The sequence below is a fragment of the Pelecanus crispus genome, chromosome 3 (assembly GCF_030463565.1).
Source record: "Pelecanus crispus isolate bPelCri1 chromosome 3, bPelCri1.pri, whole genome shotgun sequence".
Classification (NCBI taxonomy): Eukaryota; Metazoa; Chordata; class Aves; order Pelecaniformes; family Pelecanidae; genus Pelecanus; species Pelecanus crispus.
The window spans coordinates 33208272-33352450 of NC_134645.1; the positions used below are offsets into that span (position 1 = coordinate 33208272).

General features: G+C 41.3%; 4 protein-coding genes across 5 annotated transcripts; 1 reads left to right on the forward strand and 3 right to left on the reverse strand.

Moving 5' to 3' along the window:
• Positions 1 to 20771: 20771 nt before the first annotated feature.
• Positions 20772 to 28926, reverse strand: LOC104030560 (mitochondrial amidoxime reducing component 2). Its single transcript, XM_075708313.1, has 7 exons — positions 28652 to 28926; positions 28226 to 28399; positions 24509 to 24671; positions 22690 to 22830; positions 21601 to 21662; positions 21440 to 21511; positions 20772 to 20901 (listed from the first exon to the last, which is right to left on the reverse strand). Exons 1-7 carry the CDS (start codon positions 28924 to 28926, stop codon positions 20772 to 20774), a joined length of 1017 nt encoding a protein of 338 aa, XP_075564428.1.
• An 895-nt stretch (positions 28927 to 29821) lies between these two features.
• Positions 29822 to 30213, forward strand: PFN3 (profilin 3). Its single transcript, XM_009489008.2, is given in 2 exon segments — positions 29822 to 29954; positions 29957 to 30213. Coding segments are annotated over 2 exon segments (390 nt in total).
• Positions 30214 to 40464: 10251 nt separating this feature from the next.
• C3H1orf115 (chromosome 3 C1orf115 homolog) lies at positions 40465 to 43360 on the reverse strand. Its single transcript, XM_075708554.1, has 2 exons — positions 43055 to 43360; positions 40465 to 40584 (listed from the first exon to the last, which is right to left on the reverse strand). Exons 1-2 carry the CDS (start codon positions 43358 to 43360, stop codon positions 40465 to 40467), a joined length of 426 nt encoding a protein of 141 aa, XP_075564669.1.
• A 5417-nt stretch (positions 43361 to 48777) lies between these two features.
• On the reverse strand, positions 48778 to 107753 carry MARK1 (microtubule affinity regulating kinase 1). Of its 2 annotated transcripts, XM_075706619.1 has the most exons (18): positions 107703 to 107753; positions 84625 to 84828; positions 83895 to 83948; positions 75901 to 75949; positions 74690 to 74755; positions 73613 to 73683; positions 72565 to 72621; positions 68602 to 68838; positions 68393 to 68512; positions 64112 to 64211; positions 63409 to 63521; positions 61979 to 62153; positions 60655 to 60848; positions 57931 to 58031; positions 55160 to 55321; positions 54097 to 54351; positions 51264 to 51308; positions 48778 to 49132 (listed from the first exon to the last, which is right to left on the reverse strand). In XM_075706619.1, the coding sequence occupies exons 1-18, from the start codon at positions 107751 to 107753 to the stop codon at positions 48778 to 48780; spliced, it is 2409 nt and encodes an 802-aa protein (XP_075562734.1). The 2 variants fall into 2 exon arrangements, with proteins under 2 accessions (XP_075562734.1, XP_075562735.1); XM_075706620.1 differs by lacking the exons at positions 55160 to 55321; positions 84625 to 84828 and adding an exon at positions 57833 to 57838 and having other exon boundaries at positions 51264 to 51335; positions 54097 to 54348; positions 62000 to 62153.
• Between the last annotated feature and the right edge of the window lie 36426 nt (positions 107754 to 144179).

The window sequence follows — 144179 nt, forward strand, 5'->3', positions numbered from 1 at the left end:
GTGTAGCTTGCTGAGCAACCCAGCCCAATCCCACCCCTCGCAAAGCAATGCTGTCAACTATAAAAAATAAGAAAAAATGCATCCAGCCCTTAGGACATACCCTCTTTAGTTTCTCAAGACTCATGCCACAATGCCCCGAGTAAGGAAAATATGCCATTGCAAATGTTTATAACATCTGATTTAATGTTACGCAGCTTCTCCCAGCCAGATGAATTTGTTCATCCCAGAACAAATACTCACAAGATTTATTACATCCTTCCCTCCAGGGCCTTAAGCAATTGTACTTGATTAATTCAGCAGTTAAACAGCACCAAGCAGAAGCATGATAATTTTGCATCCAGAATTCCTAAGACACATACTGTTTTCCACAAGGATTTACGTCTAAAACCAGGAAGATGAGGCTCTAAATGCGCTCTTATCCATTTGCACGGGATAACAACATGCACTGGACGTTTTCTCCTTGCAGACAGATGCTGAGCTAAGTTTCTTCTTGCTCCCTGACATTAAGAATCACTCCTCACTTTTTGTAGCAGTAAATACCTGTTCTTCAGCTTACATTCTGGACAGGACAAGTATTCTCACTGCCTTACTGCAGTGTAGTTTTAAGTGATAGAAACATTTCTTCAGTACCATTGTTAATAAGAGTGAGACCTTCTGGTGCATTTCTCCTGTAAACGCCTCTTTGGCGAGCTCAACATCTCCTGCAAGCAGTGTGAAGAAACTTCCCTTTGCCCCAACACCATGCACCAATACCTAGATTTGCCACAATTCTGCTTCTTTGCACATCTATGAAAGACTTTTGAAAGTTCATTATTTCCTTTCACTGCATGAATTCCTTACAGCAAAGTCTCCACAAGGAGAGACTCAGTTGTGTAGGTAGAACACTGGTGTCAGAGATAGGTACAGTGACAGGCAGTTTCCCTCCAGAAAGGCACTGGAAAAAACAGAGACAGAGACCAAGAGTTTTTTACACATTTCCTCAGGACCTCTCAGAGCAGGTCTATCCACATGACAAGAGCTCTTCAAATGCTAGCTAGAAAACATGAACGGGAGCTGGAAGAAAGCAGGTAGCCTTTCTGTTTCGTGGCTTCTTCTTGCCCCCTGGGAGACCTGTGTGCCCAAGGAAGGCTGTAAGCCAAGGAAGAAAGCAAACTTGCTTTTTGCATATAGTTAATGAATTTTTGGAAGCAGAGCCAGAAAGGAGCACTTGTGGACAGCGTATCAGCTTTGAAGTGCCAGTGCAATTGAAAATAGGGAGCCTACTTTATGTCATCACTGCAGTGAGCAGGGGGTACTGAATAGGGTGTGCTTCAGTTAACTATAATGCACAGAATTTATTGCAAATTAAACTGTTTACTGTACAAGGCAATTTGCAAGTACTGTCATGCTCACAAGGTTTTTTACTGTTGATTTTTCAAGTATTAAAAAATCATCAAAACAATATTAATTGAATGCTCCCTATGCCCTTCCATATGCTCAAAGACATTTACACATCTTCAAGTAAAAAATGACCTAGATTGCATCTGATGGGTCATTACTGTTCTACAATACCCACTGGAAAACGGATATTAAGAGCGGTTTGACAATAACGTATTTGAAGCTACACAAAAAATCATGGCATGTACAGACTAGTGCTTCAATTGATTTGAAATATGGTCTAGCATTTGTCTTGGCTGCATTAACAAGGTCTGTTTTACCAATACATTTGTATTTATGACGACTGAGGGCAGATTATAGTTGTTAAAATTTGTCCTCCTGACATGAAAACACTACTTTGTCATTAATACATTTTGTAGTATAAACTATGATGTCAGGTCAATGTAAAGGGTAAAAACTTTCCTAAAGTATGCACACATCATTTTTTTTAAAGCTATTGAGCCTAATGGAATAACAAAGGTCATAATAACAAACCATTACAGCTTTGGTCTTGGCAACTATGTCCACAGAAGAATCCTCCAAGAAACAATCATCATTTCTCCAATGTTATGGCATTAGGACGACAGGAATGGTTCACAAATGAGTCATGTGAGCCCAGAAACGCAGTAGCTATGTGAAAGCTGAGCAATCAATTATTCATTTGTTTACCGAGAGCTTTCTCAGCTGACATTAACCAGAACTTCTTAAAAAGAAGAACTTTACAGCTGTCCTTGGCTGTCCCATGAGGCTGTGCTGAGAAGCTGAAAAGATTGCTTAATTTTTCTGTAAGTAATCTGGTATTTTTATTGAAATAAACAACAACATATGTACTAATTAACTGGGTTCAACCTGAGACCCAGCAGGTGTCAAAATATCAAAGACCCAGGGCTGGGGTGATGATAAGATGGGAGACCAGGGCAGGGAAAAGGATGTTCAAGCAACCAAGATCTAGCTCTTGCTCAAAATTCAGTACATGAAATCCCAAGTAAGCTTTCCTGTACATGGCGTATTGAGGATACATATACACATTTTGGTCGCACTAATACACATAATTAATCTGCTCTAACTGATTAAATTACATTGTTCTCATTTTGTAGTGATTGTTTACCCTAGACCCTAACAAAGTTGTTACACTGAAATCTTTTTCAACAACAAATGAGTAAGATTTAAAGAGATTTAAGTATCACACCTTCAACTCTCTTTAATCTATGCTCTTTTTGCCTTTTTTGGTTCGAAAGACCCATCCAAACCAGGGAAAACTGCCATATAAAAGGAACTGAGAAAATCTGGACATAAACACAGTGTAATCGAGTGCAAAGAAAGCACATAAAAAGAGCTGATCTGAGTGGAGCTAAAAATTTTTTCTTTTAAACAGTTCCTCTACATGATAAAGCTGATGAGGAACACTAAAGCTTAGGATAAATGCAGACAGGAGAAAAATGTTTATACACGGGACTCCACAGAATTATGTCTGAACACCATTAATATTTCCAGATGAAACAAAACTGAGAAAAACCTGAAATAGTAAAATCTTTCATGCTGACGTTCCCATTGTGTTGAGGCTAGATTCTCAAGATGCCATCTGTGATACCAAAAATAAGCGATTAGGGAGTTGGAGATTTTGGTTTTTCAAAATTGCTAGCAAATGAAAAGTCCTACCTTAACCTTTTGATATTTACCCTGATCAATCAGCCTCAGTTTAATTTTGTTTTATTTTCCAGACTGAATGCAAAAAATGTGTGCATACTTTAGGAAACATTTCACCCTTTACAGTGACCTGCATCTACTTCTAGAAATAAGGGCAGTAAAAACTACCGTTTCAGCAGCGTACCTTTAAAAACTCATTATATTTCGAGCGTTTGTAGTAAGAATTCAGGTTCTGGCAAGGATTTGAGAGGTGGCGTGGCACCGCTGTGAAATCCACTCACTGAAAAAAGAAAAATCTCACTTTTTGTATGCTTTTTCAGCACTTTCTTTCAGCATGGTTCTTGAACCCACTGTCCCTCCTCCATCATTTATAAAAAGAGCCGAATAAAACCAGCAAACCCTAGCACTTACTGGAAGAACAGATGGGATTGCTGGAGTGCCTCGCTAGCTAGGGAAAGGCTTGGAGGGGACCCAGGAGTCCTACTTTTACTTCTTCCCCTGATTACACCTAACGATACTGACACTTCAGACAGTTTATTACTAAGCATAGCTCCACCTTTCTACTTTATGAGGAAAGCGAGTATCAATCTACCCATGTCAGACATGAAATACAGGAGGCTCCGAAAGGCTGCGCAGAGTCACTTTAGGCAGAGCTAGAACAGAATCCCTGTCTAAACAAAAGTCTCATCCATTTCACTCCACTACTTTCCTCTAAATGATTATGCCAGTCCTGTAAGCTATAGGCTGCCTATAGGTAAAATCCCACCTGTCTACTTTCACTAACAGACAAATGAAGAGACAACCATTAACAACACAAAAAGTGAACGAGAGTATTGGCTCTTCTGCATCAGCCACTGCAAAGAGGAAATTCAAGAGACAGGGAAATCCTGATTCCCATCATGCAGCTACAGCCAGAAAATAGATGGATAAGATGTGCATCACCACCCTTCCAATACATTTATCTCTATTACCATGAGATACTTCTCGAGATACTTAACCATCTAATACAAAAGTCTATGTAGAAGGAATCTAATCAATGTTGCTTTTGAGAGGCATACCTCTAAAAGCAACTACCTCTTCTTTCAAGGATGTGACTGTCACCTGAGAATTATTGTTTGTTTTGTTTGGGTTTTTTTTTTTTGTGGCTGCATACATGAGTTTAGGGATGGATGTGTACGAAACACATACAACATGAAGACTGGGAGCTGATCAAAATGAAAAACCATAACATGAAGTCATGTATATCTAGACTCCTTTTAAAAAAAAAAACAAAACCAAAACCAATTTAAACAAACTTAGCATTTCAGTCGATTCGAGCTCTTATACATGAAATGCACTGTAAATATAGACATTTATTGGAAACACTGTTCATTTACACAAGGTCTGAGCTGCTTATTCAGATCAAAGAATGAAGCAGTGATGAGTAAAAAGTGAGAGCTATCGCTCACAAAATGTTGAACCTTCCCAAGATCACACATCCTCAAAAGAATCTTCGCCATTTGAATATCTGAGTTACAGTCCCACCTGCAACAGACAGTATACCATTTTATGCAGTTAGGTGGAAAATTGATCCCATATATTAATTAATTTTCAGTGGTAATAATGACTGGACAATATTATTTCTAATATAATTCCAATACGTTAATGGAACCCAGTAATGCTACACTAATGTATAGTTACACTAGCATGAAGGTAAAATTGCTGCCTTCACTTTCTTTTCCTAAAAAGGCTGACTGGGTGTAGTGTACATTAAATCATCTTTTGATTTATTTCACCTTCCCATACCCACTTTTGTCCCAGATGATTAAACCTCTCTAGTACTCTGACCACTCTCTTTTCGAATGTCCAGTTCAAGAAAGGGCTGACTATACACAGCAGATCAGCAATACAGCAGTAGACAATTGCTGCCCCAACATATTCTTAATTTCTGGAAGCTGGCACTGACACCCACACCTGCTAGCTGGTTCTGACTTTGGGAGGTCCTAAGTCTGTGGCCTCAGCATGAAGCCTAATTTTTAATTTCTTTCTCAGAACAGTTTCCAGCCCCTTTTTTGATAAAAGCTGATCCTGTAACAGAATCACTAGACTTCAAATGCTGACATAGCATTTTGTGTCTAAACAGCCTGTTGCTAAAACACACTGCCTCTCCCCTCCTTTCTCCTGCACATGGTTGTGCTCAGAGATAGAGCCACGCTTGTTGCTTTCGGGTCTTACAAACAGGCAGCGATGGGCAGGCTGTGGGAGGGCGCATCTCCTTTCAGAGCTTGCACAGAGGTGCAGCAAGCTCCAGCTCGCCAGGTCCTGCCCAAGGATCTGCTTGACACCACTAAGAGGGCAGCAGAGCCCAGCGCTGTGGCACTTACTCTCCGTCACCTTAGCACTTACCAGAGTATCTGCTCCTATAGGAAAAGCATATGGAAACAAGGTCTTGTTGAAGTCAATGGGAGCCTGAGCAAGAATTATGCATTACCAGCTACGGTAACTCCTGGGTGTTATTAGGAAAGAGAGCAAGGGCAAGGAACAACCTCGTGAGCACCAGTGAGCAAAGACAAAGTAAAACCACAAGGACAGATTAGCACAGGCAAAGCTGACAGGTGGCGAGGAAAGCAAATGAATAAATACTACTGCAATACATATAGCGATGCTCATGACAAAATGACTAGCCACAGCCATTTTACAGCATTTCTTCTGCTTGACAGTATTTTTTCAGGACATCGTCCAAGCTATAATGGCAGAGAAAAGAAAGCAAAGCCATCCCATCCCACTCATCTAACCCAACCGTGTTCTAATTACATTGGTCTGCTAGAAAAAGTACAGTAAACCAGAACTGCCTTCTTTGTCATATTCCTTCTGCCTCATTACTCTGCTGATCAGATAAAACATATCATCTAAAATATACTTCATTTCAGGACTATTGTTCTACTAGAAGGAGTAAGCTCATGCTGTAAAGAAAACTTGAAGACTGAACATCAATATGTTCATGACAGGAAAGAATAAATAAAGTTCAGCAAATCATGAGATCTGTACAGGGATAATATTTTTCCAGAGGTCTATGTGATGCAAAACCCAGATCAGAAGCGAATATGGTAGTTATTTCAGAAACGCAGATTCAGAAAAAAATATTGTCAGATAGCTGAAAGAGAAAGTGTATTCCCTTGCTCAGTTTGTAAGTGGGAGCCTGGATTCCTCCCACCCAACTCCAGGCACCAGATTGTCTTTGCTTTCTTCGTAGTTAGAAGAAAGACAGAGGCATCTCGTGAGAGTGGTTTGGCCCCGCTAACACCAGACTCCTCTGCTGGACCCTGCAGCTAGGTGGGAAGTTTTCAGGAAGGCCTCTCCACACCGAAATGCATCTCCAAGCAGCTGATGCTTTTAAGACAGACCCTCACTAGAAGCAAAACCAGTTTGTTGAGATGATTCAGAGAAGGATTATTTAAGTTGTGCCTCAAGTAACAGTAAAAATTGAACTCACCGTCAGAAAAGCAGAAACCCTGTTTCTAAAGTACACTTCTAAGACTTTTCTTCCCCCAGCAACAAAAGAGGCAAAAATATATTGCAGTATAATGTGCTTCCAGTGCCTGTTTGTGGATTAATAAAGGTTCTGCTTTCTCTCATCATAAGAAACCCTCCAATTGGTACCAAAAAAGCTGGGTGCTTTCTGGATTTGCAGGGAGCAGAGAAGTGTATTTGGGAGAATTTGTAAGGCTACAGTTGCCTAATATGGGTGGCCTCTTTCACCAGTTTTATTATACCTTTTTTCTTAGGGTTCAACAAGTTAATTAAAATGCTGTCAAATAAGGAAAGCATGTAAAATCTTAAACCGGTAAAGGCCTGATCCTCTTTCTGTTGAAAACGATGGCAAAACTTCCACTGATACACAGGGCCGGCAATTCCACAGTAAAACAATCAGCGGTGTGCTTGTGGACACACCACAAGCAGCACATGGGAGAGGGAGATCTCTCCCAAGATCCCAGCCGAAAGAGTTGCATTTCCAGTAATACCAGAACACCTGAATAGTAAGGGGAGCAAAGCAAAGCTCCCTGAAACATTCAGCCAAGGGCGATCCAAGCTCCAGTAATAGCAACAGAACCCTGACAGGTGAGCAACAGCGACTCTATTTAAATGTGGTTTTAAAGCATATTTATACTTTATCAGTGATTTAAGATCTTAACTTTTGTATTTATTTGAAAAGCAGCAGCACTGTCAAACAGCTGACAATAAAGTAAAATGCAGCTTTATTTCTTGAACATCTGGAAAAGGATAGGGGTGGGAGAATAGTTTGCTGACAACTGTAGAGCTAGCACAGATTTAGGACCCAGCGTTGCCAAATGCAAAGCCTCTCCAAGGCAAGAGTGAAGGATCCTCAGCTGGATCTGTCCTCCGGGATGCAGCAAAGGACATCAGTCCCTCAAATTAATGATTCCCTTTCCTGGAAACCTACACTTTGTTATATTTATGGGAGCTTAAAGTTCATCTACAGTCCTAAGACAGGCTAGAGAGTTCATGCTGAATTCTTTTATCTGGGAGAAGTTCATGAGTTTTGTAAGATGGTCGAAAATGGACAGAGTTCAGTTTATTTGCATTGAAGTCCCTTATAGATGCAGTTCTCATCTATCCACACAGACATCCTAGCGAGCAGGTACACGGCAGCACACCACATCAGGACATCTTGGATGTGGACTTCAGCTGGAACAGGTCTCACAGCAAAAGTGCTACGTTTCTAGTGCTGCATTTTTGTATACAAATAACATGGTAATAAAACCGGGGATGCTCCTGTGTGGAAAGTTTATCAGGCTAAACAGCTCACACAAAAAACCAGAGCTCTGAAGAAGCAGCAGCACATATCCCTGCAGTATTGTTCAACAAAAACATCTTGAAGAAAGGAGAAAGGCAAAGATCACCTGTAGCACACTGAGATCTCAAGTCAAATCCTACTCACTTTCTTCAGGTGAAATGATTCCTCAGTTTCAGGTCTCCCTCTTAGAGATGCTGTATGTATGGCTTCTTACAGCTTACAAACCCTTAACTTTAACAGTTCAAAGAAGATAACTAAAAATGCCAATTAGTGATTAAATGATTAAGGCTGTGTGTATTCAAATGAAGAGCTACTGAAATGTGGAACATGTCAGAAGCCACAAAAAGAACACAAATAAGGAATGAGTCACTCTAAAAGCAATTTCCAGTGGAAATTGAGGGCAAAAATGTACCATATTGTGCTGTGAGTTTTGACAAGTATAAATGAAAACTGAAACGAAACCATGCAGGTTTGTTGTGATCTCTGGATACGTGAGGCTAATTCAGCTTTTCATTGTGTCCACAGATTACATGTGCCCTAGGTTGGGTTTTTTTGGTTTGTTTTGTTTGTCTCAGAAGGTGCAAGGAGAGTTCAATAACAATCTAAATCACTTTTAGTCTGTCTATTCTTTGTACAGAGTTTTCTATCCAAAGTTATTTATTCCAGCACAGGCAGGAATTAGCATTTGTTTTTCATGACTTAAAATGCCAGATCTATAATGTAAGTGGCTGAACCCATAGGCTACAATGTTTTGAACACCTTTCCAGGCCCTGCCCGTTGTGCTATACCTATGCATACATTTTACTTATATTGCCCAAAGACCACTTCTATTTGGGAGAGTGCATCAGCACAGGCTAACATGTTTTTATATGCAGGGAGGTGGGAGGTCATAACATTATGCTGCCAGCAGCCTTGGGAGAGGACATCACTACCGTAGGTGCTGCACTTGCACATATAGAAAGAATTTACAGACTAAAGTAGCAATGCAAAAAAACAGAACGAGAGGGTGGAAAAGACTGATAAATCATCCGATTTAATCCCTGCCCCTAAGGCAGGATCAGCTACTATGTTATTTCTAGGCAAGGTTTGTCCAACTTGTCCTTAAAGATCTCCAATAGCAAAGCCTCTCCCAACGCCTGCACAATCCAGTCCAGCTTCTTCCCCTCTTTGCCACTCAGAAAGGTTTTCCCAATACCTAACCTGGATGAGCTCTGCCACTCAGCTACCCACAAACTGAGGGCTAAAATCCTCTCTGTTTATGAGGGCAGGCTGCTTGGGCTGCGGTGAAATTGGGAAGATAGGATGCCTCGCAAAGAAGCCATTCCTGCTCCTGTTCCAGCAGGCAGCATTAAATCCTGGATGAGCCTTTTGACCTCCTCCTTGAAGGAACGAAATGCAATTTTGCCTCCATTGCAGAGAAGCTGTGGATCAGCCCCAACTACCCGTGATGATAACACACCATTAGCACCAGCCTTCCCTTCAGAAGAGGAGACAACTACAACCCATACCTCCAGGGAAGAGAGGCTAAAGGGTGTCTCTAGCCCACAAAACCAAGCCCAAGACAAAAATACTCCCTCCAGCACCAACCCAAGCTCCTCACAGCACAGCCAAGCACCAAGCATATAGTCCTCAGCAGGATTCATGTGTTACCTCCATTCTGGATTCAACCTAGCAAAGCCCTGGGTGCCAGCCTTCACCCACTGCTGCCTTGGAGTCCCTTAGCCCGCACCACCAGGGGGGTTCCAGACCCAGGTCAGGTGCAGTCTGCCTGCCGGAGGCTCCTGGATGCTGCAGGCTCACTGCATGTACCCTGCACGGCACACACAGGCTCCTGCCTGTCTCTGAGAAGCGCCTGGCAGCCCTCCAGAAGCCACCGCTTTCTGACTGCAAAATTCTGGCAGGAGCCGACTGTCATTATCAGAGCATTTCACCCCTCGTGTTCCGCTCTGCTCCTCTCCCAGAAAGAGAGGACCATTATCCATTCCCCTTGGGGTTTGTAAGAAGCCCGAAGCCTGCCAGGTGCTGAGTTAACACACCCAAGGTGCTGCAAGCCCTCTGTGGGGTGGCCACCAGAGTATTTTACAAGTGACTCCTGGCTCTCATTCAGAAGTGGTTTCCTGCTCTGCCAGCTGGCTGCAGAAACAGCTCTCAACAGCATTTTCACGAGCTTGTTACCACCGAGATAAAAACCAAGAGAGACTGGAGACTTTCAGTGCCCTCCACCAAGCCGCCACTGCCACCTCCATTGCATACTGCTGGGCAGCAATGCAAAGCAGGCTGGTGCCTGGGGCTGAGCTGCAGCACCCTGGTGCTTGGAGGAGGAATTTCCCTCGTGCTCTTCCAAAATGTAGTGGAAGTGCACCTGTTTTTTTGTAACACATGAAGAGTGCTTTCTTCCATTTGTTCTGATCCATCAAAAGGACATTAAAAGAATGATGTTAAAAATACTGAACTTCTGGCCAAAAGGAAGGCATATGAGAAGGAAAAACATTTCCAAGAAGCCGTGTTCTGGAAAACAGGAGCTCCCTCTCCCCACGTTGCCAGTACTACACACCCCAGGAACACCATTATCGCAGCACCTTCACTCAGGGTGTGCTGTCCAGTCATTACAGGCCCACGTGTTCACAGATAGCTTCTTGGTATTTCAGCTATTCACGTGTCAATTCATCAACGGTAGGTGATTACAGATAAATCCTGCCCTGACTTTAGAAAAGACTCCCTGAAAGAACTGCTTTATTGAATGAAGCAGCATTCCTGTGGTGTCACTTACGCCTGCCTTGAAAGTGGCTGCCAGAGACTTCCTTTCTAGGTGATTGTTTTCCCCACTTGTTTAGTCCCCGTTACAGAATTTGCGAGGGCATCTTAAAGCAGAGAAGCACCTTGCAAGATTCTGCCGAACGTAGTTACTCCTCCTCAGAGACTGATAGCGTGCACAGCATTTTCAAGAAGCTGATCTGTGTGAAACCTTTGTGAGTTTATTGTCACCCTCGTGTTCCTGCCTGGCTTGGGTTTGTCCCATGCGATTGATGGAAAGCTCCCTAAAGCACAGGCTGCTGTTCAGCCATGCCACTGGCAGGGACTGGTTCCAGTCACAGATGCAACTGCAACAAAAATAATCATGCACAAAACTTCACTTGGGACAGGTCTGAAAAGAGAATCTCGGTCAGTTATTTATTTCTTGGCACTGCTGATTGCCAAGACTTGTCATTTCAATATGGGGTGAAGATTCAAAGCAGAGAAGCAAAACTCCTGACACCAATGGGATTAGACATAAATACATTCAGTCTAACCCAGTAAGCCTGGGACATCCTATATCCCAAATTGATTTTGCATCTTTCTTTCTCAGTATATCATCTTTAAGAGGTTAGATATTTGGCATGCATCTACAGAAAAGCCAGGTGATACACTAATCAACAGCTTCTGTGACAGTACACGCACAATCAACATGTAGGAAAGCGTATTGCACTGGAAAACCCCACGTCCCAGCACAGTGCACCTAAGAGATCACTTGGAAAAGACAGCAAAAGATTTACTGAAGTTGCAAAACCAAGATAAGCAACGTTATTCTCCAGAGAAGGCCAGACGACAGCCTTCAGCAGAGAGTACCTCCCAGTCACAGCAAGAGCTAAAGCAGACTACGTGCTGCAGTCGGTCACTAGTACACACACAAGGCTGGTTTCCAATTCCACTGGATACCTACCTCAGGGGATGCCACTGATGCCATCTAGCATGCAGAGGCTTATTTTGTAAGGCTGCATAGATGCGCACACGTCAGAGCTGCCGTCCAGGTCTGCAGCACAGGGGGAGGCTGCAGGGTCAGTTCTCCACCTCCCTGCAGATTTCCCTCGCAGACGCTGCTGGTACAGCTGGGGGAAACCCTGGCTCACCCCAGCCTTACAGACACCCTATAAAGTGCATAGACCTGTGATGCAGCCAGGTGCACCCCATCACGTGCTGGAGGTTAGTGTTTTCAGAAAAGGGCTGCATTTATGACCATGCACTTGTCTCTCTAGGAACCTGCTGAGCATGCTGGGGTAAAATGTGGAAGCCCAGGAGCAACGGTGAGGGTCCTACGTTCTCACAGAACTTGCCCTTATGCAGCACAAACACATTATCCCCTGCGCCTTGGCAAACAAAAATCCCAAACTATTTACCATTCTAATGAATTACGATAGTTGTTTTTCTCCCTTTACTTTCCCTGACCTCACTACACACTAAGGTGAGCAGAGAGTCCCAATGCCATCCCATCGCCCACGTCCCATCCGGCTGTGCTACACCCCAAAAGGCTATGTGAGCAACTGGACTAAGAGCCACTGTAGGTCTAGGAAAGACGTTCATCCTGCAGAAGAGGTGACCAAGTACTCAAATGCACTAAGGGATGCACCATTTCTATGACAGAGAGGGACTTAAAGTGTAGCAGGGAGCACTGAGGCTGGACATTTAGAAAAAGCTCCCTTTAAGGTCCCTTACATCAGGTCATTTTCCAGTCACTAAAGATGGGGAAAGAAAGGAGAAAGAAAACTAAGCCTAAACAAACAAACAAACAAACAAATAAATAAATAAAAGACAAGTTTTAAAGATTCAAAACCTAATTATCACAACTTCATCCAGGCCTGGGACACTATGTACCATCTTGCTTTATTTCACTGATGCCAGGAGACTTTCAGTCCAGAGGATGCACCAAAAGTGATGCCTCCATTTTTCCATGGAAACCTGTCAGGGAAGAAAACAAAAACTCCATGCATGCATCTGTAATAGGTTATGGTGAGCATGAAACAAGAATAGCAAGCCAGGGAACCTTCACATTTTGCAGGAATGGAGCTTCCATTCCCTCACACAAGTTAAATATGTCATTCAAAAGGATTTTCTCATGGGAAAAAGCAAAGCAATCAGGAATGGAAATATAGTGGTCAGAGCTGATTATCTTGCCAACTTGAGATGCCTTCAGACATTTGTTTGGGGCAGGGGAGCCTGACAAAACAAAGTGAGTATAAATGCAAACCACGCCATTTTGAAACAAAGGTTGATTTCTTATACATTCAAGGATAAATATGCATACATACATACATATATACACACACAGACACACGCACTGTATAAACTGCTGACTACAGTAAAGGTTTAAGAGTGAAGGAAATGCAACGTCCCTATCGCACTACCCCATAACGGAAGTGAGAAAGGACAGGAGGAATGGCATTGATTTTTTGAAAACGCATTTGTATTGTGTGATTTTTGTGGAGAATTTCAGGACTTTGTAATTTTTGGGAGAATATGCAGACTAAACATTGACACTCCACAAATAAACAAAACCAAAACCAAAAGCATTATCTGAAGTCTATTATAAATAGTGCACAATCAATTTTTCTTTTTTTTTAAAGAATAAGCTTCGTATAAGTGTGGTTGTATTCAGATTCACCTGCGGGCACGCTTCTCCCTCTTTTAAATTTACATATCTTCATGTCTTCTAATCCAGCTCCAAATCCACTTTGACAGCTCCCTCTAGATGGAAAGATAAAATACACTGATCTCTCCTACTCAGACTAACAGAGGATATATTAAATAGCATCTGTGGGAGGCCCCTTCAGAACAGGCATGCCAGAGACACATACTTTATCCAAACCTACTCCATTTTAAAAGGGCAAACAATCCCAGGGGGACTGGGGAGGGCAGGAACTATCTGTGATGCTAACTAATAGCTTTAAATATAGTCTATTTTCTTCAAATGTAGCTGGCATCAAGTGTATTTATGTACATAGAAAGTTCAGTGGGGTAGGAACAGCTATTTTTGGGTTGCAGAAAGGTCAAGGAATGCAAGACAAGCATTGGTGTTCCAAGGTTCTTGTAAGGATGCTAAACTTGACAGGGCTTTTTAGGAAAACACATTTTTAGTAAAGAGATGCTGGTAGATGGCTCCATAATGGTTGCACATATTAAGTAAAGGACTGCACTTGTTGATTGGCAATACAGCTTTTCTGCTGCTTGGAGCTGAAGTGTTGGGAATCTTTTTCATAACAAATAAAAAAAAAATCCCAGGGTTTTTTGGTTTTAGGGGTTTTTTGTTTGGGTTCTTTTTTTGGGTGGGGGGGTGTTTTCTTTAAAGCTAAATGAAATAATATTTTAACATACCTGTGCAAATAAAGAAGTGATAATTTTCTATTGCCCTCTTGAAAAGCAAATGGAAAAAAAAAAAAAAAAGCTTTAATGGTAGTTACGTAGTCAAGCTAAGTAACTAAGGCTTTGCGCGGAAATGAGATACCATGGGGAGAGGGGTGTACCAGGCTGCCCCTTTTTAGTTTGGAGTATAGTTGGAGTTCAGCCTCCTGCCACTCTGGAGGAAACCTGCCATACTGAAAGCGATCAGAGAAGCCCCAGCCGGGACCTGCCTTGCATGCACCCTGCCCACAGCTCTCATGGCGTTTGGGTCTTAGCAGCTGTCAGCCAGGGCCACGGACACCAAAGCTCCAGAGTATTTCCAGCAGCACCACAGTTACAGGCACGCTTTGGAAGCACAGTGTTTCAGACACACTGCTACCTCTAACCTCTCTGGGTGCAGGAGCTAACCTCTTCTGCTCACCATGCAAGGAGAATATTTAGCCATGCCGTCCATGTTTGTGGTTTCTCTACAGTTGGTAAGTGCAACAGGATGAAGAGGGGAAAAGCACACTAACATTTTTATTTACTCTAGCAGCTTTCCCTTGCCTGCTGCACTGCCTGCCTTCCCTCAGACCCAGCTACATGTAAAGAAATCAGAAGGACTTTGCTCTTGCTGGCAATCTTAAAATAAGTATATGTTGCGTACCTCTTCATGGATGCACAACATTGACTCCAGCCCTGCCGCCACCACTTCTGAAGATAGACTCCACAAGGCTGAGCTGAGTCCAGGTTCTCAGCAGCACCACAGAAGTCCTAGCAAGCTGTTCAAATTGCATCTGCTCCCAGCATCTTCCAAGGGGCTGATAAATCCCAGCAGCTTCCTGGAGCACAGCGGCTCCCAGAACAGGTCCTCCCAGAAGGCACAGCCAACACTGCCGCCCTGCTTAGCAGATGACGAGTCTTGCAATGAGGGAGATCCCAGATGATCACTTATGTAGGTGTTCTGGTCACACAACACGGTACAGCTTGCCCAGTTAGAGAGCAATTACACATAGGGTTGCATACAAGTGAGGTTCAGCATAGACCTTCTGCTCCATCAGATACAGTGCCCAAGAGCCTTCTCTTTTTTGGATTGGTTGTTGAAGGACTTAAGCTGTGTGCCCTTGCATTTCAAGTAAACTCAGCCTTTTCCTACAACCACTTCCAGGGCTGAGCAGATACTTTTCATGGAAGTCTGAAAGGATCAGGTATTTTTCCACACTTTTTACAACTAAGTTTAGATTGATGGATCTATTTGGCTTCTTGGTGCCCTTCCAGGATTAATTGCATAGCAACCCTCACACTCCCAATTAGGATGTTTGTGACTCACATTTCTGAACACACAAACATGAGCTGGAAGAGAGCGAGTTCTGCTGAAGGCCTGGGATGCAATAAACCATTACTGGACAGCTTTAGGTCTATTAAACAGAAATAAAGGAATAAAGGAGAGCTGATGGGAACGAAACTTCATGTCACTTGTCTCTTGAGCTAATTGGAAACCGGTTCATATTCTGCCCTACCTTACATAAACCCAAGGAATGGAGAGTTAATATTGACCACCAAACCACACAACTGTAAACACAGTGGAAGATTTATATTTTGAGGAGCTCAGTCTTTACCTTTGAAAGTATCTAGGACATTGTTGGTACTCTTGATCTCCCCCATGATCTTCTTGTAGTCCAACTATCATTGTGGCTTTTGATCTTTTACTAAAAACTTAAAGTTTTCGAAGCGTAACAGGAAGTGTCCTGTGGCCCATGGTATGTGAAGACAGATGAAGCCGGTATTCTCCAAGTCTGAATTTAAAGTCTATTGCTTTGTTTTCTGCAGTTAGAGAAGACTGCACTCTGTGACCCAGCTGGTTTCTTTCAGTCCTACACCTCTATGAGTGAAATCTTGATAAAATTAAGAGATTTAGCCATCACCTTTTGCCAATGTGATATAGGTAGGTCTGTCAAAAATAAATGTCCACGAGTCAGTGCATATAATTGTGCCTGCTATGACTGAAGAATCATCATCCTTCATAATCTCTGGAAGACAAACCTCAATTAACAGTGAATGCACAGCTGGTTTTCAGAGTTCAACAGCAAAGAGGGTATGAGGGTTAGTGCATCAATGAAGCATGATAATTGTTTCACTGTGCTTATTATCTAGCCCCTAAAGAAAGTGAGAACAGTCAGCTGGTAAACAAGCAGTGATAAGCTGTCAGAGCAACTAGAGGAGATACCACTCTGCTCTACAATACTGATCCTGAAGGAAAGTGAAGTTTCAGTCAGCTAGGTGCCTAGTGCATAATGGTCCAAGAGCAAAAAAGAGATGCTTTAGCCTTACATAGGGTCAGAAAAATGAGAGAGGTTCCCACCCAAACTCTTCATGATGACATACCACAGCCTTGCCTGTGTCTATGGTCTGCACAGGTAGAAGATAGCCTCTACTCTACCTGCTGTTTAGCTCAGGCTACAATTACTTGTGTTTTGATTTCCTGAAGCCAATGTGATGCTCCCATTGGGGAGTATGGCATTCCCCAGGCCAGGCTACAAGTGGCTGTGACAAATATCGGAAGTTGACACTACCCAACAACTAAGGCTCCTTCTCAATCCGTCTGCACAGAAATGCCTTAAGAACGTGCAACCACCCAGTTCCCTGCCTTGATTCAAAGCCCCATCTCTTGTGGCTCCAGCCCTGACACACACCCTTTACACACCCGAGTCTTGCCTCACCTCCTTTCCCCTTCCAACCATTCCTGTTCCCTGGTCTGCCCAACCAAATAAATGCCACTTGCCATGCTGTCACCATCCTTCCCTTCGCTGTAGATGGGCACCTCCTCAGCTCTCTTTGCTTCACAGCTTCATGCCAGTCTCAGCTGTGGCAGATGACATCTACCTTCACCACAAGTTCAGTCCAAGCTTCATTGCTAGGCTTGACCGCCCACATCCTGGTTGTAACAATCCCAAACACACATTTACCAGCTGAGGAGCCAAGAGGTATTAACCCCTGCTTCACCACCACTGACCAGTACCGCATGCTCCCATGCAATACAATGCAGTCACACAGCAGCATCCTGCACTCCCCTCTCAGCTGTAGGCATCTTCTTCATACACTGCCCAGGAAGCAGCCTGGCTAGCAGGCAGGCATGGCACTGTTTCAAGATACTTGAAAAGGAACACCAATAAATAAAAGTGAAGAAAATTAGAAGTACATCTATAGGTGAAAACCCTTGTCCCACACCAGGAAGGTCAATACATGTGAAAAATCCAGCTCCAGAATCCAAATATTGGCACACTGAGTAAGCAGATTTGTTTCAGAAGAGACACAGTGTCTGAAACCCTTACTGACTTCACCAGTGTCTCTGGGTAAAACACAAAAATAATTACTAGTAACAGTGACATGCTTAGTAAAGATTGTTAACATTAGCACAATGACTATGTAGAATATGTAAAAATAGAAACCTTTATGAGGTATGAACGCTGCTTCTCTTCCAGCTGAAGAAAAGACCGATACACACGCGGTTTTGATGCCTGCATTATTTTTTAAGAACCTTCTGTCCAAAAGAAACAAACACTTTGCAGGTGTAGTCCTCAGCCCTGCAGCTGCCCAGTACAGGGAATTTCTTACGGATCTCAAGATGAGAATAAGGCAAATTAAGGTGCTGGAATAGACCAGAAATTAATACCTTTTTGAAACTTTAGCCATTTGGAATGGCAAGGGCCAGGAATCTCTTTTCTTCTTATGGAGAAGCGGAGCAATACCTTTGGAAGGGTTTTTTTCTCCTTAAGACGCAGAAGCACAGATCTTTCTTTTTTTTGGGGGGGGCGGGGGGGTGGGGGGCAGCCTTCTCTGAAGATGTACCCACCTCAAATCTTAAGCAACCAGGAAATTTCTGCCTGCAAGGACTGTCCTCTCACACAATCTTCTTCAAGAATTATGTTGGTGCAGTAAGTGCTGTAAAACAAGTTTTGGCTTTACACTTAGAGACCTGAGATAGGAAACATGACTTTGCATTGACTTGAGTGTACTAAACCTTCCTACTTTCAAATCCATTTTTCCATATTTTCATAAGTCTGTGGAAAAAAGAAGATAGTCTGTAAACATCTTTTTCACCATCTAGATCATAAGGATTGTAAAATTCAGTCTGAAGACCACTTACATCTGATGGTTCTGCTCTCTTACACATATAGCTTCCTCTGGTTAACTGCATATTTTCCTGAACTTAGAGATAAGATTAAAAAAAAAAAATTCATCATTGTTAATTATATATGAGGTCCTGGAAACAGCAGCAGAAGTTAAATGCTGAAACAAAGCAAAAAGAAGATTCACAACTTTTACACCTTACAAGAGTTTGGATTTAATAAAGTTTATACTTTTGTTTTCTTCCTCTAGAGTTAAAAAAGCAATTAATGTTTTTAAGTACACAATTTAAAAAATAGTTTTCAGTAGTAGTGTTAGTAGTTTTCAGTCAGTTTCCTAAATGGCTTTAGCAAAATCAAATACAATTCCTACAGTTACAGCAGTTCAACATTTATATGAAGATATTTATATTGTAATGTTTAGAAGTTATGCTCTCCACTTCCCGGAATGGCCCTTTTTCATCACATAATTGATTTAAGTGTACTTTGTGAAATGTGTTATACTCAGACACATACCTGGTTTAGGATTCTAGCCAAATTCTTCTAAAGGGCTTTTACAGGGATAAGTCAGGGTTTTAGACTATGACATTTTCTTAACAGGAATACAGATGCAGTTTCTCATTGGAAAGACAGCCCCATTTCCAAATTAGCCCAATCGACAATAGCCTAACGAGAAGCAACATGATCTATACTACACAATTTGTGTTATGTAAATCCTAATGTGGTGCTAAAAGAACAGTGAAAAATATGTTTGGCTAGAGGCAAAAATTCAGCTCTCTTTCCTTCCGCTTCTTTGACTTAATGAAGAAACGCACGCTTAACTAATTGCTTTGGCAGGCCAGCAGGCTCTCTTTGCTTAATAGCACCATTAGGAATTCCACAAGGTTTCAGCTTCTAATATTAAGGATCTTCAACACATGCTTTTTAAAAGTGAACCTCACGATTACTTTCCTTTTTAAAAGATGCTTTTTCTCTCACTTCCTCCCACTAGTTGCTGCATCAGGCATAACAATGCACAAATACACAACATGCAGTCCAAACTGGGCACCTGTCTGTCACAGGAAAACTTAATACTTACAGAGCACTCTACTAGCGAAAGAATATTCGGAGGAACTGAGTTCACAAATAACAGAAAACTACCTTCCTCACATGCTTGCTTCAGGCTTGCCACATACACCCATCTGAACCTGCTCAAAAGCACTACGGCTCTTCATTTTACAGGTCTGAGTTGTGAACATGCAGCAAAATTCCAGTTTCACATTCACAACAGAAACAAAGAATCTAAACACCAAACCGGGTCATGATTTGTCCTTCTTCACATTTAATTAGATTCCTCTTTTTGGCTAGTTCAGCAATCGTTCTAGATCTAGTAATCCATAACAAAGCAACAGGCAGCCAAGCATTTGAAAGATTGCTGGATTTTGTCTTGGAGGCCACCTGTTTTTATTTTTTTAAAAAACGATATAATATTTAAAGAAAAGATACTACTGCCATCATGCAACTAGTTTCCTCCCCTATTTTATGCAGTATAAAATATAGCAGAAAATGTAATTATCAGCTTCATACAAATGGCTGACATTTTGGTTAGAAGAGGGGCAACAGTGGGGGGCAACCAGAGATCTAAATGCATAACCAGTAAGGATGTTAACATGCTCAGTCTAAAACCGCAGCTTCCCCAACATCCGCTTAGCAGCCTAACTTTCTAAAGAGATGCACTGAGTCAGAGAACTATGCATTAACACAGAGCCCTATAATATTGGCCTGGACATCAGCTGGAATGGGGTAGGCTCAGAATCAGATCACTCCCAACAGCTTTTCTTCCCCTCCAATGTGCATAAATTCTCTGACTCAGTGAACACGTAATTCTTTTAGTCAAACTGGAAGTTCTACTGATACGTTAGCAAATACATCACTACTCTACAGCCTAGCTGCTATGGTAAGCTTCACAGGGGAAAAAACAGATAGTTCAAACTCTATCAAGCAGAGGTCATAAACTAAATGAACTCCCCAGTCTTACACATTGTTAGCCAGTAGTCAGCTCATAACCCTATTCCTTCTGATACTGCTCCAATCTCAAAAGACAGTGGTAATCTTCAGGAAATGACTGCAGGATAAGAAACATTGCAAGAAAGTACCTGCACACATAGATAGGGTAAGATGCTTAGGACCAAAGAAGGGTGGAATCTAAGACACAGCCTTACCATTTGCACTCCCTGTTCACCTGTAAAGGCAGCTCCGTGACCAACATACATACTTTATGCTTGGCATGACTATTTTTGTGGTTCTTTATAGGCACTGAATGTATCTAATACACAATGCAAAGCCCTTGTACATTACTTTGGATTCTGATACTGAGCTTGACATCAAATTTTAGGAGGTGTGATACAGCAGTGCTGCGAAGTCTGTCTTGGATTAGAATTTCTTTTACCACAGTCTCCACAAAAACTACAGACACGGCTGCTACAGGCATGCTAGTAGATGACACAATCTGAAATGATTGGCACTTCATAACCTTAAAGACTCCCTGCACCTTACAAAGGAACATAGCATAAAAAATTTTGCAAGGAATAAGAAAAAGTTATGCTGGTGACTGTGTTCATGGGAAAACAATTTGCATATCAAAGTGAAAAGGCATCTTCTGATCAAAGTCTCTCTCATTCCTGGACCATCTTGTACACAGGGTCTCCAACTTGAATCGTTCCAGTTTTGTCAACAGCAAAGTATCTTCCAAAGAGAGGGCTGGATTTATATATGTGTTGATCAGACGGATCACATAAGCGGTAACTGCAGAGAGAGGCATTTCTTTAGAATGAGTGGTAGCAAATTCTAAACATCAAAATATCAGTGACAAGAGAGAGGACATAAGAATAGTAATGCCCTGTTTTGGTCACCATACTAGACTAAAAACTAAATATATATTACAATTAAGAGAACCAAGCAGTTGAAATAGAGAAAAAAAGCCCGACTGTATTCACACATCTGTGTATAATACACATACAAAAGACTTTATAAAAAGAAATGCCAAAGTTGCAAAGTTAGATATTTAAATACTTTAAATACCTGTCACCCCAGGCATTCACCCTAGCAGAGATGAAAGAGACAGGGAATGTAAAGTTTGCAAGAAAGAAGAGAGAACTTCCTGAATTTTCTTACCATATAGAATTGCAGAAAGTAGAACGGAAGCCAATATACACAGACCTTTACACTGCATTATTATGTCCCACACATACTTCAAACCACTTTTTAAACACTAGTCTAACATCTGTTGGGATCTAGCCTAAATCCACTCTCACAGTCTAAGAAGCGCTGGTATTTTTACAACCTTTTCAATGTTTCCAGGGGCTCCTTCCTGTCCAGGACCCCAGTGTCTGGGTTAACAGTTGTCAAAATACACCTGCAATGATAAGACAGTGCCAAATCAATAATAGCTTCTTATTATAAATCTCTGTACATCTATATAAAATAACGGTCTCTAATGTTTACCTGGCACAACACACTGTCCCTTTCATCTCCACATCGCCAATAAGAATCTCCTCCCAGGTGTCCTGAGGGAAGGTAAATATTATGCACAGATTAGACATATCCACATGCAACTATTTTTCAAGGAGCAGCATAGTCATTCCTAGAAGAAGCAGTACCATTCCAGATGATCACCCTTACCTGCGTCTTCAAAATAATTACAATTACATTATGGTACTATTTTAATGAAAACTCTACAGTCACTGCACTCATCCAATTCAGGACCCGCTAGTAATTATATCCAGAAAGAAAGATACAGAAGTAATAAATCCTGCTCTGCAGTGTGAACTTGTCTGAACCTAAAGAAAGCTTATTCTTACTGTATGTGTGATAATCTGATCTGTGACCTCTGGTAAGTCACCATTTTTGCAGAAAGGAAATTTTTAGTGGAAGTAAGTTTTCACTTCTTGTCTAAGCAAGCTTCCTATTGCAATTCTTCTTGGAAGAAAAAAAAACAAAACAAAACATTACCATTTTAGGAACTTCTTAGATTTGGGAAACTATCAGATCTATCCAGAGCAAATTCTTTGGAAAAATGGCAACATGACATAAAAACGCTTAAAAGCCACCATCACCAGTTCACTTCATCACCAGATACCTTCCTAGATAGCGTTTTTCAAACTACCAGAATATTGTCAGCAGTGCAGTGATAGACTGCAGTATTGCAAGGGTCACTTTTACTCTTGTGCCAAAGGCTATAAAACATCACATTGTCAATTTACAAATTGTTCATTTGTATCACTAATTGATCACTTACAGCATGCACAGCTTTCCCTACTTTATACTTAAAAGATGAGCTTTCAGTAGCAGCCTGTCATTTAAATTCACTTATGTTATCCTTTGCCAAACTAAATAAGCATTCACAGACCTGTCTCCTCCCTCGGTGTTTCACCCGCACTGACGTGAGCAGAAACTGTATCTCTCTGGAATCCAGTTGTAAAAATCACAGAATAGCAGCTTTCCTAATCCTTGTAGGCACCATCACACAAGGAAATTGAGTCACAAAGAAACATAACAAAACCTTCAAAAAGACATTTAAGACAGTTATTTTACCTCCTCAAAAGCACTGCAGTCTGTCACAAGAATATTTGGCCTGAAGTTCTGTATCTTAACTTTCTTCTCCAACCTGTTGTTTAGATCTTCCAGTGAAGCTTCTGAGAGGATCAAAACTGGGCTACAGTCAGGATAGGCAACCTACATAAACAAACATAAACAAATCCTAAGGCTGCTGTAAAAGCATGGGAGCAAAGTTACTGAATGGCAAAAGGACAGATATGTTGGAACCAGTGGTTACATATTAGCCTGACTGTTAGGCTGCTGCGTTCAGGTTTTAATTTTCCTGGAAGTACGCTAACAAGTAAAATAACATGCCCTTTCCTTTTTCAGTAACAATGACAAGTTTTATTTGCTCAAATTGTAAAACTGAACTTATATTTATAGAATTAAACCACAATTATATAAGCTACCACAACTTCATACAAAATAATACTGTATGCATGTCCCAGACATTTATTCTAGGTGTTACAGATGGAAGTAAACTTAACATGTTTTACTGATATACTAAGTTATGAAAGGTACTTAAGATGTTTATGGACCTGCTGAACTTATCTGGTTGACTATAATAAACTAACTGGATTTTTCTATATAATGAACCTATCTTATCACAACACCAGAGGGAGTTTCACATACAGAATAGCAATACTAAATTGCAACTGTGCATTAATCAGTCTAAGTTTGCTTAGAAGTGGGAGGGCTGCCATTTTAGCAAACAAGGCCAATGAACAGAAAACTCATACATATTCTAGTTCCACAGGAAAAAAAAAAAAAGAAATTTTGGCAAGAATTTTAGTGTATAGCCCTTCTTCTGTCTTTCTCTTGTATTATCCTTCCCCACTCCCCCTTGTACATGCCTTTACAACCACAAGAAGGTGAGTGTTGAAGTAACTATACAAACAATTCTGCCCTCTTTTCATGCTAGGATTTCTGAATGTCACCCCTCCTAATCTGACAACCCTTTTGCTGAAACCTAGTCTTCTGTATTTGTCTCAGTGCCTTACATAATAAATGCATATGTATAAAAGTCCATAATTGAATATACTTTCTTGTCTTTGTGCAACAACAAGCAAAACACTGACGCCGTATAGATAATAACATCACACCAGTAAGGCAAGGTACTCATAATTTGCATTTGCTTAAAAAGCTTACACTCATCAGGTACAGTTCAAACCATCTTCATGTGAGAGAGTTGTTCAGACAAAAAGGCAATCAGTGGCCCCAATGATATGAGGATGTCTGAGCACAGCATCTCCTTTCCCTACCTGCCTTAACTTTCTCTAATATCACACCTTCAAGCCTCTTCCCACAGAAAGAGAGAGAGACGAAACCTCTGTAACATTCTTTGGATTTTAATTCCCAGGCCCACAACTATAGAGCCCTGTGTTAAGCATCGTTCCTTTAAACAAAATACGAGGTAACACAACTCATATCAGTACACCCCTAGACCTAACAAGGGACAGGGAACGGAGGTTGTCTGTGCAACACAGGTTACACCATCAAAACATATTTAAAGACGTAACTTTTTTCTATTCACTGAGGCACAAAAGGAATGCTATTCTGCAATGTAATAGTTCCTCTTCAAGTATCAGTACCAGACTCTTTAGCTGTGAACGGTCAATAGCTTAGAACAGATTTAAAGTAAAATTTAAGCAAGTTATCTCATCATAGAAAAGGACAATATTCATGTGGTTTAAGTACATGACTACACACCTTGCTAAACTGGGCTGAATCACCAATGATGGAATGGGCAGGTTTCAGTGGGTGGGTGGGAAACGGTTAAAAGAAAGTACTTCTGAGAAAAAGAACACTCATTTACCTCATCTGTGGTTCGGAAAAGGTTTATTATGTCCTTTGACTTTCGTGGCACCATGGAGGGCTCAAAGTGCACCAGTCGATACGGCTCTGAATTCAGGAAAGTGGTGATCCACTGAGCCACTTCATCTCCACAGTCCTTGCCTTGGATATCCAATCCAAACACCCTGAAGGATCACGAGACACCAGCAGGTTAGTTGGAAAACCAAAGGCTCAAGCATGCTTATCATTCAAAGGCAAACAACTTGTTTTAGAGTAGTAGCATGATACAATAAACAAACCGCCTGAATTTCAACAAGGCAGAAGCTCGTTTCCGAATTTAGCACCACACTCTAACCAACTGAGCTAACCCGGCTGGTCATTTGGCACAAGGATCATTCCCCATGCGCAATCTCCTTATGGTCACCCTGTTTTGGAAGCTAACTAACATGGACACGGCCGGACGACATCAGCTGGTGAAAGAATGAGCCATGAAATAGCCTTTAGGTGCCCAGAGCTAACTGTCACATCAATGAGCAGTAACAAACCTACCCATTTGCCATACTTTGAAGCAAAAAAGGGTGTAGTCTTGCATTTGTATGTGACTGCAACACCAAAAGACTTGCCCAGAAATCAGCTGAAAGGTAATTAATTTCAGAAAATGAATGACAGTTTGAAAGGATGTGGTTAGTTACTGTAATTGACGTCTACACATGTTATTAATTGTAAATGTCCCTGATTGTTAAGGAAGCTTTCCTTCAGATTTTAGTGCTGGAAAAGTTTAGCCAGAGCTGAGTGAAACTCAAGCTCAAACTTAAGATACTGAGCTACTCTATACGCTGAGAGAGGTTAAAGATTTACAATGGAAGCAAAGTCCACGGGGCATAAAAAGCCACTGGCAGCCGAACACAAACAAGTTTACACAAGGAACACTTTCCCGGCAAGAAAAAGTAAACCTCAACTCAATCTTCCAGTAAACTTCAACACCAGTTGTGAACAGCTTTACTGCTGTCTCCAAAGTAGCGATTTTGACCCAAATGCACTGCAGTTTATCTCTGCAATCATACCCAGGACAGCTGAAAGGACAGAGATGCCCAGGCAGTTCATCTAGCCTGAGCCCAGCTCCTGGGGGCCCTCCTTTACTCATCTGGGGGAGAGATGAATCACCAGGGTGCTGTCAGCAATATTCCTGCTCTGTTTGCTGGGATCCCTGTATCAACTCTGTGGCACAGGTAGGTTGGGATTAAACGCCATTGCCCCATATTTCCTCCATTCTCTCAGTCCCTGTGTGCCTTCTGGCTGGCATAACAGAGGTGAGGGGCTTACAGCTTCCAACACTACTGTTTTTCACCCACTAAGCAGATCTACCCTAAGCACTCAGTGGTATAGGGATCCATGGGAATACATCATGCAATTTAAGTATGACAACACATACAGACAAAGCGCACAAATGAAGAACACAGCGGCTTCTTAACCAGAGGGCTGTAAAAACCCTCTACCATATTATTTGCACAAATAGAAACTGTGTCTATGCAACAGCTTCAGTCCTACATTTGGCTCCCCAAAACAGAGGATTTTTAAATATCCAAGTAAAATCTACAACTGGACTTACCAGTTTTAAAGATTAACACCTGCACAGCCTTTTGCAGCCAGATGCACTATTGCATTGCCTTAGCTCCAAACTACCGAGCATGAGCCAGCACCAATCTGAAGGCATCATGCTCACCCAGTGGCAGAATAAATACAAGTCTGTGCAGAGGGCCTTGCTGGCAGAGTGTATCACGCAGTAAGACAGCTTCTCCCACACACAATCTGGAAGGGAAGAATCCTGGAGCAAAAGCCAAATCTTAATTTGCCCAAATATAGTACTATTCCCAAACCTCATTGTTACGAACGGCTGAATGGATCCGAAAGAATCAGCCTTGAGCTGACAAATGGCAAATTGTTTAAGCACAGCGGAGTCATACGAAACCTCAGGATTCTTCCTAAGAAGTGCAAGGCAACGTTTAACTATGGGTATCGCTAATTTCACATCCTATGATCCCACCTACAATACCAGACAACTTGGTAATTTTTAAAGTCCATTCACATGCATCTAACTTTTGCTTATTTGCATTCCCAAGTTCTAGCAATTTTAAAGCCAGAGAGTATGACAGCTTATTAAGACAAAGAAAGAAAAAAATAAAGAACAAATCACTGAGATCTAAAATTGGAAAACCCAAGATAATTTTTCATTACTGAACTGTAGTCTACAAATATTTAAATTTTAGAAAAATAACATGTTGAAAATTGCATATTTTTGTACAGTATGTGTCATTGGCTAACATATACACATTACAGACAGATTTTTAAGAGACTGTCCTATTTCTCCATGAGAAATGCTATCATTTGTAACTTGCACCTGCCTTCTATAAACAGAGATACTGAGCTGTGCTGATCAAGGGTTTCCACACCAACAGATTTATGCTAAAAGCTAGCAAATGCAGTTCCTTTCCAGCACTCTTTTTAGTTTTAATTATAGCAGCTGGTACATTAACCTTCTTTGCTATCCAAAGGAAAAACACTTATCAGTATCTCTGTAGGGGCTAACACCATTTACAGTTACTAAATAGTCTTACATACTAATTGATGTTTTAGCAGAGAAAAGGTTTTCTGCTTCCCCCTGGCAATTTTCCAGCATGGATTTCAATACATGGATAAAATAACCAGGCCTGCATTCATACAACAAAACTCTAGGCACGCAGCTAAATGACTATGGTTGTAACCTGTTCACCTGAAACCCCTTTGAGGTAGCACCTACAGGGAACGACTTGCTCTCTGGGGATGCCCATCCTCCCCCTGTAACCACAGAGTGAGCCTCAGGCAACCAAGTTTTTAATTCAGGCACCTCAGTTAAATGCCTACAGACAGGGGTGAGGGAATCTAAACCCTCACATCTCACCAATTCCAAATGGCCAGTGCGTATCCAAAAGTGTTGATGCATATACTAGTGGAGACGAACAAATACCAGTATGCACGACTGAAGCTCTGAGATGCAATTGCTCATCCAAGCAAAAAAGAAAACACTAGACGTAAACACAAATGAGTAAACATGACGGTCTCCGAAGACTGAAGACCATAGCTCATTTAGCAGAGGTATAATGTATGTTTTTTCAATATTGTGTTATCTTTTCCTGAGATTTGTCTTCACCAGTGTTTAGCAGATTAAAACTAGACCTTTTGTTATGACAATCAATCCTGGCCTCCTGTACCACACATGGCAGAGAATTTCACAGAATCACAGAATGGTCTGGGTTGGAAGCGACCTTTAAAGATCATCTAGTCCAACACCCCTGCTATGGGCAGGGACATCTTTCACTGGATAAGCATGTTCAAAGCCCTGTCCAACCCGGCCTTGAACACTTCCAATGATGGGGCATCCACACTTGCTCTGGGCAACCCATTCCGGTGTCTCACCACCCTCATCGTAAAAAATTTCTTCCTTATGTCTAATCTAAACCTACCCTCTTTTAGTTCAAAATCATTGCCCCTTGTCCTGTCACTACAGGCCCTGGTCTGAAGTCTCTCTCCATAATGCAGATGGGCAGACAGACCCCCACAGAAAAGAGGCACAGACACGCAACTTTCACCCTCCAATTTCTGCGTAAGAAAACGCAAACCAACACACAGTCTTGAAAAGCGAAGCACGTAAGTGAGAGACAGTATTTAGAGAGGAGGAGGGAAAAACCCCCTTCTCCAGTACCTGCAGTTCTGCAGGGGATTTTTCTTGGGGAGCTTTACAGGCACGCACAGCTTCTCCATTTCTGGGGCATCCAAGGTCAAGTACCCGTTTTCACAGCTGACAGAAATGAGGACCAGCCGTGGCTCCTGGCGAGCTGTAACCATGTGCCCATCTTCCTTGGTCACAAGCCAAAACCTGCAAGCGTGGCGGGGGACAGAAACGCGCCGAACGACATTAAAGGCCGACGCCGGGTACGGGGCACCCCCGCCGCCCCGCAGCGTGCCGGGCACGGCAATACCAGCACAACCGCTGCCCCCTCGAAGGCGGTGAAGAAAACATCTAAGAAACCCGGAGCCAGAACGGAGGCCTGGCAGCAGGGCCTGCCCCCGCCCCGGGCCGGGCAGCAGCACCGCGCTCGCCCCGCTCCCCAGCCCGTCCCCGCCGTACCTGTCCCGCAGCTCCCCGCTCCGCAGCCCCATCGGCGTCACCTGCGCCCGCCCCACCGCCACCCCCCGGCACGACTTCACCGGGTACACGAAGAGGCTCAGCACCGTCCCCACCCGCTGCAGGCGGCGGCGGCGGCCCGCCGCCCGCCTGCGCCCGCCGGCCCACCGCCAGGCCCCCAGCAGGGCGCCCAGCGCCACCAGCGCCGCCGCCCCCCACAGCCAGCCCGGCCGCGCCGCCCGCAGCGACAGGCCCAGCGCGCCCCGCGCCCCGCTCATGGCGACCAGGCCCCGCCGGCAGCGGCAGCGGCGGCGCGGCGCCTGACAGGGCCGGGGCCGGCACCGGGGGTGGGCCGAGGGCCGGGGCCGGGGCCGGGGCCGGGGGTGGGCCGAGGGCCGGCGGCCGCCCCCCTCCGGCCCCGCCGCGCCTGGCGCCTAAGGGGCCGCGCTGCGGGCGGCCTGCGAGGGTTCCCCCGGCACCTGCCCGCTGCCCCGGGGCCGAGGCCTCGGCGGGGCCGAGAGCTTTGGTGGAAGAAGGAGAGAGAAGATGGAGTGCACGCTGTCAGTGTCCAGCTTGACAAAATACAGGCAGCAAATGCGTTTCTTGTAACATCTGGGCTTTTATTAAAAGCAGTGTTGCAGGAAAAGTATGAGCTCTGTAGAAATACGCGAGTACGTGAAATTCAGCCATTTGCGTTGACTCGGAGAAGAAGGGGGAAATGGGCGGCTGGAGGTGAAGAGCCGGGGGGGGGGCAAATGGCAGCGCCCGCGGTTGGGGTGAGGGGTCCTGTGCCATTTGTCTGCCTTGGGACGTCAGCCCGTGCCGGCTACCTGGTACCAAACTCGTGAATCCCCCTCCGAGAGCTTCCCCCTTGTTGTCAGGGTCAGCGGGAAGTCACTCTGTGGGACACGCGGCTGCAAGGCAAATAGGACATCATAGAGCAGGCTGGAGTGGCAAACGCCGCTGTCGTCGCAGGTCTCTCCTCCCAGGCAAAGCAAGAGCCTTGGCTGTTGATTTCCCCCAGCTCCCCTGTTCAGGCTTGCATGGATCTGAAGGCTGGACTTGCAAATTGCCATTTTTAGGATCGGTGTGCCGAGACCAGAGTCCCAGCAGGTGGAAGACATGGAAGCTCGGTGTTGGGCATTTCTGAGAGATTCAGACAGCCCAGCCACGATGGGTTCCTGGAAGTACTACATCAACGGCATCCTGGTGGACAGGAACGTTGAAGGTGTGGCTATCGTGGGCCTCTCTGACAACAAGTGCATGTGTGCAGCCAAGCCAGGAGGGCTCCTTGCAGCCATCTTGCCTTGATTACGGGCCAGGATCGGAAAACGTTCCTGCTAACGGGAATCACCATAGCTGGCAAAACGTGCAGCGTGATTTGTGACAACCTGCTGGTGGATGAAGACAGCGTGATGGATGTCAGAAGCAAAGGCAGTAACAGCAAAGCCATCTGTATTGGCAAGACCCCCAAAGACCTGATCTTCCTCATGGGCAAGAAGGGAGTCCATGGAGGAGCCCTCAACCAAAAGGTCCACGATATGATTGTGGGCGTGAACGCATGAAGCAAATAGTGCCAAAGAGATAGACATCTTCTGCCTAAGCACAGGGGCACGGTTGTTGCTGTAGCAGGGAAGGAAAATAAACCTGGTTTTGTTGCACATGCTTTTGCCTGCTTCTTTCAGGTGGGGGGCTGCTGGGCAGGCAGCACTGCTGGGACAGTGACAGTCTTACCTAACCAGCTGTGGTGCAGAAGGGAGTAACATCTACATTCTTCATCAGGATGCTTGGTATTACTTGAGTGGTCTTCTGGCCATCTTGGGTAGTTGCTCCCTGTTATTCTGATTTTATGGACTGATTTTGGGGTGAAGGTCTCTGCTAACATTAGCTTTGGGAAAAGGCAGGAGGGCAATCCCTTTGCCCTCTTGTTCACCACTTTGCTGTTTACATCATGCCCTAATGCCATTCATGGGTTTTGAGATCTTCCTCCTTCTCCAAGTAGGCCACGACACTAAGGATAAGCAAGACTTACTGTTTATTTTGTATTTGCCCCTGAAACAAGCCCAGTTCATTCTGGAGATTAACTACTCATCAGCAGAGCATGGTGCTGCTGTTGGACTGTGTGGGAGGCACGTGCAGAGATAGTCTGCCACCTGCTCACCATCCACATCATTTGAAATGCCTTCTTATGCTACTTTACTGAGCAAATGGGGTTTTTTTACGAGGTAAGTTGCCTGTCTTGCATCTGTGGCATGGGGATCTTCTGAAGGTTGTTGCCTTTCCATCCTGCTCAGTCACGGTCTGGCCTCAAGATCACAGGAGTCCCTGTAAACCTCCCGGAACACCCAGGAGGACATGGAGTTGTGCCGAATGCTGCAGATTTTCTCCTCCATTCACCAGTACAGCCCTCCCGCCATGCTCCCCCTTGTAACCCCAAATGGCCAGTCTGAAATGGGGCAGAACTGGTGTGCTTGAGATGGGACCGATGCAGGGAAGACTCAAGGGGTATCTCCGGTGGGGTCGATCTCCTCACAAGCGGGCTTTCCTTGCTCCATTGCTCCTGGCAGCTGTGGCAGCTGCCTGGCAGCAAGCTTGAATCCACCACATGCCGTCCGGCTGCAGCACGGGTGCGCTGTGACCGCTCACCCATGGTGAGACACCCCGTCCTCCATACCCCTGGGATCCTCCCCCATTGCGCCAGGTAAATCATAGATGCTAAACTGCTTGGTCTGGTTTGACCAGACCTCCACCACCACCTTCAAATCGTTGACCCTGAGTCAAAAATAATTACTCGTGATGACTTTTATGACACTGCCACTGATACCAAAAATTACAGCTTACGAAAACTCTCTTAAGACTCATTTTGGAGCTTTAGAAAGCAGGCATTATTTATGGCGCTGGATGCATGGGGGATACTTCCACCTAATGTGCATGCCGCACAACCAAAAACATACAATTTATGTAGGACAGAAATATACATATTCATCATATTTCTTGGAAAAGGTGGTCTTAGGATAATGAATCCCTGGAACCTATTTACATATTCTCTCCCCAGGTGCGATGCTCAGTGACTTGTGTCAGTGGTTCTTGGGGGTCCCTAGTGGTCTTCATAGAGGGGTCTTTCAGTGTCCTTTCCATGAACTCCGGATCCTTTTCCCATATATAGTCATGAGTTGGCTCACTGAGCAGCTTATCACAGCTTTGCTACCATATGTGCTAGTCTTAACTAGTTTCTCTGCACTTATCTTGGGTGATGATGCTCCTAGTTCTTCTGACCTTGGTGTCTGCCAGTTTCAGGCTGTGATTTAAAGAGCTTGTTCAAGGTTTGTTAATCTTACAATACAAAGATACTGTTTCAAAGAATTTCTAAGTAAGTCCGCAGTTTCTTCCCACTGAGAGTTAAAGTCACAGGCTGAACTATTGATGCAAAAGTATAGATCTCACATTCTGTATCACCACAGACATGAGAGGAGAGCCAGCCCTACTGGGCAGAGTGAGAGCACTTGCACGCTCTCTGTTAATCCTCTCATTTAACATGGAGTCAATATTTTGTAATTTAATTGAATTCACACAGAGATCTTTCATCTGCAACCACACCCACAGGAGCAGAAAAACGCTGTAAGGGGAGCCAGACATCTAATGTATTAGCAAATATTGAACAAAACTGCAATGACCGTCTAATTAGTAAGCACTGTTTGATAAGCAGTGCTTACAAGCATGAATCAAAACCAATTAACATAAGTACTAAAGGGAAAAAAACCCACAAAAACGCAAACTGGTTTTCAAATCTAACACTAAAAGTAATGTGTCAAATGAAATAAATAAATAAATAAAAGGTGAGTAGTTACGCTGGCCGCAAGTTTTTCAAAAAGCAAAGGCATTCCTAAGGAACATTGCTGCTTATTTTCACAAGCTTAAGGCAAAAATGAGTAACTATCTTCTGTGATTTTTTGACCACTGGTAGTTTTCTCCACTGTGCAAATCACAAAATGCAGAAAGCTTTCACCCTCCAGACTTCAGTCTAAGAGGCATCAAAATGACAGGATTTGGAATAAGAGAAAATAATTTTGGATGATTTACTGCTTGCTCCCTTCTTCAGGGTGCCAGAAAAAAACAGGTCTGGAGTGTCTATACATATATACTCTACCACCATGAGAATTTGGAGAAGTATGGCCCTATATTGCATGATGGTGTTGTGAATATCTGCTCCCTAGTTACCCATTATTATGGGCAGCACAATGGTGTACAAAACCAGTACCTTTCAGTTTGAAGGATTTGTTAACTGAATTCAGAAATAACTAGCCTTTGCTAGTGATTGCATATTAATTTAGAGACAAAATTATTTCTAAATCCAGGAAGGACCTTAAACTTTCATTCCCTAAATCTATCAGCCTGGAGCCTAAGGAGATTTTGTTCAGACCAGCCCTGAAAAGCAGCTGTTATGTTCTGCCGTGACTCTTCTTGAAGACTACAGCATGGAGGAGCTTAAAGAGGAATAACAGAAGGCGGCAGCATCTGCATAATCTCTCCTCTCCTGCTGTGATACAAAGAACATAAAATCAGAAATAGCTGCAGAGAGCATGGTTGTGGCTTAATGTTTCAGGTCTAAGACTGCACCCTTTGAGAAAAGCCTTCTTCACGCATACACCAGGCACCTCTCAAAAAGGCCTCCGGTAAATAGCTTGACCAGCAGGTTTGTTTAATCCTCCATCCCAGGCATACCGGTGCTTACTTAGGAGCCACCAACTCCTTCTGCTATAAAACAATGTGAATAGAGCCATTCAGACAAACATAGGCACTGCTCTTGTTACAATCCACAGCCTCTTGTGCAACAGGATTGTATCTGCCGTAGTCAGAGCGGGCATGGTAAACCTGCACGTAAAAGGAAATGACTGTGTTTTCAATTGCTTATAACTTCATCAAACTTCAGGACGGTTGTGCTGAAATTCTTCGTACCAGGTTCTTGCCTCAGGCTCCTTAAAATGTGTCTGCTCAGATGAAGGATTTGCAGTGTCAATCCCACAGCAAACTGGGGCTGGGCTCTCTTGCTCATGAAAGTGGGCAATGCTGGCGTATCTTGAAAAAGCATGGTGTCAGCTCAGAAGCAGCCACGTGACAAATTTTCAGGTGGAACAAATTTTATGGAAAAAGTAATAACGTATCTGCCTTCAGATGCAGTGGGCAATTAGAGATAATTCTGCAAGAGGCAAACCTAGACTCTTGTGTAGCAGCTGCTCAATTGGAGGTCTAAGATGAATGACGAGGAAAAAGTTGAAGAATTTTACTTGTTTCCACTAAAAAAAAAGACAAGTGACTGGGGGATCTTGTAGGTCTTCAATATGTGCACAGTGCTGTACTTTGGAAAGGCATAAAATACCACACTGAGGGGGTGATTTGGATGAACATTAAAAAAAAAAAAAATCCCAGTGACAAAGACAGCAAAATGCTAGCCTTGATTAGGTGACAGGATGGAGCTAAATGTAGACTGGGCTTGTCTCAGTGGAGGAATAGGGTTAAATGCCCACACCCAGGGATATGCCAGTTATTTTTCCAGTGACTCTGATAATTCAGCAAAAGGCAGGGATGAGGGGATGACATGGCCGAGTATGCAGTCATCCTAAGCTGATTTCAACAACATATGATAAAAATTATATTACACCCACACACACACACAAATTATATCCTTCTTCCAAACTTAGAACAAACAATAAATTCAAAAGATTCCTTCATAGAGAGGAGGGGAGGATGAAAGCATTGCTGTTTCCTCTTACAATCTTCAAGGAAATCAGAGTTCAGTGAGTCATGCACCAGAAATGAGCTCAGTGAAATTCATAGGGAAAAATCTCAGGCGAATAATTGGCGATGGCAGAATTAAAAATAGAGACAGTAATGATAGATGCCTTTTAATGGAGCCAGAGCAATGAGATCAAGGGATCTTTTTTGTGAGGCTTTTCCTACATGGGGAATCGTAAATACATAAAAGCTGGGCAGGTTGGTAGGCTACTTCATTCACTGTCCAGTCATATAGGAAGAGGAATTGAAAACTGTCTTTTTCAGCAGGACAATACAGAAATGGTTGTTCCAGGCAAATTTTCAGCCCAGAATTAACTAATGCAGGCTAGTGATGTTACAAGTTCTCCCCATGTTCCATAATTGCAATTCTCCAGGTGAGTATAATATCAGTCAGGCACCTTTAGGAATTTGAATAGTCAGGGTAGGGCTGCATGTCATCTGGGAGAGCAGGTAAGGACAAAAGGAGAGGCTTTACTGGGGAGCAGTGCTTTTATTCTGCAGCACAAGGACTAATACACTCTGCAGCCATCATGGGGGAGGATGGGAGGAAGGTCCCCACCCTAATCCAGGCACAGCTGAAAAAGCAATCTGATGCTAGCTTAGTGTCCCAGGAAATGTAGGAACAAGGATTGCTTTATGGGCAGCAGAAGCAGGGGAATACAGAAAGCATCAGGAGGCAAGTACAAATGGCGTGCTGGAGCTGGGGTCCAAGGCAGCTCCTGGCGGGGTCATTCCAGTCTGCCCACCTCTGTTCCTGCTGCGTTTGAAATTACACGTCCTGTCTTAAGCAGTTGTGATCTCTCCAGTGGAGGATGGGATTCAGAAACAAGAAGTGGCTGTGAGTTGTCCCTTTTCCTCCAGTGAAGCATCCTTAATGAATGTTTTTAAGGCATGGCAAGAACCTCAGGGCAAAGTGTAATGTATTTTTAGGTGTTGAAGGGGAAAAAAAAAACCCAAACCAATGTTCCTATGGCTTTACATTTGAGACACTTGCGAGCAGGAGGCTCAGGATTCACCTGGGTAGAAAACACTGGTGCGCGGAGACACACGTTACGCTGCTGGGACCCAACACGCTGAAGATGGGTCTGGACAAACCCGGAGGCCAGGCTAGGGGAGGGCAGGAAATCCCTGCAGGAGATGAGACAGAACAACGGGGCAGCTGACAAGGCTGGAAATCTGATTTTTTCCCAGGAGGTGGCACTAAAGGACAATTGCCTTTTAGCCGACATCATGCAATGCAGTGGAAACTTCGCTGGGGACCAAACTGTTCCTCAGGCCATTTGCACTGCCATCTTCCCAAGTCGCTCCTTGTTATCAGAAGCAAAGCTTTATTCTTAGCATCTGTGCTTCTAGCAAGGGTGAGGATACCTGTCTTTTACATCTCCATACAACTGGTAAAGATAAGCTTTCTGCTTATCATGGCAGGATCCCACTCATAGCCTCAGAGAGTCACCCAGGCTGGAAGGATCCCAGGAGGTCTCTCCTCCAGCCTCCTGCTCACAGCAGGGTCAATGCTGAATTCACACCGGGTTGCTCTACACTTTGTACCGTCATGCCTTGAAAGCCTCCAGGAACAGAGACTCCCTAGCCTCCTGAGGCAGCCTCTTCTCATGATTTATTATCATATTAGTGATTTTTTTCCCCCCTTATATCTGTCTGGAACTCCCCAGTTTCAATTTATGACCATTGCCCCTTGCTGCAGCTGTGGATCTCAGTAGCCTGACTCCATCTTGTTGGCAACGCCTTCTTAGCTGCTGTTAGGTCTGAAAAGCTGCTGTCTGAAAAGCTGCTGTCAGGTCCCTCCTAAGTCTTCCCTCCTCCAGCTGAATAAGCCCAGAGCCCTGAGCCTCTCCTCGTAGGTGACGCAGGATTCAGGCAGGAGCACCACCCTGTCTGAGCCCAGGCTAGACTTCACCCCAAAACAGGCCTGGCAGCCTGATACTACTTCCTACAAGGAGAAGGAAGAGGAGAATTTTATTCCTTTATTTTCTTTTAATTTAATTATTTCTGTTAATCTCCAAGCTCTTTAGGCTCTCTACTGCTCCTTGAAGAAAAATTATTTCCAAAGCACACTCTGTATAGGTAACTGCAGCAACTTGATACACATTTTAGGACTGTTTTTTTCTCAGAACAGCCCAGTGCCTAGCTAACAAGGGACTCAGGATACAGAAAAAGAGACAACTGGTTTTACAGCAACCCAACACAAAACCTGTCCCCTCGCCAGTCTCACAGACAGGCAGAGGACAGAAAGGTCGTTCATCCCTGAAGTAAACTTTGGCCTGGGACTGGCAAAGTCCCGGAAGCGCCGAAGTGACGTGGTGTGGTGTGGTGTGGTACAGCTCTCCTCAGTTACAGCACTTCAAAAGCAAGCTGTGCAAGAGTGCTTCCTTGCTGCTAATGTTGCAGGACAAAGGACAATAGCTGTGAGTCCTCTGCCATTTCCTCAGAGCCTACTGTAAGCCAGAGTAGTAATTAAAGCTTATTTCTGCTGTTTTTGCCAGAGCATTTATTCTGCTCCATGACTCATTGAGCAGGCACTAGGAATGGCCAGGGATTTAATTTAAAAGTGACTTGCCAGGCTCTCGGGTTAGTGTTCATTCCTGAGAGAAGCTTGGACGAGTTGACTATTTCTTGCTACTCTTGCATGTATTCAGCTTCCTGAACTTATTTATCCTGGTGTTTGTTATAAAACATGGTGAAAGACAGGTAGAAACCTGAAGGGAACCAGATAGCACAGTAGCACACCACTGAAAACAAAAACCTGTGAGGTGAAACGATGGGTAGAGGTGCCAAGCCAAGTGCCTGAAGGGAGGAATGCATTTCGTCCCGCTCAAATGTCAAATGAAATCTTCCCTGTGTACCCGCTGTACCGTAACATCCACCACATCCCACCTTTCTCTATGAGGGGGTCAAAAGTCTGGTTTGTTCCTCAAAGGAACCAGGAGATAAGCTGCAGACCAGTCCATTTTAATAAAGGAGCCTGCCTGCGCCCGTGGGTTGAAAGCTCTCCCTGCTGGGGTGGCTCCTCCAAGCCCAGCCTCGCCAAGAGCACATAAAGCCTGCGCAGAAGCCGAGAGTTAATCCTGGACTGCCCTCCTGGCTTGCCACGCTGTCAGGGCTGCCCTGGAGAGCCCAGCCTCCCTCACCGCCACCGACCGCTCGCTCTCCTCTGAGCCACTTCCAGACTTCCAACGCAACAGCTCTCCCTCAGATGGAGGTTGGCATTCCTTGTTGCCTGAGCAGACAACCTGCCACCCAATGCTGAGTTGGGGAATATTTCCTCTTGTCTCTCATGTCACTGAGACAAAATTTAGCAACAGCGCTGCAGAATCTGCCCTGTCCCACCTGTTTGCATTGTAGACCTGGCACAGCAGGGATGCTGCCATGACTGACAAGAACTACAGCGCTCTGCCACCCACCCCACTGAAGAATGAACCTCACCCCCCCAGATTCAGATTTCCTAGATGCTGCTGTGTCAGCTGGGCTGGTGAAGAAAGTAGCAAACCCTCAGGCCAAGGCTTGGCCTCACAAATTCGCCCCACCAGCCGAGGAGTGAATTACTGCTCCAGAACTGATAAGCAGCACTAATTGGTAGCCTTGGTGAGAACAATCAGTTCATGCTGAGGAAGGAAAATAGGCTGGCATGAATCACCAGCTGTTTTATAGCATCAGCATAGGTTACTTGCTTACTTTCTCTTTCTCCTTCTTTATTTCTTTGTTTTTGGTCTGATTTAGAAACACTGTTCAGCAGAAGCTGACTCGCCAATACGCATCAAGCTTTTCTTTTCTCAGGCTCACACAGAAACAGCATTATCTTTGCAGTTCTGTATTGATGACAATCAGGTTACTCCCTTAAAGTTGCACCAGGTGAGCAGAGATCATAGATCAGCAGGCAAGTCAGTGGTAACCATTGTGCTGCATGGTTCCACAAGCTAAAGTTCATGTTTACCTTTGTGGAAAGTCCCTGCACTGAATAGCTTGGACCCTGGGTGTTACAATGAGGGAGCAGCCTTGCTGTTCAGAGGACACATGGACAAATAAGCAGACATTCATTTCATGCAGAAAAATGGAGACAGAAATCCCCCCTGCATTGCTTTAGTCATTTTTAAAAAAGCTCTAATGATTCACACTGTAAAAGCACTGTAAAACATAGAGTGGTGTAACAAAATTTGAAGTTAATCCCAAAATATGCAAGCTGGTGTGGCATGTGGGTGTTAGGACAGCCCTGTTCTTACTTGCAGAAGACACAGCAGTTATCAATACCCTCTGGCATGCTGGTGGGGCAGATCAGAGGGACAGGTCTGTCCCCGCAAGGAAGCTCAGAAGAAACAACTAAAGGCATGAAATCAATGAGCGAAATCCCTTTGCAGCTATTCCTACCCCAACTTGTGCAGCCTTAGATCCTCGACAGCCTCATCTCCACACCCTGCCTTTCCTGAACATTTCCATGCAGTCTGGGCTACAACTGTGTCCTTCTAGAAGAGCACTGAGGCCACAGGCAGAACAACATGGGGAAATTTACACTGCAGCTTCCCCTCGCTGCCCGGACCACCGCTGAGAAATGCCTTCTTTGTGCACTTACTCGTGTGTGTAGGTAAACACATGACATGAATCACATTACTTTTATTTACAGTCCAATTAGAAAAGAGCATTAAAAAAAAAATCCACCTTTCTTTCACTTCCTACATTTAAAAGAAAATACAGTCTGGTTTGCTAAGACGTGCAAACCCCTTCATTCAAAAAGAGGCACAGAAAGCAAATGAACAGCATATTTTTCCAGAACGCAAGTCAACTCCCTGATTACAAAAACACTATCAAAACCAGAAAGATCTGTAATACAGAGAAAGTGCTAGCAGGGAAATCCTTTACTGCTACCACAAAAGACTGATAGAAAAAAAACCCAAACAAACCCAAAACCCACAGAATTTTGAAGGCCCATAAACCCCCTTGTTCCTGTGTCATCAACAATAGATTTATATCCCTGGAGGTGTGACATGGACGCCGCTTCATCTGCACTGCTGAGCTGAGCCATCCGATGTTGACATTCTCTAGCTACAGCTTCCACATATGGAAATGAAGATGGAGCTGGCAGGTTATTTGGCCCCATTCTTATACAAAACCATTGTACGTTCTTATACCAAACGCTGTACGTAGTTTTTTTTCAGATGCAGCTGGTAATCCATTTTCTTTTCCGGTGAACACCACAGAACTGGTTGTTCTTACAGCCCCAGCTTCCAGAATCAGGTATATCAGATATAAACTCCATTCTCAGTAAGAGACGTATATACAGGTTTCACAGCAGCAGAGGAAAAGTTTAAAATATGAATCAGAGCGAACCTTTAATGCCCCAAAAATCAGAAGACAAACACACCTCATTTTCTTTCTGGATTTTTACATCAGTCTTAAGATTTAAAGGCCCATGATCTCCAGTGTTTGAGATGAACAACAGTGATGCAGCAAATCTCACCATGTCCCAGACCACAGTCCATTTATGTCTGAGTATATTTTTAAGTATACTCATTATCTTAACCCTCTCGGTGGGGGAGAAGGGCATCAGAAAACCAAAGACTACCTTTTCCTGATCCCTCGTTATCTGTTTCCTCCACTGCTTTGACAATTCCTCTCAGTAGCCAGACTCAGATCTCCACCTCCCCAGCTTCCCCCCCTGTCCTCTACTTCCTTTCATTCCTCTCTCCCTCATCTACTTGCTTTTCCATCCGTCCTTGGCTTCCTTCCACACATAGCCCAAAGCTTCAGAAAACCAATTCGTGTCTGACAACAAACTTTAGCTCAATTAGTCGAAGATTATTTCCTCATCCTTGCATTTCTTCAACCCGATCTGATTTTATAAAGCACTGGAAGTTTTTGTAGAGAAGAGCACTCAGTCCGGGGGAAGAGGCTGGCGCAGGTGCTCGGGGCTGGGACTGCTTGTCCAAGAGGTTTCTCCGATGCGAGTCTCAGATTTAATCCTAAGAAAGCAGCAATGGCCTCGCATCCTCCCCGGTGGGGCACGCGGAGCTGTGCTAGCGGGTGAAGGATGCCACCTGAGCTGCCACCCCAAAGGGAGCGGAATAGGCCATCGCTAATCCTTGCAGGCCGACCACCAAGTAGCGGCATCCCTTCTGCAAAGCTTTGCCGACGTTCTGCGGACAGAGATGGGAGAAAGGGATTAAAAAAAAAAAAAAAAAAAAAAAAAAAAAAAAGAGAGAGGTGAAAGAAAATACCTTCACATAAAATCGCTCCGACAGCCAATGTCGCCGACCCAGAAAATGAACTTCTCCCACGGCTAATGAGGGCTTGGGCACAGAACAACATTTTACCATCTATTTTTTATACAGAAATGCACACCCACAGAGCATAGTTAAACAGAATGGATGCAGCCTCCACAGGAAGCCAGGCTTTTATGTGGGCTTCTATTCAAGAATAAAATTAGTTTAAATTCACACCTAGTTTGCAGAGGCACGTGTTCACACACGTGTTCTAAGTATGTTAGTAACTCTTAAAAGCACGTAAGCTGTTAAAAATGGCGCTGAACAAGAAGGCAGTAAATCACTGAGAATACTTTTATGGAAATTTCATTGCTTTTTGTCAAAACAAGATTTTTTTGGTCAAAATAAGATGTTTCGACCCACTTTCACGTCTGTACATGTTCAAGAACTCATCTGCATACTGCATTAGAGATAACTTGCTACAGCTTATTTAAACTAAAAACCTTAATCTAATTTTAATTTCACTCTTGACAGTTTTTGCTCATATGGCTGGTCATGACTGCGGAATTAAAACAATGTGGTCAGTTTGGGAGGAATATCAGAATTAACTGTTAGTAACACTTTATGGTTGTGTAGGACTAGATCAAAATCATCTCTTGTAATATGGAAAACACTGGAACAGAGGATATATTTTTAAATATAATGAAATGGGTGAAATCCAGTCAATATCTATTATATTCCTAGGATTTCTTAAAGCTGGATTACAGCGGTACTGGCACATGAAAACCTTCAGCTGTCACGATGCTGCTGCACAGGTGAATTTTGCTGTATTTACTCCTACAGAAACTTACTTGAAGGGAGTTAAGATGCCAAAATAAAAAGGCAGCTCGAACCCAGGGGTAGAGCCTGGGGACAGAGGAGGAGATGCAGGGCCTCCCCTTCCCGCATCTGCCCGGCCCACTATGTCGCACTGGCGACTTCTTTCCTCCTTCCTGCACCGGATACAACTTACCTACCCGGACCACACCAAGGCTTTCACGAGTGGTCTTGACTGCCAAAGCTAAATTGGCAAACCTTCCCCGTGGGGACGTAGTCTGACCAATACAAAAGGGAATATGCAGTGTTCAAGAACCACCCCCTGCTCTAAAGGCTATTTATTATAAGCACCCTTCTACCGACAGCACATATAGCAATGGCACATCAGCAAATTTATGAACTGCTGCCGACATAACCATGCTCACAAAACTGCTCTGTAAAAGTCAAGCCTACGCTGGAAGCTCTTCGGACCTGAGACTCCTTCATACTACATGTGTTTACCGTGGCTTGGAAATCGCAGTGTTGGAAACTCAAAAGTATCGAAGCCATCAGGAAGGAATGAAATATTCTGTTCACCTCTTTATGAAACAGTAGCATTTGTGAGACAGCTTATGACTGTGCTGTCATCTGTAAATTCTGTGAATTTCAAAATTAAGTAACTTTGCCAAGCTAACCCGCATTTTCTGGATGCCAGACGCAGCAAGCGTATCTTTAACAAAATCATCCTTTTTTTAAAGAATGCAGCAGGAAGTCAGGTCTCGTACTGACATCTGCAATCTCTCTGGTAGGAAAAGATTCCAGACGGGTTTTTCCTGCTAACAGAGAAACTATTTTTTGCTACAAATATACAAGATGTACCTAAGCTGTATTTAAGTGACATGAACAACAGAAAAATAATCGAATGCTTCCAAATAGCGCTTCTGTAATTAAAGGCACCCGCCCTCCGGGGGGAAGGGGAAAAAAAAAAAAATCACCAGACTGCAGGACTTGTGACTTTCCACACAGGAAAGCAAAGGAACAATTTTGAGCCAAAACAGTAGTTAGACAATGAAGAACGTGTTGCATTTTTTCTTTAACTCATACCAGTGATTTTCAGGGGACAGCTAGAAGGCAAACTGGCAAGTGAGTGTACTGGGGGTATTTTATTACCCTGTCTTCGGGTCACTTAAGTAGAAGGGGGGAAAAGAAAGCAGCGCAATTAACTGGAAGTTTTAAGAAATGGTGTCAACAGAATGACGCCGAAGGAAACGCAGAACAAAGAATGGCCAAGTACCCGTCACATGGATCAGCTTAGTGTCATTTTCACTCCCAAAGGGCAGATTTTCTACTCTTTGATCCAGGCGAGGGTCGGCGTCGCGCCTTCCCCGGCAGGACCGGCCCCTCGCCGGCAGCAGAAGCCAGCGGGCTGCCCCCCGCCCCGGCGCTGGGCACTGGCGCCTCAAGCGCCTGAAGGACACGGGGGGGACTTCCCAGAGCCCCTCGGAAAAGTCGGTGCCGAGACCCCGCTGCCCGCCGGGCCCCGGCCCCGCCACCCCCGCCCGCCCCGGGGGTCCCCGCTCCGCCGGCCCCGGGAGCGCTCTGCCCTCACCTTGCCGTACTTCTTCAGCCGCTTCCCGTAGGACCGCTTGCCGGCGGCCCGCGGCGGGCGCAGCGGCTCGTAGGGGTCGGGCAGGAGGGCGAAGCGCACCTTCCTGGAGGCAGCGCCCTCCTCCTCCTCCTCCTCCAGCGCCGCCGGCCGCGGGGCCCCCGCGCTGCCCCCGGCCGCCGCCGCCGCCGTCGCCTCCTCCTCCTCCTCCTCCTCCTCGCTGGGCAGGATGGAGACCTGGTCGTCGCCGGGCCCGCGGCGGGCGTACCTGCCCCTCGCCTTGGCACCCAGCCGCGCCCCCACCGTCATGGTGCCGCCGGGCGCCGACCCGTCTGCGGGCCGCGGGCCGCCGCCGCTGCGCCACAGGTGTGGCCGGAGGCGGCCGCTGCCCCCTCCCCGGGGCGGGACGGCTGCGGGAAGAGGCGCCCCGGCCGCCGCCGCCGCCGTGCGGGCCCTCCCCGCCGAAACCCGCCCGGGGCAGCCGGACGGGGCTGGAGGGGTCGCGGTATCGGGCCCCGGCCACCCCCGGCGGCCCCGGTACGGAAACGCGTGTCTCGCCTTGCTGGGGAAGCGGGGAGCTGCTGGGGGAAGCCCGGGACTCGCCCCCCCCCGTCAGCTCCGGAGAGGGGAACCCCCCCCGTGGCTAGCGCTGGGGCAGGGGGTCGCAGCCCCCGCACTGCTTCGGCCGCCGCGCCGTGACCCACAGCAAAACACTGCCGTGGTTCCTTCCCCAGCATCGCACGCACCGCTCCACGCCAGCAGCGGGTTTGGGAGATCCCGTTCTTTTACCATCCAAAACCAAAACCCCAAAAGCCAAACTCCCTGGTAATCCCTCTACTAAAAGCGTTCCTACCTACAACCTCGGGTGAACGGCGTCTCGGGCGCACAGGGCTCTATTCTACCCCCGGCCAAGGGGAAAGTGCCAAAGCCTTCATTTAAAGGCAAAGTTTCTCAGCGGTTTTTGCCCAAATGCGGGGGGAGGCCGCCAGCCGCGCGCCTCTGCAACTGGGGGGGCTGCAGTTTAATGGGTGTCACTTCCTGAGCAGCCTTCGTGTAGCTGGGGTAGATCACAAAAAGCAAAATTGTGTAGGGAGGATTGATGTCATTTAGTAAACCAGTCGGTGTATTTATCGACATTTGATACATATACAAATACTTTGGACAAGCAGATGTAATTAGGGGACACTGCAGGGGGGTTGGGCTCGATGATCTCTCAAGGTCCCTTCCAACCCAAGGCATTCTATGATTCTATGAGACTAATCCTTTACCGTGGATACCGAGGAACAAAGCCTTGAACCTGTGTCTCCCCAAGATGGGCCCTTAACGTTGAGGAAGTAAACCCTGCAGCTAGCGTGCCCCAGGGACGTTGTTTCACCATCGCCACAGCTCCAGCCAGAAAGCTGCGCGACAGGCAGCTTGGCCGGTCCTCCGAAGCGTGGAAGATGTGAGCCAAGTCTCAGACCTGTCGCTGCAGGAAAAGTGCTCTGTTCTTTCCCCCGTTTTACATTAAATGCGTCACCGCTCCTGCTACCATCGTCAGGTTTTCAATTTAAATCTCCAGAAGGTTGAGGTGGAGACCTAAACCCAGGACAGGATTTCATGCTCCGCGTACTGGTCCAAAACAGACACCCACCGCAGACCCCGCATGGCCCTGGGAGCTCCTCGTCCTTCCTCCGGGCTCTGGCTGCAGCAGGGCCCCTTGCTGAGCCACCCCGTTCTCTCCCCCAGCTCCTGGAGCAGGGTGCTGAGCTTGCCTGTGTCCTGGAGGTGCAGGTATGTCCTAAACACGGCGGAGAGAGTGAAAGTTTCACCAGAGGTCCTGTCCCACCTATTTTGATAATAATCACACAGCAGGGAACCTGAAGCAGCAAGGTATAGGGGTTAAATTTTGCACGCTCCGATACATTGCTGTAGAGTTTAATGTGCTACTTTCTTAGACAGTTTGAGGGATGAAGCTATTGCTTGATGCTAATTAAGTAGCAGCATCAAGAAATATCAATAATCTGTAAGCAGCTGTTGAATGGGATCTTTCATCTTGATAACCTCAAGCTACCTTGAAAAATTTTAAAGAAAAAAAAAGTATTAAATATTTTTCTGGGGCTTTGAAAAGTGTCTAGGTTTTCTATTTATAGATCCATTACTGACTGTATACTTTGCCCCTAAACGAGAAGTGCGAAGCTAGTGAAAGATAATCTGTCTTCTCAAGAAGAGCAGGCCCTTCCCCACAGACTGGATTTGTACCTCATGAGTTTGTTTCATTTTTGAGTCCACCTATCAAAACCTCAGAGAATACATCTCTCAGTTGAGATTTACTGTCTCCATTCGCGTGGCAGCAGGGGAACCACAACACACTGTGAGATAAAGAGGTCCAAGGTACCTCTTTAGGTGTATGACGCCGGGTATCAAAAGTCTCATGTCTGAACAGGTCATGGAATTTCAGCATCATTGTAACTATATGGCATTAATGATGCATTTGGTTCTCAAGCATTATTTTTCATCCACAGAAGCAGGAGTGAACTTTTATAGTCTTTTCATTGACCTATAAACATTTTGATTTTTTAAATTGGACTGCATGAAAAGGGGTCTACTTAGTTTGGAAGTGTCTGTATACCTTAAATAAAGAAATAAAGCAACAAAACAACCCCAACCCAAACCAGCAGAACCATGCCGTAATCTAACCATTCACCCCCCACCCACCCAAAACACCCCCTAGAAATGCTGCCAAGAAATTACAATTGAATACATAAGCCTTCCAAAGATCCAAGACATCCCTATCCCTTCCTGGAGCTACGGAACATGATATGGCATTTAACCATCTTTTGGATTTCTTAAGTTAAAACCGTACTGATAAGATGCTACGCTGATCCCCTCACACGTGAAAATCAAGCTGCATTTCAGATCCAAATGTTCTTATCCCACTCTTACCCGAGGAGTAACTTATACGTAACAGGTAGATAACAAGGCAGCCGCTGAAGGACTCAAAAACAGGCACCGAGGACTCAGTATGCAATGTCTTACTGATTTCTATACTAAGTACGCTCCACTTGCCCATGAAACCAGCAGTTCTGAAAAAGTCGCTGTCTCGGATCTTCCCATCTTATTCCTGCCAGGAACAGGAGATTTGGAAAGCCAAATGACGCGCTTGGGTGCAGCTACACCTTTTGCACTCAGGTCGTGCCCTCACTGAAGCACTTGGTTACGGAGAGCGTAAGGTGGTTCACAGCTCATCTTCCAACAAGGCAAAAGAAGGAAGGAGATCAGCAGGGTTTGGGAATGGGGGCAATTTCACACTGCTGGCAGTTACTGGAAATAATACCATTTGCAGAGGGTCCATATATGGAAGCATTAAATTGTCACTTTGGGGTGCCGTGTTTCATAGCAGAGTTGGACTAAAATTTGTAACTCTGTCCTCTGGAAATGCTGCCTGTGTTTTGTGGAACATTAATACATCTCTGGTTACACGAAGCGCTGAAAACCAGCCACAATCTAGGGCAAAGTTAGCCATCTAAAAACACGGCCTGTAAAGCGGGAAGCTAGCTTAAATACTTAATCTACTGTCTCACAGCATGACCTGTATTTTTTCCACTGAACCTGCTGAAAAGGCAAAGGGTTTTGTTTCATGACTAAGTTCATACACGATCTCGGATTAACATCACGGTTGCGTTTCAGTGGTGTATTTAAGGACAACTGAACATTCATGGACATTTATGGGTAAATTGAGCAGAAACACAAACCCCTCCCGAGGCCAATTTTTGGTGAATTTCTGGGAAAGCTCCTGGACATCCATTTCTAAGAAGTGCTACACCAGTGATACTTTCTGGACAGTGCAGGACCACAGAACCAATGCAGTGCTAATCCTGAATTCACACAGTGTTGCAGATGAAGTCTGTACACCTTTAGACTATTTTGCTACCTGCAGTAATTATTGCGCTTTTATAAAGGGCAAACAACAAGTATTTTAGTATGAGAACTGTTCAAGTAAGTTTTAATAGAGTGCACCAGTGAATCAAGATGACTTGCATCAGATTTTGTTTCAATCAACATCAGATAAAAAAAAAAAAAAAAAAAGAAAAGGGGCTACAGTTCTTTCTTTCCAAACACCACCCTTTTTCTAAGGCAACAATACACGTCCATTTCCGAACATAACTGTTACAGAGGAAAGCTACATCACAGTACAGTATGTAAAGTCCATCTTTGTCAAGAAGCCATTGGAGAATGGCACATTTACTACACTTACAGCCTTCTAACTTAGGGTTACAGAGTTTACCACAGCTTTTTTTTTAATTTTTATTTTTTAAAGTGACAATTTCTTAATGAACTTTCTATTCTTCACAAGAGTGTGCAGATGGGGGCCATATGCTGATATTACAGTAATTACGACATTAAATAACATTGCACAACCAACCTCTATGGTTAATTCAGTACAAAATAACAAGTATTAAAATGTACCAGTACTAGTGGTTTTACATAGTTTATAATCATTAATTATGAAGGGAAAAAAAGGTGGGTTTTTTTTTTCTTTTCTTTTCTGTAGGCAAGTGCCTAATTACAAAGCTGCACATTACAGGCATAATGATGTGGAATAAATACAAGAAATTTGGTAAAATATTAAACACAAACAGGTTACATGGGAACAAACTGTACAACCACGAAAGCATAAATCAACAATTTATCATTATAAACAATGTATGTTTAGCTGTAAAATATTATGTGGAATTGCATGTACTCTTTGGAGGCACATGTTCCAAAAGCCAAGCTAATTCCTGAGGTGGCATTATTAACTTATACAACTGGTCAACACTTCAGATTACCTTGTGCTCTTAAACAGTCCCAATATTAATATATTTCCATAAAATGGAATTGATAGTATTCTGAAGGCAGCAAACAAGTGATATTTTACACCGTGATATTCAAATGAAATAATTACGGTGCTCCATTTTGGTGCTACATTTGTTAAGGGGCCATGGGAGTAAGCACTGTAATTTGCAGACAGAACATCACTTACGCCTGGTTTCTGTTCCCCCACAGCTCTGAGCTGGCCCAAGGCAGAACAAAGTTTTTAAACTGTAAGTGCCAACACTGTAAACATGTTGTTGTTTTTTTGTTTTTTTTTTTTTTTTTTAAACTAAACACTGTCCAATAACAAGGATAAGAGCCAATGATAAGCAGGAACAGTCTCGCGTAGAACAAAAGCTGATTATTCATCGACTTTTGGTTCAAATCATGAACAATCTTTAAATAATTAAAAATGGTCATGCTACAGTTGTGAAAATTATTTTTGTGCATTTGACTCAGGACACAAGTTTTTTAAAAAACTCACAATAGAGGTAAGACTTATAAAAACCACCAAAAATGTAAATGATAGGGAAGAACTTTTCCAACTGAAAGCATCAAACATACATTTCTGTGCAGAAATCTAGACAACTATACAAGATCTGAATTTAAGCAGTCATCTTTTTATTATACAACTCTATGAACATAAAATGAACAGAATGCTCTATATACTTACCTGTACATGTGAACATAACTTCTTTAGCTACAGTTATTTAATATAGGTCATACTGGATTTAACTTTACAATTCTGAATAACTATGTATAACCTTATTGCAATAAGGGCAATTTCTACATGGGGAGTTTCACAGGCCAATCACATTAGGCGTAACCAGTACATTCAAAGTGTAGATCATGTATGAATCTTCCCTGATCCCAAAAAACGTGGGTTCTCTTTACAGCTTAAGCTCATTTGCTATCTTGGATGCAATGTTCTTAAATGCGATAGAAGTTCCAGATATTCTCTTGAAACGAACTCCATTGAGCGACAATCGTGGCAGTTTGCAGACTTCCATCTCCCACTGAACAAGGCTATCTTGTCGTGCATCACCGTGAACACAGAAGAGCAAAAACCTCTCTTTTTGTTCGTAATCACAGTTATTAGCATCTAACACTTTCCGAATCTCTCTCATCATATCGTTCGGGTCCATAGAACTAGTGGTCTTCATACTCCACGTGAACCGCAAGGAGCGTGGCTTCGAATCTTTGCTATCCTCCTTCTCTCTGTCTTTTGGCTCCCCAGAAGCACTCCTGGAAGAAGTGACGTACAGAACAGTCAGAAATAAAAGCAGTATAGCCAAGAGACAGAAGAGAAACAGAGTTCTAGAACAGGGGTTTCTAAACTGCGACTGACACACCACTAGTCACACGCAAGCTAATTCAAAGAGTTAGACGGACACTGTTGGAACAGTTGTGCACCACCTCCTACACTCACGCGCGCTTCGGCACAACACTGGGAGCTGCTACCAGCGCTGGTGCAGTTCCCAGTGGTGGCATGCAAGCAAAGCACGTTTGGAAACCCCTGCTCTAAAACTTTCTCAAGACAACATGTGCAATGGAAACTGCAGCGGACACATGTTACTCCATACTGCTCCAAAGAAAGTGGAATCTATGTAAAAGCATGACTGAAGTTCTGCTGATTTCATGATCTGGAGCATGCCATACACCAACAAAATTGAAGTTGAGGGACACAATCCTGAAGCATAAATCACACTGTAAAAGCAGCAGAGGAAGAAACCCCACCCTGCGATTCACACGTGTTCAGTTAATTCCCTCCCCTCTTTTCCGCCTTTCCCCCCCCTTTGCACTTACTATGTATTTTTTTGACCTCTCTCTGTGTAAAAAGGACCTTATAGTAACGTGCTTTATTTTAACCGATGAAGCAGAATTTTGTGCTGGAATTCAGTTGTAAACAGCTTGTTTGTCAAACAGCTGAGTACACAGCCAGCACCTTTTTCACAGAAGAAACAGTGACATGTAGATACAAAACATTTTAGTTGATAAAATGACTTGGACAAAATTTCAAGGGAGTAGTTTCCAATGAATGTTCTTCCTCTGATGCTTCCTTACTGAATAGATTACTTGTTCCATTGTAGAAAGCATTTTGAGAAACAGCACTAATTATTTTAAAAGTAATTCCACAGCCAACTATTTCTGTTCTTGTCCCAGGTACTTAAGATGCCTGATGCCTCCCCATCCATCACTGGGGAAAGGTGCTGTTCTCATTTTGATAGTCTATAAACTGTCACTATTCAGAGAGGAGTCAAAACAAGCATTTTTAATTTAACTTTCAGTGCGATCCCCAGAGAACCACATCGGTATTAAGGGATAGAGCATGGCAGGGATAAGATCTCAAATGACTTTTAGGCCAAAACAGACACTGTAGGATGACAAAAAGTAGAGGAAGCTAGGGAATGAAAGCAAGAGCTGAAAGCAACTTCACACTTCATTTCATTTGAACATTTGTTTAATGTCTTTTCCCTTTCCATGTCAAGAATTCGACAGCTAATGGACTTTGAATTGAAAAGGGCTAATGTAAATAAAATGCATTGTGTATTAAACAACGTATCCTGTTAAGAATGTGCTTTTTTTTTTTTAAATAAAGGCTTTCTGTTTTGAAAACTAAGTCGATACTTTCTGTACGCGACCAGTTTAAAATGCAAACTACAATGCCTGTTCATTAGAGAGCATAAAAATAAAAAGTTATGCACTGTGCTAAGCACACCAAAAATGCAGAACCAAATGCTGAAACATGGCAAAAGAGCAGATATACTGGAAAATGAGCGTATGAAGGAATGCTTTATTACTAACGAAGCATCTACAGATTTGTGTACTGTGGTTGCCATACAAATTCGATATTTAGCAGTCACAACCCTTTTGTCTGAATGTCACTTATTTTATTTCTCAATGCAAAGTGACATTCATTTCACAGGGACTATAAGGTGTTTACTTCTGGCAAACAGCAGAATTAGTAATGAACTCAGTATGTAACTATAGTAAAAATTTAATATATACCTATATACACACAGACACACACAAAGTATACTACATTTTCCACTGAAACCTAAAGTAAACACCATTAAATATTTATAAGCCAAAACATGATTTTAAGTGCCTAAATGACTGGTTAACTCCTACAGGGGGCTTTATTATTCAAAGGAATATGCTTAAATAAAGTTTTATATTAAATACTTTGCAAGAAAGCAAAAATAAGGGATAAAGGACCTCACCAAAACCCCCTCCCCCCCCAATAAAAAACATTTTTGAAATGCAGATTACTTAAGCACTATTCTATTTTACATCCTGATTAAAAATCTTTAAGAAATCACTTAAACCTTGATGCAAAAGACCTAGGAGCAAAGTATTAATAGTGGCTCCTCACCTTGAGGTGTCAGTTCTGCCACTGGCTTCACCTTCACTTGGATCCCTCAAAACAAAGTTAAGGTTGAGATTCAATGATAAAGGTGAAAAATAAAAAGTTAAGAAAACCTACATCTAGAACAATGTTAAATAGCTACTGAACAAAAAAAAATAAAAATAAATCAGTATAGTAATGTCAAGCCTAATACTGTTTAATAGTATTTTTTTTCACAGCTGTAGTTTTAATTTCCCTTTATTGATACCTTAACTTCTTTCAGCTCTGACATGTAATTGTTTAATGTTTTTTTTAAACTGATGGTAAAATTAACATGTGGTTCTCAACCTACTGCAGACAGAGCAATGGCCACATGTAATTCCAGCAAGCAGAGGAGTAGTTGATCAGGGTGGTCCAGGGGGGCTCCACTCTGCACCCTTCCGGGCCAGGCCTTCAGACCTCAGTCCTGAAAGCACTTAGGTACATGCCCATGCTTAAGCACACTCAAGTAATTAAAGATAAGACGTGCCTAAGAGTTTGTGGGACCAAATGTTTGGAGCCCAGTTCAGAAAGGTTACTTCAGCATCTGCTTAACTTTAAGCAAATCAGCTGTTACACTGACTTCGGTAAGATTAGTGGTGAGCTTGAGGTTAACCATATCTTTATCTTGTTGAATTAGAGCTGTACTTTACCAAGGAACTGTTTTGTATTATGCCTTTTTAGTCCAAAGCAACTTGAAAAATATCCATAGACTGTATAAGCCACCTAGGTACGTTCCTAGTGCTGCTATACAAACATTTTGGCACCCAATTTCAATTAGCTAATTTAATACCTTCAAAACACAAATACTTTAGTAACTAACATCAGAGAAGCATCATTTGACATAAACCATTGATAAAAAATACTTCAAAACCCTACTCATTAGGAATTCTCATTATGCGTTTATTTTATATACTTACCAGAAAAAGCATTCATCTTTGCCAAAAGATAGTAAAAAAAGTCTTTCATGACACCTTCTAATCAACGTATGCTTTAAACCATTATTTTCTGAACAGTACAGAATTTAAAAGGCATGCAGTTATGCAATCCAACTAAAAGAACAACAAATAACCCCCCTGAACCTCCACCCATGTAATCCCAGCCACTAAGTCTCCAACAACCCAAAGTTTGAAAAAATAAAAACCCAACAAAACACCAAGAAAAAACACCACCAGCAACAAAACAAAACCCCCACAAGGCCTTCACTATAAGAAAATGTATTTTTAGCAGTATAAAACACAATAGGAAATTATATAAAAATGTTCTATAGCAAAGATAATTTAAAAAGACATAAATTTACAATATGTTAATTCTAAATACATAGTTTACAATATTAATATTGTAGTTTAACATAATGAAAATATTAATTCTTTGATCTGACTCTTCAAAAAAATTCAAGATACCACTCCTTGCAAATAACAACGAGCTATAATGCAAAAAACCAGCCTGTGCTCTTGAAATTGGTTGGTTAGTTAACAGAAAATACCTTTCTTCCCATTTGGAAATCTACACTGACACCACACTCGACTAACTGTCATTTTTTTTTTTTTTTTTTCTTTTTAACAGAGAACAAACTTTCTCCCCCCAACTGTATAAGTGCTGGAGATACCAATAACGGAGGATCATAGTCCTGCATCTTCAGGTTTCTGAAAAAAGAAAATCATTCACATACTTTTTTTTTTTTTAGGTCATCATAGGAGGTATTACTTAGACACACACTGACACACTATCAGCTCACCATGTTAAATCAATTTTAGGAGGAACATCACTGCATTTCTAGCTTTCTCTCTTCTTTTCCCTTGTAACATCACCTTACGCAATTCATGGTATTTCACTTACAAATTTCCAACTACTAGCTTAACCTAGGTTTGAATTTATCTCCTCCCCTTCCCCCAATGACAGAATTCAGTACATAACAGCATGAATCTGCAAAGAGAATACAGGTTTCCAAGATATAATTCTATTGTAAAACTGACAATAATGCAGTACAGACACATCCATAAGTAGGCTTAAGAATTATAGGTAAATCACTTAGAAAAAGGCAAACTGAAAATTAAGTCCCCTTTTGGGAAAGCTATTGTGACCACTAAGTCAACGGTCACTTGATATTAAACAGTGTATTTGAAAATCTTTCCCAGCACCTCTCCTCGCAGTATTATTACTGTTAGCATCATCACAGGAATGAACGCAGGTCCAGGATGTGTGGGTCGTCTTCTTTCAGAATCCTGAACTTACATTTGAAGAAGCTGGTAACATGATATGAGAGGCTGCATGATACTGAAATATTAGTATTTCCAGACATCCAGACTTCTGCCCACTTCTAAGCTTCTCATTTATTCACAGATTTTAGAATTCCCTAAAATAATTTGTTAATACCTATTCCCTCTAAGCACAGGAATAAAACTGTTGTAAATACAGCCTTTGCAACAAACTGCACCCAGTTAAAAAAGTAAAATATTGTTAACATTAAATAATGACTTGTTTTTAAGTCACTGCTTTCAGTATTCAAGTTCATTTTAACTTAATTGTAGCATCTTTGTATTTTAGCTGTAAAGCAAGAGCAAAAAAAAATTTGAGTAGCATTCTCTTGCTCCTTTAAGATAAAGGAGCAGAATAGCTGGTCAAACATAATGGTTACAATATACACAGAGAAGTAAAACAAGGCAGGTTCTGGAAGGAACACACAAAACAAGCAGCATTCTAACTAAATTTACATTTACTGCAGACTTAAACTGGAAATTCTCAATGACTTTGCAATTATGGCCCTAGTTATAGGCTGGGCTAATTTTTTTTTTTTTCTCTTAAAAATCGAGGTACTAACCTGCGAACAAACTTGGAAGTTATCTTGCTTATTATACCAGTTGATGTCCCTCTTCTAGCATGTGCAAAAGCACCGGTTTCATGTGATGGTGAGGCGGGCGGTCCATTGTAAGTGGCATTACGCCGCTCCCTTAGCTGCTCACCATGGAAAGTGCTTCGACTTGAACTCCCCCGAGGAAAGCGGGTTCGGTCTGGAGTGGTAGTGCTAATACTATGAGCAGACGGGGAAGCAGCAGGCACTCTTTGAGTTGCACTGCTGGGAAAACAGAAGCATAAATAAAGACTATGCTAGCAACCCTCCTACATGCCAACCATTTCTCAAAGATAGGAAAAAAACCCCGCTCCTGATTCTTTTTTTTAAAACCTGAATCTGCTACTGATTTGCTTTTATGATTCATACTTAGAAATAATCAAAGAGATATTTTCATTGTAAAATCAAATTATCTCAAGTATTAAGAGCAGTTAAAAAAAGTACACACAGATAATAGGACAAAGGAAAAAAGTAGAAATGTCTGTAGTAAGATCTGAAAGTGTTCCCAGCCCTCTTCTGGCAAAATACGTTCATCAAAACCTTTAACACACAAAGAGTCCAAAAACTTAACAGATATTTCTTAAGTAGTAATCATCTGACACAAATAATAAATGTATAAAGCTATTTGGGTAGTTGATGGTAACAGCAATTATACTATCATGCTTTTAGACAGAAATGAGCCTAGCAATCTGCAAAACCAAGAGGTTAACATTTCAGTATTTCATTTGAATTTATGGTGGTCTGTGCGGTACAGTCCTGTCTAAATTAGTTAAATTTTTAACTACTTAAGTTTTCCAGAAGCTTCCAGAGGGAGGCAGTCAAGGAACTTCTTTAACTGTATGCAAACATGTGTGATGAACAAAATCAGGCTTAAATCATCTGTAATACCCACACCACTCGAGTAAGCTATTGTTTCAGAACAGAATGCAACGTGACAGTTTTGAATAGATTACAAACATATTGAAGCATATAATGAATGGAACAACATTTTTTGAAGTGCACAACATTAAAGAAACAATAATCAATTTATTACCTTGGTCGGTAAGCTTCAGTGCCATCTTTGATGGTTGGCAGTGTAACTTTTATAGGATGTCCAGAGGCAGACATGGACTTTTGATGTCGAGGCCGTGTTGATACAGCAGAAGCTACTGTAGAGCCTGCAGAAGATGTGCTACTTGCAGACATTTCTGTTAGGCTTTTACCACGGCAGCAAGGCAGGAGGGATAGACAAATGAAAAGGGAAAAGAAAAGTTAGTGTAAAATCCCATAGAAAACAGGGAAAATAACTAATTTTTTCTTTCATAACGTAGGAAGTGCTGTTTAAATAACCAGAAGACTGAGTGACCAGGCTGTCTTTGTCAGCTAAAGTAAAGAATACAGAACTCTGAGAAAATGATGTTCATCCATAAATCCAATCACCATATATGTTAAATTAGGCCTTTTTGTTCCTCCCAAGATTAAAGCTTACACACACATTATTCAAAGTAATGAAGAAAGACTACAAAGAGTACATGGAAATAGTAAAAAATACTGAAAAAGAAATTTGCAAAAGACTTAAATAGGTTGATTAAGCAGACTCTCTTTTTGTGAATACCCTTATTTTCAGTTAAAATTCAAACACCTAAGACCTGAAACCTTTGGAACTGCTGTCACATTATCACTTGGAAGTGACAGTGTTTTTAAAGTACCAAGGTGTACTTCTCCTCTGGACTTTTCCATAATGTTTTAAGGGAAAGGTAGCTCCACCAGAAAGCCCTGACCCATAGAAGAGAAGGCCAACAGGCAGCAAACACTCAACAGCCACAAAGCAATTATCAATAATTTTCTCCCCTTATTTACCAAAAAGTTGCCAATTTTGAACTTTTGGTAAGTGGTCAAAATATTCTCAGGAGAGGGAAAAGATTCCCTTCCATTCTGATTAAGTTCTTCCAAATGTCTTCAGCCATTGAATAGTTAGAGGTGTTGTATCACTAAGGAACAATGAAAGACAAACAAAACATAGGTAGCCTCATGTCTATATTTCTAATCACTTTGTTTTCTGTCATGGTAACACCTTGGAATGTTATGTATGTGGAATTACTTGCACCTTATTACATGGCTACTACACTTCTTCAGCAACACAAAATTGTATTCCCTTCAGAATCTTTCTTCAATACCTTTGAGAATGCCAATATGCCGTAACATGCCTCTGACAGTGACAGCACTGCAATTTGAAAAATCCTCTGGTTATCAGTACCTGAGGCTGCCACACTGGATGTCTTCCAAAAGATAAAATCCCTATAGGCACATGATAACCAAAACCCCTCAACCTGCCTTCAAATAATCACTGAAAGTAAAATAAAATTTTGAAAAGCTGTAGAAGCTCCCTCAGGAGCTTACTTCTCCAACAAGAGACATGATGTAAAAGTCTGCCCATGACCCCATGAAGAAGGCAGTGCTCCCCCCAGGTGAGGGAAGGCTCTTTCCTGAGCCTTGCAGAGCAGCCTTGCAGAGCAGCACCTGCGGCTGCTTGCCAAGGGGAACAAAATGGTCCGCTCTGCTTTAAGCAAAAATATTCTCCTTCCCTACCAGTTCTCTATCCCAGTCACTGCTAGGCTGAGCCAACCCTTTCAAGATACAGTTCCTTTCACCGGTACTTTTATTTCTGCTTTGCCTAAGTGGCAAGGAAGGGATGAAAGTAGTGTCAAAACTACTGTGTTATTAATTTTTAAAACAAAAGTCAAATGACTCAAGCCAAACGCCAGCTTTGCCTCTACAAGCACAAACAAAATTGCATTAATAATGTATTAGCAACAACAGTCCCAAAGCTAAATAATATCTGTAGCAGAGGTAAAGATTTCAGATGAATAATCCAATGACACAAGGTGTTCAGCTAGACCAAATCCAAATTGAACTGCAACACAACGTATGGCAAAAATACAATTCAAAAGAAAATTCTCATCCTTCATTTTTCAGAACATGCTCAAAGAACTGAGCATATTCATTGCACTGATGAAAGGAATAGGCATTAAGAGTTGTCTGTCTTTTCAATACTACAGAAAAAATAAAAAATAAATTGTAAAATGAAAAGCTTCAAAATAAAATCCCTTCTCATTATAGTGGTTTGGTATTAAATCTAGTGAAAGAAAAACTTTATCAATCTTTGCGAGATCAGAAAAATCTGTTTGCGTACATATTTTAAATCTAAGCAATGTGTGTTATCTTCTTTTTAAAAAAGGATTGTTACAAGTTGTTCAAAATATTTTAAGCAGTATGAAAAAATTTGGAAAGACACTTTTGAAAACACCCATCTAATAATTTGAAATTAATATTGAAAATTAGTTGTGTGCTTTTTAATATACCTCCTTAGAGCAATTTAAATAGCTGTACTTTACATGTTCCATAGCTCATCATTTTAATATAGATCAACGGCCCTATACTTTTCCTATTTCCAAAATTAAATGCATAATTACTACATTATGTTATTTCATGCTAGGGTTTTTTGGTTCATTTTACGTTAACTGTTTTATTCAAATAACTTTAAAAAAAAAATCAGAGTAGGATCTATTGCTTTAAACTAAAAAGAAAAATCTCCCTAGGTAATAAATGTGATTCCATAAAAAGAGGCAAAGGCGTATCTACACATTTAGTTATAAATTTCATCACAAACATAGAAACTGCAGTGGAAGACAAGATGAAAAAAAGCTGTCGGACTTCAGGTATTCACACCGTGCTTCATGATGGTACTGATTAATTGCATAACCTACTACTTCTGTGCCTCAGTTCTGGTACCCAAATTAATAAGCAAGAAAAGTTGAAGCATACCTGTTGTCCTTCCCATTCTGTATTGCAGAATAGCGATCTGAAGAACGTTCACAAACATAAGTGTTCCTTCTTGTCATTCCACTACCAGAAAATACATTATTCTAGAAGAAAATTAAGACTAAAATTAAATTAAATACTTTATTCTACTATATATTATGTTGTACAAAAATGTAAGCATTGGAAGCAAATCAAAATAGTTTCTGCTGTTTATGTATATTCTTAATGTCTTCGAATGAACTAGGTTAATCTGTTGACACAATCATTTATATCATCAGCCATTTTTTTCCAATAGCTCATTCACCACCTCATTACCGTACCATTGAGAGTATGCTAAAAGAAAAAACGTAGAGAAATTTAATTTTGCTGACATTTGCTTTACTAAGCATTATTATCCAATTCCCACATACTGTGTTACAGAATTATTTGTCTCTGGGATGAAAGGAACAAACTGGAATCCCAGAGAACACATCTATGTGGCTGGTTGAAAGGCTTCCCCGTGTGGATTAAGTTGCCAGCTAGAGCTCCAGCCTTACAGTTTGTTACCCCGTGTCAAAAAAGTTTTCAAGAGAAAAATGAAAAGATTATCAATCTGCGCCAGTCAACCCAGGATTTACGATGCAGATAACATGGCAAATAGGTCTTGTAGCAACAAATACTGACAGGACTTCTTTCTGTTACTAATTTCAGTTTGTACACACTTCATAAAATACCTACAAACATTCTCCTCCTCCCTCTGCCATGCACAGATTAGCTGCTGAAGACTTACTTTCAGTACATGACGTACAATTCTCAGTTTTTAATACAGCACATATTGAATTTGGGGTGGAAGAGGTTTGCAGAGTGCTAACATTACATACTGATGCATGCTGGCAAAAGATTTCAAACACACTGAACTTGTGTACTATAGGACATCATGAACTCTACAAGATTTACTGTGTGTTTAGGTCTCCCTCATCTAGAGCTTTTCAGCATTAGTATCACCCTGCAGAGACTACTGAATAAACTGTTTCAAAGCCAATTTGTAAGGAAGATTAACAACTGCAGTAACTGTTTTAGAAATTAAACTCTCATAAGTTAGACTAATATGACTGAAGGTGATAAATATGTTTTTAAGAAATCCTGCCTTCCCTAACATCATGTTACTCTCCGAGTTACACAAAAGTATTTTAAAATTATGCACATTAAATTGGCTTTGTTCATTTTAAATGTCTGAGTTTTAAAAAACAAATTCACTTTTTCTGTGTAAGCTGTTCAACCTTAACTACTGCTGCAATATCAGAGACCACTATTCCTTAATCGTGCCCATCACAAAGCCTTTCACAAAGTCCCCCAAATAGTAACAGAGCTAAAAATGTACAAATCAACTTCTTATTCTTCATTCTTCATAGCAAAGACGCTCCATTTAATTAGTTCTCACAAAGCAGAGAAATGCTTTTGACATATCAGCTTCTACCATACATGACTGTAATCAGCTTTAGGGCAATACAGTCTTGGGAAAGCTCTGGTATGAAATCTAATTGTCGAAGACTCAACGTTCCTGCATGCAATCCACACTGCCATAATTTTGAAAGACTCTTTATTGGGTGAAAAAAACCCTCTATTTTAAAATTTGAAAAAATTGTTTAAAGCATCTGTGGATGTACTGCAGACACAGCCTGCAGAACATTAAGAGTTAAATGAATTTCAGCATTTATTGTTTTTAAAGAGAATTCTAGCAGAAATGCATATCATCTTCCCAGAATATCCAAGATGGGAGCCAGCACATAGAATCCCAAAGGACAATGAGAATTCCTGCCGCCCATCTACTGTACTAAAAGATGGCCAGAATTTTTGTATTTAATACAGTGTGTCTCTTAAATAACAAAAAAGTATACTTGAATCTTAAATTATGGTTCACACATATTTCTTTTTTCTTTTTCCACATAAACTCTTGCTCCTAAGTAGCTGTTTAAACACTATGCAATATTTTTTCATTTTGTATCCTAAACACCAATACCACTGCACATGAACTTCCACAAGGCAAAGTAGATGCTTTCACATTAGGAGGGACAGACTCTCCTATTTGGAGCCAAGATGTCTGAGGCAGTAATATGATAGTGGTTTACAAAACTACGAATGATATCACAACAAAAGAACTAGCAAATTAATAATTTCTTAACACAAGAACCAGGTTGTAACTCATAATGTCAACAGGCACACACACCAGGGAACAACTGGGTTGTTCCCCCTCACCTCACCCCATTTCTGGAGTCCAAAATGAAGTGGTTTCAGAAAGCTAAAAAGACAAAGTCACACAGAAAAAAATTCATGAGGGATATCATGAAGGATCATTCAAATAAAATCTCCAATTCAGGATGTCCCTTGACTTCCTTGTGGATATACAAACATTAGAAACCAGAAAAAGAGCACTCCATATTGGCTCTGTTCTTATGTTCTCTCCCTAAATATCCACTACTTGTCCTGACAGATCTTCAGTTTGCCCAAATGCAGACATTCTTGTGCTTACTGTTATGTTAGTGTTAGAAAAAGTGAAGTTGTGGGGGAAGGGAAAGGTTTATTTTTAAAAGACATCCACTGTAGCCTCTTTCTGTCTGCCAGGAAAAGTTACCAGAAATAGACTTAGTGGCTTATTCACTAACCATCATGTCTGTAGTAACCTCATGCTGCAGATTTTGTTTAAATAGGGAAAAATAAATATAACAAGGCAAAAGTGCACACACTCACACTGGGAACTGTAGTTGACTTCTTTCTTTCTGGACCCACAAGTGGACTTGCAGCCATCTCTCCTTTGGATCCCACTGTAGTGCTGCTAAGTTTGCGTGAGACATCTTTGTCCCAGTCTTCTTTCTGTTCACTTTCCACACTATTTGCCTGAGCCCTTTTTGTGTATGACACAGCAGGAGGAATTGAGGGACCAACTGCCAAATAAAAATAATATTAATAATACCTAAAAATAACAACTCCATTTTTCTTGGCCAAAATAGTCTAAATATAATTCCCCAAGTCCAAAAAAAAGCATTTGAACACCTACGATTGCAAGCTCACCACATGTACCAACCTATTAAATTGAGCTTTGACAGCCTACGTTCTTTTTACCCACTCTCTCTTCATTACCAGTTTGCAGTTCAGAATAAGTTCTTATTTTATATAAATATGTAAAACCTAGAAGATTATTTTAATTCTTATTTTAAACCCATGTAATTTGTGCAATATTATGAAAAAAGGAATTAAGAGGATACTTTTCAAATTATTTTTTTAGTACTTTTTGTCATATATCTTTTCCTCTAAACACTATGAAAGATCTTTTTCCCCTGAAAACCCTAGAACTACTTTGTTTAAAAGCATGTTTATACTTGGAAAAATTACAGTTCTTCCCCCCTCATCATTCTTTAAAATGCTTTGGGGCAAATCCTCCATCAGTAGAATTTTACATTCCCTTGAAATAAAATTACATCAGCTGATGATCTTCACAATGTTCATTACTTTTCTGGAAAAAACAACACACTAACACAGAGGGAGGACAGTACTGGGAAAAAAATAGAACAATGTAAATTAGGCAGAGAAAAGGGCCAAACATTTTAGAAATATTTCTAGTAATTTGGTAGTTCTCTTTGGGGGGGTGGGGGTGGGGGAATCACCTTTCATTTAATGTTTTAAATATGCACTCCTTTTTGATGTAACCATTTTCACCTGAAAATGTTTCCTGAATACTTGGTAAAATTGTTGTCTCTTGGAAACAAACAGTTTGGCCCCAACTCCAAATGTACTGATAAACATAACGGTTTGCAGTTTATCCAGACCAATATTTTGCCATTACTTCCTGAACAGGAAACATCCTCAAGCTCTTATTCAGTGAGTCAAGCAAGTAACAAGTCCAAAAAATTAAATCTGTAAGTTACATTGACCCAGATTTACCACAGAAGCGTTCATACAAATAAAAGCATCACAGCAGAGCACAATATGATACACAACAAATGCAAAGAGTGGTGGACCTGCCAGGTTCACAAAACACTGCACATTCAGACTTAAATTGTGTATGTTACTTTACTTGTTGGAATGTCATCCCCACCATGATCACTGAACCGCCGTTGTTTCTGATTAGTTGATATACTCCGCTGGACCTTCAGGTGAGCAGGAGACTGCACAGAACTGTTGTTGAGGTCACTGCTAGGACGAGACCTTTGACCCAAGTTGCTGCCAGACAAGGACTCGCCTCCTTCAAACTACAAGAAAAACAGTTTTTCAAAGCATAAACAAAATTCACCATCACTGGTACTTTTATGGCATAATAAAGTGAAGAGTTCCAATCAAAGGCATTTGTTTAAAATTTAAAATTGTATCTAGAGTTTAATTTTCTTCAAGATTAATTTTATCACTTCATCTGTGTTTAATGTGCTTTAAAAATACACAGCTAAAGCTAAGAAGTTAATGAATGCTCAAAATAAAATTAGAAGAATCTTGACAGTAACAAAAACCTGTTCTATTTTAAAACATAAGCCAATGAACGGCTCCCCCTGCCCTTTTTTTTTTTTAAAAAAAAAAAAAAGCTTAAAGAGCATTTTGAGTCAGAAGAGCTAAAAAAAGCAAGGACTACCGATTCAAGGATTCTTAACGGCCTTTAACACATCTTTATAAGGTATGTAACTCAGCCACTGGTTTGTTGATATCTAAGAAGCATAAACTGTAAGAAAGAGTAGTGGAAAAGACAAATACCCTATTTCCAAGCAGTTTGAATAAAAATTATTTTAGACAGATTCCCTCCATGCTCTGTCATCACAAGGGAATTCTGGTTCAGAGATGTTGTGGGAAAATGCACTGAAGGATGCACATATCAGATCTATACTATCTTAGAAATGAAGGAAGGCCAATAAAGCAGCAGGAAAGAAATTACTTCAGAAAGAAAGCCTTGGTCTCAGCTTGATTTCTTGAAAAATCCCTGTGGTCCCAAAAGATCTACAGATTCCTCTAGTTGCAAAACAGTCAAAAGATTTTCCATTACAAATTTATTAATGACTACGATTCAATTATTTATTAAATAGTAAAATATACTATAATATAGTATACGAGTGAGAAAGGATGAGTACATTTCTGAGTAATAAAGGATGTCACATCTTGTGGAAGAAGAATAATTGCTTTAGTGAAATTAAATATTTCAGATTTTAACTGTAAACACACATGACAGGAAGAAGACTCAGCACTTAAAAGTCATGCCACTTCAGATTAACAGCTAGCTTTTAAAAAAAGCAATTCAACGTATTTACAAGCAAATGTGAAGATACTATTTCTTCATCTATTTCTTCATATGGGAACTAACAAGATATCGAAGAAGATATGAAAAGGGAAAGACAATAAGTTATCAATCACATTTTTTTTTAAAAAGATGTTACAGAATAGGTCACAAAAACATCGACAACCAGAATATTCAACCCAGCCAGATATAAGGGCCAAAATAGAAGACGTAAATTAGGTAGCACTTACTTCAGGTGGTTTTCTACCTAGAAGTAGATAAGTAGCCATAACTTCATCATACTTTTGGTTTACTAAAGATTCATGAATTTCTTCTCTTGAAAAGCCCATTGTGACCATAATGTCTAAAAAGTAAGAAGACATACATTAGCAGAATAAATGCTTGGGTCTAGTGACAACTGAAGAACAATGAAAATAGAAAAAGCCCTTATAATTCAACAGGTTACTAGGATTCAACTCAACCAGCATCATCTTTGCTGTGCAAAATCAAAAAGGCTACAACCCCCCCTCTTTTGTTGTTATTTTCTGCTGGAAAACTCTCAACTATGTTATTCAAAATAGTTCAACATCAAACGTTACTCAACAAACAAATAAAACATTGGCAAATAGAAACTATGAATAGCTACAGGGCCAACACAGTATCTTTCTCTGACCACGGTGGATAAAAATTGTTGCCCTCACAACAAAATCTGTTTCCTCCTGCCTGTTGAATTCTGTAATCTTATTTGTCTTTTGCTGTGCTTGTAGGTTCATGTCAGCTCAGTGAAGTCACAACAGTAGTTATAAGGAGAGCACCGTAATGAAATTTCTCATTTAAATAACAACATTTTACTTGTACAATGAGACTGCATCTCAAATTTGGTAAGAGTTTAGTTCGACTTACAAGATAAAATGGCCTATGTCATCAGATGCAACATCCTTGTAAAAGTCTTACCTATTCTTTTGGTGTCATTAAAATCTGGTTCAGGCTCAGTATACGGCTTTAGTTCTTCTTCTTCATGGCCAACATTCATCCACCGATCCTTCATAATTTGCTAAGAAAAGAAAGGAGCTTTAGGTCAATATGCCATTTACCATACCAAATTAAATCTGTGCTAGCTGGTCTGGGGAAAAACAACTTAAAATTCATAATAATCTGAATACTGCTCTTTCCCTCCCACCTTTTCCCCTCACATGTTACAGTTTCTTCTTTTGTCTTTCACATCCTTTTGTTTCTATTAGTTCATTCCACCCTACTATTTAGCATTTACAACACCCCCCCCCCCAAATACCAGAAAAACTACCGACAGAAAAAACCTGCACTTCCAACACAAAAAAATCTTTCATTTTGCACCCTTCACTTCCACCACCTCTTAATCTTGTCTTGCTGAGTGCCTGACACTCATGCCCTAATCTTGGTTAAGATCCCTAAATGTTACAACAATACCAACTCTATCACAATAAATAACTCCTTCAAATAATAACAAAGGAAGTGTTTAGAAACTAAGGAATATTTCAGGAGCGTGCCGATGCATCCTGCAGTCATTCATTTCAAGATCGTGATGCCAACCAGTAATTTTTTCCTATGCATCTTCTCACTGCACTTGACCTAAATATGTTCACAGTTTGGCTGGAGGGAGAAATGCCACTTAACTCTCTCTATGCCATGCAGATATTTACTTTAAAAATTTCTCCTGCATTCTTTGGAAAATTTCCTTCTGCTGTGGCCTGGATCTTTTATATGCCTGCAAGATTGATCAGCTGGACTTCTTAACCACCACCACAACTTCTGCTTAAGGATGCATTCATCTTTTTTAAAACAGCTAAAAACATTTTCCCTCCTACAGCAACATGCACACATGCCTCTTTAGGGACAGATGCTAATATTGCTCACTAGACTGACAGAAGAGTGAAACAAGTGCCAGCAAGTCAAGTTTCCCACAGGCTCCAAATATGCCTCGCAAACGCCGAATTAAGTTATTTCTCACAAAGAGCAAAAGACTTGATTTTCCATTGATATAACCAAATTCTTTGTATGTCATGCTGCTGCCACATTACAGACCCAAATAGCTGTATACTTACAAGAACAATACAGAACTTTGTACTTGGGCCAGTTAACATTTTGCTGACAATACGACTTAAAGAACTTTGTTCAAAGTTCTGCCACAGAATTGATTTTTTTAGCTTTTGAGGGGGATAAAGGGGAAGGGATTGTGAACATGTACTGCTATACTGCATTCTGGCACACAGAGCACGAGTCTATTTGACAGCAGACTTTGGTTATGTATTTGTAGCCTTGCAGTAACACGACAGACTCCCCGAAGAGTACTATGCAGTATCTGCAATTACAAGTTTTTAAAGATACTGTTAATTAAATCTAAAGTTTAAGCATGATGAGGTGTTTGGATGACAGGAATCACACTGCTCAAATCCAACCTCCCTTTCTTGATCCTTCTTGAATTAATAGGCAAACCCAACAATTCGCACTTGCAGTTTTTCATGTCTCTTCAGTAGGTGGATCTATAGTTCAATGTAATCGGCTCTAGGTTTCCATCTGTTAAATATCTAAACTTTTGCTAGCTTCTGTCTTTTAAACACATGATCTCATAGGCATACTGAGTTACTGCACAACTCTTAAAACAGGCTCTTACATTTAAGAATTTTGAAGTGACACCAATGATCCAACTCCAGGATCAGTATTACATCTGTTTAAATTCAGCTGGGCTTCCAGTCAGCTGATGAAAGAGCAGCAGCCTTGGTCAGGGTATTTAAAAATCTGACCCAAACTACATTTCTTAAAGGTCAACCCAAACCAACCAACTAGATATTACTGATGAGGTTTCCCTCAATTTTCAGGAAAACTATCTAGTAAGATCTGGCCTGGCTCAAGACCTGTCTGTTTCAAAATTATTTGCTTTATTACTCTTTAAAAACATAAATCTGCTCTGTGGGAATTTCACATAGCGTTTTGCAAAGAACTGAAGACTGGGAGGGGAGGAGGAATTTGTTGAAATCCTGGTAGTTAAGAGAGATTCACATATTTTCTGACAATGCATTTTTCCCATCTCTTCCTGCAAAGACTTACTGTTTCACAACAACATTCTCTTGCTTCTAAAATGGTTTCTCTCTGCTGCAACCATGAAAAAGTCCAGACGAACCATTTTAATAAAAATTTGCCTGGTCCTTACCAGAGGAAAAGTGCTAAGCCTAACCCATACAGTGCTGATCCTGTGTCAGTCTCAGCTTTGATGCTAACATCACTGACAAACATCCTATTGGATGGTCTGGGAAAAACATGCATGGGAACTGAGCGGGTGTATGGCTGGGACTGAGCAAATAATTAAAAGACAAAGCACAAACAGAAGTCCTCCCCACCTAAGGTGATATTGTCTTTCTACTTCTAGAAACTGGTAATAAATATATACTTTCATTCCAAATATGTATTTTTAGAAGTGCTCAGACAGAAGAAATAGTAATTTCTTTCCAAACCATAGCTTTCCATACCACAGCTTTCTAATTCAACAAATGTGATTTCAGGAACATTAATTTTAAAAAAGTTTGTGATGTGTCTCCCCCTCAGATTAGCATACTGATCAATGCCTGTTATCATCAGTATTTTGGTACTGGCTCAAGACCCCCCGTCACACATAACATTTACTCGCTCTCTTCCAATCTGACAACTACGCTGTTCCAGTGAGGCTGCTATCCAATACCTCTCTCCCGGGACAGGAAGGAATTTTAGAAGAACTGGATAACACTACAATATCTAGAATGTAAGTGAAATTAGATCTGAAGAGAAACTGCTGAAAATCCAGAGGAAAGTTCAATAAAAGGAGAATCTATTTTCCTAAAACTTAAACACCACACAGGAAAAAAGCAATCTTTCACCATCTTTGAGTGACTACACCCTTATCACTATGTCCTCTAGACAGTAATAAATACAACATAATTAATGAGTATCAGCAAAGTAAAAGCCACCATTCACTTTTCAGCACAGATTTTATTCAAGTTAAAACTATTTATAACAAATCACAAACCAGCATCAGCTTGAAATAAGTTGCATGCAGACAGAGCTCAGTAAATGCATGCTTCCTTGCACAGGTAGCATCCATGCCAGGAAGCATAAGTCATGCCACTACAAATAAAAAGCTGCTTAAATGAGATTTATTCTCTGGAACACCATCCACTGCTGCACAAGTATGCATAGAAAGATGAAACAAAGGTCACTGGTGATTAACTCATGCAAATACTATTCTAAAACCATTCTATTTATCTTCTGCTCTACTTTCAACTCTATGGTAAGTAGACATTATTTTAAAAAGTCTCTGTTAAAAAATTCACAAAATAGAACCGAGCAGCATTTAGTGTGAACTCTACACAAAATATTTGTTAAATACCAGCTCCAGAGTTATCCAGCAAGTACATGCCAATAGAGCAAACTTGAACAAAACAGCCCCTTAAAAACACTGAACCTTTTAGACAGCTTACAAATTATGCATAGATATTCTCTGCATCTCATGAAGAGAAAACCTAATTTACTAACAAAAAGTAACTCAGCAGAAATCCTCAAAACAGATTTTAGCTGAGGGACACAGCAGATACTATTATATATATTAATTTTCCAGCTATTCAGAAACAAAGCTACCAGAAGGGGGAAAAGAAAGGACTGAACAGAAATTACTAGTAATTATTAGCTTATCATTCAAAGAGTTCTTAGTGTTTATCTGTATTATGGCACTAAAAATAAACCAAAAAACCCACGTAGTTTTCTATCACAGTTATTCTTCTTGTATCTATCCTTTTTAAGAAGTCATGCTGGAAATGGTAAGTTAAATCAAAAATGCTTATGGTACTGCCTGCTGCTGGTTTTGTTTTTCTGAAGAACTCCAAGCAGAAGATATTTACAATCTTGTCCTGCTTTCCACACATTTTGAACTAGCTCCATTATCTGACCAAAACAAGTGGGAGCAGTTTGCACTTGGAAATGCTCTTAAATGATAGTCTTTAGTCAGCTACAATTAAGGTTAGACTTTCATTCATTAACACTTTCTACTTTCGAGCTGCACTGTTTCTGGGACATTTCCTTTTTTTTTTTTTTTTTAAAAAACAAGACTTTTTGGCTCTTAAAACAGGAGGAAAGCACCTATTGTAAAAAAATAAATAAGTCTTAAGCAATTACTGTGTTTTATTCTTTTTAATCTGAAACCCCTTTTTTTTCCAAGATGAAATTACTTACTTCCAAGCTGCCTCGTTTTATTGGATTCAGTACTAGTAGCTTCTTAAGTAGATTTTCACAGTCTGTGGACATATAGAATGGAATGCGGTACTTCCCCCTCAGTACTCGCTCCCTCAGTTCCTTTAAAATAAAGTTTTAAAAGGTGAGCCTACTAATGACATAGAAGATTTAGAGAGAATAAAAGCCAAGCTTTCATATTGTAACCATACCTTTAGATTCTGACCATCAAATGGCAATGATCCGCTTACTAGTGTGTACAAAATCACCCCAAGGCTCCACACATCCACTTCAGGACCATCATATTTCTTTCCTTGGAAAAGTTCAGGCGCAGCATAAGGCGGGCTTCCACAAAACGTGTCCAGTTTGTTACCGACTGTAAATTCATTACTAAAACCAAAGTCTGCAATTTTAATGTTCATGTCTGCATCAAGTAGAAGGTTTTCTGCCTAAGAGAAAAACAGAAGAGGAAAAGGACAATTTATGTATCAGAATAAGATCAATATATTGCAGTGTATCATTTATCAATAAATGCAAAAATGTTTCTTTTTCTAAAATGGTTCACTATCTGTATCTTTCTTGCAGAACAAAAGGAACTAACCCCCTGAATACATTACAAAGATTGAAAATCGACTATGTTTACTCAGGAAAATACAACTGTTAAAAGCAGCTAAACAGACTTGAAAGTCAGCTAGTGAATTAACTATGAAGACTTTCTCTTCTGGAAGAAATAACTTAGTTCAGCTTTAGACTGAAGTATCTAGACATGTCAGAATAGCAGTTTCAGCTTTTGACAGGTTCATGCCAACTTCTGATGCCAAGGAACATAAATCTAATCCCAGACAGCATCTACCATTCTGGTGGGGTAAATGTTAGAAGGGATTTAAGACTTTAAAAGATCTCTTCTGCTTACAAGATGAAACACGTCAAGCTATGTGCTGTATCTTAGCATTCTGTATCAAAAAATTCTGTCCCCTTCATTATTAGTGTTTGGTTTAGCAATAACACCACCAAGGTGTTTAACACTCAATTATTATACTGTGTATGAAAAAATGCATGTATTATACATCTAAGAATATGAATGCCTGTGCCACAATCATCATGTGAACACAATGCATCACATATATAGATGGAAGTATTCAGGAACCTGGAGAGTCAGTAAACAGTATCTTATACTTAGTATCACAGGTAGGTCAGAAGATTAAAAGAGCAAGGTTAGAGAAATACTAGTACATTACTGGAAAAAAATAAAGTGCATTTCTCAAAATGCAAGGATGCTGTGCAAGGAGTGCAGCAGAACTAGGCAATGTTCACTCATTTAATTCGGTCCTGACTCCTGATCTGCATATCAGCAACACAGGAGCAGCACTGAGCAGTGCAGGAATCCTCCTTTTTCAACAGGAGGACAGACATTAGGCAGAGCAGAGGATTCACCTAATTGCCAAACTTCAGTTTTATAGCAAACACAGACATCTCTCATCAGATGCTGCATTCAGAATAGAGCCCAGAAAATAAAAAAGGTCTTAGTTTAGGATCAGAGAAGCAGCAACCAATTTGTTAGTTGCTTTGATTAAAAGGGTAAACATGATTTTGTTTGGGTTTGTCTGTTTGTTGTTTTTGTTTTATTTTTAATATTTTTACTTGTAATCAATGAGGAGACAATTAACTACCAGTATATCAAGCCAATAGCTGTGCAAGAGAATTTAGCCTTTATCAGTAGTAAAATACAGCCCATTTTTACAAACTAACTATCCTGGAAAATATTCTATTTTCCCAACTCATGACTTGTAATCTCAGCTAGTTCCAGCTGATGTGCCTGCAGACCGACTCACAGAGATATTTTTCAGATCTGACAGCCTTCTACAGTACTGCACAAAGACTTCATTTTCCTTGTGGTGAAAACATTACTGTCAGTGCAGCTGCTCTGCGATTACAATAGTCCTCCTAGTTCAACGGTACTCTGCCACCCAAGTACCCCATGCTTTTAGGTTCCTTACTTCAAACAAAAACAACAAAAAAACCCCTTTTTAATACGCCAAATAGAAAGACTATGCTCTTGTTGGTTACACATTCAGAGCAAAAAGTATTAACAGTCACTGAAAAGGTAAGAGAAGTTTTGTGCGTCACAGGATAAGCAAGTTGGAATTGGTTATAGCCCTTTCTATGCAAACTGTTTATAATCACAAAAAATTAAAAGGAAACAGTTTAAGTACCCACAGGCCTTGCATTCCCTCCTCTTCTGCCAGAATAGCCTGAACAAACTTACACATTTTCTTACGTGTCTTCCTAGTTTAGTCTGAAGTAGCTTACATTTGATGGAGTTTACCCTTTTTTGTTAGTAAAGCCACAAAGGCTTATCAAAAAAATCTCCAAAGTGGTGCTAGACCTCTGCGGTGCTAACAATGTCAGTTTGTCAGCATGCTGAATCCATGGAGAAAGTCAACAGAAGCAGATGTGAATGCAGACACAACTTTAAAGTTGCTTCTTCCTTCTCTGCAGCTCCATGAGAAAGAGTTTTAAGTGAGACAGAGATGACACATAACGTTTGGAAAGGAAAGACGAAGTGAGAACACCTCCTCAAACCCATACGTTTTGCCTTTTTCTTTTGGAAATGTATTTTTCATTGGCTAGGCTGACTGGCTCTCAATCACACCTAACACTGAACTTTTCAAATGAGTCTAGCGTAACTTCATCCAAGAGAAGACGGAGAGAGAAAAGCAACAAATTATTTTGGAGCCTGCCTGTCTTGCAAATAGGAAGGAGCTCAGCAGCAGACTACTTGTGACAGATGGTAAAAAGGATCCTGCATGAATGCTGCAAAGCCATTTTGGATAGTCCTCTGAGCAATGCAGTGAGCTGTATGAGTGCTACAGAACTAAGAAATGAATGAGGGGTGGAGGATGTAATGGGCTCTGGGAGAAAGAGCGAGATGCAGGATGTTAAATAACTGCAGGGGTTCATGCAGTAAGACTCAATAATATAGCTGGGCTGAGCAAGCCAGTGTCAGATAAGCACAAGGAGATGACTGGCTCCCTACTCCCAGTCAAGTATAGGGCCAAGACAACCAGTGGAAGGTGGCTTGTTCAGCCAAGCCAATAGGTCCCTATGTGCAGCCTTCTGGAAAGCTCAACAGTGGCTGCAGTAAGCTCCAGGGAGCTTAACAAAACGTTCACGGCCTCAAACCACCACGCAAGACAGGGAGGAATTTTTTTTAATCAAGATTTCAATGAGATCCAGCCCTTTCTTTCCTTGCATTCTGACTTCAGAGTGCTGGCCAGGCACCTCCATCATCAGATGACAATGGTCCTGGGGCAGGGAGGACTCAGCAGAAGATGTATTATCCAGCAGCACCATATGCACACGCCGGAGCTGGCAGATTGACAGGTATTAGGGGACAGATTCATAAGAAACAGGTTGAGAGCATGCCGCAGTGTATTATAAGAAAGTTAAGACAAAAGATACTGGTGTTTTCTTTGTAAATGTACAAAGCCAACAAAGCAAGAGCACAAGCAAACTTCTAAGCGGGTGAAGATCTTGTGTCCAAGTCCCATGATATCTAAACTTGGCATGAAGACAACTTCAGACTGAAGGCTTAGGTTGTATCTGCAGTTGCTGAACTCTTTATCATGGTCTGGTATGTTTATACAGATAGATTACCAGAAAGCATCAAAAAAGGAAGTTTGACTAATTTCTGTTTACCTTTGATTTATTCTTCTGCCCGAATTAAACACTAGAGTATAATCCAGAAGTTCAAATGGATTAAAAACCTAACATATTTCTTATGAATCACTAAGAAAGACCATTTTATATGTCTTGCAATACATTTTAACTGAAAATACTTTAATTAAGTAGTGCTGACTGGTATCATTGAACTTCTGCAGCTTCAATGTGTAGATATCTGCATGCCAGCAGGTATAATTCTTTGGAGAGCATGTCTTTTTCTTAAAGCCAAAATTGGAATGCAAGTAACACATGTTCTATTCTTGCCTCTCCCCCGCTCCAACAGGCAAGCTACATTATTTTTGTGCTTTCAGAAAACTGAGAATAAAATACAAGTCATAGTTCTCTCATTCACATGTTTGAGGCATTCAGAGACAGTGGCAAGGACAAGTATATAGAATGAAATTAAGTCTATACTGTCAACCAGCAAAATGAAAAATAAGTTAGCAGCCTACCTTAAGATCACGATGAACTATGCATTTCTGATGACAGTACTGCACAGCAGATACAATCTGAAACACCAAGATGATCAGTGAAATATTTTATTTCAATCTCAGTATAAGTTTTCATATATAATTTAGTAATTTTAGCTCCTGATATGATTTAGTAGAACATAAGGAATTAATAAATAAAGCTTTCATTTTAGAAAATATTCACGTAAGTTTCATTAAAGCTCAAATACTAAAACTAAAAAGTCCCTAAAAGCTGCTCATTTTCTTACTAAAAAAGTATAATACATATGCCTCAAGGTAATAGGAGAAACATCTATTTTAAATGCAGATCACCCAACAGTAATAACTATAAAAGGAAATTATCCACCCCCAACCCAATAGCTGGATGTACCATATCAGATTTTATCTCCTGAATTATTTGCAGCATATCTCTGCAATTCATCCCTAACAGAATAGTTAATTCAACATTTTCACATACATCTTTTATGTATGTATAACAAAACCCAAGTCTGAAACAGAAAGTTAAAAGCAGTTTCTCTATGTGTTAATTATATACCTTAATTCTGAAAAATACCAAATTTTGTTTCTTTATCTAATTAAAGCTTTTCACAAAATAATCACTAAAAACAGGGTAAGAAAAAGATTCAGACGGGAAAGTTTGTAATAAGAATATAAAAACCTGTTACAGAATACCCTTCATACAAAACAATGTGACATGACACAGCAACACATGCCATCATACCAACATCTCCAGATAGAACATCTGTTAAATTCTAAAATATTCAAACAAGTATTAAAACCTCAAGAGAGTCACAATAAAAAGTGTGGCTTTTAGGAACATCCACTAAAAAGAATGTAAAACAGTCTTACTATTTTTAGATAGTACGTAGGAAGCAGATATTTTTCTCTTCAGGGATTTTTTCCACTCCAGCTTTAATAAACATTATCACAACAATGAATATTTTTTTAAAGTAGAAGTATGCTCACACTCATGCCTATCTGAAAACACCATAAATAGAAACGAAAGAAAGAGTGAACGTTAATTTCATACCTGCCTGAATTTTGCACGAGCCTCTTTCTCTTTCATTCTTCCATGTGCAACTAGGTAGTCAAACACTTCTCCTGACCATGACAAAAACCAAAACATCAGTCCTATTGCCCAGGTTTTTTTTTTTTGACTGTCATGCACAATCAACTCATGCTTGAAAACACCGCCCCCCTGCCCCCCTTCTTGAAGGGAAAGAAATAGAAGCAGCCAGAAAAAATTCCTTTTTACTGTTTGCATTAGATTTCATTTTTTAGACAAGTAATGGTCAAGAAATATAAAAATGGAACCCTTCATACTAAGGCTTCTTCAATTTTTAAAATATATTTACTTAAACACTGTGAAAGAAAAAAAAAAAGACTTTAATCATGTAAAACATTCACATTGCATATAAGACACACTGGGAAACAGGCAACTTCTTATGTACCAGATTTGTTTCACATTATCTCCAGCAGCTTCACTTAACAGTATCTGTATTACTTCTGTGTTTTCCTTCTTGTTCTCTAATAAAGCTGCTGAAATGCCTTTCAGATCCTCATCTTTGCATTGTCTGACGAGCAGCCTTTCCAAGCTGGTCACTAGCCCTGTGCTGGATTCCCTTCCCACATTCAAACATTTCCCATTCAAATGCTAAGCAGCTTCTCAAGCAGGCACCCACTATTCCTCATGCTCTTCATGATCCTGCTGGTCCCATTTCCCGTGTTCCTTATTCCCGTCCTCTGGACCTGCCTCTCCAAGTGCTTTGGCACACATTTTCAAGATAAAATGAGGCACCAGTGCTTGTCTAAATATAGCAGATAAATACCGAGTCAAATTTTTGCCAGAATCAGCACCAGATTATCTCCTGATATTCCAGCAGAAACCTCAGAATGGTAACTACCCTTAAGCACAAGCCCGACAGGTTACTTTACAGAACATGATACAAGCAAGAAAGTCTGCCCTGGGAGGCCTGCTAGGACTGTTGTGAAGGCCAGATCGGAATAACCCATTAACCATAAAATCCCTAAATAATTCCTAGGCATGCAATCGCATGGCTTTCTGTATTTCAGTTTATCCTTAAAGCAGAATTAAGAATCCACTTACCCCCACTGGCATATTCCATTACCAAATACAGTGTCTTTTCAGTTTCAATAACTTCAAATAATTTTACTGCAAGAAAAATGAATGAGAGAGATTGCAGCAGGGAGCAAAACCACAGCACAAACGAAAAGATTATACTCATGAAGTGAGTATAATTTATGGCCAGTGATAACACTAAACCATACGAAAACTTTATATCCTTTAGGTTAGCATTCTTTTGAGGGGAAAAAAGCAAAATTAATTTCTAAATGCTGTTTGATAATAAAGCATATTACTTCACAATTTTCTCAGAAGTTTACGCAGACTGTACAAACGAATTCATGCTGAAATTAGTGTTTAATTTGACACAGACATCTTTAAGAGCATACAAACCTTCCCTGTTTCGCTAGTAAACTGCTCCCAGTTAGAAATCTGAGATTCTGACCAACTAAAAACTGAGTAGACACCAGAAACGTTAAGTCTGGAAGACTTTCCTCAGATTGTAATAGTAAGCACTCATTTAAAACAAACACACACCCCCCACCACCCCCAAGAAAACAAAAAACAACAGAAGCTAAGAATGCTGGAAAAGCAACAAACAATTCAAGGGATGAGAAGGGAGTGCCTAGCATGTAATAGCTTGTACACCTTGTCCATACCTTGTATGCAACAAGCCCTCTGGCCGATTCAGGACCATTAACTGTCTCTGGAACAAGACTGTCCAGCCCTCCTCAGCCAGAAGAATTGTCATCACAAAGTAGGGCCCTGAAGCTGTGGGGTAGGTGAAAGAACTAAAGCAGAAAGGGAAAATTACATACTTCGTAATTCTAGTTTTCTGGAAATATCAGTTGGCAGGAGTCTTTCCTAGACTGAACTAATGGAGTTTTGCTACCTTCACCTAAGAAACTCATGCTTTTTGGCCTCAAGAGTAATTTCAATGGACAGAGGAGAGTTAGGGCCCTCAACAGACTGGAGTGCTCAGCATCTTCTGCTTCATGTTAAAAGGCTTTCTTGGACTGAGCAGTTTATTTCCTCAGAGCAAACTTCTTGTTTTAAGCAGAGTCAATAAAGGATGTGGGACAATGAGGCATTTACTGAATGCTCACTGTCCTATTATCTCAAAAAAGTTTAACGGACAAAAGCATAGCTGTAAAATACATTCAAATAAAGCCAAAGAGAGTAAAATGTACACAGTGTAATAAAAAAAAAAGTTTGCATAAATGTAGGGCTCCTACCGATATTGGGATGATTCAGTATCTTCATTATTCGTACTTCTCGAAACAACTGTCAAGGAAGCAAGACAATTTTCTTAAAGCGTGCTGATTAGGGAAAAGTTATTCAAGATACGCAATTTTAGATGGCAAAAAGGAGCAGCATAAGCCACAGCAAATAGCATTAGCATAAAATGTAGATACAGTGCAGTGAACTCCAGAAAATGTAATAAATGTTATGTAACAATAACCACGACCAAGTACACATAAAAACAGACTAATTTTTAAGCTTTATACAAACAGACACAGCTAAGCTTTATAGCCCTTTCTGGAGTTTCACACTGACCAAATCCAACAGACTGGTCACACACCTTTTTTTTATCTCTTTGCTCCAGTTTTTTTGGTGACTGGCAAGCTCAGCTAACTACCCTGAATACATACAGAACTGTGGGTGCAAACACAAGGTGTAGTACTACAAAAAGTTGAACACGCAAATGTTAAATGGAATTAGATACCAGGAATCCTGACGTCTCCCAGTCCTGCCACTCCACAGAGGTGAAGTGGGCGAATTCACTTTTTCTCACAGCTACCAAGTCTTATACTGGGTCACAAACTGCCATGTCCCCTCTCCCCCGGCAAGGCCTGAAGGTTTATGATTGATCAAAGTCTGGTTTATGATCCTGAGTCACATAATTGAAAACAATTGGACAAACTTATAGCCCTAAGTATATACACTTAAGACAATGGTGGGTTTACTTTTTTTTTTTTTAAAAAAAAAAACCAGAAACAAGAGGTCTTCACTCTTAAATTTCTAGCATTCATGGGTTTGTTGATTAAATAAGAGGTGAAGCAAGACTAACCTAGGGGCTCAAAGGGAAGAAGGCAAACAAAGGAATCCAAAATGACTACATAGTTCTGTTACTCTATACTTGCGGCTGTCAATACTGGTAAGTTTGCAGTTTTACTTTGAGTGAACAGCATATCCCCATTGTCAAATCTATTTACTGTGGTGTGCACTCTTTAGTCCTGTATTGGACTGAAGTAGGATGCTGAAATGAAGGAAGAAAAGCTTACTGACTTCAGCATAATGCTTAGCCACTTTGGAACATCTTAGCACTACAGTCCTCCTTATAGAGAAATGTGGCCCAGCACAGAAGTGCGCTGTTGCTGTTTTGCTTGCCTGATGTCTCAGAGGACAACTCTCCCTCCATTTTCAAAATTAGCCCCATTTGTTCAGATGCTACCTTTGCAAAAGGGTACAATGATGCAAGCCAGAGATCGAACACCTCCTCAAACAGCAGCACTTCAGTTTCTATCTTATGATGGCTGAGGCTAAAATAAAAATTAAAATCCTTTTGCTTAGACACCACTGATGTTTTTTTACTTCATTTGTGCCACTTAATCACAACATTTCTACAATTCTGCATTTATTCTACAAGTTAAGACTATAGAGCAACATCTTTTTTATTTGATCAAGTAATATTACTGCAGTTCTATATTTACATTATTTAAGTATTTCAAGCTAGTTACTATCCACTTGCCTTATAATTGCCATTAAAAGAATTTCAGAAGGAAGCAAAGACTATAAAAGCATTTCTCTGAGAAAACATGAACAGTATGATGCATTTTGCTCGTGTTCAAAATGTAACACATGGGTATGCAATACTGTGCACCAGAATTATGTTAGAAAGTATTCTTGTTTCCTCATAAAGCCAGTTACTCCCATGAAAAAAACATCATACCAGGCTGTTCTTTATGCATTTTTTGTTCTTCTAAGTATTTGAATTTGTTGCACAAGAGAAAGTTTCTCAGCTAAATCAATATCAATTAGTCAGAAGCTAACAAATCTAAACCAATAGATGGTACAGCTTCAGAAGAGCTTCTAAGCAGGTATGTGGAAAACTGCAATTCCTGCCAGAAGACTGGAAAAATATTTCATAACTTAACAGTACTAATGCTGGTATAAAATTCACAGCAGTGAACACAAGTCTTCATAAGCAGGATTAAAATATTAGGCTTCTATAAATAAAATAATTTCAAATCTAGAAAAAAGATCATTAAGAAACACAATTTTACATGTAATGTGAAGCACACAGTAATTGCAAAAAAAAAAGTGCATTACTCTATTCAATATTCTCACAGGATTTAGAAGTTTACTAATTGGTTTAAGATTCAAATTGATTTCACAGTGACATGAAATTTTGTTCCACGTAATACGCAATTTTTTCTTTCACAAAGGAAAAAGCCTATCAGGAAATGGTCATAAAAGTCTATTTTCCTCAAGACAGAACATTACTGACCTCTAGCCTGATGCAGATACTTTCCTGGATGAAAGAAATACATTCTGGTTCTGAACAGAAGACGTCGCCAAGATACAAAGTATGGGCTTAGGTTTATTCCATGCAAATGCCAACAAAATTTTTTACATCTTGTATTATATATCCTGTTGAATAGGCATTTTTTCAGAAAACCAATGCATATTTTCTCACAGAAAAGCAGATACACAGTCCTGGTAGTCACCATGAGTATCTCAAGAGAAAGCAGCTAGTCTCAACCTTTTTAAAGAAAGCAGCTATTCTAAGGCAAATTCTAAATGAACTCAACAAAGTCACAAGGTGAATCTGGGTATTTTCTTGCTGGTTAGTGTCTCTGAAATGGTAGTCTTGTTTGTTTGGGGATTTTGACTCAAAGGCACTTTTAATGTTGGCTGAAATGCATTTGCATGCTCAGAGCAAGAACTGGACAAGGCTGAAGCAGCTGAAGTTATCTTAGGTGATGCTCATTCACGCAAATCATGTCAAGCATAATCTGAATGGAAACTGGCTATTTTATTTTACAGACAGGACGGTGTCAGCCTCCCTACAAATGTACGAGAGCAGGGAAAGAGAGAAATCAGCAGAGTAAGAATTGAAATAATAGTTGAAATCTTGGAATCTACCTGCAGGTACCTGCTGACGAAATGGCTTGCTCTGAGAAAAGATTAAAAAACCCTAAGTGGTTGTACTCTCTACAAAACAACTCTCCCAACTGTCTTCCCACTACTGAAACTACAGCACACAAGGTTGCCTTCCCCATGGGGAGATCCACATTCCTCTGAGAGTTTGTGTTTTGCAGTTGTTACCAGCTTCTGACAAGTTTCCAGCGTTTTTTTACCTGGAAACCGACATTTTCAGACCATTTTCTGAAGTAACTCAGGTATAGGCATTTTGCAAATTAGGCAGATGTAACTTACGTCTTCCATAATACTGCTACGTAACTAAGTCAAGCAGCTTTGCTAAAGCTGCTTATTGTGACAGACACCTTCCAACCCAGGAAGGCTGGAAGAAAGAAATTGTTTGAAAGGCTGAAAGAACTGAAATAATGGAACAGCACTGTGTAGACACACAGCCACACTACACCTTGTGTAGTTCCATATGGTCCAAGGTGATGTATACGGGTCTCTCAAATGCAGAGTAGGGAGAAAGAGCAGGGAAATTTTTTTCAATACAGATGTTCAAAACAGCAGAGGGGGAGCGGGATGGAAGTTGGGCAAATGAACCGTTCTTTGGAGTCCTGGTGTATATTCAAGATTTTGTTTGGTCCAGTATAAATGCACATTTATACAAATTAAGAAAACGCTAACATTCACTCCTCCAATTTTCTCTCACAAGAGAGAAACAATCTAGAAAATCTCTGAACAATGGATAATGAATCAAAAAGAAACAAAAGCATTAACAGTATCCAAGTATTAGGGCACATTATTTACATTGCAACTCTGCATTCTGTGGAGCACTACTTTGGAATAAATGTCTTCCCTCCTGCCCGCCTTTCCTCTTGCAGAAGTATGCTGGTCATTAACACTACTTATGTCAATACCTATGTATTTACAAATAAATCTCTTTAAACAATAACCACTACACCCCTCAATAACACCCAGGATACCTCTACATGCAAAGGAAGAGATGTATTAAAGCAACAAGACCATCATTATTTCCTACAAAGCCAAGTCTGTTAATTTTATAGAAGTCTGGACAGAACAGAGATTAGTTCTCCTTTCATGACAAGGCGAACTGCAGGATTATATAATGATCTATCTTACTGATAAAAAACAGTGCTTTCAGAATTCACGCACACCCGTTTTCTTGAGCGGCAGTGTACTGCTCTCTCAGAAGGTGTAAGTGCTCCCTGACTTCTCTCCCTGCACCACACCACACATTTATAGGACAGCTCTTCATTCTAACAAAGTGCTACCATTCAAAAAAGCTCTTGAACAAGCATCTCCTTGTTGCAAACGGGCTGTAGCCTCAATAGCTTCACTTATAGTAGAAGACAGCCAGCACCATACTCATTTCATAGAACTTGTACCTATGGAAAAGGCACAAGGCTTGAAAATTTGATTCCTGCTTTTCCAGTTTCATTTTTCAGGGCACAGACTACAGAAAGGACAAAGATCTTCTGTCACGCCATTGCTAACACTTCTACTTGCTGTCAGGTTGACATCTATGTTTAAGATTTATTATTTTAAGTCACTACAATCAAACAAAATCTTCAGTTAACCAAGGCTTTTTCTTGCTTTGAAAGATGTCCTTGAATGCTTCTCTACTTTCTAAATCATTACTGAAAAGGGATGTTGCAAAAAAGCATAGCCTTCAATACGTAACATATTGAAATTGTTCCAAATCTTCTACTACTACTTTACTTCTGTTTGGCTTTTCTTAACAACAGAAAAGAACCTAAGTTTGAGGCTTTACATATGTTTAAAGAGAAAAAAGAAGCCCACTGACCCCTAAAAAGGAAAAATCTGAAATGCCATTTGCTAATTAAACCTATTAAGAAAAAAAAGCACCTTCTGCTCAACTAGCAGTTGGCAGAAGAGCAACAAAATGCTATTTCAGAAACATCCCTAGTGAAGCCAGTGCAAGGCGACACTTTCAATGTAGCAGACATGCAGAAAATAGAACAGCTATTTTGATATAAATTCTAGCTATGATGAAACCCAAATACTTACATTTGGGAACAAATTACAACCATGACAGTGGAAAAAGCTAAGTCAGTACAATATGTTACTATCGAGACAGCAAGTTCACAAAAAAGCCAGCTCTGTCTTCTGAATAGGTGCTTACTGAGAAAGATGGGAACCGTGTACTGAACAAACTGAAAACTAAATAAAAGGCAGTGCCCTTAATTCAACACTGCTTATCTATTTAAAGAGGTAGAGGTCCTGAAGCAAAAAGCGTATTACAAAAACTTAAGACAAGGATGCAAAATTAAGAATTCACAAGGTCAGCTTACTTCTGTCATCTCTCCCGGTTTAAGTTAGAATAACTATGCCTGCAGAGTACCCTGTCCGTACTATATGGCATAAATAACATTGGAGAGTGGCAATGAACAAACTAAACACTTTCTCACCTTTCATACCCATGACTAACTACAGACCCAGCCTGTATGACACTTCCAGCAACTGATGTTATGTGCTCAAAAATTTCTGTTTACAAAACAGAACAGTGCATGAGAAACTATGATGCCTCAATTAATTTTACTTAAATTAGGTCAGTAGCAAATACTAGAGCAAAACCTACTTGCACTTGGTATCCTTAATATTATATGGAGTGTAAAAGGAAAGGCACAGGGTCATTCATAAGACCAAAGATCGGTATATATTTGTCTTATTTGATTAATAATGTACGTCAAAAATGATTGAAGGCCTAAAAGTTTTGCTGATCTGCATACAATCCACCAGCTTTGAAATTCTAGAGACTGTCCTCATGACTGCGCTGATTTAGATGGGTTCAAACTTGAGTGATATTTTTGTTGCAGAAACTTACTACAGTATTTTTCTACAAACATTCACTAGAATAGTGTCTGTCCCTATTAAAACAGTACTACTGTCACCATTTCCCTTTCCCAACATTACCTCTTGAAGAAAAATTGACTACTTAACAGTCCTACGGTACAACCATACAGTACAACCCTTATGATAAAATCATAAAGTCACATTATAGTCACACTAGATAGTACATAAAGAATCACAAACTTTACATAACAGTTCAGTGCGGAAAGAAAAATAAAGATGACTGTGAAACATGGAGATTTCTTAGAGCAAGATTTTTTTTAAAAAATTATTTACAATACACAAATGACATATCAAAATACTAACAGAAATAATTCTAAGCATGCTGATGAACTACCCTCCCACCCCTATTTGGTTTAAACAACTACAGTCACTTGAGTGACTGTGCAAAAACTGTGCTTAAGCTTACTTAAAAGCTTTCATGGAATCAATATTAATTTTCACTCAAAATTCTCAGAAAATTATAGCAAGCTTAAGACTTTCAGAGCTTCAAAACAAAGGGTTTTGTTCTGAAAAATTACAGTCAAGATATCAGAAGGAAAACTTCATACCAACAAATTATCACACTTTCCAGAATAAACAGAAGATGCATGGGATAAATATTTCTAGAAGTTATTGAAGAATGGAATTATGGTTAAATCACTAAATCTAACTTCAGTCTTTACTTCTGCTATAAACTGCTTCTAACTGTATGTAGAAGCATTTCTCTTGTTATCAGCTTCCCACTAAAAAAAACAAGTAACAGCAGCGATGTCCTATTACATGAATATTTTGTGTACTACTTGTGCAGTGTGACAGCATCTTGTGTAGGCTATAAAAATTTAATTTATATTTGGAACGATTTTTTAACAGTTATTGAATATTTCTGTGTGAAACACAACTTATTTATCATTAAAGCAATTATCTCAGAAGTAAGTTTCTCATGCTTAGTTTTCCAGAAATTTTTAATGTTTTTTACCCTCTCATTGCTCAACAATGAGACAAACTCACCTAGGTCTCCAAATGTAAATACCAAGCTAGGTAGGAAACAAGCTATGTGAGCAGCACAGGATTTCCCCAATATGCTCTGTCATGTACTGCCTCTGTGGGTCCCTCTTCACTAGCTCAAATATTAGCAAAGAGATTTGCTTAATATAGGATATATAGGACTTAAGAATAGCAAAGCTTTTGCATGGACTCTGCACAGCAGGTTGAATTAAAAAAAAAAATCCTGAAGAACCCATACTCAAACAAAAATACTACAGAAGAGAAATTAAAGCAAATAAATCAAAGAATTAAAAGAAATAAAAGAAAAAAGAAATTAGAGCAAAGTTGTTTATAACTCCCCATAGCCAAAGTTACACAATAAAATAAATGTAACAGCAGCCAGAGATAAAAGAACAGCAATAAGCCCTAGCTTCTTTCTCTCATTCTACAGCTACGGACAGCAGCAGTCTAGTATTTGAAAACAAAAAATATCCCAAATTTTTATAATGGGCAACCTCCAGTAGGACAATACAACATTTCTGTGCTTCAGCCAAAACCAGACATATGCACAGTTAAATAATAACAAACCCCAAACCAAAAAAAAAAAAAACCCAGGGTTTTGTTAAAACACTTATCACAATGGTTATGAAGGACTTCTGCATTTCTGTCTACAGGCACAAACAGGAATGTTCTGATTATGTTCAGTCATTTTGTCAATTCTATACACAAAAAGTAATTGCCAAAGGTCCCTTGAGTTTAAAAAGTATTTTATTAAAATTGAAAGAATATAAAAACAAAGGTAAAAAAAAATTCAAGCCATAAAAATTGGCACTCTCGTAAGTCCACAAAACCCAGTTACTATATTAAAGAAAAATCCAAGAAAAATACTATCCTTTACAGCATTACATCTTGATTTATTATGTTGACAAACCACTTGTGTGCCTAATTAGATACAAATTTTATTGTCAGCAAGGGGTAAAGCTGGAGGAGGAAGGAAGAGGAAAGAGGCAATGCTTAGGTAGGAACCAAACGGAGTAACTGCCCTCAGAAAAATGGCACATGCACATTATAGCAAAGACAGTAGGATACCACTGTCTCCCAAGGTCATACACACACAAAGATGTTTGCTTAGCAAGATGAAGGGACCAAATATTTTTGTCAAGTAGTAACAGATCACAGTTCAGCTGTTTACAGAATTTAATATCTTACAGTATATTCTTACCTTTTGCAGACTAGTAGGATTTAGCTGGGTTTTATCTATTATTTTCACGGCAACCTTGGGAAAAAAACCAAACAACCATGGATTATTAAACTCAGAAAAATGTTTGAACAAAAACGTATCGCACCTCTGTGAGAAAAAGCATAGATGTGCCTGTAAGACGTGCATATATGTCTGCTTTTATGCATTTCATCAAGCAAAATTTCTCACCTATTAGGATCTACCAGCAGGAGCTCAGAACTTTGCCACCAGATGGTACCACCAAGGAATCAGTTTTATACTTCTGTCAGTGTTTGGACAGAACAATGTTATCCTATCCACTGCAAAACCAGGCCCTCCAAACACAAGATCTATCTATCAATAGATTTCAATATCAATTAAATCGATATATCAATAGATTTCTCTTTGGTTTTGGAAATGCTTGGGGACGAATGGACCCTCTCACAGCCCCAGAATACCCCTTGATGTGCAACAACTTTTTTGATCTCTTCACCAAGAAGTTACATTTTTTAAAAAAGGGGCAAGTAGTTAGAGGGAGAAAACTCGGGCGCCTCAGGGAGCTTTCCTTATATCCTGAAACAGCCGCTTTGCATCTTCCTTTATGATGACAAAAAATGTGCTTTTTCTATTCAGAAGAGAAAGGTAAAAGAATAGCAGAAATACTTATTATAAAGAGCCAAAGAGAACAGAAAACACAGTCAGCCTTTTTTTTTTTTTTTTTTAAAAGGCTTACCTCTCTTCCAGTAAGCACATGCCTTGCCAGTTTCACTTTGGCAAAATTTCCTTTTCCTATTGTTTTCAGTAAGCGATAATTTCCAATGTGAGGGTGCTCTTCATTGGTAGACGTAATGGAGTTTCTACATCGGGGTATATTTTGCCTGCTACTTGACTTGATCGGCTGAACGTGCGGTTCAGTGTATCCATCCACAGAGGTATGCTGGAAGGCAGATAAAATAGTTGCAAATTTAGCTGCTTGGATTTTAGACAGTTGCAGCAGAATAGATTAAAAGCATAAAAAGGTGTAGAGGGGAGTAATTTATTTACTTTTGTAAGTGTAACTGGTAACTTCGGATGGTAGCTTAAGCAGAACATGCTGTCTTTGGGCAGAGTTTGATGCATGTCTCAAGAAAAAAGTCTGCAGAAAGATTTTACCAGCTCCAAAAGTAAAACTAGAGACAGTTTACCAGGCAGTAATCAACAAATGGTTATAGATTTTTTTTTTTAATATGAAACTATGCCAAACTACACACTACACCACTATGTTGCAAAAAAACTTCTCTAATCATAACCAAATTCAGTCTTTTAAAAATACACAGTACAAAAAATATTTGTATTTTGACATATTTGGAAACAAGGTTTCACTCAATTATTTTTTTCTTAACTTTCTTAATCTCAAATAACATTATGAGAAAAATACTGTTTCAAGTACGCTTTGTTCCCCAAACCTGTCTGCATCTTTTTCTGTTACAGAAATTCTCATTCAAGTAATGAACAACCTACATCTTTATTTAAAAATAATAATCTATTCTTAAAAAGAAAACTCCATGTTATCTCATAAATTTATTTTGTATCTCAAAAGTCCGAAGAACTAAAAGGATGTTATTTTTAATGCATGCCAACACATCATCCCACATTAGATGTTAGTCACTGAAATCTGCAGTGCTTCTGTACTCTTTAACTTCCAAGTATATTAGGGGTAAGATACAGACAGGGCGTGGAACTGTTCCAAGGAGAAACCAAAATAACAGAAGATGTCAAAGGGGTGTTAAGTGTTTCAGTATTTCAAATGCCTTCTAACATTAGTGGCAGATGGGTACAAACATTTAATAGGTAAAATTTAGCCTCTAATCTTTTAAGTTACAGATTTTAAGGCATGCAAATATTGTAGGTAGAAACAGTGTCTTCTCAGATCAGTTTTTAGATTTTGTAACAGAAAGGCATGCTTACTCCCAGCTCACTCAGTTCCTGCTAAGCATAAAGCACCAACAAAACTCAAGACACCTTAATATTTTCCCATTATTCACTGCTTCAATCAAAAAGTGGGTATCTTGATATCTTTCTACAGACCACTGAGCCTGTTTCCTTACAGACCAAAGCTTTCTAGACCTTTGACCTTAAGCTGAAAGCAGAGTCAGAAGGCAGCAGTAGCTTTCACTGTTTCTCCCAATACCCAACCTAATGTTGGTCTATGCCGATCTCACCTGTCATTCCTTATGCAAGTAATTATGTTCTTATACAAAACAGAATTTAAAGCAGTGCTTCCAACTTTTTGGAACTTGTGCATTTATCATAGACCGAAGTCAATCCCCTGTAAACACCCAGGCTTACAGATAGTCCCACTGAGACGAGCGGAGTTATTTCGGGACATAAGCACTACTAGAATTGGGAAAACTAGCAAACAGCTGCAACACAACCGGAAAAAACAAGGAGTATACCACAACCAGAATGTTCTTTCCAAATGTAGCACAACTCTGCTTACATCACCTCCAGCATTATTAATTATTCACTATGGCCAGGAGAATGGTCCTAAATATAATTTTCTCTTTGTCTTTTCATTAACTGAGTCTCTGCAAAATACTACTATACCCCCACTGCTAAACTGTTTTCCAAATTACTGCAGAACTAACCAAGCCAGGCATGTTTAGATTCTGTGTATCAGAAAAAATTATTCAACTGTGAAGTAACACACTAGCAATAGTATTTATCCTTTACAAGCACATAATTAAAATACTGTGGACTTGGAACAAGAGGATCAGAAGGACAGCTCCAGGCAAAGAGGCTTTGAAACATTCCTTCAACATTGGACACTAGTCCTACATGCAATAAAGCAGAGCCCAAATAAAAGTCTCACCTAAGAAAACACCCTGCAAGATCAGTATTCGTATGGTGCTAATAATGAATATTACAGCCGTACCTAGAACCCCGTCCAGAGCTACAGCACTATGCTATACAAGCAAGTTTTAAAAGTCATTGAGCCTATTTATGCTCAATTAGATCTTCACTACTTGAAATACAATGCCTACCAGAAGTATTAGCAAGCCTAATATCAACTGCCAATTTCATACGCTTCATAGGATTAGCCGACTTCCAGTAGGTACTTGAAGGGATCTTTTAGATAAGCAGTTGGATAGGCAAGCAAAACCAATGCCATAAGCAAAGCGAAAGATGGCTTCACAGGAGAGATCATTTTAATGCAGATTTAACAGGGAAATCAGTTATTTAATCATAATGACAATATAACACAGAACCAAATCTGAAGAGGAAAGAGATAAAGTAACAAGGTTCATGGTCATGATGATTCTGGATTTTGGTCTTTCTGCGACAGAAAACTAAGCCCCTCTGGATAGTTTCTTAATTATTCCTTCTTTGACAGATTATCTTCAGAGTCAACCCTTCTCCCCAGCTATGCCCAAGGATGACAGAAAACATGCATAAAGAAAGTCAAGTTTCTTAGTTTGTGAGCCACATATAATTTCTGAATTTGAACAGCACTGAATGAAATTCATATTATTCTTCTTAAGTCTTGCAATAGGTCTCTCTTCTGCACATAAACAGCTTGCTGCTGTTGGAAAGTACAGAGGAATTTGAACTAGAAACTCATCAACTTCTAGAAATCAGCATTCAATGAAATCGAAACGTAACAAGGTTAAGATGTGTGGGGGGGGCAGAATCAAGTTACGTCAAGTAATGGTATCTCAGAGATTATTTCCAAACAATGCTTAAAGCTGAATTCCACAGAATCTTGCAATATCCACATTGTCCAGGAAGACAGGCTATGTAGTTTTAAGATGTTTCTGGTCCATTACAGTAAGTTCATTCATTATGCATCAGCTGCTATGTGGCTATTTAAAAATGCCATTTCAGATGAACAATCTCTAAATTCTGAGAAATTTTTCAGGCTGCTAGAAACAAACCAACACTCCTTGAAGTTCACTGCCATCTTAAAAACAATTCCAACTAAAAAGCTGCATTTCCTACACAGGATTTTAATTAGGGATTCTGGTATTTCTCTAGATACCTTGACAATATATCTTTTATATATATATATATAAAAAGATATATTAAAAAATGTAGTGGGAAACACTGCCTTACTAGTACATCATAAACATGGCTCCCTGTATGTTCAGTTTATGTCAGTGTTAAATAAAATGTCTGGAAATCAACACATAAAATTAGATGTTTCTTAAAATAAAATGCAATTTTAAACAACAACAAAAAAAAGTGCAGCAGTAACAGAAGTTTAGAGATGAAACAGTATATTAGAGCAGCCATTTATTTTGCACATTAGTCAAGCCTTTAAAAAAAAAAAACCCAAAACAAAAAAACCCAAGGAAAAATCTATATAAAACAAAACCCACCATATTTTCACAAATCTCAGAAAAGTAATTCTAGCATTCAATTTTAGATTGCAACTGAAGAGAGCTCAATTAACACTTATTACTCCTTACTAGGTTTGTTTCTGACACGTTCCATTAGAATTATTACAGAAAGTCAATGGCACTAAAATCACAAGAGAGTTACCCTGACCCATTGCTTCCCCAAGACTCAAAGCTATCGTTTTCCTTGTTTACCCAAGGCAGCTTTGCAAAAGCAAGATGACACGATGCCCAGACACATTATCTTTGAGAAAGTGCAGAACAACTAACACCACCAAGTAGATACAAAGTGTGTGCTCCACTGCTTTACTTATTCAGCTAGCCACTGGAGTGTATTCTCACAGCTTACACACTGTAATTAAACTTACATCATCACATACATTAACTCCACATACATTAACTGCTCTTACAGCTTAGTCTTAAAAGGTCCCCAAAACTATTCTGGCCACCAAACCACACGTTCTTCCTCAATCAAACAACACTGAAGACCTCTATAGTCCTTCTGAGTAACAGGATAACTTCCACACATTGATCTGCCTACAAATACACCTCACTTGATTAAGCAAACATCTTAGCCCTGAATTTTTCCCCTTCTTGAATTACTGCAAGGCAAATTCCTTGGTACAAGTCAGCCCATGGAAGCAAAGTATGCACACATGGTGCTAGAAAAGGCACATCATCACATTTCCTCTATCTAATATCCTCTGCCTATATTATCTCCTGTTCTGAACTTAAGCTTCTTGCAGACAATTTTTATATTCATAACTCCAAACATTTTCAAGCATGTGCCATACACACGAGCATTATAACAGCTGTCATATTTTGCAAGGTAATCAAAATAGCCCAGACAGAGGGAGTCTGAAGGGTTTAGAAGACTGTCTTCTAAATGGCTCTGATCTGCAACAGCTTTGATTCACAATACAGGGGAAGCAAAGGGGAGAAAGATGAAAAGTAATGTCCTGGATGTCCAGCTGCTTTCATATTTTAACTGCTTGCTGTCCGTAACTATTCCTTTAGGACCTAGGAGCTGCTAGCAAACCACCTCAAGCAAATCTTTTCCTTTGCTGAAGCAACAAACAAACCAAACTAGAAGACCCCAATTTTTTGAAAGATCTTGGTAAACCTCAATGTGGAAACCAACAGAGATGTTCCCTTCCAACCCAAAGCATTCTATGATTCTATGTTCAGATCAGCTTCTTCTACATCACATATCAAGAGCACCCAGAGGTATGAAGTGTGGTGCAACTCTGAACTGCACAAGATGATAGTATCTGATCCATCAGCTAGTGCCAGAAGAAGGGGATTCACTCTTTTTACAGGTAGCCCTCACATCTGCACAAAACCACAGCTTACTCTTGCCACATGCACCCGTCACATACTACAATTACTAAAGCACCTCAAATCTCAATCAAAACATTAATATAGCACTGTCTACTCCAATTTTTCATACTTCTCAGACATGTAAGAAAGTACTTTGGAGGGAACAATTAAAAAGACTGAATGTGTGTTTATGCACACATGATTCTTTTCATAATTTCTCATCAGCAATTAAATGCATACTAGATTGGGAATGCATGATAGAAACTTTGTTATTAAAAAAACAAAACCCAAAGCAGTCAACCTACTCCACTGAAACAGGGCAGTACGCAGGACTCAGCTCAGAAAAAAACAAGAAACAAACAAAGGAACACAGTGAGGGAAAAAGTATATACAGATTTTAAATCAGATACCAAGGTCAATGCATGGCAGAGACAGGAGAGAATCAGACAAAATTGTGAAAAGTTTGTCTTTAACTTGTACCCATACCCTGAGCCTGCGCACACAGGCTTTCCAGAAGTGCACAAAAAAAAATAATCAAACACATGCATGTGCATCTTTCTGTTTATTATTTGTACATATATGTACATTATATGTAGGAATTCAAGGCATGAACTTTTGAAAGAGCTTGAAGCTATGAGCAATAAGAAACAATGATTTTGAATAAAACTGGCCTCAGTCAAGCATATGGAAACATTTCATTAACTGATGCTGTAAAGAGTTACATTTTAGATAAAACTTTTTTTAAAAAATCCAAACTATAAGCATGGAGTTCATTATATTGTATCAAGTGAGATACTAAACAAAATAACTTCCCCTTATTCTTTTTGGGTATCTCTTTCCTTTTCTTCCCAACTGTAATACACTGTATTTCAAAAAAACAACTTCAAAGCTAATAGTAAAACATTTCTATTGCAAGGTGAAGTACAATCCCTTAAAGTCCTTACACAATAAAGATTCCTAAAAGCATACATATATGCTGGTGATAGGTAAACTTATGCTAAGCATTGAGTAGATCTTATCCTGTGCTTGTTACTATGGTATCTAAGCGCCTTAGAAGTTTTGGTGGGGTTTTTTGTTTTGTTTGGTGTTTTTTTGTATTTTAACTGCTCAACATGTTTTGCCACACATATCAGAAATAAGTTTGCCAACTTCAAGACAGAATTGTTTTTCTAATCACAAACTACACAGGATGCAGTGTTTACAACTCCATGCTTGAAGCCATCTAGGATAGAAAACAGCATACCACCTACCAGTGCAGCGCCATATGCTTTCAAAAGTTCATACACAAGGTTCCTCAAAATACTTGTAATTTTCATGTGGTGACACTAACCTGTCATAACTCCTGCCCATGTTAAAGTAAGCGTGCTCCCTGTTTTTTTTTTAAAAAAAAACCACAACGGTAATGTCATATGGAAGGGTGGAGTTCATTATTACATGGAATCACAGATACTATTCAAAGGATTAAAAAAAAAAAAAATGCACTGGTCCTCCCTTGAGAAGTTAGTCAAAACATTTTGAAAAACAAATAGCTTCATAGCATTAAATCAGGTCTTGTAACCCAAACTCAGCTAACATGCTTCCTGCTCTCCCTGGGCCCGAAGCCCTCAGCCTGGCCAGGCGTGCAGGTGCAGAAGAACAGGACCTTCCTGCCGTTGTTCCATTTCGCTCAGAATTGGCACAGTTATTTCAACCTGGCACTTTGCTTCCTGACTCATCCCAAACACACGAACAAGATTTTCCAGGGCTAATTCAGGACAGTCAGCCTGTATCACCTCCATCAATTGCTATGACAAAACTGAACCCTCCCCATAGCCCCACTGAAAACTGAGACAAGCCACCTAAAAGCTGCTGCAATAAACCACAGGTGGAACCGAGGGGAAGGAAAAAAAGAAAAAAAAAAGTTTTTCCTAAAATCCTCTTATATTTACTCATTTTTATTTGTCATTTGGTATAGTACTAGAAGCTACAGTCAGCCCTACCAAGCAAAAGAGTAAAACACTTCCTATCTTGTCAAAATAAAATGGTTAACATCCCTCACCCACGAAACCTAACACGAACCTGTGTTTTTGAAGAAAAGCACTTATGGGAGGGGGAAGAAAGGAGAGAGGCTACTCCTGCTGCAGCCTCCCAGGCACATTTAAACACTGCCCTTCACACAGAGTTCTTTCAACATTTCTTGCCAGCCACTGCTCTTTCCTCAGGAGGTGATCAGTTTAACCTTGCCAGTCTTTTTTGACTTATTTCATGAGCTCTTCAAACCTGCCTGCACAGAGCTCCCAGTGAGCATTCCCAGCTCACCCAGGACATCTTGCCAGCACCCGGACACACAGGCAGCTACAGGGCACTGCTGCTGAATGCCACAGCACTCACAGTTTGCTCAAAAACCCTCAGTAAAACAAAAAGAAAATGAAATGCTAATGTTGATTGTTAATTGAACCAACCAACCAAGAACAGGAACACATCCCGAAAGGGAAACTTCTGGCAAAGGAAACTGGCAGGAGTTTTTATTGCACTTATGACGCAGCCAGGTCATTTTTCAACCAGCCTGATGAAAGGCAGGAGAACATAGACATGAAACACCTTACAGTTCAGGATCATGTCAAGCACATGGAGCTTCTCAGGTGTTTTCAGGACTACAAGAAATGGAAAATGTTTTAATATCAAATTTCAAAACTGAGGGGAAAGGGCTGTTTCTACAGTCTGGAGACTACAATCTGGAAACCTGAGGCTCTTCTCCAGAGGAGAAGAATAGCAGCAAGAGGCAAGGATTACTCACAGAAGAGCAACCAGATTACAGAGCTAAGTGTCTCTGATACTCACGATCAAACAACCAGTTTTCTGGGCCAGCTGAGGTTTCTTCTACAGAAAGAAAACATACCCGCAGCTAATTGGGACCAGGCTCTGAATCCCAACTCATTCTTTCTCTCAAAGGTTATAAAATGGGAATATTTTCCTTGCCCACTGCATACATAAAACAACTGTGGAAGAGGCCACATGTGGCATGATGGCTGCTGAAGCCAACCCAACACTGCTTACATGCCTGCACCCACTTACAACTGCATTACCGCTTGTGCAGTGGGACGGAGAGCCAACACAAGGAGCCAAGCCAAGTCTCTCCCTGAGCACATGCAACCCAGATGGTTTCTCAAGCACCAACGCAGGCCCAAGGAGAAAGGGGAACACCCGGCCTGGGGAAGATGGAGACACAGCAGCTCCACGTTAAGCTCTCGTGGAACTACACTGTCAGGACAGGAATGACATGGAAAAGAAAACTGATCACACCACTTTTCTTGATAATCCAGAGGCAAATCGACACCCATAGGGAAACTTTAGCTAGGAGATACTTATTCCCATTCCACAACAAGGCAGAAAACCAGAAGAACAAGGGAAAAAACCCCAACCTCCTCCCCCTCCCCCCCAATCAAATAAGCAGACTTGATTATTTGTGTTGTTTACCTACACTGGCTGTGTGAGACAGAAGAGCACACAACGCGAGCTTAAGAAGCTACCCTTTAGGAGTGACATGCACAGGCAAAGCACCCTTAACATTTTTGCTACCTAAAATAGAAAATCAAGTTACTCCGTAGCAAGCTGGACAGCATTTCTAAAGTCTTTACAGTCCCATCACTGGATTCATCTGATGGATCCAATGATGAATCCATCAAGACAGGTCACCACCTTATTTTGAAGGCTATTTTACCTCAAGGTATTATTAACTTTCTGAAGTAAAGCCTGCTTCTAAGAATTGATGAGATGACCAATTAAAATATCCAACCCGACAGCAACACATACTAATTGATGCACACATGTCCTAGAAAAGAACTTGCAGGGCAACGCACGGCTCTGCGATGTTTCAGGATCATGTCAAGCTATGTTTCAAATGAAGCTACCCAATATTCAGAAGAATTTTGCAATATTCTTTTGAGACGTACCTTTTAGGGATCTTGAAAGTCTAAAGTAATAGAGACTCATATTAATGTTTTCCTTCATACAACACAGTACACAACACAAACACATCTAAAAGCAGCTGGGCAACCAGTTCACGAGAATCAGAGAGGAAAAAATTGCATGGACCTACAGCAGATTAATAGGGCCTATCTCATGCCCTTCCACAGGAGCTGCAGCCTTCAGGGGAGGGGCAGGGAATCCTTCCTGACCTGGAGAGCACTTTCATGGCCTCTTGCACTACAGCATACTAGCTTAGTTTCTTCAACTCAATGCTTGATAATATTTTCTGGTCCACCTCTCTGCAGCAAGGCCTTCTGATGTCATTAACAAGTCTGGCCTCAGAGGACTGAAGTGCAGAGCACCTACTGCCAAGGAGATGCAGTTTTAATATTTAAGCCGGAATTTAATCAGACTCAGCATTCTGCAGACATTTTTTTTTCATAAGCATTGATACAAAGCTTAACGTTCTGAGGAGTAATGCATATTTTGGCACAGGAAAACCAGCTGCCTTCCTCAGAGGAGGAAGCACCTTAGATGGCATACGACACTTCTACCAATGAGCCTGCACTCAAGCAGCATTCAGTTACAATGGTTTTCTCTACCAAGAACAGTCTAGCAGAGTCTGATCTGATGGTAAGAGCTGCAGATAAAGTTATAAGGACACCACTAAACTTAGTTGGTCTTCTGAAACCGTAAACCATGTTTTTACATATAGAGCAAGATTATGACGATGTATCCAAGCCAGCATGTGTAGTAGGACATGGTGAACTCAAAGAAAAAAAACCCAAAGCAAAATGAAGACAGTGTTCTGCTGAGCTCTCTCTGCCCTGTTTTTCATGTAAGTGTTAATTAACAGATCAAATAAAATGTCCTCAGTTGGGCTGTAGTAACTATTTACCTTTATGTGAATAATGCTACACTACATTTCAACTTAGCAAATATATACCCAACCTTGCACAGATCTATGCTTAACTTTAAGCTGTCCAAACACTTCATGCCCCTTGGACCAGCTCATATCTTATGATCAAAGAGTGCGCTCTACACAGAGCTCAGACTACAATCTCCTCAGAGTCCCTTGTTTCTAAACACATGCAACCACCTATTTTAACCTTTGGGCTTCAATTATTTATGATCACAAACTACCACAATTTAGCACTTTAGAAATATATGCAACTAGGAAGCTAAATTGAAAAAAGGAAAAAAAAAACAAAAAACCAAACCAGCCACAATATTCATCAAAGACTTTGCAAAGCATATAATACAGCTAGAAAACCAAAATATTTCTTTATATGCTTTAAACAGGCAGATATAGTAATACAGTAGATTATGAATACTGACAATCACACATATACCACAGATACCTGTCAGTGTACTGAATTTAAACCATAAACAGAAATCGCCTGTGAGTATAGCTGAGATTTAAAAGCCAAGCACAAGAAAAAGAATGAACATAACAAATGAAATAGTCCATGTTACATAAATCAGCAAAGGAAGTAAAAGAAAAAACATCACAGGATGAAAAGAAAATATTAAAACCAACAGATGCTGGATTTACCCTGACCATTAAAATAGAAAGATAAGAAAATGTGGAAGAAATAATGTACATATATATATGGATAAAGCCTAAGAATACAAGCCAAAGAATCTACGATTAAAGGGTTGAACAAAACCCAGTATGTATTCAAAATGAATAGTCATTAAAACAAGCAGCCAATCCAACAGTAAGAAGAAGGAAAAAAAAACCCACCCAAAACAACAAACCAGTATGACTTTCTCTCTCCTTTCTCTCTCCAGTCCTTGACAATCAGTGGGTGAGAAATCCCAGATTCCCAGCTATTGTCTTTAGACAGTACCCCAGCCTGCAAGCTGTCCAAGTCAAGCATTTCCAGACTTCGTTATCTAGACGGTAAGGTACAGCAAATAACCAGTAGCTCACCATTAGCAGCGGCAACTCTTGGTTCTGTCCCGAGCTGAACATCGAAACAGTTCGGATAACACTAGAGCAACGTGTCTTACACCAATGCAAGTGGCTTAACTAATCATATGCTGTCTCATATTAAAACAGGAATTGATTTGATTCAGTCTTAAGGAAGGGAAAGTCAGGAAAGCAGAGAAGTCATGGGAACCCGAGGACAATGTCAGCAGGTGACAGGAACTATCAATCTCCCTACCCGTGATTAGGAATCCATCCTCAAAACCTTAAAGGAGAGTCATCCTTATGCAGATTTCAAATGGACATCACTGAATTATTCCAAGTCTTAGGATGGGTCAGAAAGCAATGTTACATCCTCTCTTCCACCATCAGGCTGTCAGGGATCCCTCTCCCACCACAGTCCTAAGATGCTCCTTGCCTCCAGAGATGAGGAAAGCCACAGCACTACAAAGGGATGATCACATATCCCCTTATGCAATGTTGCAATCCCTAAATTATCACAGGCTCACTGGGAACTCAAGTCTGTAAATTTTTCCTTAATTTACCAAACTACCTAGAACCCTTCCAATCCCCGGAGGATGAGAGCTGTTGCGTTAAACATCTTTCTTGTTTCACCAAGCAGCTAACAAGGAATCTATTAATTTTCTACCATCTTCCTACCACCCAATACCGACCTGAAATCAGGCACAGCCTTCCACCCCTTTCTCAAAAATTATCTGGAGGTAAACTTAACTCCAGTATGATAACTGTACTACCTGCCAATACACTTGTCAGTCTCCCAGTTTGGCTCCTCCTTTTTTCTGTTTGTCACCCACTGAGCTAGTCTTAGAAATATCTTCAATTATATCAAAACAATATTAGGAAAATAGTTCATGCACCATTAACATTTGACGTCATCATAATAACTTTAGTCTAATAGTTAAGTGCTATCTTTAATTCCGCTTCTTCAGGTTAGTAATTACTATGTGAAGGGAATGAAAACAAGCAGATAGATACAGGAGTCCAGTTTGTCTCTTCTATGCTACTCCAGAAGGCTTGACACCACTCCTTTGAAAATAATTCTATTTAAACAGAATATTACATGCTGCTAGGAAATGGGTAGCGAGTAACAGTGAAAACGCTTGTACACAAAACCAAAATACAAAGTTTTACAAAAGGTCACACAAACAAAATAACAACAATAGTATTTTATCTCGTAGTATTTAGAAAACATCAAATTTAATTTTGATACGAGTGCTATACTTCTGCAATCACTGCATAAGCAAGAACAGCTTTCTTGAAAAGGACCTTTAAATGCAGTTTTTATTTTATCTATCTACTTTGCTTTGCACAGGTTGAGGGATTAGAGTTCCCTTAGCACGTCTACAAACACTGCTGTAGGCATATATTCTCTAATAATAATAATAATAATGTCTTCCATTGACTAATTTCAGCATCTATATTAGATTGACCCTCATTGCTCATACCAACTTTCTGTAGATAAGATTTCTCTGGACTATGCAGTAGATGGAGCAAGAGTTTCATTGTGGAGTGCTTTAATAAATTTTCTTTGTTCATGTGCATCTTATGTCCATCACTGGAAGAAAGAACTCTAAAAAGCAGCCAGCCTTGCTCATTTAATATCAAATTAAGAAAAGCAAATTTGAAAAGCTATTATACATAGGTATGCCTGGTAAAGACTACTCAGAGACAGTATTTTTAATATTTGTATACGTCTCATTGTATTGAATTAAAAATTGTTATTCCTTCTGGAGTCTGATCTTAAGGAAAAAATACCATTTTAGTCCTTCACCAAGTAATGACATTTTCCTGATTTTTTTGACCACTGTCAGATAGTCCTTACTGTAATAATTGCAGGGGGAAGACAATCTGATTACTGTTGGAAAAAAATTACTAAATAAAACCCCAAATGCTTTAAAGAATTCTATTACCTTCAATCAATATTATTATCTGGAATAGAGATATGAGTAAATACATTACACATGTAATCCATTTGTGGAAAACAACCATATCCTCTGTAAAAGCTCAACGTAGCTTTTAACAGGCTAAGGTAATTTCCACAGCAAAAATCAGACTCTTCTTAATGCACAAGATTCTCTGAATTTTTGAGCTATGCCTCTGCTTATTTTAAGTAATGACAGAAACATCTAAGAATTAGAAAGATACTTATATACAACTGAAGCCAAGCATGCACTCTCAAAAGGAATTTCAGATATTTACTGTTTAAGCACAAGTAATTTACACTGCTGCTACATGTACAGCAGTACGCCCTACACTTCGCTTCCCTAACTCTGCAATTCTCATACATTAAATTCCTCATGTACCTGCTGAGTTTACGAAGAAAATCTCTCTACAAATTACATTAAAAAAATTGTATGTCCTTTCTACCTAATCATTATAAAGCTTTGGTTACTCTCTGCTGTTATCTGGAAGAAGGCACAGTAACTCTCCTAGGGGGGAGGGAAGGAAATGCAGAGTGAGGAAAATACAGTCTGACTGATGAGTATTTAAAGTTATAACAATCCTTTTTGCTAAAAATTTCAAGAACCACCCCCAAAACAGAAACAATTCCCCCCAAACCACCAACAGCACAGCATTTCTTCACTCCCTTCAGCTTTACAATTCAGATTATTCCCATACTGAAGTGCTCCTCGGGATTCATACAGAAAGATGAATTGAATTATTTGAAGGATAAACAGGAGCTAGAACTACATACCTTTAGTAAACCTTTGTATTGGTTTTGCTTATGTCATTAAATGAGCAAAACTGGAAAAGGTCCCAGAAAGAGTGAAAAGCATAAGGAAGCTGGCAACAAGTACGCAAGCTCAAGCACAAAAGCACGTTAGTAAGCAAAATGTGGGGGAAAACAAGGTGGGGGGGGGGGAGGGGCAAGAATGTGATAAGATAGGAAATTACAGGTATTAAATGGCCAGCAACTTAATAAACATGGGTAAATGGAACCTCAGAAAGATGGATATTGGGAAGCATGTAAGGATAAAGCTGCTGTGACAGCACGTTACAGACTATCACCAGGTTTAAAATGAAATTGGTCAAATACTTGAGGGATTAAATAGGAAAAATGGTCTATGTAATAACCTTTAAGATTACAAATAAATGGCCTTTTCCTCTCTGAAAAAGGGGGCTGCTTGAAGACAAGTAAAAGCTGTTTTACTTTATTTTTCTTTTACTTTCTTCCTAAGTATTGGGTTAAGATGCAAAAGATATGAACCAACAGTGGGGAAAGGAGGAAGCCGGGAGGAAAGCTTCCAAGAGAGCTGAAAATAGCACTCTATCGCAGTGACTAAGGCTGTGCCTCCACTTACAAGAAGGCGCATGTTTTACTGCACCATGAGTAAGGCGTGGGTCCTCCTACAGAAGCACGGCAGAGCAAAGGCACTACAGGTTTTACCGCGAGGTTAGCCTTGAGCAGGAGCCTTTAGAGCAAGCCCTGCTAGAACCTAATCTATCCAAATCTAATCTATTTTCTCCAACCACATCTATCTAATGAAAGATATCACTTCTTCCTAACAACCTTGCCTAATTTTGTCTCTGCTTGAGATTTTAAAAGTTATCATGCACTACTATTACTTTATAATACAAAAACAATTAGACTTTGTCACCAGTAATATTATCATTATCTGCTCTTGCAAAAGACTGCCATGGGCTATCCAGTAACTCTGTGTATTCAGCTACGCGAACATTGATGTCCTACACAAGTGTTTGCATCAGAGATGAAATAAAGTTCTGTCTTACTATTCAAGCTATCCGTATCACAACTATGTATGTTTAAAATACAATTCTGCAACACAACTGGACAAAGCTCCCCATGTTGAATCAATTAAAATATACCATAATTTTGGATATCATTCTCTGCTCTGATCAACATCTCTTATTTTGCTACTTTTGTGAATTCTACAGGCCACGTGTTTAAACATGAAACAGGATTATTATTCTACTTGCTGGCAACACACCATTAGGGTCAGGGTGAACAAGGCAGACACTGATCTGAAGTCACGACCATGTTTCATTCTCTCCTCAGTGTAACTCAACTATGTTTATCAGTCCTTTCCTAAGAAATCATTAGGACTATGAACAGACACATCACGTTATTATACTTACTGGGCATTCAAAATTACTGAACAATTTAAAGAATGTTTTACTGCTCTTTTTTGTTTTACTGCTTTTTTTTTTTTTTTGGAAAGTGCTTCTTTAGGTTTTGCACATAGCTTAGAAATCAAAACAATAAAACTGGCTAAAGCTTATTGTAACCAGAAGTCCTCTGACACATTACCAGTCTTTTGAAGAATGCAAGTGTGAAGAAAAATAATCTTTTTCTTTCAAAACATGATGTATTATTATATTATGAATGTAGGTTTCTACAACACGTCTTACATTTTTATTAAGCGTTGCAAACTTGAAACCATTTGCACACAAAGGACCAAGAGTCACTGGTACTGAGCACTTAAATCTTGAACAGCTTGGCAGGAGGCTTTACAAAAGTCATCTTGATCGTAAAGCCATGTTAATGCTAACCAAATAGGTGGAGTGCAGACCACTTCTCATTGTGACTCCCAGAGCCTACACCTAAGGTGTTCCACAAGCAAAGGAATGGCAAGCGAAAAGAACGAAAATGACTTTTTCCTGGATGCATATAAAACAAACAACAGAATATGAGAACTTGAAAACACAGACATTCCAGCAGAAGAGCGCCTGCTTTCTGCAATGATTTAAGTGATGTAAAGTGACTGTCCATCAGCTGTCCTGGTAAAATGGAGAATTTTGGAATAACATAATGATCTTCCATGCCACAGAGATGCACAGAAAACATGCGCTTTTGGGGTTTACATAAATACCCTCTATTGATCAATCATTACAGCCTAAGCCATGGCACTGCTCCATGAGCATGTCTGGTTCATTGCTTTAAAGGTTAGTTGTAGCCCAGCTGAATTTAACTGTGCAGACACCTTACTATGACTGTGCACATATGTCTTTGAACGCAAGTTGGTGTTTTCTTTGCAACTGTACATAAAGAAATGCCTGACAAAATGCTCACTGGAAAAAAAAAAAAAAAAACCAAAACCCAAACCACCAAACTTTTTTTTCAGCTGCCATCTCAGTTCAAAAAGAAGCAGGATTATGATAAACACGGAGAGTACTTTCCAATGCTTCTGCCTTAAACTATTTTACCATGATAGCTATAGTGTGTTTAGTCACTACTTAGGAAAAATAAGATAAAACAAGCACAGGAAAACCTGCCTTAAGAACAAGGATCACCTTATCCTCTTGGAATTTTTAACCTTAGATTCACTAGGGTGCTCATCAAAACTGTCTAAGCTGCATCATCACATACAGCTATGATCTCTTAAACTGACCTTGAGACCTCAGCAATCCTTTGATTTTACTATTTTACTAAGTTATTCACAGAAAAACAAAAAAAGGGAGACATTTTCTGTCTTAGATGAAATACAACTGACCCAATTTAAAGCTCAGTTTAGCACTGAGCAGACAGAACACACACAAAAAAAAGTTAATTGAGAATGTGAAAAAAGTAGAAAAATGTTAACAATTAAACAGGCTTGGTAGTTGATGTGGAGAAAGAGCTTATTATTAAAACCCAGATTCAGTTGCATTATATTCATTACACTGAACGATGTGAATGTTTCAGTGGAACTTTCCCGCTTTTGTAGTTGTTTTCAGAAACATTCAAGTGTGGAGAACATTTCTTCTCAATTTACCACTACCTAGAGAGGAGTAAACATTTGAGAATGAAGACCCAGCAAAAATTGTGAAGTCATTAAAAAAAAAAAAAAAATTTGGTGATTCTGAAATTCCAGAAAGATTAAAAAAAAAAAAAACCAAAACACAAACACAAAAAGCAAGCATTGTGTTTCCAACAACAACAAAAAATTAATAGATCATGTCATGACCAAAACACAAATAAACTAAGTTTGAGACATGTCACTGTCTGCAGCAACTTACAAGTGGTACATTTAACCCAGAAGGCAGTACAGAGCATAAATGTGTATTTTTAAAAAAATAAATAATAAAAAAAGGAGAAAGGTTGAAGCTACTAAAAGATGATATCTAAACAGAAGCAATAAAATGCTTTCTCTCTGATATCACAACATTTGAAAAGTTTGCTCAAACTCTCAAGTTGTTAGTAGGCCAATTTATAAGAAATCTGTCTTAGGGCTTTAGTTGAACCATAGATTTCTAGCTCCACATTAATAGTAAAATTATCTCTCCCTTTTACAGGATAGTTTCTCAATGAATCTGCACTACTGGAAAACAGTGTTTAAAGTTCTCTCTCAAACATCAGTAAGATATTGAGGCTCGGTCTACACTAAATTCTGAGAACAAAAAAGAAAAAAGGCAAGTACAAATACAAATAACTGATCGAGAACATAAGTTTACAGAAATCACTGTATCTGCACTTAAAAGAAAAATGAAATTACTACTTTTTCAGTGTTTAAACTATTGATATCAATTAGAAATTAGCAGGAGCTCCCTCTGCTAAACAACAGTGGTTGTGATGGTAGAAACTTACCACATTTACAGTAAAAACACTAATTTCCAAACATAATTGGGTGCCATGGGGGGAAGAAAAATCCTGCCTTTACTGATGATTAAACATTTTAAATGCAGAGTTAGAAAATTAAAAAAGCTGTATTAATATAAACAGTAAGTCTGTGTGATCAGAAAAATATGATGGTAGAGACCCCACCGATAAGGCAGCTCTGTGGAACATGATCTCCTTGTTCTAGTTCAGCATTTAACTCCACTGACCACATAAGTACTGTTTTCAGAACGCCAACCACAAACAATCTAACTTTATGTTTACCTGTGAAGTATGAAATGACACAAGTAGTACAATCAAACCGCATTAACTCTTTCAGAACTTTATATACTCTTCCACGATGCCTAGAAAGAACACTGAAGCGTGAAACTACATTTTCACTGATTTGTTCCAAAATATTTATCTTTACAGAAGAAAAATGAAACTAAACATCTATATCACCTGCTCCATCACTCTATGTGATTCACAGGAAAGGTTAACTTCAAAATGGATAACATACTTCATAACAAAATGAACCTCTCTCCGTGCATAATGCTCTGGCCAAACATGTTTTACCCTACAACATAGGAGCTTACTCAAGACCTGAACCAAACCAAACCAAAAGAAAAGTCTGCATAGAGAAAACACAAACCTTCAAAATAAGATTAAGAGAGCATACCCTGTTCTTACCATTCAAACATATGACCTAATGGTGTATTTATGATCAAGGAAAATAATCTTACAAGGAAAAAACACAAGCATTCTCCACTTTGCTAAAGCCCATCTCCTGTGGATAACAAAGATACAGCTGTACTCTTGAACCCAAAAGGCTTGGAAACTAGGCCGTTCTTCTGCTTAAGGCACTGAACGAAAGAATTCTTGTCAGATACTTTCTCCCACGCCCCCTCTGTCCAAATCAAAACCATGTGTTCTTACTGTGCAAATACAAATCCAGAAGGGGAAAAAAAAAAACCAGAAAGAAATTAAACATGGTATCATTATTATTATTACCCCAACCTGACCACTCCATTCTATCCCCTTATCTCTTGCCCTGTTCAATTTTTTTCCTCTTTAAAATGCAGCTGTCTACTTGCCTCCACCATCAGAAAGTCATCCTTAACCACACCCACTTTAGCTGGCATCCAAGACATCATCCTTCTCTCGCTAGCCTGCAAATGGGTGTGCGTCTGTCAAAATTATAATTATTTGTATGATAATGATGCCAATCACATGATCATAGGTCACTATTATCCTTCCTCAAAACTCCCTCCGCCATGACATCTCTTAATCATTCTCATATGGCACTGGCTAGGTAAGACAAACCACAATTCCCACATTCCTTCTCGACTCTGGCCAGTGTTATCATTCAGCACTCCTGCCTTGTTTGTTCCTTCTTCCGCTGTAAACATGCAAGATCTCTGCAGCAGAATTAACCAACTTTTATGTGTCTGAAAAGTACAAAGCAAAATAATACCTTAAGACTTAGCTAGATGGGTGATACCACAACACAAATAAATAGTAATACTTTCACAAATAATAGTAATACCTTCACAAGTAATAGTAGTACCTTCAAAAGATTAAATTACGCTTACTATAGGAAAAAAAAAAAAGTATTCTTATGCCAAACTAAGAGGTCCTTCTGTCAGAAAAAGCAAACTACAGCATTCTCATTTTTATTAATTTTACTAAAGTAGTATACAGACGACTGTTGAATCTGAGTCTCTTCTTGTACAGAGCTCCCCCAAAACATTTAAGAGAACATATTACTGACATATTTCTTTTCTTTGGCCTTAATTCAGGAAAACCATTCCCCAATTTAATGACATGATACAATACAATACGAAGGGAAAAACATAAAAGCCTCTCTTTCCTCAATTAATACCAACTCAATGAAAACAAAAGAGCTACTCTAGCTCAAAGCTTTTGATTTCTGTCCCTCTCCTCATTCAGCCTCAGCAGAGATGGGAAGCACAGTTCACCCAAACTAACCCCTACTGCAAGTGTTTGAATGCACTGAAACATTACCTACTGCAGCCTAGGTAAAATGTATCAAGAGGAAGCTGTAAATAGTTAAATGTACAAACTCAAAACACAGGAAAACTATTATTTTGAATACTACTCTTACCCCTCATTTGAAAAAAATAAATCCGGTAACAGGCATGAAAATAATCTTTACTGTATGGCCTCCACCCATTAATTTCCCCAAGTTTCCCAATAAACTGTTCAATAGGAATAAGTGTTTGACAATCATAGTCTATTTTGTTTCCTTAAACATACCTTTCATGAAAGAGAAGTAACATTTCCAATGAAAAATATTTACGGACATATGCTAGAAAAGTTAAACATAGCACTGGGAGACTTAAAAATAGCAAAAAGGAAAAGAAAAAAAAAAAAGGGTGTGAATTTCTATAACGCAGACCTATCAGTTATACGCACACTGACTGTTTCACAACCACTGTTTCCCTCCACCTGTTGTTTGTCCATTGTCGGCGGTCCCTGTACCTTTCACTCCAGCTTTCTGATAAGACCTTATCAAGTAATCTGCTGCATGACCTTATCCCTTCTAGTCTATTTTCAAAGTGCACTGGGGGATAAAAGGAACAAAGAATTATGGAAATAAGCACGTTTTTCACCCATCCCACCAGGAACTCCCATAATTCCTCAAGGAATGTATATTCTTATGACAGGTGTTGTATCCAATTATTGCATTTTTTTTCCCCAAATGACAGAACACATGCTTGCATACTCACTGAGAAAAGCATACATTGAAATTTTATTTATTTTCTATTTTAAAGAACACTGAAAGCAGCTGCCAAGAGACAGGGGGTGGCAGTGGTAGGGTAGTTCCTCATGATTTCATGCAACGACCTCACGCCATGTGCAAAGCACAGCTGGACACGTACGTAGGTTTGTACTCCGAACCATCAATCAGCTCTCTCCGGGATACAGAGCTACAGTCTGTCCCTTGAGAGTCACACAATGGAGCAACATTGCCGAGATGGCCACACGTGTGAGACCGAAAAGAGTGCTCTCCTGAAGATCACCATTAGCTGCAGAACTCGGGAGAGCTTCGCTAATATACGTACTCAGGAATTGGAAATATGCACTACAAAGCTGGATTTATTTACCAGGCCAAAACCACTCCTACTTACACTGCTCTGTAACTCCTCACTCTTTCCAATAACTTCTCACTCTAGTTGCAACTTCTTACCACCCCAGTTACCCAGAGCTTACCAGCTAAACTTTGTGCATCAAGACCCATCAGCACAAATACTTCGCCAGTCCATTAGTGTTTATTAGCAGGAAGAAGCACATTAAAAGTAAATTAAGAGTCTCACCTCATCCTGACAGCGTCCATTTTAAACCAAGGAATGCTGTTTGGGAAATCAGCAATGGACCACCTCCTTCTTCATCCCATGTTTCCCGCTTTTGCAAAAGGTCTTATGTGAGGGAGACCACGGGTACTAGAGAGGGCTTCCCAAGGCTCCCCAACGGGCAGAAGTGACAACCTCCGTGAGATCTCTGCTCCAAGACCCAGCAGATGCCACAGTAATGACAGCACTAGAATTACTTTGTGCAGATTTGGGAACTTACTACTTGTTTATCTGACTGGAGGATTATATTCATTAGTATTAGGTTACGGACTTAGACCGAGTTTTTCAGGAGCAAATGTGCAATTTAGAGTATTTTGATATCCTGTACAAACTTGTTTCTTTTAGATACCCAATGCACGCTCTGAAATAATAATAATAAACAAATAATCCCTACCTATCTCTAGGTGTCAAAATAGAGCATTCAAAAGTAGCATAATATTTTCCAAATGAACTACTAACAGTTTAATTGAAGATTTCATTCTATAGAAATTGATGACGTTTGAGAATATTTCCCTTTGCCTTGTGTAAATGTACTTTGCAAGTCTTATGTCCTATATTACTGGATATATGCATAAGTATTTCTTATCTCTTCCTGACATCTATCCCTCGTCTACATTCCTATATACATTTGAAATGGAGACTCATAAGTAACACATATCACTCAAACCTGGATTTTGTCATTTAATTAAATCTAAACTTTCATCTCAAGGACTTGTTTTCGTTCTGACACTAATACAGGACTCATCAGTCCACGAAGAGTAAGGACAGACCAAATACATCTACTCGCTTTAAGCTTTAATGAGTAACCACACTGATATTGCTATGTCAATTAAACTTCCACTGAGCGACTGATACTAAAAGCTCATTATAAGAAGACACCAAGATAGGGTTTAATTTCTTTAACTATATTGTCTCATTTCTGTAACCTTTGTCTTCCAAATCCTCTTCTCATATTCGCTTTTCAGTTCATATAATTCAGTAACCTATTCAGCAGACAATGCTGCCTTGGCTTGCACAGTAACAAACATTATGAGCTCCTACTGTTGGCCAGAACCTCTATGGATTTATGCGATACAAACAAGCACCTTCTTTAACACATTTCAACCCACCAGGCCATCTTCCTTGGTTTCTTATTGATCACTGCCTACCCAATGAGAAGTTGGGTACAACTGCATGTGTTAAATTTCGTACGATTCCTTTTTCCCTCCTGTGCCTTCTGCCACCTTCCCAAAGGCAATCAATGATATCTAGCACACATTCCAAACATACCTCTTTTAATATTGGTCACCTCACCTAAGACGAAAATTTCACACCTCCCATACTACCGCCTATTTAAATAATCACCACTGATGGACAGGACCAGACACGGCCCAGGATTTTAAGATTTCTCAGGTACACTGTCTACCGTAACTGAGACCGGTTATTTCCTGGGGGAAGACCACCACAATGGAGAACAACCCTATGCTTCCACTCCATCAAGTCCGGGCGGAGCAGAGGAAGAGCGCAAAGACGTTTGAACAGAGCACAAAGGAAGATACAAACAATCAACTCGGGAGGGACCAAGGACACGATGACAGCCTCTCTCAGACGCAACACAAAGCAAAACAGAGGAAGGAATACAGCAAGAGCAACGCCGGGGACCACCTTCGAGGTGCAAACCAAACAAAGAGCAAGTACGGCTGAATCCCAGAAGGCGAGACGGGGCCGAGTTCCAGGCACTCAGAAAGACCACGGGCGGGTGGTGCCCTGGCCCAGGCACAGGGGTGCCCGGCGTGGGGGGCGCACGAAGGCGGGGCAGGGCTGGGCAGCCCGGCCCGCAGCCCGCGGGGGCTACAGAGGCCTCTCCCCGGCGGGGGACCGAAGCCAGCTGCCTGTGTGCGCCTACAGCCGCCGGCTCCAGCCAAGTACATATAAGGGCAGCCCAGCCCGGCCCGGCCCGGCCCAGCAACGCGTGGAGGGGGCTGCCCGGCCTCCTGCGGAGCGGCTGCCGCCCGCCCGACCCCGCGGGAGGCCCGCGGCCGCGGGCGGGCTGGGGCGACGTGGAGCCCAGCGCGCCGGACCCGCCCCGGCTGCGCCGCATGGAGGAGCCTGAGGCGCGGGCAGGCGGCGGTGCCGGCCCGGCGCTGGGGAGCGCCCGGCCCGCCGGGCGACGGGACGGCCGCGGCCCGCCCGCCCGCCCCTCGGGCACCTGGCCCGGGCGGCAGGACAGGCCGGGCCGCCGCCGGGTGCGGGGAGAGGCGGCTGCGGAGGGGGCGGCGGCCGGGGGAAGGGGCGCGGCGGCGGGAGGCCCGGCGCGACACTCACGTTCTCCGTGTCCCGCTCGTTGACGGTGGGCAGCGGCGTCCGAGTGGACATCTTGTGGGCCGCGGCGGCGCCGCGCCCGGCGCGCTGAGGGGAAGGCCGCCCGCTCTCCTAGGCCGCGGCGGAGGCCGCCGGCTGCCCCCGCCTGCAGCCGGGCGCACACGGCGGGACGCGGGCCTCCTGCCGCGCTGCCGGCCCCGCTAGGCGCCCAGCGCCATGGCCTCGCCCGCCCGGCCGACCCTCCGCCCGCCGTGCTCCCGCCCGCCGCCGCGCCGCCGCCGGGCTCCGCGCAGCTCGGCCGCCGGCTCCTCCTCCTCCCTCCTGCCCGCTCAGGTGAGCGGCCGGCAGCGGCAGCGCAGGGGGGCCGCGGCGCCTGCTCGCAGCATCCGGCGGCGGCACCGACTCCTCCTCCCGCTGCCGCTGCCCCGCGCTCCCTTCCCCGTCTCTTCCCTCCCCTCCTCCTCCTCCTCCCTCTCCCTACTCCCGCCCCGCCGCGCTGGGCCCGGCCCCGCCGGCCAGGCTCCGTCGCCCCGCGCCGCAGGAAGCGCCGGGCGGTGCGGGCGGGCGCGGCAAACGCGGGCGGGCGGGCGGGCGGCCTCCGCCGTCCCTCCCGCTGCGGCACCCGTCGCGGGTGGCGCCGCGCCGGGCCCTGCCGGGGTGGGGGCTGGCCCCGAGGTGAAGCGGGCCGGGGCAGGTGTGCTGCTTCGTGGGGGAGACCGAGGGGAAGGAGCGTCCCGGTGCCCCTGGGTCAGGGCCCGCGGCGGGGCCGGGCGCTTCCTTCAGCCCGCCGGGATGCGGGGGGAGGCCAGCGGGCCTCGGGGAGTGAGGGGCCTGGGGAGCCCCCAGCCCCCTGCGTGAGGGACGCGGGACGGGGCCCACGGGGGCGCTGGGCCTCGCTGCAGCCTGGCGAGTGGGTTGCCACAGGGACTCGCCCATTACCAGCAGTCGGCCTTGGACAGGGCGGTGGGGCAGCCCTGCCCGCCTTCCTGCACAGCCCCGAGTCCACAAGTCACAGGCTGGAGGCTCGTAAAACCCTGTGTCAGCATCTGTGTAAATCAAGCCCTTGATTTGTGCGGCTGAGCCAGCCAGCCTCCTTTACCCACTTGAAGCTGAAGTCAGATCAACAAGACTCTGTGCGACGCATCTATCTGCCCGTGTCCGGCCGGCACGCAGTCCTCAAACACTTAACCGATGACCTCATGTTCTTAAAATTAGAACCATACACACATTTTTGTCTTTGAGAAGTTACTAGTGTTTACATGACAGCAGCTTTTGCTATAAAACCAGCCAAACCCTTCACCAAATTCTGAAAATAATCTGTAAAAATAAAAAAAATAACCTCCCCTGCACCAAAAAGAGAAGAAAAACAATATGCCTGAACTTCCATTGCAATATTTTGACAGATTTTTGCAGCCGAGGCTGTGAACATGTTCATAAATGCTGTAAACGCAATCCTTGTTCTGAAAGACCTTCCTTATGAAAAATACTTTGGAAGGCACTTGGTTTGTTGTACGTCTGTCTCCAGGAAGCCCTTATGTGCTTGTGAAAGCACATGGATTGTTATTTTTTACCTATATTTATAGTTTTTTTGTATATATGCACCTATATTTATAAGTGAACACACTAAATAAAGTATATTTCGTTCCGGCTGTGTTAGTTCTGGTGTGATTCAAAAGGTGCCTGCAGCTCCTCAGTACTGGTCAGCTGACAGTGGCATTTTCCAGATGTTTGGGAAAACAACTCTTCCTCTGTAGCTGATGCAGGCACAGGCAGAGAACATCCCCACATTGTACGAGCAGGGTGACTGGACTCGCTCTTTGCACATTCAGCATCATGTTGCTCTGAGCATGCATGATTTGTCTGTCTGGAATGATAGAGGTTCCCAGCTAGTCCGCAGCACAAAGCCTCCCAAATCCTTGGGAGGGTCTCTCTGAGCTCCTGGCTCTCTCTTCACGCAGCTGGCACTACCAACTGCAAGGGAAATTTCAGGGTCCTTCATTTTTCCGGGAACAAGATAATCCAAGATTGGGTTTATTCGGGGTAAACAGCCATGGTCTAGCCAGCATGCCAAAACAAGTTTGTTGACAAACTGGATATTAACCCAGTTTGGTTGCTTAGCTCATCAAAATGCATTCACTTTTAACCCAAATAAGAACAAGGCTGTGTCTAGGGCTCTGCGTGGGGCCTGACTCTGCAACCCTTGCTTGGTGAAAACTCCCACTGATGCAAGCCTGTCGTGGTATGGATTTGTGTACACACTTGTGGTTGGAGAAGAAAGGAGTGTAAACTCAAATGTCTTCTAAATGTGTTTAATGGCACTACTGACTAAGGGAAAGCTTAGAAAGACTTCCTGCCTTAGAATTTGAATATGGTTTGGTCAGTAACTCATAGGAAAATGTTGGTTCATCAGAAACTAAAAGCATAATAATGCTATAATTCTTGTTATCTGCAGATCTGCTTTGCAGTTGTTTTGGCCATGGTCGTTACTGTTATCATCTTCTTTCACGTTAATAAGTTCATTCATTCATTCATTTAATAGCTCGGTTTCATTTTGTTTGGTTATTACTACAGGCCTCTTGCCTCCCCCAAGTGAGAAAATGCAGGGACAACGACCGAGGAGCTGCATGGAGAAGAAGGTGACCACAGTGATGGTCCTGTCATCCCCCAGCCGCTCTCCAAAGAGACAAAACAGAAGATGGGCAATGGGCTGAGCGCAAAAATGGCCTGGGAGAAGGATGCTCCAAACTGTCTGAAACCTGCACTAAAATATGCAGAAAGTTATTGCTGCTTGAAGCGGCATTAAGGCCTTTGGTGCTGGCCATTGGTGCCCGGCGTGAGTCACAGAGCACAAGCAGGGCTCGGACGGCAGCAGCGGCGCTGCCTCTGCGGCTGCGGAGGGGTGCAAACAGCAAGCAGCGAGGGGAAGGCTGTCATTTTGGGAAGGCAGGAGCCAGCAAGAGCGTTTTGCTTGGGAGCCGTGTTTTGAGGGGCTGGAGGCAGCCTTGGCTCCTCACAAAGGACAGGCTCCTGTCAATAGAAAGCTCTGGGTAACGGTTGTGATCTTTTACCCCGAGCTCTGAGAAACCTGCACAGGCCTCTGCTCGAGCCTGGGCAAGTACCTGGTTGTTTTGTTGCTGGCTGGTTGTTCAGGCAAAGAGAGAGGATGCAGAGCACAAGACTTAAGCTCTTACACCATTATTATTCCGAAATGCGCTCATTCTCTGCATTTTTGCCAGAAATGACATGTTTGTTTATGAGTAGACAACGTTGTTTAGCGAGGAAACTAACGTGTCAGTCAGCTTTGTAGGCACTTGTCCCTCCCAAGGGGAGCTCCAGCAGTGAGTCAGCTGCAGCTTCCCTGCACGCAGGCAGAACGGACTCATTGCTTTGTGCCTCGTGGAAGCCGAGCCCATGTGCCTCCTCCTCCACGAGGCCAGCTGGCTGGTGCTTAGGCCCGCTTGTCTTTTTGTTTGTAGGGATGTGCTAGATGGGAGCAGCACAGCCAGGTGAGCGCAGAAGCCGCAGTCACAGAGTCATAGAATCATAGAATGCTTTGGGTTGGAAGGGACCTTCAGAGGCCTCCTAGCCCAACCCCACTGCTGTGAGCAGGGACAGCTTTAACCAGATCAGGTTGCTCAGAGCCCCGTCCAACCTGGCCTGGAATGTTGCCAGGGATGGGGCCTCCACCACCTCTCTGGGCAACCTGTTCCAGTGCTTCACCACCCTCATGGTAAAAAACTTCTTTCTAATGTCTAGTCTAAATCTATTCTTCTTTAGTTTAAATCCATTATTCCTTGCCCTGTCACAACAGGCCTTGTTAAAAAGATTCTCCCCATCTTTCCTGTAGGCCCCCTTTAAGTATTGGAATGTCACAATAAGGTCTCCTCGCAGCCTTCTCTTCTCCAGGCTGAACAACCCCAACTTTCTCAGCCTGCCCTCATAGGAGAGGTGCTCCAGCCCTCGGATCATTTTTGTGGCCCTCCTCTGGACCCGCTCCAGCAGGTCCATGTCCTTCTTGTGCTGAGGGCTCCAGAGCTGGACGCAGCACTCCAGATGAGGTCTCCCCAGAGCAGAGCAGAGGGGCAGAATCACCTCCCTCGACCTGCTGGCCACGCTGCTTTTGATGCAGCCCAGGATACGGTTGGCTTTCTGGGCTGCAAGCGCACATTGCCGGCTCATGTCCAGCTTTTCATCTACCAGTACCCCCAAGTCCTTCTCCGCAGGGCTGTTCTCAATCCCTTCATCCCCCAGCCTGTATTGATATCAGGGGTTGCCCCGTCCCAGGTGCAGGACCTTGGACTTGGCCTTGTTGAACCTCATGAGGTTCACAGAGGCCCATCTCTCCAGCTTGTCCAGGTCCCTTTGGATGACATCTTGTCCTCCTGGTGTGTCAACAGTCCCTCCAGCCCAGCACAAGGCCAGCTTCCCAGCTCCAGTGCTCCCTCCAGATCCACCTCAGATGGCCTGCGGTTCATTTAGGGACTGGCTTGACCTTCAGCACCGGAAGGGTGGATGTTCCACCATGTTAACAGTAACTGAATCCCATCCACAACTGTAGCAGCAGTTTCAGACACTAACTTGAATGAAACCTTTTCCCACAATTTTCAAATTTAATTCTCAACAGCAAAAGGGTGAGAGGTTCAGAAATAATGCAGGAACAAATGACCATGGAGCTGTGAAGAAAATAGAGCAAAATCTTGGTGTTTATTGCCTTTCATTGCACCAGGACATCTACTATAGTGTGGAAAATGAAATGAAAGACCTGGCAAATATGTAAGAGTAATATACCTGCAGCTGCATGTAATAAGACTGCAATAGCATTAAGGACTCCTGAGGTCATTACAAACTACAGGTACAGGGCTCCATGGATTATTTACTTTCACGAGGGACACAGGACAAAATTATATGTACTCTGAATACATGTAGACTTTGTAAATATATTATTAGTTACAGTCAAGATTCCAACTTTGCCCTAAGAATCATTAGGAAGTACAGTCTTGGTGAAAATTTAAATAACATATAATTTGCCCCAAATATTTTAAGCCTCCAAACAAATGAGCATTTTTTTTTCCATTTTAATAGGAACACATACCTCATGTGAATACTCTTACCATGGGTATGCAGACAAAGGTTTAAATACATTTAACAAATAGGATTTGTCTGAAGGTCAGTTGTACTGAAATTGTCCCTAAGTGTAGTTAAGTTTGTGTCTTCACATTTTCTGGGTAACTGAAGATTTTTATAGTTTCATTGCCATTATGAGGAACTGCCATAAGAATGTCCATGTAAGAACTTCATACTAAAACAGTAAATAAAAGCAGCATTGGTCATCGATCAGCCTGGTTCTCTGGGAAGAGTATAATAAAATCATAGTACAATTTTGTAGTTACAGAGCTTTCTTGGACATCCCCAAGACCTCTAAAATGGTATCAGCAAATCTATTTCACAGAAGGAAGACCACCTGAAGAAGAGCTGCACCTTTCAGGAGTGAGCCCTGGCAGCACCTCTAAAATATGTGGGTTGCCAATGGTTTGAAGAAGCTAGTAGGGATCTTTGCTCTGTCCCTGGGCATGCCTCTGATGGCCTGAAAAAACAGAAGGGTGTTATAAATTGGTCACACATTGCTAAAGATCCCTGTACTGGCTCTTAATAATCATCGCCAAAAAAAACTACTTTCAATTGTTTCCTTCAGCTTTCATATCTCTTTCTTTTGACACCCCCAGTCTCTACAGCCACAGCCAGCTTCTTCCCACATCTGAAGAGTTTCAAAAAGGAAACTAGCAAGCCGCTGTAGCACTGAGGTAGAACCGCAGTGAAACCTGGGGCAAAGGCAACTGCATGAATTTCAACCCTTGTTTTCGTTTGCTGTAGTCTTTTTTTGACTGTTGTGGCTTTCAGTAGTGGTTTCAAACTTGCTTTTTAAAAATCTCATTTTCTTTCTTTCCTTCTTGTAGCTTGAGTTGAGATTAAGTATATTGGCAGAGGAGGTAAGGCTTGAATCATTTTCATGCATCAGCACTGGCAATATCGGTTTTGATATTCATTTTTTTTGAAATATTAACATTCTTAGAAAAGACCATATCAGACAGTAATAATGAAAACATAGTGTAGCATGTTGGAAATATCTGTAATGTAACGCAATATCTTGGTATCTCTTTTATCTGAAAATATTTATTTGTTATGAAAGCATGTTAAAGAGTAAAATAACTAATTAAAGCAGGTACTTACATGATTCCTGTCACAGCTGTATCTGAGCCTATCACATAAGACATAATGCACCACTGCATTAGACCTGGGAAACTTCCCTAGCTGTTGCTCAGCTGTAGATCTGAGGAGCAGAGGGACTAAATGGTCTGTCCAGGAACAAAGAGGAAGCCAGGGACAAAGGAGACAGCAGACTCTCTGTAAGTAGTCCTTTGGGACCCTCTGGGTACAGATTTAAAACCAGCTTTAGATAACCCCAGGAGATGGGGCAGGATGGCAGAAAGCCTGCAACAAGATGCCTGGTGATCTGCCATTGATCTTCAGAGGGCCATCAGAGACCAGAAGTCGGGGAAGAGTTGGAAAAGGCAATTAACCTAAGTGGTCACAGATGTTCTCACTCTGCATCTGCCCTCTGCAGACTTCAGTGGCGTGGTTTCTGTGGAAACACAAACTCTGTACTAAATGGAGCTGCTATCCCTGGCAGGATCGAATTTTTCCAAAGATGTATTCTACAGTAGTGCAACAAGAGCTTGTTGATGCAGAAAGGTGCAAAGCTATCCTGCAGCAGCATAGCATATTCTGATCCAAACTAGAGCATCTTTTCATCCAGGAATAATTTCAGGTTTTGATATGAGTTAATCCAATAAATGATTCTGTAGCAGGGAAGTCTCTAACTGTTGCAAAGACCCTACATAATCCTCAGTGAGCGTAAGGTCAGTTCCAGTAGTCTTTCCTCTCCCCCATTTTAAGGCGACCAAGGAAAGAAAGATTTGAGCTAAGCTCCTGACTGCAAGATTTAAGCATGTGTGTGTGAACATTTTTTTACTTATTTAGGACAACTTTTATTTCATATTTTTATAATACTTTATTTGGTTAAGATACCTTGTTGAGTGGACTGGGTTTCATTTTTTACTGAGTCATTTTACTACTTTAGAGGCTTAAGATGGCTTGGGATGTTGGGTACCCCCCCCCCCAAAAAAAAAAAAAAAAAAGCAATCTCCCTGTTTTGTTTTCTGCTGACTGTACTGAGCTGGCAGAATAGCCTTAAAGATAATTGACAAAATGAGAGGATAGAATAAAATGTTGGAAGGGAAGATCTGACACAGGCATTCCTGGACTTTTCAACAGTTAAACCACAATGGCCTGTTCAAATGAACGCATTACTCCCACAAGAGAAAGTAAATTTTTTATCCCTCCCAGAATTTGTATGCGGAACAAAACGGCAAACAACCTCTTACTGCCGTGAGTCATACTGACCACGTCTCACAGCAGACTGAAGACTAAGCTGAATCTGTCCCACCTTCTCCGAGGTTATCAGGAGCAAAAAAGGCCATCTGGACCTCCTGTAACAGCTAGTGAGCTTGAGCTGGCAATAACCTTGGCTGCAATAGCTTCAGTGATGGATTTTAAAGAGGATGGATTCTAGAGGCCTCATTTAAAGAGTCCGAAGAGGGTGTAAGATGACCAGATGAGAATGATAGGCAGCAGCGTTCACTTTGCGTTGACTAAATGACCACACAAAAACAACACCCTGAAGTTGGGCGCAGGGAGAGGAAAGAGGACCTTACTCTGAGTCACCTGGTCGCCTCAAGATGTGATAACTGATCGTATGGGGTCGTAGTCTGCCACCAGTACCATCATCGTGCAAAACCACATCATCTTGCTTTCCCAGCCTGTGAAGGGAGGGTGCCTGGAAAGGATAGGAGAACATGGCGAACAAGAAGAGAAGCACGTTGTTGGATTTTACTTTTTAAGTTAGCCAGAGAAGTAAGAAACAATGTCAACCCGATTTCCAGAATGAGCTAAAAATAAACCAAAGAGTTTATTTTTAGATGTACCAGGCTATCCAATAACAGCTCAGCTTTATGGCATGTAGGAATAGGATCCAGATTCTGATTTTGGTTATATTGCTGGAAGTTTTCCATTGGCTTCAAAGATAATTAGTAGTTTCACCAAAGTAATTTGATCAGAATTTGGCCATAAATCTATTGTTCCTTGATGTGATGCACTTACACATAAGTTTTAGCGGAAAAATAATTATTAAAAAAAAATAGAAGCAACATACTGATCTATCTCACAGCTTTTTTTGAGGTTTAAATGATTTTAAGTGTTTTGAGAATGAATGGTGCTATATGTATGCCAAGCATTATTATGTATTATATAAATGCATAATATCAGCCATGCTATTTTCGTCTTTGTCCACAGCACAATAATGACGTATCTGCAGTGGGATGAAATGGAACACTATATTTAATAAAGGTTATGGATTATGTTTGTATTTCATGATGTTAGGTGGTATGCTGCTTCTGATATCTAGGTCACTGTTCAAATGTGTCAGGGGTTAACCACGGCCAGTCATTCCTATCTGACACCTGGTATGCTTCTGCTGCTAGAGGAAAAGTTATTCCCCTCTGTAACTCATCAACTTAGTTTAGAGCCAGTGAAACTGCTCTGTGATGATGCCAGCGCTTACAGGGGTGGAAGAAAATGCCAGCCTTTATTCTGAGGTAACCTATTCAAAACTCAGCTAAGCAGTGTTGGTGATAGTGATGTAAAATGAATTAAGGACATAGAGCTAAAATACTGTAAAGTCCAGCACATTTTAGGAGCACTAAAAACCTAACTAAAATATCTGAGAATAAATTTAGCAAGCTAATGGTTTACTTGAGATAACAGTTCATTTTTTTACAGAGATCAGATATGGTTGCCATAAAGTATGGGACAAAAGATCTCACCGGAGTACCAAAACATTTTCCAGTAAGGTTTGCAAGTCCAGCTTTGCGAATACCAAAGTTTATTTCAGTTGCAAAAAAGGAATACAAAGTTTTCAGGTTAGAGTTGCGTCTCAAGCCTAACTTTTGGCACTGTTCCTTCATTGCCAGTATTTGGCCCACAGAAGTACACTGAAAATACACCAGATCAAATCTTAAGGCCTTCTGGTCAGTTTTTATTGAGCTCTTACTAGAAACAGAACTCGCAGTAGTTCAGATCCTGATGGGCAAAAAGCAGCTGAGCACGCACCCTTCCCTCTGATTTCCATAGCAGTTGTTGCTGAGTAAGGCCTGGATGCGGCTCCTGCTCCTGCATCAGGACTGGTGACGAACAAGTGGGAGGAAGATCAAGCTCCAGCGAGGATGGACTTCAGGAGCTGGTCCATTCTTCTTTCACACGGATGGGAGTGTCACAGAGCGCTTTCTGCCTAATCAGTCTCAACACAGCCTTGCACAACTCAGCCTGTTTTAAGCTTTTAACCAGGGTGTAGGAGTTCAGAAAAAAAACCACCTCCCTTCCCTGAAGAAAAATGTAATTGCAAAGATTTGTTTTGATGTAGCATGTACAGTAAACTTGAATCACTGAAAGTGAACCACACATTTCTGCAAGTATTTTTTCTTTCCCTAATTTTCATTCCTAGTTAGCTATTAATTTTATTTACCTCCTAGAGAAAACATGGTAGAGACTGGATTCAACTCGCAGTGAGGCTCATGGTGGAGCTCCCAAGGCCATAATCCCCAGGGCTGTAAGACAGCTCCTCTCTGTTGACCCCGCTGGGGCTATCCCAGTATATACCAGCAGATAATCTGGTCCCCATCATTGTTAATGCAGGCAGTCCTCATGAGTCCTCTGACTCATCTTATGGGCCAAAGCAAACATTTATGCATAGTAATAATATCAAAATAGTGCATGGCAATATGTTCCACTCTCATTGTAATTGTGTTACTAATTACAAGTGTTACTTATTCTTTACAACAGTCATTTGTTTTAATACTCTGAGAGAGATTGGGAGCCTAGCGTGTTTAAGGCTTCATACAAACAAAAGCCTTGATGTTACAACATGATCTGTGCTAAAAGCCATGCATATATGCAACTTCAGTGTCAAGATCGTGGTCCTTGTTAGCTCTCTAGACCTCTGCTGAAGCCAACCCAGAAGCTTCAAATTTATTCTTCTGTTAACAGGCTCAGAATATGGATCTTGGTTATTATTATTACCAGCACATAGCATGCCAAGATGTGGAGGACAAATGGAAGAGCAGTCTAAAATCCAAATGATGCAATAAATGGGCATAGTAAATAGCAAGGTGAGAATGGAACACCAAGGGACAAAGCCAAGAAAATGATTGTTCAGTTTAGGGAAGAAGGTCCAACAAAAGTGACTAATATTTAACAATCACGTACTCCCTGTAGAGTCATTTATTGTGACCAGCAATAAGAAAAACACTAATGAATGGCTAGAGAAATGTACTTATTGGGGCCCTTAATAGATTCAAAACAATGCTGTCAACAAATGTCGGAATTCTTCTACAAGACGCAAAGGGATATAATCCTATATCCAGTACTTATAAAGCCTCTTTCACCATGGCACCTGACCATCTTTCTCATAGTAGTCCTCATATCCCGTGCAACTGGGAAGCTTTAGAGCAGACCCACAGCAGCAGGCATCCCTGGGAGCGGGGCAGGCTGCCAGGCATGGCACAGTTGGGGTGGGTTGTCCTAGCCTAATCCCTACCTCCTACTAGCACAGCTGCTGGTACCATCACCTAGTAGCAACTCGTCAAGCCTCCCCCATCCCATCCCATCCCATCCCATCCCATCCCATCCCGTCTCATGCCATGCCATGCCATGCCATCCCACCCTTCTTTTCACCTTTGCTCTTCGTTTCCCTGCAGCAGGACTATGCCACAATCTCAGCCTTCTTTCCCTCTATTCCCAGCAGCATGGGAGATACAGGAGAGAAGGCTGGGACTGCTGCTTCTCAGGGGAAAGGGAAGAGCTGTTGCTCTTTGGAGAGGGAGAGAATGTAAACTCCTACTCTTGCTATCCCCATCTGCATTTCACTGATATTACCAGTCCTCCTCCCTTCAGACCTGCTCAGTGCAACTACAAAATTCACTTTTACCCATCTATTTTGGGATTCTTGGGAAATCTTATGCCCTTAATACTAATGGGAACTGAAGCATGGAAAGAATAAATGAGGCTATCCAGATAGTCTACAGTAGAGAGAGACCCAAAAAATGAGTCTGCTCACATGCAGGCTGTTACCCTAGCTACTGAGACTTTCTTTTTGTGGAGCCGTATTTTCTATATGTTAATCCAGGCTTCTCTTTTCTTTTTCCTCATATTTTTGGGTCTTGAGTTCAGTAAGAATGTGGTTTTGCTTCTTCTGACAATGTTGATCAACAGAATTTCACTCACAGGCATATCTAAGTAGCAAGAAAGTTTTGCAAATATTTGTGCAAATGTTCATCCAGTTCGTAAACTGCATGATTTTACCATCTTGAAACCTTCCTATGGTTTGGAGAGTCATGCAGACAAGGATTAAAAATGGTGCCATCTGACAAATCAGGCCAAACTATAGGCAGCTGGTATTCTAGCAATCATCCTAATGCATAGTTCATGAGTGAGCCATTGGCTGCAATATATTTCTGTTAGTCATTTATCAAATAATAATGAGCACCAAAGGCTAGATCCTGTAAATGGATGAATGGGGCCGATTCCTGCATCTTGCTATGAGGAATGTGTCTTGAGGCCCATGTTTATGGAGCTACAAATTTGTTCTTTGATCTCTTACCAATAATAAGACTAAAGGAATGCAATTTTTGTTGTTAATATTTTGCTTAACGTTAGTCTAGGGAAAAGTCGTTAGTATTCTATAGCTATCTCGTCAGTCTCAAGGGACATGTCATATACATTAAAGGGCACAAATCAATAATTAACATAAAACCCTCCTAATCCTAAAGTCAAATATTAACATCCTCCCTTACTTTTTTCTTTTCTTCTTTTTTTTTTTTTTTTTTTGGCTTCTGGCAAATTCCTAAAGAACCCAAGGCTGAGAGTGGTAGAATATTGCCCAGAGATGACAAAAATAATGAGACAGCCATGTGCCTGCCTGTCTGTGCCAGATTTGAAGCATATAAATCCGCAGTAAACTCAGAAGTTAAGTATGGAGGGAAGTGCTTTGCAATGTGTTGGAATCCTCCAGGATGCTCTAATCAAGAGAAGGTTCAATACCTGGTACCTATAAAACAAGAAATTTTGGGGACTAAAATTTTCTGAAACAAAGCTGCTCCTTTCTAAAAGTCTGTAAAAAAAAAATTGTCATTTATAGAAATAATTCCATTGATATAATCCTTAAAATATGCTTATTTAATAATTTCAAAAATAAATATTGCTAAATGTTACCAAAACTGAGTTATGAACCTGTACATAAATCCTTGTAGTAAAAGCTCTGTTTTCATCTCGCAGCATTAACATTTAGAGCATTTTAAAAAGTGCAATAGTGCCACATGTTCAAAGCAATTCCAAATTCCAACTAAAGGGTAACATCATGTAAAACAGTTATACATTTAACTATAGGTGCATAATTTATTAGGTATAGGCACATCTGAAAATGGTTCCTATCACTATATATTTATACCTGTGTGCATAATAAACTGCACACCCGTAGATACACTAGGTACAGGCATATAGATAGTTCAGATACATTCCCAAGGCATCTTCAATTACAAATATTTTTGTCAGTGGGAAGGAACATGATCTTTCATAACAATGAAGTAATTGTTTATTTTCTCCTTGCCATTTTGTTGCAGGTATTAGATATTTTGGGTTACTTATTACCATGAGATAATTCCTGCCGGCCTGCTGAAGGCACAGGCAAGACAAAGTGTTTCCTAATTCCCAGAAGGCATGTGTTATCTCATGGTAACACACACACATTGCAGTGTGACATTTCTTCTTGATACAGGTAAATGGACCATACTGTATCCAGGATACAGCTTTGTGCTTCCATTAAAATCTCACTTGTATTTCCCTGCTTGCAAAATACTTTATCAAGCTGTATAGTACAGAATAAAAATGTCGTGGAGCACTTGTACCACTGCGATTTTAATAAAATCCAGAGGAAGACTAAACGGAAAAATACAACTGCTTACAAGCTAAAGGGCTGACATTTAGGTGAAAGTTGCTGCCTTTAGTCTTGTGTGTGGGGAAAAGGATATTGATAATCTCATGCTACTGATGGGCAACAGCGTGTGGATAGCTGTCTTATATTGTGAATATAATGGAAACATATTATTGCTAAATGTTTTCATGACGTTGCTGTCGGGGCCTGACTACAACAAGGTTTCCTATCTTAGGTCAGCAAATCAGACGAAAAGCCTTCTGCAAGTCTTCTCCTCCCTGGCTGTTTGTATTTCTCAATATTCTCAGTCAGGAACGCATCCAGGATGCATCCCGACTTTCAGATGGCTCCTTGTACTGGCAGTTCTGCAGTTAGTCGCTTAGAAAGATGGACAAGTCTGTGTGGTGGGCAGCCCTCTTGCGTCATGTCAGCTGCCCCCTGGGACAGCTCTGACTTATTTTTCCACACATTGGTTTACTCTGAGGCAGTAATTCTCCATGCTGCTAACATCTGCTCAAGGGAGATGTAAAATTTCCCTTTTAGGAGATGTAGGAGAAGGTAATAGGGGAAGGCATCTGTCTGTGACAAGCCCCCAGATCCATTATTAATTTCTGATTGCAGCATATTTTTCTCAGTTCCTCATAGTAGAGTCTCATTCCACTACTCTCAGCTCTTCATTTGAGTTTAAAGTCCACCGAGATCAATATACAACAAATGTGGACATGAGAGGACAGATTAATGATGGAATAGAGAGAGGACAGTGAAAACAGCCTACTAATTATTGCACTTAGGGATTTCCTTCAGAAACTAAGGTCCTTCCAGATTCCCTCTAGAAAGGAATTTGCAGCCACTGGGCACATACTCTTTGTGTCAATAATTTATTGTATACTGCCGATGAGGTGATACAGCCCTTTCTTTACGTACAGCTAGCTATTACACTTGCAAATAAAGTCATGCATATCATATTGTAAATGTGATCTTTAAACCCCAAGCTCTTCAGTGTTACAGAATCATCAACAGAGGAATCTCTTTCTTCTATTACATGGGGACTTGAATGTGGGAAAATTCTCCATGGGGAACTTGCATGTACCATAAAAATTATCATGAACCCGGTTATCTTTTAAATGTGGTCATAAATCATCTTTTCCTTTTTGTTAGTAAAAATCCCCCTGATTAGTTTGGGACATTAACAGGCAAATTTTTGGCAATAGCTTTTGGTGTTTCAAATGTTTTCCTTCAAGAAAAAGGGAGGAAAGACATTTGAACTGGAGGGAACTGGAGAGGCACGCTGACTCGAACACAGTTAGCTGCAGTAGCAAGACCAACATGAAAACCAGATTTTTTTGCTTGTGGTTTTCTTTTTCCCCGAAGTTGTCTGTGGGACTAGCTCCCCTATGGATGTATTTCTCCAGATGACAGCCTCTGCTTTGTGTCTGTCACATACGGAGCTGAACATGGGCTCTGCATTTTGAAACTGGATTTCCAGTCAGTCAGAGTTCAAGGAAGACTTGGGATTTTGGCTTGGTTTCATAGCTAATTACATGGGGTAAAATCCCAGCTGTCTTGAAGTCAATGGCACAAATCCCACTGGTTTCAGTGGGGCAAGAATGTCACCCCTTGCAGTTTAGAGGTCAACTACAAAAAAAAAGAACTATGATTCTGACCATACGGTAATTATATAATCTTTATTCATGCCCATGCTTGTCATTCTTTTAGTCCACTCAATCTATCCACTTCCCTTACTATATATTTATAAAGGTTTCCCTGCCTGCCTCTTTCTGGAGTTCCTGTGATCTGTTCAGGGGGTGTGATCTTCAAATCCAAGAGACAGAAAGACCACTAGGAAGTACATACGCTTGTGATAAAATGCTGATAGCATTCTGGCACTTAAATTCCAAATCCCAATGGAGTCACAAGACAGATTCCATTTATTTTAATTGTCTCTACATCAGTTGTTTTTAGTGCTTGAGGAGTACTGGACACCATCAGATGAGATGTGCCAGAAGTGTTCGTCAGAACAAATTGGCAATAATCTTCTGTGTAGCTATAATCTTTTTTTTTTTTTTTTTTTTAATCAGTATGACTTCCTCAAATATTCCTGGCCATATATGGTATGAACTTTTTGTCTTTATTCAGGAATTTCCTTTTCAATTTCTCTTTTTCTTAAGGCAGCCTGTACTAGGACAACATGAAAAAATTCTGGAGTGTGATCCAGTCCCTCACATTCATATCTGATAAACAGATGGTTCTGTGAGCCTCAGGCAGTGGAGGAATTTCATCACATTTATAGAGTTTTAGTGATAACTCAGATAGTTACTCCAAAACATCATATGTTACACCAATATTTTGCACTAACTGAGTAATGTGGAGTGTTCTGCCAAGGCTCCTCAGTGTGCTTTTTCACAGCTGTGATGCTGTCAGCCCAAAGACAATGCTTGCAGTGAGGAGCCCAGCGCTCCCACAGACGCTCAGCTGTCCCGAGGCTGGATCTCAGCCAAAAGGCTCCTGAAACACTTTCCATGGGCTACATCCTAATGTATATCGCCTGTGCATTCATGCAATTCTTTCTAATGGGAGGATGGTTTGCAGGATAGCTGCTGGACTGGCTTATAGTCTGCTCTGGAAGGCAGAGGTCCCCTCTGTAGAACTAACATTGCATTATTTTCTATGACAGCTATGAGTTTACACTTAGATATTGCATTGCATTATTTTGTTTGCTCAAACCTCATTAAACTATGTGGAGTTTAAATATATCCAAGCCACAATGCTGGTTTATAACATCTGCCTTCGCTGACCACTGTGTTGATGTAACTATGACCTTGTTTGACTGAACGGCATGGTGTTCTGGGAAGACAGCCCCTGGTGTGATGATATACCCCTTGGTTCTGTGCCCGGTAGTTTCTCTGGCGGTACACCATGGGATGGCCATTGCAAAGTATAGGGGCTGGGGGCTTGGAAATTAATGTCCCTGCTTCTTCTCTAAGAATTGGTTATGATGAACCTGAGCAAGTACCTCAGCAGAGCATTTACCTGCAACAGCTCTACTCAGTGCAGCACCACTTTGGGTGCAGTGGTGGGTGCAGCAGGGAACAGATGCCATCCTGGGGTCACCTACGAGAGTGATTTTTCCACAGGAGAGCTAAAAGCTCCACCTATGCCTACATCAGCAACAGGCACACACACAGAGCTCCTCTCCAGTTGCCACTCTGGACTGCTAATGGCTGTAGCAAGACAGTTTTGCAATGACTGATCAACTGTGGAGTTTGTTGTTGTATGGGCATTTGTGATTTTGTGAGAAGGTTGCTGCTGTATCACTTAATAAGACACCGCAACGCGTAGGAGTTCATTAACGACACTGCATTTCAAACAGTTTAGAAAAGTCCTTACTGACAGACAAATGGGCTTCATCAAATACCTTTAGCAGGTGATACATTAATCCTTTGATTACTACTAATAACATAAAAATAAGAGGACCACACAAAACTAAATAACAGACCCCAAGTCACAGGTTCCTTCTTTGGTGAACAGTTTATTTATGCAAACCTAGATTCCTTTCACACCATTCATGCAAAGACATCATCAGTGAGAATGGTTATTTCTCAGTGGATTTTGACATATGTCAGTTCAGTGCCCCATATCATTATAGAAAAAACACCTTGCCCTATGCTTCTCTGCTTTCTAAAACTTTTTACCTGTTGATTGGACAGGAGAAAACAGTGGTCTAATGCTGAACTATGTGTTTGCAGACTGCTATGAATATGCTCTGAAATAGCTGAAGTTGGTAGCAATGGCTGTGTAAAAGCTGATGTTTTTTAGCATCATGAGTCTATCATGCTAAGTGCCTGATGGGTTTTGCACATTTGTGAGTGTAAGAGAAAGATGCTGAAGGACTGTGGGGAACAGGAGGTCAAGAGATCCTCTGGACATATGTAAGCTAAAGAGGGTATGTTGGCAAGCTGCCTCGTGTGGTCAGGGAAACAGGATCAGGGAGGCATTATGCTCCCATTTAGAGACCAGAAAATAGTTGGAGGGAAGGAATGTCGTGTAACCAAGAATATGTGTTTGCATTTAGTCATACTTGGAGTTAACAGCATGGAAGGATATTATGCTGTTTATAGGTGGTACTGCAATGAAATTTTGCAACTGAGTGGCATCAGAAAAAGTTTATTTTGCAATAAATAACAACAGAAAATAAGTTTAAAAATATAGGTAGCACATTGTTTCTTGTTTCAGCAAGCCCCTGGTGAACTGACCTTTTGGAAATTAGGTGGGTAAGTAATAAAACAAGCAGATGGTGTAAGTTAACTGAATACAAATCAGGACCTCCACTGGAAAAGTGCTAGAGGTGTGCAAACCACAGACCACAGGTTAAGAATGACCAATGTAGGTAATGCATTTGTTCTCATCCATCTTCTGGGGGGTGGGTTGCACATTGCATGCTGTGGGAGGACCCTCCAATTACTTCTGAATGGTGTATCTTCTCCAGAGTGCAGTTCTCTGTGATACAGTCAGCACCGATCACAAAAGAAGTTAATCCATGACATTCCTCCCCTGCAGTGCCTGTGTCAGGCCTCTTTCCAGGGCAATGAGCTCCATTTCAGCCCTCTCAGGATTCTCTGGGAAATGCTTTAGGGCCTTCTGTTGGGTTAGGTCCAGTAGCTGCTGGAACAGATCCCTCTCTCGCTCCTTTTTCTTTTTGAAGTACATGTTGGCCAATCCGTTTGTATGCACTGCTTTGGGGGAGCCGTGGCATCAAAGAGCCTAAAGCAGATTTTAAAAAAAGAGGAAGCGGTTTAAAATTATACTTTCTTAATATCAGTCCTCATGCTAAATGCAACAAAACTGCTCCCTTAACACTACCCCATCTTCAGTTCACACTCTGGAGTCCAGATGAGGCAGTACAGTGTAATCCAAATTGCTTTCACTTGCTGTAGGTCTTCATGCAGCAAAGATGAGACGGTTTGGAATATGGCAAGACAGGGGGCAATTAGCTGGATGGGGCTGTGGTGGCTCATGTAAATAGAGGACATCAGTCAGCAGGTTAGCAGTTCCGTTGTACCCCCGGTTCTCTTAGTACAGGAGAATATTACAGCCTCAGGAATCAGAACGAGCCTTGCAAGGGTCTTGTGCAAGAGAAAGGACTTTGTCACGATGGTGGCCCGGTGGCTTCAGTATTCCTCTCTGTGCTGGGCTCTTGTGCAATTTTCAGGCCTGCTGCTTTGTGCAGCATTGGCTGCCGTCATAAATCTCCTGATTGAATCCCAATGCATACACAAGATCAAAAGAGCTTTCAGTGGGTTTTATGCTGTTTGTTTGGCTGTCTCCAGTGCCTGTGCTGCAGCCTTGGGTGCTTTGCAAATAGATAACCACTACATAACACTGAGAGCCTCTGCCTGCAATACTTGCAAAAAGGTGGTACAACTTGTCCCTGGGTAATTCACCTGGAGCTCTCTAGCTTTGCCTTGGTAGAGCAGCCAGCACAGTGTATTTGTTACTCCCTATTTGTCTTGAAAGTGTTCTCTAAAGGTGTCTGCATTCTGGTGGGTCTTCTGAGAGAGACCAGAAAGGACTGTATGAGTGCCAGTAAAACCGTATCTCTCAGAAAAGACACACTAACAGCATAGTTGCTACAGTGCTGGTAGTTACTCTTCTTTAAAATATCAAATAGTAGCAAATTCACACATAATATTCAAACCTGGGGTCTTTATAGACCCCACACCTAGCCCCATATGAAGTGCTGACCCCACATCCTCTAGCTCCTAGTCTAAGTCTTGCCTGGGAAACTTGGCAAGTCCCAGCCCTAACCACAGCTTGCCAACACTTACATACCATGGAGCTGTGTGATGTGAGATAGCAGTGACCGTGGTCTATATTTGAGCCCATGAGCTGCAGCAACAGTTGGAGAAAGTAGAGGTATGGAGGATGTGGTTCTAAGTATAGAAGTTCTGCAAGACCATTAAGATTTGCTTTCTTTTGCTAAGCCATTTCTGATGGTAACCTTCTTATAAACCTTGCATGACGCATCTGCTTGCTGGTCTGCTAATTTTCATTTTACCTCTGAAAACTGATTTCAAACTCTATGACATCACGAGACAATTCAACTTTGCTTCTTAGCACCCTTGCAGGATTGCAGCCTATCATTTTGTATCACTGCTTGTGACAGTCACTAGCCATACACTGCAATTTTATAGTCCGCACTTCTGTTAAGAGCAGCTAGTTCTGATTTCTTCAGACTGAATATTTGCATGTTTATAGCAGGCTGCTCCCTGCCTCTCTGTGAGAAAATGCAGGTTCTGTAATCTTCTATACAGTTATTCACATGCTGAGTGGAGACTTAAAGCTACATGATCAATGCAAGCATCTCTCCTATACCCATCTGAAAGGTAGATCTTTGCTGTTCTGTTAAAATCACAAGCTACCTGCATACGCTACGCTTTGCCTTAAAATCACTCATGCAGCTCCACTGTGTAAGTTATAGTGGGGTTGGTGTGGGCTGATAATGAGGTTTCTACCACCACCTCAGCCAACCTTGTCTGCAACAGTGGCCTATTTTGCATTCTCAAGCTGGAAACCATAGGATACCAGTACAGAACACCTAATTTCATTTTAGCATCTGTAAAGGGGACATTTCAATCTTTTCTGCAAAAACGAACTCTGATTATCATTTGATGAAGTAATTTGATGAACATACAGAGTTATGGGAACAAAAAATATTGCAGCAATTATCTTTTGCCAGATGATTAATACAGTGGAAGAGGGTTAATTAGGAAGTTGAACAAATCATCACAGAAATACATATTGTAGAAACATCATTTTCAAGTGTTGTTGATCTCTTCCAACGCATCATGTAGACAACTTTAACAGAAGAAAATTAAGACAAATATAAGCAGTTACTGCTAGAGGTGAGCAACATACCAGTCTCTTAAAAATACCACTGACTGACTGCGCATTCCAGAGACTCCACATAGATCATTCCCTGGATAGTGTTATGAATCATTTGCCCATCCCAACGTTTTGTTTGAACAACAACTCTACTAGTCATCTGATTTGTCAGACAACTGGATGATGTCAAATTTCTCCTGTGCATCTCATTTTGTGCCCCCAGGGCTGAGAAAATGGATTGATTTTAAAATGGGACCTTTCGTGCCAAATTTCCTGAGCACTTCAAATGAATACTCTCACTGGGTCATGACTAATGCCTTCTCAGATTCTGAGAATGTGTCCGTGGATTGCGTGCTCTCCTTTTGGTTGAATAACAAAGAACCTCCATTCATAAAGAGATCTTTCAAGAAACTTCTTGTAAATCAATCACTGACAATTGCATAGTCAGTCTTCTTGGTCTTGTCAGTTTTTAATTAAAAAGTTACGCCAACAAGTGATGACAGACATGAGCAGGACAGCCTTCTTCAGAACGTCTAAATATGTCTGAAGGTGAGCATGCAGGACAAGTTACAGTGCCATGCACTGTACCAGCTGAATACCAGCTGAAAATGACCTGCTATGTAGAAATAAAGAACAAATGTTGAAAGACAGATTTTTTTTGTTGTTGTGATTTGTGAATACCTGAAATGTGCTCTCTAACTTGCTGCCTTAATCCAAACCTAGATGTAGCCCCAGAATAAACAAGATGACTGTACTTACTCTTGCATCATTTGACTGCGTGACATCAGCGTTCATTCAGTGGTGCTAGCTTACGAGGAGTGATGATGGCTCTGTGTTTCCATCCATATATTCTCCTAAAAAGCACTTTACTGTTTGGATTTTAAATTAATTAACATGTTGGAGGAAGGAAGCCTCTGTTACTAAGCTATCCAGCACTGAGCGTATCCTTCCCTTCACATCACCTCCTCCTGGCCATTTTAACTAACACGTGAGAAGTATTGACACGCATCCTTACAGGATGCCAACAGATGTTCATGCAAAACTAGTGAAGACCCAGAACTGACAATCCAGATGATATGAGGTGAAAGGAAAGCAAGGCAATATGATTTATAAGTTAAATCTTCTCAGGCTGCCTTTCAACACCATAAAGAGGGAAAGGGAGAGATAAAGGACAATTCAGTTTAAAATTATTTCCTTCAAGGCAGGTAACCTGAAAAATAGAGAGAAGAAACCTACTGATTTGAGGCTTCTGAAATCTTCTTCTGTCCCTAGACTCATAACCCATGTAGTTTTCTGCTTGGCCAGGAAGCAGAGATTAAGGAAATTGGACTAGATTCACAAGAAAAGTTGAGGCTAATTTTGAGACTCTTTTTGTCTTTGACTCCAAATATGGAAGTTTACATTTTTATCATCCAGTTAGTCAACTCAGGATTACCTAAGATATAGGGACTTACCGAGGATTTGTAGAAGTCTTCAAAGGGCTTTTGTTTCTACACTATGAAGTAGTTCAGGCCGGCAACTTCAGAATTCCCCACTGACTTTGGTTTTGTTTTGTTTATGTCAAGAGGTGCTTCATACAGCTTAGTATCAATGTTATTATTTTGCTTTTCCATTAATAATCAATGTCTTAAGAAAGTCACATGATTTTGTCTATTTTTATCCTTCCATTCTTTGTAGCAATATCTGAGAGTAAAATAACTGGAATAGAGTGGAACAAAAAAAGATTGGTTTTCTCAACTTTATTTTATCCCAGCACATTGCAGAGCTTTTACTTTTTCACTTTTTATGGTGTTTCACCTGCATTGCCAGTTAGGGCTTCGTTCTACACATGGATCCAGCAGTATTGACTACTGCATATATGTGGTATTTTATTCTCTGAACCCTGTTTTCCTTGCATTCTGAGTACTCAAGGCAGATCATGGCCTTAAAATTAACTTTCTGCCTATTCTGTCATTACAAGAAGATCCTTTGAGACTGTGCAAGTTTCCAGCAGTGCTTGATGCTCGGTGCACCAAATCTATGCAGTGAATATATGTCAGATACATTACTTGCATGGCCCAGCACGTGTTATAGCTTATAGTATTTGAGAAATACATTTCACTGTAGGAAAGGCAGAACACAATGTTAAGCAGACAGGCAGAATTGCTGGGAAAGCAACAGAAAATACTAACAAGAAAAAAAGAAGAGAGAAAAGGTAAAAGACCAAATCAATGCTATGTAGTTAACAGCTCCATAATGATCAATAAAACCCTGCACTTCTTAGAGACAGGCAGGGAAACCACAAGAACATTTACAGAAAAAAATTCAATAATTGCAGATCAAGAAATAACATGCTTATTCATAACTTTGTCATTACAAAAAGTGATATATTTGTAGGAGGAAGCCAAACATATTCCTCTCCTCCCAATAGATTATTTTGCCCCTCTTTAAATAGCCAGTAACTTCCCAGCCAGAGAAGTACTTGTCCATATCTACCATACATTCTTTTCCTGAGGTTTGCATTATTACTTAAAAACCCCACTTTGCCTTGACCCATAGCTTCTAGACTTTTCTGTAACTTCTCTCATTAAGAGGAAAGTATTGTGGTTAAGGTATAGCATTTGGGCTCAAAATGTGGAGGAGCAATCTCCTACAAGTTATCCCAGGCCTCCTTTGGCAGAGAGCTGTAGGACTTGTTTTCAAAACTGGCTTCTGATTTTTGTTGTGTTTGGTTTTGTTTGCCCAGTTGGAGGTCTGGCCTTTAATGCCTCAAACTCCATCTGAACTCCGTGGAGCCTGCAGTTTTTACCATGTGCAAATTAAGGTCAAGGTGCTCCCAGAATAACCAGAAATGGCTTATCCCCAAATTAGAAGCCATGCTTGAAAGTCAGGTTTTTAATCTCTCTGCAATAATTCAGAATACCTAATTTAGGTGGCTGGGGACTTAACTGTCTCTACACAGAGCCTAAGGCTCCTATGTGCCAAGCCAGAAGCATAAAGGTTGGCAGTGTGAATATGTAATCCCCTGTAAAATGGGATACCATCCCATTGCACAAGGCTGAGGTTGAACCCCTGCATGCTTTTGAAGTGCTCAGACACTATCAGGTGTACATCGAAGACAATATATAAAAAAAGTAGAATAGGGCTCTGGTGAGCCTCCAGTTATGCCAGCTGCAGGCACAGAGCAGTACACTACCAATTTCCTCCCAGCAAAATCCCTTGAGTAGGCCCCATTTAACTATATCCAGAAACCACACCAACATCAATGTCTTTAGGGCAGGGATAAGGAACAACGGTGGGTAGCCAAGCAGAAGGTTAATATATTAATATTAGGGGCCTAATTCTCACCCTTTTTATACTCATTCAAACCAAGAGCATCTCTCTTGAAACTGAAAGGATTTGTCTCTGCGGAATTCCTTCAGTGGAAATGAAAAACAGGCTCTGACTGAGACTCCTCTCCTCAGTTTCAGATGCCAGTACGTAGGCAATAGATATTCACAGTGAGAAAGAGCTTAAGTTTGGTTTAATCCTCTTAATGACTTATTATATGTTCTAGTGAGCTTGATGTCATTTTGGGATATCATCCAAGAATAATAATAATTATGATATTATCGCATGAAGATTGGCTTTTACCCTTACTGGAGCCCAGCTCAGCAGCAGGGAGGAGAAAGAGGAGAGAGGAGACAGAGACCCTTCACAGCTTTTCCCCATCCATGCTGTGCACAGGCATTCAGGGAGAACTCACTCTGTCTTCTGCAACACAGACATGCTTTGGATGAGGGTCAAAGAAAGAATAATGGCACCGCCAGCAGCTATAACTCTGCCAAATCCCTTCCTGATGTGGGATTTACCAAGGTTATCATGGACTGTGGAATAATTTCAAAGGACTTCTTTATTGCTATGGCCTGGGGTCGGGGGAATAAACCTGGAGCAGAGGAGGATTCCCTTTACCTTAGGCTATTCCTTCTAGCTGTGAACACAGAGCAAAATTTGACCTACCAGTCTCTCCCCTCCAGAGGATCCCCAAAGTCTCTTCTTACAGCACCTAAAGAGAATCAGCTGCTTCTGGAGATGAAAAGATTAGAGCTGAATTTGCCACTACCCAAAGCACATTGTGTAACACTGTGGAGGGAAAAGGCTGGGCCAACGTCAGTGGAAATACATGCTCCTATAAAAGCAGCACCAGGAGAGAGAAGCCAGGAGCTGATTTCCAAAGCTCCATGTGAAACTCTGAGACAAGACTATGGAGATCTATGTTTAAAAACTTAACAGATGAACAGAACAGTTAAAATGCGGATTTTTTTAATTCTTTGGAGTCTGTGGTCTGAGGCAAACACCTCATCAGCTCTTTTGAAAGTCCCAGCCTTCATTTTTTAAAATTACTTCTTAGCAGATGGTTATTACTCTCTCTAAGTCAGACATCAGCTAAAGCTCTGGTGGGGCAGTTAAATACCAAACTTTCCTCTTCCTAAAATCAAGGTTTCGGTGCTTCAGAGTAGGCACAATTGTACTGAGGTGACAAATGGGAAACTCCTGGAGAAGGTGTCTGATGCTGGGAGACCACCCTAACCAGCAGGACCTCCTCAAGGGGTCCAGCCTCATCACAGCATTTCTGTTCCTTTCTTTTTCCCCCAGTCACTTCTTTCATTTACCTCTGGAGACTGCTGGATCACCATGGCTGGTAGAACTCAGTATATACCTTTTTTTGCTTTCTAATGGAGATGTAAGCCTGTGTAATCTTTGCATCCTAGGCAGGTTGACATAGTTGTGGTTTGTAAATGAAAGCAAGCTGCAAACTTTCTTTCTTTGCTGTTGTTAGTCAAAAGCCTACGGCACAGTCACTCTGTTTTCATTGTGCCCTACCTTATAAAGTGGCAGAGGTGGCCAGAGACTGATTTCTGGTTTACTGTGGAAGACACTAAAGGCCCAGGTTTTTCCCATATCCTTTATTCACTTTTCCAGTTTCTTCTCTCCGTGACAATCACAACTGCCATCACTCTGCCTAAAAAAAATCCCCATCCAGTCAGGAAACAGACTGAAATCCTCGGAGTGGCCATATGCTCCTGTCAGTTTTAAGGCACATCCTTCTCATTGGCATTAAAGCTGGAGATCATGTGGAGCTGATCATCATAGACCGAGGGCAGGGTATGAATGTGCATATGCAATTGCAGGACTTATCCCTCAGTCAATGGGAATACAAAGACCATCCCCATTCAGAGTCATGCCTTTTGATGAGTTAATTAGGACCTACTTTTGGATGATGCTAAGTACACCTAAACTCCAAGTAACTTCAACGGAAGCTAGGACCAAGCTTTGCAGGAACTGAGCACAAAAGAATAGCAGGAAAACCTACCCCTGACCAGGTATCTTTGCTCGGTTGGTTCCTTGTTCAGAAGTGAGCTTATTACACAGCCTTAGAGCAGATCGTCTTCTTGTCTTACATGGTAAGACTGATGCAGAAGAGGGTTTCTGCTGCAGATTCCACCCTGAGCAGCAACTTCTTGGAACCGCTTCTGAAAATGAATTTACAGCTTCAAGACTACACCTGCACAGGAGATGCCTGTGGCAGTCAGTAGGGAATGTGGCTAATTAAATAGGAACAGATTTTCAAAGATTACTTCATCCAAGAAACGAAAGCTAATAATTATATGGAACAAGATGATTACCTGGAACAAGATGATAAAACTGCTAATGTTCCTGTTTATAATATGACTGCGAAGCTTCTCTGTTAAAGCTGGGCTGCAATGCATTACAGTTTATTGTCTAATAATACAAGAAATAATGCTGCTGGTATTCTGTCAGAATTGTGCTTTTCCTCCAAATTAAATTCCACCTGGAACTGACCTGTCCAAATAACTCCCATGGTTTTCTGCTGTTTATCCTCACCCAGGAGGAAGGAAGGCTAAAGAATGGAGAATTCTGGTTTTGCCTCATATCAAATATATCCAGGAACTTTGGTAGATGTTGAAGGATTGGTCCCTTCTTTACAGGAGGAAACACCCCCCCACCATTTCTACAAGATGGCAAGTTGCAGTCAGTGGGGTATATCTGTGATCCCGTTTCTCTTCTTTTGTGTGAAAAAAATGTGCTGATGTAATGGCCACAGCTACCCCTTTCTCCTGGATTTTGTTTTAAAAAGAGGGCTCTGCCACTGTGTGCACACAGCCGAAAGCTACCAGAGATCTTTTGTTCACCATCAGCTGGGGGTGTGATTGCAGGGTGTGCCCATCCATGCATCCAGCCATTACACAAGCAACTATAGCAGTCAAAATGTTGATATTTCATCTATCATTGCTGAGTCAACTCCTCTGACCTCTCCGTGGCAGAGTCCCAAGTTCTGTGCAGGCTCTGCTCTGCTCTCTACCCAGGCTCTATGCCTTTTTATTTATATACACATTTTTGCTACCTTTCTATATTTCTTTTAAAGAAACGTGAGATCTGGAGAATAAAACAGCCGCTTAGAAGAGGTGCCAATGTGTTGTACTATGAGTATAGCTCAGTACAAGCGCTGTCTAGACTCAACCACAGTACTCTGTATTTTACTGAGGACCCTCTGCAGAACATTAAATTACTGCTTGTCTCAAAACCAACTCTTCCTCCTGCTTTACCGTCTCCCACATCTTCCCTGAAGCCATTTATAACGACCTCTGCAGGGTGGCTTCACAAATTTTAAAGCATCTTGGCATCTGCCAGCCTAAGTGGCCTCGATGCTGTAGCTCCACACCCATGTGAAACCCCGCCTGAACTGAATCTTGACAGTGGGTTCAGCATCACTGGGTTTTCAATGCACCACTTAGGTCTTTGGAAATTTTTAAATTCTTCTGATTTCCATGAGACAGTTCACATCTTGAGAGCTAAGTATGACTTGAAAAAGCTTGTTGGATCAGGACTTAAGGCTTTACCTGACACAGTATCTCAGGATTGGCACCTGCATTTCTATACAGTCTTTAGCATACCTGTGTAAAATCTCCTGCAGGCAGGGATCTTGGAGTCTCTGCATTTATAGGGCTAAGCAGCCTATTTCAAGTTAAAAAAACTTGGATAAATAATGGGTCTGGGTTTTTTAACCATTTGTGCAATACCTCAAGCCAATTGGCAGGACTAACAGGTTAACAATGCTATATTAATTAATATAATAAAATTGCTTTGAAGGAAGGAAGAGCTAATTAACTACGAAGCACTAATACTCCAACCAAGAGAGAACCCAAGGGAAAATGTCTACAGTGTAATTAAGAGAGAATACATTTTTCTTCGTGCCCTACTGTCTCCCCATTGTCACAGTCACTAATGACTTCAGCTTGGCTTTCTGAAAGGTTTTCTGATCTCCGTCAACCTATGCCATGTATAAAAATACCCAGAGGTAATTTGTATTAGTTTTTCTTTCTCAACCTTTTTTTTTTTTCCTGGTGATACCTTCGATGCAAGCTACAAACTTTCCTGTTCCCTTTCTGTTGTGGTTTAACCCCAGTTGGCAGCTCAGCACCACACACCCTCCTTTCCCCGGTGGGACAGGGGAGAGAATCAGAAAAAGAAAGTAAAACCCATGGGTTGAGATAAAGACAGTTTAATAGGACATCAGAGGAAAATATAATAATAATAATAATAGAATATACAAAGCAAGTGATGCACGATGCAATTGCTCACCACCCGCTGACCAATGCCCAGCCTGTCCACAGGCAGTGATCACTGTCCCCCAGCCAACTCCCCCCAGTTTATATACCGAGCATGATGTCATATGGTATGGAATAGCCCTTTGGCCAGTTGGGGTCAGCTGTCCTGGCTGTGCCCCCTCCCAGCATCTTGTGCACCCTCAGCCTTCTCAGTTGGTAGAGCATAAGAAGCTGAAAAGTCCTTGCTTTAGTGCAAGCACTACTTAGCAACAACTAAACCATCAGTGTGTTACCAAGATTATTCTCATACTAAATCCAAAACACAGCACTATGTCAGCTACTAGGAAGAAAATTAACTCTATCCCAGCTGAAACCAGGACACTTTCCTACTGTGGAATACTCATGAAGCAGCTTCTTTTACATGGGAACAGCCATGCTGGTTAAGATCCAATCTCCAGCCATCAGTAACACACGCATGGCAGGAGAATGGGGCATGCTGCAGCAACCCTTTCCATGCTATACTCTTCTTTCCTACTGTACATCCCACATTTTTCCTGTGAATGTCAGATGACTCACTGATTTATTACGGACTTTTTTTTATCTTGTTGGCAGTCAATCTGCTTCAAACCACGCTGAATTTTATTTGTTTGCCATTCTCTAGTAAGAATTCTCAAGAAACAAACAAACAAAATGACAAATTATTTTTGACACGGTCTCGCATAATATCCTCCTCGGGAAGCTGGCAGCTCATGGCTTGGACAGGCATACTCTTCGCTGGGTAAAGAACTGGTTGGGTGGCCGAGCCCAGAGAGTTGTGGTAAATGGTGTTAAGTCCAGTTGGCAGCCGGTCACGAGCGGTGTTCCCCAGGGCTCTGTTTTAGGGCCAGTCTTGTTCAATATCTTTATCAATGATCTGGATGAGGGGATCGAGTGTGCCCTCAGTAAGTTTGCAGACGACACCAAATTGGGTGGGAGTGTCGATCTGCTGGAGGGTAGGATGGCCCTGCAGAGGGACCTGGACAGGCTGGATCGATGGGCCGTGGCCAACTGTATGAGGTTCAACAAGGCCAAGTGCCGGGTCCTGCACTTCGGTCACAACAACCCCATGCAACGCTACAGGCTTGGGGAGGAGTGGCTGGAAAGCCGCCTGGCCGAAAGGGACCTGGGGGTGTTGGTAGATAGCCGGCTGAACATGAGCCAGCAGTGTGCCCAGGTGGCCAAGAAGGCCAACAGCATCCTGGCTTGTATGAGGAATAGTGTGGCCAGCAGGAGCAGAGAGGTGATTGTTCCCCTGTACTTGGCGCTGGTGAGGCCGCACCTGGAATACTGTGTCCAGTTTTGGGCCCCTTCATACAAGAAAGACATTGAGGTGCTGGAGCGTGTTCAGAGAAGGGCAACAAGGCTGGTGAAGGGTCTGGAGAACAAGTCTTATGAGGAGTGGCTGAGGGAACTGGGGTTGTTTAGCCTGGAGAAGAGGAGGCTGAGGGGAGACCTTCTCGCTCTCTACAACTACCTGAAAGGAGGTTGTAGTGAGGTGGGTGTTGGTCTCTTCTCCCAAGTAGCTAGCGATAGGACGAGAGGAAATGGGCTCAAGCTGCACCAGGGGAGGTTTAGGCTGGAAATTAGGAAAAATTTCTTTATGGAAAGGGTGGTCAAGCATTGGAACAGGCTGCCCAGAGAGGTGGTGGAGTCACCATCCCTGGAAGTGTTCAAAAAACGGGTAGATGTGGCACTTCGGGACATGGTTTAGTCTAGTCTACCCTTGATTGGTTTAGGTGGGCTTGGTAGTGTAGGTTAATGGTTGGACTGGATGATCTTAAAGGTCTTTTCCAACCTAGATGATTCTATGATTCTATGATTCTATTATAGACAATTAAGGGGGCGGGAGGGAGTTAACAAATATGTGCTTGCTTCTATAAAATTCCAGCTGTCTTCAGACAGGGTTTGAACTGAAAGCTTACTGCCCTGCTTTTTGTGTTTGGACTTCAACAACCTGTGCAGCAAATGTTTGGGAAGGTGCCCCCGAGGGAGGAGCTGGGGAAGGGCATGAGGAGAATTGTCAAAATAGACATCACATAAAGTGAAAATAGCTACCTTCTCACTGTAAAAATATCTCCATGACAGAGTTTGGGCTGAGTTGACCAATGGCATCCAGGAAACAAATGTTTATAAGCATCTAAACTAGAATTTACAAACATGCAACAGAAGCTTCAGTGAACTAGCCATCAAAAACTAAAACCTTTGTCCAGATGAAAATGTTTTATCTACATCAGTATAATTGAAAGAGTAGAACAAACAAACTAATAACAAACAACTGCAATACTGAAGCATTTCCACAACATATAGCTTATTCTCTGGTAAGAAGAGTATTTTCATGCATCTGCATCAGTGTTTATGCCTAATCATTCAGCTTAAGGGAAAAAAAATCGTAATAATCATAGAATCATAGAATGATAGAATCATTTAGGTTGGAAAAGACCTGAATTAAATTTATTTTAAAAAAGCCCAGGACTCCAACCTGCACAGTCCTTGAAAGTTATTATGCGTCCTCCAGCTCTGCTTTCTTAGTGGAAGCAGTTAGTACTACCCATATGCCTGAGTCAGGAGGTTCAGGTCTGAGTCCAACATGGAAAATAGAGCTGTGTGCTATCGCCAGGAGAGTGCTGCATCATTAAAGAGTCTGTCCTTCAAAGGAGAGGTTAAATCCAGCTCCCTAATCTCTGGATGAATAATCTCATTATTTTCCTGAGAAAACATCTCACAGAGCAAATGTAGTTGAGTCTTGCCTGGACACGTTTTCTGTAGGTGGGAATTGATAATACATGGATGAGGGTGTGGAATGGCCCTTCTTGATGAAGTCTCTCTACATTAATCATTACATGTCTCATAGACGACAAAAAGTGTTGATGGAATAGGTTTAGACATACTTTTGGGTTAGAACAAAACCCATGTCACACCAGCTCAACTAACATTAGTTTTCATGTTGGTGGTTGTCTGGTATGATGCAATGGAAAATTGCTAATAAAATTCTTATGTGCTCTCAGCTCCCGTGAATTTTGTCTGCAGGCAGGAGGATGTGACAGAAATGGAGCAGCTTCCCAGGTCTTGCCACAGACAGCTTCCTGGGACAGGAGGAGGGGAAGACTAAGATCACCATTGTGAGAGATTACTTTTCTCGCAAAAGGGGTTTTGACTTTGAGGGCTCTGCATCTTTATTTTATTTATGTGGGGTTGAATTTCCTTTATCACCACCTATTAGTCGGTTTAATCCACATGGGCCAAATTCAGCTGCTGGCTTTATAGAGATAGGTAATGCAAGTGATCCCTGTTGCTGGGCTAACACTTCACGTAGTGAAAGTTTCCTGCCACCTCTTCTGAGAAGCTCTGACACCTTTATCATTTGTCTCATGCTTTGAAATCTGGCAGGAAGAAAGCGATCAGCACAGAAAAGTACCTTGGTTTTCTTCTGTGAATTTCTCTTCAGGTATTGCCATAATAGAAATGATTGAAAACTTACTATTTCCTTACTCCTGGAGGAACTGCTGAAAGAAAAATATTGGCAGCACATCAAAATCATAGCTGATTATAAATATTCTGAAGAGAGGGATTCGCGCACCACCAACGCAGCTGCGAGAACTGATACGGCACTTGCAGTGCTTGGAGACTGCCGGAGCAGATGGAACAGCAGGTCTGGGAAAGAAGAGTGAGTCCAAGCTTCTCCAGCTATCACCTGGTGGTGTTCCCTGCCTGAAAGACACACAGGATCCTCCAAGCTATTTCCTCCCCCATCCCCTCCCCACATTATTCCCTACCATGTCCCACAGGTGACCCGGAATAGGGTTCTCCTGGTATACCAGACAGGCTGCAGACTCTCCTGCCTGATACTAGGTTTTATCCCTTTTTAGAGAATCTTGCCTATTCTGTGGGTCAAAAAAACCCAAACCACCTCCAGTCCAGCCCCAAGCTTCTCACACTTTTTACTCTGGGTTCACTGGTTGTTGCCTGAGGAGAGAACATTGCAAACTGGCACTTACCACTTATCCTGGCCATCAGCCCAACTGGCAGGTCATCCATAGCAGCCTCGGGAGAGAGCAGGAGCTGTTTTGGGACTGGTGCCAGCTTTCCTTAGTAGGGTCAGGGAGATAGAAGTAGCCTTGTTGATTCAAGTAACTGAAGGTGGAGCTGAGGGTCCCCCCCACTGGGCTGAACAACTGTCCATGCAAGATAAGGAGTATCCATGGCTCACTGGGACGTTTGCACCTCCGATCTCAAGCTGCCTTGACACACAGCTCACAAGGTATCTCCTCGCTGACAGAAGGAAGGTAGCTCTTGGAAATACCTGTGCAATGTAAATCCTCAGGGTGGCATGTTTAAAAAACAAACCTTTGACAAATCCTTTTGTGATATTTCCTTACAATGTCATTGTTATCACGTACCATCACCAGTGAAATCATTTACTGGAGTCCTTACAAAGTGGAAATACAAAATGGGTAGAAATCCATTCAAAGCAAAGCAAGCCAGTGGGAAAACAGAGTTCATCTGGACCTTTGGTTGTGGAAATGAAGCCGAGCTCGCACTCAGCCACAAGTAGTACAAAAACCATTGCTCACTTTTCCTCCACAACCCACCACCTGGGCTTCTCCATCTTGTCAAGTTTAGTGCAGTTGCATACTTCACAGCTATGCCTGAACCATGTTCATTTAAATATTCAAACCAGGAAATATTTATGCAAAAACTTCTTGCAATATTCACCCAATTCTAGGGCTGCTTTTCTATATTTATTACAAGGGAAGAAAAACAGGTAGAAAAACATATGTTGTATGTCAATATAGTTTTTAAAATGTGGGGCTTGAGCCTAAGGAAGCAAGAAACATCTTCTGTATCTCTTACATTTTTGCAGGATATGCATGATTCAAGTTCGAGTGTATGGCCAAAAAATAATGCAGACTTGTGAGCCAAAGGTAATATCCCCGACTTACTGGCACAAAGCACCTTTTCCCTGCAGATACTCTACATTGCTTCATCATTTGGCTCTTTATTTTTAGCAGCTTCCAAAACTGATAAAATGTATATTGTTACAAACATTTTGGATGTACATTTTCAAGGCCTTATGATCATGAAGTCATGCTTGTGTGTGTCATTCTTTCCATTAGTGATGAGCCCGAGGTGCTGAGTTTATTTCTGAATCCAGATGGGTATTTGGAGCCTGATTTTTCATCTGGGCACATGATCAGATGCATTTCCTGGCATCATACATATCAGTATCTGTATTTTTTGAGCATTCAGAGGAAAATACAGTCAACTTTATGTTACTACTGAATGAGACGATCAGTATTTCTTTCCATACAGAGGACAAAATAACGTGCAACTGTAATAAGTGAACATAAAAAGTGGAATCCCCATAATTTTCTGAAAATTTTAGTCTGCTACAAGTCTGTCTGGGTTCAGCATCTTTTCACACTACCTTACTTTTAGCTTGAGAAAGAAAGAGAAAGCATTGTCTAGACTGCATCCTTAGATCCAATTAACTGTTCAGGGGGAAATACACAGCAGGCACAAATACAAAGATTCGGATGGGACCCTTGTTATGTATTTGCACACCGTGTCCTGCAGGATAATTCCTTCCTTTGGGAATGCACATAATACAGACTGCTATATTGTGCTACAAAGTCATACTGAAGTTCGTATTTAGGTCTGTTGAGACTGCCCAGGCTCTGCAGCAAGAGCACGCACTTGGGGCTTGTCCTTGAATCAAAAGTTGCAGTTCCTGAAAGCAGGAAAACGAATGCATGTGGTATTTTCTATGTATGCTGAATACATGCCAGCTAAGCTCCCTTTGCCCTCAGCTTCAAGATTTATTACTTGATGCAGAGTGCTAGTTTCAGCTGCTATCCACATCAGTGTTATATCTGGTTAAGAGCTAGCTAGAGATCCAGAATGGGTACAGGGTTTTTTACATACACCACCAGCAGGCAGCACACCGGCCTTCCAGGGAACATGGCAACACGCATCTGTAAAATGGGCATAATAATCCTACTTGTCTCAGGTGTAGGAAGCTTAATTAGCAAATTTAAATCATCTTGAGATCCTCAGAGTGATGGCGCATATGCTAATAGAGTGAGTAATTTCGTTATCACACCTACGACTTTATTACCATGTAGATACGCTAGGACAAATAGAGCAGCATGTGTCCCAAATGCTATGGAGACAAATAGCCCTGGAATTGCCCAAAGGCCTCTAGCAGAAGAAAGGGATACACCTACAACGCACACGCTTTGTTATAGCACATACTGATGTAGCAGCAGCACACAACTTTTCAGCCCTACAGACAAAGACATCCATGACCACAGGCTTTCTGGCAGCACAGAGGTACACCTACAGTCCAAAACCTCTCGGGAACCCTTAGGGATATAGTCACAGCCACAACTTACTGGCAATGCACAAAAGATACGTCTATAGTGTGCAGACTTTCTGGCAACACAGCTGCATCCCCAGAGCCTGGTTTCCTATGAGCAGTGATATACCAATCATACCACATCCCTTAAGGCAAAGAGATGATACAGAAACACCTCACATTGCAAAGGCAGATGCCTTTGAAAAAGACGTTTTTTTTTCAAATACGCTGCATAACAGAGGCTCTAATTGTTACCTAAGCGCCAACAAAGTCAAAAGCTACCTGTGCATGAAGTGAATACTCAATGTTAATAAAATACATCCAAACTGAATAGTCTGTACGTTCTGCTGAGCTATACAAACCACGAGAGCTCTCTGCTCTCGTGGTTTATGTTTCCACCAAGAACCTGTAATAATGAAAGCACTGACCTAGCAATCAGTGTTTTGAGTGCAGGCCCCGAGATTGCTCAGCTGGGTATAGTTTCTTTCTCCAGAAGAAAGCATGTCATGCAATTAATCCAGCTAGTGGTACACTGCATGTCAGGGGTTAGTTGCTCCTCCGTATGAACAAAACAGCTGTTGTTCGAGCATTTCCTTATTTCTGAGTACTCCACTGTCAAAGCTGATGATGTTCTTTGACACAGGGAAGACAAAAAGTAAGGAAGGAGTTATGTAATATTATACAGCAGATCCAGATTTGTTATTATTTAGGATTATAGCTAGAATAAAATACTCTGGGATTTTCTTTAATCCCCACGAGGGGCTAGGTCTGTCGGAAATGTCAGTGTTTATGCTATTGCTGATCTACCGGGGATCACTTAGTCCTAGAGCTTTTCTCATGGTGATTGTCCTCATGTCACACTCAAGAACTTTCAAAATGGGGTCCCGATTTCCAGGTGTTTTGCTGGCTGCAGCTGAGTGGTGTGGTAGGAATGTAAAGGAGTTTTCTGTTACCTTGTGGCCTCTGCTCTCAGCTGGGAGGGTAACCAGGAGGGCTGGAGGCAAGTGGCTGCCAGATTGCTGTTTGTCGTCTTGCTCAGTCCGGAGCAGCCATGCCGCTCCCCCAGCACCATGTCCTTCAAGGATTCCAGGAACAAACAGAGCAGGACATCTCTGCCACTTTCACACCACCAAAGGAGGGGGAGAGTGGAGCCTCACTGTGCAGAGGAGAAAATTACCAGAAGTCATTATTAATGGCTTGCCAAGTAATAAATCAGTCAATTTTGTCTATCATGCAGCAGTAAGAGATGCCCATTACCCTGTAGGATGTGACTACACAAGGGCTCTGGAGAAATCCAGGTTAGAATTTGGAGTTTCTTGCTCAGGCTTGTCTCTAGTAGACACAACTCACCACGAGTGATTCTGCCTTCTCTCTAGCTCATTGCTATAGCCCAGTGGTCAACCAGCTGCACTGCACATTAGTGAGAAGACACTTCGTCTTCAGGTGTGAGACTGTGTGTAAGGGGTGGTATGCACTTGTGGTAGATGCAGATTTTTTCTGCAGCTGATGCTCATTCACCTTCTTCTGTGGAATGAAAGGCAGGAAAAAGGTTCCATCTATAGGCATTGGGGAGCCATAGTGGCAGGAGGATTGCCCCATGGAGCCTCCAGCACCGGAGAGTGAGAATTGTGAAGACCTGTGTGGTTATGAGTGAAAGGCGTTGCTTCCCTCAAGAGCCTGCATAGACATATACGTCTGGAACCATGACATAAGCCTTTTCTAAGTTTATTTGACAGGTCTGGAAAATGGGACTCGGCACAGCTGCTTCCAGCGCTGTAGCTTGTATGAGAGGTTCTACCCAAAGATGAAAATGGAGGTGGATGAAAGGAGACTGCTAAGTGTACTGATGCACTTACATGCCAACACCTTCTCTTGGGCCTTTATTGAGCTCTCTGCTGGTGGTTTTGTGGGGGCACTGACAGCATTTGTCATGTGCTAGTGGAGCTGGTAAACTGCACTGTTCTGCTGTATGATAAAACGCTATCAACACTGTTTACAAAAAGAAAATATAATCCATATTTTTATGGAAAGCTTGTAAAATAAGTTGCCAGCACAGCTTGTACTTAATGGCAGTGAGAAGCAAAATGTATAACACTAATAATAATAATAATAATAATAGTAATAATAATAATAAAAAGTAAGTCTTAAGGCTGGTATCTTGGACATGAAATTGAAAATGAAATATTTCCAGTTTGTTGGGTTATGCCTGAGTACAGTATGTCTTGCTAGGCTATGTCAGGCTCCATTCCTACTTCAAAGTTTACTTTGATCTTCCTTTATTTACATTAGCCTTTGCCACAGTATTCACAAGGAGTTTTCAATGACTGCTCCAAGTCATGTATTACATTCTGCTAAGCCAAGTTTTAAGTCAGTATTGTGAAGGTGCACGTTATCTGGAATAATGATAATACCCCCAGCAGTATGAAGTATTACCTTTATTCCTTTAATGCACACATGTCAGAATTTATACAACCTCAATGGTGGTTCCAGATAATTAGGGGCAGTTTCTAACCACA

Coding starts and splice junctions, on each gene's coding strand:
- LOC104030560 (XM_075708313.1), bottom strand. CDS start 28,926: ATGAGCGGGGCGCGGGGCGCGCTGGGCCTGTCGCTGCGGGCGGCGCGG. Junction 28,400..28,651: donor AGCGGGGAGCTGCGGGACAG/GTACGGCGGGGA, acceptor CCACGCTTGCAG/GTTTTGGCTTGTGACCAAGG. Junction 24,672..28,225: donor AATCCCCTGCAGAACTGCAG/GTACTGGAGAAG, acceptor GTGATCCTTCAG/GGTGTTTGGATTGGATATCC.
- C3H1orf115 (XM_075708554.1), bottom strand. CDS start 43,360: ATGACGGTGGGGGCGCGGCTGGGTGCCAAGGCGAGGGGCAGGTACGCC. Junction 40,585..43,054: donor GGCTGAAGAAGTACGGCAAG/GTGAGGGCAGAG, acceptor CTCTGTCCGCAG/AACGTCGGCAAAGCTTTGCA.
- MARK1 (XM_075706619.1), bottom strand. CDS start 107,753: ATGTCCACTCGGACGCCGCTGCCCACCGTCAACGAGCGGGACACGGAG. Junction 84,829..107,702: donor ACGAGCGGGACACGGAGAAC/GTGAGTGTCGCG, acceptor TCTGCCTTCCAG/CATACCTCTGTGGATGGATA. Junction 75,950..83,894: donor ATCCTACTAGTCTGCAAAAG/GTAAGAATATAC, acceptor CTTCCTTGACAG/TTGTTTCGAGAAGTACGAAT.